A 120,363-nucleotide genomic window follows, 5' to 3' on the forward strand; every position below is an offset into this window, starting at 1 on the left:
AATGCAAACTGTAAATAAGGTTGAATACATTAAAGCTCGGCCTGTGGAAGTACAGTCTTTTATTTACATAATTAGGTATTTAAGTTCACTAATCATGGCTGGTAAAGTTGCGTGGATCCCCTGCTGTGACGCACTGAACTGGGTATAACCTGAGGGTATCCCAGCGAGAACAGTGAAGCAGCGATTACTATACCCAATTCAGTGTTTTAAAGATTTTTAGGCAACTCAAACGCATCTGTCTGCATAATTTTGTCATCTGGGAGCAGCTGTCACATCTAAAAACTTTTTAAAATGGTTTCCAGTGGTAAGGTAAAAGAACGGCCTGCTTCCTCGGGGTATTGAGATATCACTTCAGTTGTCACACTCATGAAATGAGAGAGAATGTCCTCGGCTACACAATACCAAGCTTACTCACTGTTCTTTTTTTTTTCCTGCCAAGAGAATACAGCTAACTCAGGCAATCAGAGCTGCTGTGTGGCCTGATACAACCCGAGCTGCCAATCACCAACACAACACCCTGGCATTGTCTGTGAGGTGCAGCTTGACAGCAGCTATTGAAGCAGGTCAGACACACGGTGGATGTGAACAATGGCTGAAGGTGCAGCCACCGTGGCGTGAGATTCAGCCGTCGGTGCAGCCTCGCCTCGTGACTCAGCCGAGAGGAGCTTTCCATTCTCTGTGAAGCTGAGACTGTGGCTGTAGCTGACAAGGAGCTCTGCCGCTGAAGCGTTTTAGTACTCAAGTTTTGCTCATTTGGGAAAGAACATGAGCACATAAACAAGCCCGAGATTCAAATCGTGTTGGAAAATGACCATTTAAAAGCTGGACATCCTCCAGCTGAGGAAACTGAGCGCTGATAGGCATCTACTGATCTATGAAGTAATAGAGACAAAAATGTATTTAATATCCAAACAGTGACACATAAAACATGCCACAAAACTGTTTGCACCAGGGAAATGTGCTAAAACTGTTTAAACCAGTTTCTTCCCTGACTCTGACAGAAGGACGTTCTCAATAACTGCATGACCATGCAAGGCAGACTAGTTGGGGAGGCCACCAAGACACCTATGACTCCTCTGAAGGAGTTACAAGCTTCAGTGGCTGAGATGGGAGACGGTGTTCACTGAAATCATTGCCTGCTCTTGGACAGTCAAAGCTTTATCTGAAAGTAAAGACATTGTTGAAAAAGGCTCGTTAAATCTTTAGAGCTTTCCAGGAGGCCTGTGAGACTGAAGTGAAGTCGGTTCTTTGATCTGGTAAGGCCAGAATTTAGCTTTTTGGCAACCAAACTAGATGCTATTTTCTGGCAGACACCAAAACCTACACATCATCACAAAGACACCATCCCCACTGTGCAAGGTGGTGGCAGCATCATGATGTGAAGCATGGTGGTGGCGGCATCATGATGTGAAGCACGGTGGTGGCGGCATCATGATGTGAAGCACGGTGGTGGCAGCATCATGATGTGAAGCACGGTGGTGGCAGCATCATGATGTGAAGCACGGTGGTGGTAGCATCATGATGTGAAGCACGGTGGTGGCAGCATCATGATGTGAAGCACGGTGGTGGCAGCATCATGATGTGAAGCATAGTGGTGGCAGCATCATGATGTGAAGCACGGTGGTGGCAGCATCATGATGTGAAGCATAGTGGTGGCAGCATCATGATGTGAAGCACGGTGGTGGTAGCATCATGATGTGAAGCATGGTGGTGGCAGCATCATGATGTGAAGCACGGTGGTGGCAGCATCATGATGTGAAGCATAGTGGTGGCAGCATCATGATGTGAAGCACGGTGGTGGCAGCATCATGATGTGAAGCATGGTGGTGGCAGCATCATGATGTGAAGCATGGTGGTGGCAGCATCATGATGTGAAGCATGGTGGTGGCAGCATCATGATGTGAAGCACGGTGGTGGCAGCATCATGATGTGAAGCACGGTGGTGGCAGCATCATGATGTGAAGCACGGTGGTGGCAGCATCATGATGTGAAGCACGGTGGTGGCAGCATCATGATGTGAAGCACGGTGGTGGCAGCATCATGATGTGAAGCACGGTGGTGGCAGCATCATGATGTGAAGCACGGTGGTGGCAGCATCATGATGTGAAGCACGGTGGTGGCAGCATCATGATGTGAAGCACGGTGGTGGCAGCATCATGATGTGAAGCACGGTGGTGGCAGCATCATGATGTGAAGCATGGTGGTGGCAGCGTCATGATGTGAAGCATGGTGGTAGCATCATGATGTGAAGCATGGTGGTGGCAGCATCATGATGTGAAGCACGGTGGTGGCAGCATCATGATGTGAAGCATAGTGGTGGCAGCATCATCATCTGAAGTACGGCGATATCAAGCATGGTGGTGGTAGGATCATGATATGAAATAAAATAAAAAAGCCAAAGAAGTCTTTAACTGTAGCTACAACCTTTACTGCAAAGTGTTTGGACTTTCAGAGTTAGTTTCCCTCCAACTCTTTAAACTGATACGCAGAGGAATAAAGAAGGCACAGCATGAAGGTGCAACAAGACAAGAGTAATACAAGGATCTGTCCATGTGAAATTACCTGACACCGTTTTTCCATCCAAGTGAAACGAGGTCACCTGAGGCAGTCACAACACAGACAGCGAGCCCGACTGAGCTTGGCTAAAAATAAAATTCACGGCGGACAAAATGATTTTCTCACCGCTCTAGACACATGCTTTGTCTTTCCGTCCCTTCCTCCTTTGTCACAATAAGATTACGGGGCACATTTCCAAAGGACACACAGGAAACGACCAAGCTAATGAAGACAGAACAAACACACCCTGCCTGAAACGAGCACGTCAGAGAAGCTGTGTCCGGCCACCTCACATGTTTAACGAGGTTACACAACAGACGACGGCGCTCCGTTATCTCTGCTGGCTCTCCCTTTGCCTTAAATCCTGCAGAGATGCTGATAAGTGAGGCCTGCACCGCACAGCCGAGAGCTTCCCGGTAAAGCAAACAACGATCCAGCATGAACTCTGTCAGAATAACCCAGTTATGATCTGCCAGGAGTGTTTCCAAGATTCAAAAATATGAGGAGGAACCATTTTTCTGTGGTTGGCTTTCATGTTTTGGGCTTTTTCTGATTCTAGGTTGTTTCTCAGCAGGGGTTTTCTCGCTCTTTCTGCCAGGGAGGCAGCGAGGGAACAAGCGAGGCTGACAGGCAGCGTGGGTTTATTTTCACATTTCTATGCAGCTGTGAGTGCGTTTGATTCTGAAACACAGTAGATGATTATAATGAGGTTAGTATGAATTAGGGAAAGACCAACTATCAGCCTGGCCGCTAATTTCAGGTCTGACGCACTCTTTGGTGTCACAAATGTCTCTCAAGCAACAAAAACTGAACAAGAAACACAATCTGTCACCACAAATCAGGAAATTATCTACTCTCACAGTGGCTAATGCTACGCTAACACCTAGCAGCTAAGTTAGAAGGCAGAGAAGATGAACCTGAAACAGAGTCAGGAAAACACAAACTAATAATGCTTCAAGATCTGGAAAAAAATAAGTGATAAAAGATTAAGTAAATAAAGGCAGTATTCCATCTTCTACATATCTTCATTTTAAGGAAAATCTACTTGAAATTTTAAATTTTTCTAACATAAATATTAGCTTTACCCAAACATAAGATGCAAAACATGATTTTGTCATTAGTCAGTGCGTCATTGTATCTGGGAAACTAAGAAACAAAATGCTGTAAATCCATTTTTACAAAAAACAGGTGGATTAAATTTAACAACCCGTTTTTTGCAGCTTGAAAAAGACTAACGTAATTATTTAACAAGTAAAATCAATGCCGCTGGTTTAAGTTTCTTTCAAATGAGTGTCGCTACATCTTCATTTTAAGGAAAACTGTTTGAAATTTGAAATTTTTCCATCCTAAACATTTGCTTTACCTAAACATAAAATGCAAAACATGATTTTGTCTTGACAAAAAGACTTTTCCTGACTCTGGAACCATAACTGAAGGAAACAACAGTTGAGGCGCAGCCAAGAAAAAGTTGAAGAAACGTCTACCAAAGGGGCAGCAAATCTAATTTTCACACTTTTGCCAAGTCTGAAGTTGATAGAATCCACAAGAGAAAACCAAAACAGACACATAAAACTGGACTTTACTTCAACTACAGCTCAAATACAAGTTTTTTCTTGTATCTGGGAACCAATCTGCATTTACAGAGAAATCATTTGGCTCAACCAGCCCTTTAATTCTGGCATTAAAGCGATACTTAGTCATTTTGTTAGTGTCAGTTCTTCTGTATTAAGACTGCAATATGAGATTTTTCAGAGGTTTACTGAGATTTACTCGTGGATTTGAGCTGGTTTCTCTGTTGGATGGCAAACGTTTGCAGTTATGCTGAGTTAAATCTAGTGGAGAACAAAAAAATGAAACTAAAATATATCCATAGTAAAAGGTCAGCGTTCACTTTTCAGCTCTCAGTATTTGAGACACCTTTAAGATCACAGTTGTGTTTCAAAATGGTGTTGACCAGCTTACCGTTAACGCAGATCTCGTACGGTGAACACAGCTCGTTGTCGAACAGGCAGCCTGTCAGCAGACAAACAGAAAAACGCAAACTCATTAGTGGGTTGACATGGAATCAGCTGAAATACATAAATGCAACCTGTGGAAAAAAAGAAAACTAAGAGCAAGCAGCTGGACATCAACTTCAGCACAGGTTTGAAATCATCTGGTTGGTTTTGCTCGACTTTTCTGCTCCAAACACTGATCTGGATCTTGGAAAACAGATTCTCTCACTCAAGCTGTACGTCTGTTATTTGAGCAGATAGTTCTGGTTTTGTCTGAACAGAGTTTCAAGAACTGCTGCTGCTTATGGTTCGTGTTCACAGATGCGTTTTTTCTCCCATGGAGACACCACATCTGAATATCACCCAGTTGGTGCACTAGAGGGTCACTAGGTGGTCACTTTCAGTCCGGTAGATGTGTTGGACCAACATGGCGGCTCGGTCTCTTTTATTATGAAAACAGTTCAGCAAATAGTATTTCTGAAAGCATTCTGAATCTGTCCTTAAATAACGAGGCCAGATTCAGCAGAATACCTGTTCCGATCATACAAGGATGTGGCACAATGACTGCAGTCTCATTAAATCATCACATGGGAATGTACAGGACAGACTGTGAAGCTGTATTCAAGACCAAACACCTTTCGTCTCTGCTGTTCTTTTGCGTGATGGAAAGTCGTTCACTGAACTGCTTCACAACTTTTAAGCATGTTTAAGACAACAAAAATTATACATTTCCTCAATTTCTAACCACAAGTCGGCCATTCAACAGTGTCAGTGACAACTTTGAGTGTATATTTATCTATAATTCAATATAAAACGTGGCAGAATGTGACGAGAACGCACAGATATTATCTATATTTTTTGTGTCTTTGTTTAACACAAATGTGCTGTGAAGTATAAAAGAGCATTTAAGTCCTACACATGTAAAGAGTGACAGATTTTCTAGAAATTCTGTCCTCACTCATAGCTCTTCCAGCAAGTCCCCTCCATCCTCAAGATGCATTTCAGAAATCCTTTACAATCACTTTCCAGACTGAAATTTTTTGTCGTCCCCATACTCCTGCATGTGTTTCAATTCTTAAATGCACCTCAAATGTCAGAGAAGTTGATGGAACAAAGGCAGAAACCAGAAGCTGGATGTAGAAAACAGAAAGGGGAGCTTAAACTTTTTAAAAAATGGTGCAAAAGTGAACTGAAGCAAGAAATGAAGTGACTCAACATAAAAAAATGAAATGCACAAACCAAAATCTAGAAGCATGAGGGGTGTCCATGCAGAGACACACTGGAGGCTGAGTGGTGACACAAGACAGGTGAAACCAATGAGACAATCCAACAAGGAGACGAAAAAACACTCGAGGAAAGGCAGATTTCAAAATAAAACGGGAAATAAACCAAAAGCCGTGACACTCAAGGTATCAGAAGTCTTAATGTATTTATAAAAGATATAAAATGACTATATATCACTGTATTGTAAAATATATCACCCAGTAAGTCAGTCTTTATTTGTGTAAATGGATCCTGTAATGAACACTGTTGTGTGAATCAGACAGAGACGATAAAATTATAAAATACAGCAGCAGACAAAACAGTGGACGGATGATGTGAGGAAAACAATCGAGGACAATAACAAGTGTTTCCTCCTGAAGAAATATCAATCCTGGAAAAAGGTGCTGCTGCTGCTTTTCAGTTTTTAAAAGAAAGCTCTTCGATCAGCTTAATGGAAAATAGCTTTGTTTAAATTAATTAACAAGTAAAACCAGTTCAGCTGGTTAAAGTTTCTCTCAAATGAGCATCACTTCAACTTCTGCTTCAAACTTGCATTTTTTTCCACCTTAAATATTCATATTCTTATAGGTAAGATGTAAAATTTTGTCTTTACACAAAGAGATTTTTTTCTTACTCAACAGCATGAAAACACTAAAGATACACAAACTAGACACAGAGGAGGCTCACAGCTAAAAAGGAATTACAGTGTTTTAAGAAACAAAATGCTTGAAAAACATTTTGACAGAAAAGAGGTTTCATTATCTTGTTTTTTTTGTGTCCTCTAAAGGCATGTAACCCACAATGCTTTAAAAAATGCAATAAAACAGTGTAAACAACCCTAATTCCCAGCCTCACAGTCAGGTTATTAATAAAACTCAAAAACACAGGATTGTATAACACATGCAACACGGAAACACCAGATGAAATAAAATAAGCTAGATAAATAAATAAAATTAAATATTTATTATTGAAATAGAATTGATATAGACAGGAAATAACATTAAAAATATCTAAATATAAAATAATAGAATTTTTTATTTATTTTTTTATATATATATATATATATATATATATATATAATCTCTACTTTTTTACATATATTAAATTTTGAATCAAATATATATAAAAAGGAGCAATTACAGATCACCAAAGTAGATATTATTTACAATTTCACTGTACTGAGTTAACGTGTAAATAAATACTGTCTGTGATTTTACTATTTATTAACTGTGACTTAACAAAACAGGTAAAATCTGTAAAATAACAGTTAAAATAATTTACCATTTTTCAACCCTCAATAAGCATAATTTTTCTTTCAAATAATACCAAATATTTGAAAAATGATTAATTTTTTTGTTGAAGAAACAACATAAAATAATGTCATTTAACTGTCAATGTAAAGAACTAATTATGATTTGTAAAATTACAGATCACTAAAGTAGTTGTTATTTACAGTTTTAGTCAGATTCTATTGAGTTCATCTGTAAATTAATACTTTCTGTGATTTTACTAGTTAGTTGTGATTTAAGAAAACAGGGAAAATCTGTAAAATTTTACCATTTTTCAATCCTCAGTCAACATTTTTTTAAATTCTGCAAATACCTGTAAAATAATTAACCTCTAAAAACTACAGTTAAAAACTTTTTTTTACAGTATATCCCAGCTTTTTCCTTTTTAACACAATTTCAGCATTTCTGTGTAGCATCCCTTAAAAATGAACACTAATGGACGCATAGCAATAATAAACTAATTCCTTAAAAAGAGAGAAAGTGGAACTAAACTCCAATAAAACATGCTGTGCAGCGTTTTTCTTCTCCTCAGACATTCTGTTTTCGGTCATACAATGTTATCTCTGCAGCGTGTTTACATCTCTGGATGGCAGATAACAAGTGGAGGCTGCAGGACGGAGCCTTTTGAAAGCTTTCCCCGTCTTTAGAGTTATTTTTAGTTCGTCCACAGACTGACTCACTTTCAGGTTTTTCCCAGGCCTGATAAAAAAGGGGGGGCTTCCTAATTGTGCGTTGTCATGTCCATGCATGTGTGTGTTTGCAGGAGACTTTGCTTGTTCCTTTGTTTGTCAGGATGACAACAATCCGATTTGTTTGGGCTTCGGCTCTGACAGAAATGATCAATTACGACGACACGTCAAACGAAGGATTTGGAAGACGAAGGCGGCGTTTGGTCACTTCCGTCCCTGCTTCAAATTTCTCAATTAGGAGGTGCTGCGCTTAAACTGGCAGCAATCTGTCGTCGTCATCCCCCTCCTCGGTCGGCCACAGCAACAAAACAAGCATCCCCTCCTCCATCGTCCTTTTATCCTCTTCATCCCCTCCACTGGCTGCAGTCAAAGCCGGCTTCCTTCTTCATGCCAGACTGTGGATTTCTGATGTTTCCGGCAAACAAATGCACACTTTCATGAAGGATGGAGCGACAACGCTTTCCCAGGGCTGATACTGATGCCGAATATTGGTGAACAAGAAAGGCAGATGATCAATATTTGCAACTGAAACATTAAATGTAATGTTTTGGCAGCATGAATGACAAGATCTCATTCATAACTAGACTTCTTCATTATTAAGGATGAGCATAACTGAATATGCAAAATAAAAAACAGGACTGAGTTTGATCAATTTGTCTCCTGCTGTTCTTCTCTATTTTATTAATATTTATCACTTTTATTGTCCACTGAGGTTGGGATCTGAAAGCTTTTTTAGTGACAGTTTTCCTGACTCTGTTTCTGGATAATCTGTGGCTGCCTTCTAATTTAGCCGCTAGCCGTTAGCATGGCTTTAGCCACCATGAGAAAAGCTAATTTCCTGGTTTTCCTGTTCAGTTTCTCTGACATTTCTGAGATCACAGAGTGACAGAGAGAGTAGCGCTTTTAATTCCTCAATAACTGCTCAATAAAATGTCAGAAAAATGACAAAAATCGGCCACGATAATCATCCAAGTTCCCCACAGCTACAGTCAGTCACTTACTGGTCTGCATGCGGTTTTGGTTCGGTTAAACTTGGGTACTAAACCAAAATTAACCAAATCTACACCTAAAAAGCTGCAGACACCCTCCTGGATGTTAAAAATAGCAAATTAATTTAGAAGTAAGTGCAATTAAATGGAAAAGGTCAAGATGATGCATGTGTTTTATAGAAATGTGAGCATTTTCCTGCTATTTCTGACAGTCTGGTTGACAAAAATGCTTGTGTAAATACAAAATTGTGCAAAAATATGTTATTTTTGTTCTCAGTTCTTATCATTTTCTTTCTCATGGACATGGTGTAAACTCTGCTCGTATGCAACCAAACTGCCCTTTTTTAAATGGAACTTATTTAAATCTTTACCTCAGTCAAATCTCAGTAGATATTACACAGAAATATCGAGGTGTTTGTGAAAATATACTGGTAAGTGTATGTAAGTTAGATGATGCAGTGTTATTTATTTGACGCTACTCATCTTTCCGCGCTGTTTAGTGTTGATCAGTGGTGGGAAACAGCACACAAAGTCAACACAACGTCTGCTGCGTTCTGTGGAAACCGTCGAGAGCCATAAATATCCCCGAGCTCTCCGGTGAACCTCAGCATCGCTGCGATCAGGAGGCTCAACAAAGCCTGCAGGGCCCAACAAACTGAGATAAACGCTCTGAACAGATGCAGCTTCACCTGGACTCTGACAGGAAACCAGAGTGGAGGGAGGTATCAGTCAATGCAGCCGGAAAACAGAGGAGCTTTTCTTCAGTTTCTGCACTTGGAGCGCTGCAGCAGGATCAAATCATGCTGTTAAACGACTGTTAACGATGTCAGGTTTATAATCACAGTTAGTTTTAGGGAAAATGACAAAAAATGAGACAAAAAAAACAACAAAAAGATTGAAAATGATCAACAAATTAGACAAAAACAACATGAAAGCATGGATCCATCCTGCCTTGTACCAACAGTTCAGGCTGTTGGTGGTATAATGGTGTGGGGGATAATTTCTTGGCACACTTTGGGCCTCTTAGTACCAACTGAGCATGGTTTAAACTCCACAGCCTACCTGAGTATTGTTGCTAAACATGTCCATCCCTTTATGACCACAGTGGACCATCTTCTGATGCTACTTCCAGCAGGATAAAGCTCCATGTCACAAAGCTCAGATCATCTCAGACTGGTTTCTTGAACATGACAATGAGTTCACTGAACTCCAATGGCCTCCAACTAATAACCAATCTGCAGCAACTATGTGATGCTATCATTTCAACATGGATCAGAATCTCTGAGGAATGTTTCCAACACCTTGTTGAAAGTATGACATCAAGAATTAATGCAGTTCTGAAAACAAAAGGAGGTCCAACCTTTTACTAGCAAGGTGTACCTAATAAAGTGGCCACTGAGTGTATGTGAACATCTCTGATGCTGTGTAGGCACATTTTGCACATTCATCCAAAAAAACTGAAGTTAATATTATGGGTTCTATCACTAAAAATAGACCAGTAAACCTGACCAATCAGGATAGCTGAGCTGCTATGACATAACTCTGCCTCTGACTGTGTCATCACGTCTTACAACACAGTTCCAGCGAACCGCCTCAGATGCCTGCTCGACCAATCGCCGCCAATGAAATGTTAATGAGCGCTGCCATGGCAACGGTCACACCGGGTGAATCGGTGGCGACCTTCTCCAGGTTAATGATTAAGGAGCAGCTCGGCACAGTCTGTGGTTCAAATCCCAGGAGGAAACTCTGACTCACAAAGAGGATTTACAGCAAAGAACAGACAGATGCAACGAACACGAACGTCGTATGTGATGCCCACGTGCTGAAACTCGTAAACTTTACTGTGAAACCTGCATGACTTACTGAAAGTGTTACATGTCAGTAATTAACATTTCAATGGCACATTTCACGTGTGAGACAGATGCCTCTACATGTAATGTTTCACACTTAACATGTGAAATACCATGTTTCCATATGGTGTGAATGGATGACAAACTGTGATTAACACGTATGATTAGTCATTTCAGCTGCAGTGGGGTCTATAATCTGTGTATGACGATGAATTGGATGCCAAAAAAGTCAAATGTTTGCCAGCTGCAGATTCTCAAATGTGAAGTTTTGCTTCTTTTCTCCGTTTTTGACCGGAAAATGTATTTTCTGTTACAGATTTAACAGTTAATTTAAAGGAAAAACACAGCTGACAGATTCATTTTCCACTAAATAATACTTATTTGGTTCTTTGTTTGAGTTCACGTTTTAAAGATTTTGGCCACATATATTTATCCCCCCAAAGAACAGCAGAGTTATGTGACGATCAGCGTACATTTGTCTGTCTGTCCATCTGTCTGTTAGCAACATTACTCAAAAGTGGACAAACAGATCTGGATGAACTTATCAGGGAACATCAGAAATGACACAAGGACCATCTGATTAGATTTTGGCAGTGATGCGGCTTATAGTCTGAATTCATGGATTTGTTAGAGATTTCTGTATCATTGCGAGATAGCAGCATGGCGTCACTGTAACCATGACAACAAGTGAACGCTACATCAGCTGCCTGCTGATGATCACATGATTGTGATCCTACTACAAATCCACCACTGTGGACTCACTGGGACTTATCCTTTGGAAATGATACAATGAACAACTGATTAAATTGTGGGGGTGTTTCAGAGTCCCATCAATTCCTGCGGCCCGCTACATATTTAGGTCACGTGATTCGGTATCCGTACATAACGTACACATGAATAACACACACCTGTGCTCAGCGCAAGGTCAGTTTGTTTGTGGGTACATCTATATTAAATGGACACATTTCTGATGCTTTTTTTTTGCAAGATTTTATGGGTTGGAAATTATACAATGACTGAGCAGCCTTGGAGGAGTACTGTGCTCTCTGAGTGCTACTGTTGTTTTAATAACAGGGATATTTTTATTAGTATCATATCCATTATCATTGGTTAAGTTATTCTCTGTAATTAACAACAGTCATAATATGTATGATACTGAGGTAAAGTGGTATTTTATATCATATTTGTGGGGTTTACATACTACTGTATGTAAATTATTCTAGTAAAATTACAACATATAAGTAACACTATAGTGTTTTAACCTTAACATTCAACACCAATCATCATCCTTTTTTTTATTTTTTACCAGAAATTACTTGGACACATCAGCTGTTGTCCTAAATGTGCTGAATAAACAAAGCTGACTTAATTATTTTGTTAAGTCTATATTATAGTGTGTATTATTATTTTGTTTTGGATTTGTTTTCATCATTTGTCATTTATTTTGCTCCAAACATCTTCATAATTCTGTATTTGAAAGGTTTTATACAAACAAATGCATAATAATAATAAGACTTTATCATTATTATTATTATTATTATTATTATTATTATTATTATTTGACATGTTCCAAAAACAGGCTAAATTACACCAGACATGGCCTCTTTGGAGACTACTATGACTCTCGTCTGACTAACAGTCTCTTAAGGTGGACGTTGTGTTGTTGCAGCTTGCATCAGCCACTCAACTGATCTGTAACTCGCTGCCAAAACGCACAGCAGGACAAACTGAAAGCAGAAACCCCAAGCTGTGATACGAGCGCTCCGGCCGGGCAGCGTTCCCACACACCGGAGCTCCCACTTCATCACCGAGCGCAAACGTTCCAGCGTAAAAGGAGAAACTCTTCATGATGGACGGTGGATGGTTGAGTCCGATCACAGGTCTGCTGCGTCTTATTCAGTCTTTCAACTTTCTTTTATTCGAACCTGCTGGTTGGTTTCGGAGAAGCTCATGATTAATCTGCTTTCTGTCAGAGAAACAACACTTTAAGAAACACCTGACTCACGTTTTGGCCACAAAGCTGGGCGGAGAAATGTCAGTTAAAACATGTTGTTTTGTGTAATCTGGATTAAACGAAATGTCTGCAGGCCTGCAAAGAGATGAAGCTGGTTACCAACTTGACTTAACTGCTGTTAGCACCAGATGACTGATCGCAAACATGGACAAGAACAAACTAGACACCAATGAGAGCATTCTAAAGAAATAATAAAGATGGAAAGCAACACTCCTGCTGCAGCCAAAGCAAGAAGAAAAGCTGAGTTCTTGTCTAAGTTAATGCACTTATCATTTAGACAAAAGGACTTCTGACTATAATTACAACTGAAGGGTTTGGAAGCAGAGTGGTCTAACCCAATTTCTGTAGTTTTTGGGAAAAATGGGTTCAAAGTTTTGTGTTTTCAAGAATGATCTAACAATCTAAGCACCATTTTAATGCTTTATTCGGGTTGTGGGTTCGATACATGCATTTTTCTCAGCAGTGATGGATGACTGTTGCTCTGAATTCTGATTTAAGACAATTTATATAACGCAAGTTTTCTCAAATTGTATATCTGAATATGCAAAAGGGGTATTACCTTGCTAAAAATGCAACAATTGCATTTCCGAACAAAACTCTGAGCATTGGATAAAATCTGGTTCAGCGTTTCTGGTGAATTTGCTATTCAGCATTTCAATAATTTAGTCATTATTAACAGAAAAACACCATTTTCTCTGCGGTTCTAAGGTTTCATTCAGAAAAGAAAGTGTCTGATGTTAATCTACACAAAAACTTCAGAGACTGATGACTTCTCTCAGCACTGAAACTGAATGATCATCTTCAGAGTTCAAGGTAAACATCTACGTCTGATATTTATGAAGTTTTGCATTTTGCCACCATGGAAACCTGTCCATAAGTCTTCCAATGCATTTAACCCTGGTGTCGTCCTGCGGGTCAGATTGACTCATTTTAACGTTCGAAAATGTATAAAAAAATATATCTTCATGGTGAAACTTCTGATGTCCACATTTACAACATTTTTGGGAAATCTCCGAACATTTTTGGTGGAAAAAAAGAAATGTTAAAAAAAAAGTTTCTTTAAGAACATTCACAAAAAAATCAACCAAAATCCAGAGGAAATCGATGGATTTTGGTTGATTTTTCTTAAAGAAAATCTTAGAAGGTTTACTGATATATATGTAATCACTTTAGATATTTTTAGGATTTTTTGGAAGATTTTTACTCATTTTTGGAAAATATTTACAAGAATTTTCTTGCAAAATTTGTTTTTTTAAACTTATTTTTAAATAAAATTTTTAAGGGAAATTTTTCAGGAATTATCGGAAATTGTTTTGAAGGTTTTGCAAATTTTCGGAAATATGGGGATTTTTTTGCTGAACTTTTGGATTTTTTTTAGACAAGGAAACAATATTTTTGGTGCCTATAAATGAAGACAACAGGAGGGTTAAAAGAGAAATAAACAAGACATTCACCTCAGACAACAGACTAGAGGCTTCTTTCTGAGTAAAACAGATAAAAATGACTACAAGGTCAGTGTAAAGTCTCCATTTGGAACTCCTTATAACTTTTCTACATCAATATTTCAGTGTTATGAGAACATTATAGTTGGATGGCAGTAATACAAGACATAAAATGTCAAGACAGCGCGTGATATCCTCACTACAGACGGCTGCTATGGCTCCCTAAAGACACACTGCAGGAACTTTCTAAATATTATAAAGACTATTATGGCCCCAAGGTCATTTTAAAGTCACTTTAAATTAGAAATTCTAATATACAGTCTCCATAAGATAAAAGCCACTCCAGCTTTGTGATTATATAAGCCATGTTTAAAGTTTTTTATGCGGCTGGTTAAAATGATCTCAAACTGGAGAGTGTTATAATTGAAGCTGGGTCTATAAAAACCTGCTGCTGTTTATAGGCCACTTTTACGTCAGGATTTCCATTTCTATACTGCCATCATTGGACTTTTTGCTTCAGTACATTTTTCTGGCAGATGAAGCTGCTGGCTTGTAGCTCTGGAAAGCCAAAGTATGAATTCAACATAAAATAAGCTGTCAAGGATCCATCAAATCCCCAAAATTGGGAATTTTCAGGATGAATTAGCAAACCCAAAGCAGTTAAAGATGCAGCGTGTTTTGCTAAAGGAGTGAAATAGCAAAACAAACAGATGTTTAAGAGGCTAAAAACCAACAAATGCTGTTATTTTCACCTGTTCAAGAGCAAGACGAAACATGCGGGTCAGAACCCCTATATGGGCCTGTGAGATATGCAATAAATAAAACAAGATGCAAAAAATTTCTAACATTTCCACATTTTTGCTTCTTTGTTCGTTTGCTATAATTCTTCAGCTTCAGTCTTTCATTCGTTATTTGTTTTACAGAAACAGTCTGAGAGGAGAAAATGACAGGAAGTATGAGGAGATGTGGCTCCTCAAGGTCTAAACTCATTTTACTTAGTCTTACTGTTAACTAAACGACAACGTAGGGGTCCTCTCAAAGCGATGAGCCTGCAGCTTTATGGAGCTTCATGGTGAGTTAAAACTCCTGTTCCGACTTTATTGTTTGACTCTCGCTGCCCTCATCGATGTTCTGCAGCTGTTTCCAGAAAACCTGCTCTGAAACAGTTTGCATCCATGTTTGCTGATTGGCTAAACTCAGAAGAAACAAATGCCGACTGATCCAATTCGAAGAGGACATCAAGCAGGATTTTTTTCAATGTTCTCGTCAAGCAGCGGTCTGTGAGCAACAGTTTATATACACTCGTTAAGATCATGTGTGACGTGACAGTCCTGAGTTTCCAGTGTTTCCTACAGCTCCTAATTTTGTGATGGAATCATTGAAACACATGCATCATGGTCTCAAAAAAAGAACCTCTTACATTATGGTTCTTTCATAGATTTATGTGTTTTCTGGAAATATGACAAAATCTGCTGGCTGAATAATATATAGACAGCAATGCTAATATTTGTCTAAATGTCCTTTGGCCATTTTCATAACTCAGTGCTTTTTATAGCATCAATTTCTCACATTCCATTCACTGTCTATGTGAAACAGCACGTTGCATGCTGGTTGTGTTGCCGTGTGTTTCGAGCGATTTGCGTAAAGTAGATTTGACTTCGACTTTCTGCAAATTTGGTGAGGGGAGCGGAGGTCCGACGCCTCGAGAAACTTTCGTAAAACGTTTAAACCAACCATCGTTGAACAAAAACGAGGACAAATTCAGCAGCTTATTTCTCGCCTCAAATGCTTTCAGACAAACTTATCGCTGAACCACTTTCGCACTAAAACAGTTTGCTACCAAGCCACCATGTTGGTCCGAAGCTTCTACCAGACTCATGGTCTGAAGGGCTGAATGTGACCACCTAGTGGTCCACTAGTGCACGCCCACCAAGCAGCTGATATTCAGATGTAGCGTGTTTCCATGCGAGAAAAACGCCCCTGTGGACACATACCATTAGGGCGAAGGGTGAAGACCCTGGACAGGTCATTAGTCTATCACAGGACTACATATAGAGACAAACAATCACACTCACATTCACACCTACGGACAATTTCGAGTCACTAATTAACCTCAGCATGTTTTTGGACTGTGGGAGGAAGTCAGAGAACCCACACATGCACAGGGAGAACATGCAAACACAGAAAGATTCCAGGCTGGGATGTAAACTACGGATCTTCTAGCTGTGAGGCGACACTGCTAACCATTGATCCTCTGTGCAGCCCTTGCACTCAGACCTAAAGGAATTAGGTCTGGAACTAAGTAAGACAATTATATTCCCCAGTCCCTCTCCACTTTTAAGATTAGGCTTTAAACTTTTCCATTTGACAAAGCTGATAGTTAGAGCTGTTTGGGATCACCTGAACTGTCTTTGTTTAGCTGCTATAGGTTTAGACTCTATAGGAGGGCTCCTCTCCTCTTCTCTGTCTGTACTGTTATAGATCACCATTACATATCACTAACTCTGTTTTTTCTTTCTGGCCGCCTTCCCTGAGCCTGGTTCTGTCAGAGGTTTATTTTTCCTCCCCATACCAGCGTTTTGTTTTCGTTCCTTCCCGCAGTCGCTCAAAGAGAATCCAAAGGCAACTCTGCATTGTTGGGTTTTGGGTCTGTACCTTAATATTCTACGCACTTGAGATGGCATATGTTGTGAATCTGCACTATTTCAATAAAATGTAATGTAACTGAATGAACAATAGGGCTGCACTGTGGCTTGGTGGTGAGCACTTTCACCTTGCAGCTAGAAGATGCCCGGTCCTCACTGGAGCTTGCATGTTCTCTCCGGGTTCTCCAGCTTCCTCCCACAGTCCAAAAACATGCTGAGGTTAATTGGTAACTCTAAACTGTCGATAGGTGAGAATGTGAGAACACTTGTTTGTCTCTAGGTGTCGCCCTGTGATAGACTGGTGACCCGTCCAGGGTGTCCCCTGCCTTCACCCTCAGTCAGCTGGGACAGACTCCAGCCCTTCTGCAACCCTAAAGCGGAGTTTTGATAATGGATGGTTGGATGGACTAAGATAGTGGGACTTAACAGCTGACAATGACGAGGCAAAATTATAACGATCAGGTGATATAATTCTGACAGTACCTTCAATTCAGATCATCGTAACGGTGTGAAACCAGCCGAAGAACCTGAATCACAACAACACCTGCATTCTGCTGCTTGTGAATGATACACGGGTCATAAAAACGTGGCTTTGCAGCCTCACTGGTGGTCAAGCAGGTTGTGAACTGGCCACGTAGCACAATAAGTGTGTTTGAGTGAAGTCGTTACAGACCCGTAACGGAGAATATCTGCAGCCGGAGGGAGAAGATGCCATGAAATGTCACAAGAACTCTGAAGATGGCAGGCGTCATGATCGGTGCTGTGACTAGGAATGAAATGCTGTATTTGGAGACTCGGTGTTGTTCTGCTGCTCGTCTCCTCAGTCGTCCCATGGCTGCCGTGGTCTCTGTATGGCTGTTATGTAACCTGAAGAGGAAGAGGAGGAGGAGGAGGAGGAGGAGGAGGAGGGTCTGGAGACACACCTCCCTCTCAGCACCAGCTTCTTCCTGCTCGTCCACAACACATCTCTGCATCCGTCATCCCTGCAGGCTCCCAACCTCCGCTCACTATTGATAGAGTGGACGTGCACGAGATGAATGAATGTCACCGCACGTTTAAAATTCCCCAGATCGATAGCTGGTTCTGTCCGAAACAGAGAGCTGGAAGCTGGAGAGTGTCTGTATGATCTCGTTTTTCACTGCTTGGTGCTGATGTTGTCGTTGGTGCTTCCTCTTGTTGACAAACGATGAGCACAAACCTCCAACTGACTGTATCCCATTTAATATTTAGTGCAGTAACATTACTGTGATACTGTGCAAATTTGTGTATCTTATTTAGTTTATTTTTATTCATTCAGCTTTCCAGCCTTTTATTATTACCATTCCTATTTTTTATATTTGTTTTATGATGTATTCTCTGTATTTTCCTCCTGAATTGCTTCAATCTTTACACTCCTAAAGATTTATTTCACTTTTATCGTTTATTTATATTCAAATTAAACTTCTTCTTTTTGCAGCATTTACCCTGAACTATTTCAAGATTATTTCATGTTCAGTGTTTACCTGTCGTTTTGAATGCACACGTTATTTAATTACATGTAGGCCTGATTCCTGGAGCCATTCTCGGGATTATTTTTTGCAGAATTAACTGCACAGTTGTGACTGTCAGATCCGGGCCTGCTTGGTATAATAAAGGCTAATTTCCCTGCAGTGGCTTCACCCTGCAGGTTGCTGCCTGCTCACACTCCTGCGAGGTGCTGCTGTGGATTATTGTTTGTTTTTTCCCCCCCTTGCATCAGCCTGCAGCTCACTCACACAATACTGACACAGATCACAAACAGAAAGAGGCTCTCTGTGGAAAAAAAAAAATGAAATAAAAATGGCTCTGAGGGGAAGGGAGAAATAAATAATAAATCAAAACACAATCATCCGCTAATTTACTCACCGAATCTCCTGTCAGCAGAAGCGGGGAAGCAGCTCAGGGAAGCGAGAAGGAGGAAGGAGAAAGCCAAAGGATCCATGTCTCTTCTGGGTAAAATGTCTCTCTCGGCTGTCAAACGGCCATTTCTCTGAGCGGGGGGTCGGTCAGTGTTCCTGCCCGGTCAGAGCGGCTCCTCCGCGGCTGCAGGAGCGGAGGAGACGGTGGATGGATGGTGGAGGATGCAGGGCGTTTCTGCTGCTGGAGGCTGGCAGCGTCAAGACACCTGCACTCACACGTTCTGCATCTGGGAGGAACTTTTCACAATAAAACTTAAATCGAGCTCAAATCGTCCAAATGTTTTGAGCAATTTCTGCTGCCCTGATTTGTTTGAAATTTTCATGGCTTAAAATATGGATATTTACCAAGACATGTGTGACATTTTGGCTCGATATATCAAATAGTTTCCAAGATTTTATAATAATAATAATAATAATAATAATAATAATAATAATAATAATAATAATAATAATGTATCCTTTAAGATTAAAAAAATGCATGTTTATAGTATTAAATATAGAAAAAAACAAAAAAATAACATTATTCAAGATTCAAGACCTTTATTGTCATTGTACAGCTGCAGACAGCAATGCAACAAAATTATGATGTTACTCCATGAGTTAGCATAAAAGATAATACAAAATAATAAGGATATAATATCAAATGGTTTCTAAAATTTTGCAATAATAACAATAACAAAAAACAAATAATAAAATGCACAGCATATAATGATGCTCATCATCATCATTATTATTATTAAGATGTGAATAATACTGACTAATATAATAATAATAATAATAATAATAATAATAATAATAATAATAATAATAATAATAATATTGTTTGTAGTATTACTATTATTACTGTTATTATTATTATTATTATTATTATTATTATTATTATTATTATTATTATTATTATTATTATTATTATTATTATTATTATTAAAATTGACTATGAATCCACTGAATCATCATGCATGTGGAGAAACCATCACAAACAAGTATAACACACATCCACCCCTTAAGATAACACTTTTTAAAAAGTACATTTGCAGCATCAATCTCATTTCTCTACTGAAAATCACTTTAGTTCGAAGTCTGTTATTTTAAATGTGTCATATAAATAGCTGCAGTTTTGGACATTTTATTTAGTCTGACAGATTAAATATATTTTATTCTTGTATTTATTTGATCATTGTGTAGTTGCAAGTTGCATGTTATTGTGCCAGTACAAGAAATATTTCTCTTATTTACTATTTAACACCATTTTGACTTTTTGTACTCACGTAACTCTGAAGAAAACACTTGCATCTGGTCTGTCCTTACATCTGAAAGCAAACTGTTAAAATCCCATTTGGCCATCAGAGAGGATGCATGTCCAAACATTTCTCCAGGACACTTTGCAGTCTTGTATTTCACATCCCCCTGTTGTGTATTTTTATGTACGTCTGCATCGCGTCGCTCCTCTAAAGCTTTTATTTTGAAGGTTTAATCGGGAGCGATCCGATTTTATTAGGTTTTTTTTTACTTGACTTGACGGATTCACGGAGCTCTTCACTCTGATCTGGCACTGCTGATACATTCAAGTGCTGTCGGAAATTAGCGTTTAATGGACAGTCAACATTGTTTTGGAGTTTGATTTGAAAGAACTTCAGAAACACGTGTTTTGCTGCTGCAGCTGCTCAGGTCTGACTGCGGTGATGTAGGAGAGGGTCCAGAGACGAGTTATTGTTTCCCAAATTTATCTCATTTTCTGCTTCTTACACACCTTACCCTGTGTCAGTAATCCAAACACTGTAAGATACTGGATTTAAGTTTGGACAAGACAAAGAATTCTGACTTGATTGATGGGATTTGTGCTGAGTGAAGATGGAAAAAAATGGAAGACAATGTTTTAATTAACTGTAGGAGGTAAATACATGAATGAAAATGGAGACTGGCATATTAAAGTTTTCAGTTATTATCTGTCTTCACAGTTTTTCTTCTCAGAATCATCTTTGACATCGAGGATTTCAGTCAGTTCCTGGTTTTCAGAGATTTGCTTTACGTCTTCAGTCCATAAATAAGATGTGCTGTAAACCTGAACATCCAGAAAAGAGAAGGAAAGTTGGATTTGATAATAGATTTTACATATTGACTGCGCGTGTTGAATTTCTCTCGTCATTCAGTGTCATTCTTGATGCCACCAATAGATGGTGCCAAAGTATAAAAAGGAAAACTCTCCAGCTCAACAAACGGAAACATAATTTGAGTTTTTGTTCCATTTTGCTGGAAGCATTTCCACAGTTTGAAATTTCACTTTCCCAAAAACCCTTTACAACCTGAAAGCTGATGTGATGAATAGATTTAAACTCTTTCATTTTTCCGACGGTCACTGAATGCAGCATCAGGTTGTGACTTGTTATAAAACTGACAGTGTGATGTTATAGATGTTTAAATCTCTCATTACTGATGTTGTTTTGTGTATTAAAAAAACATTTATTTTCCATCTGTAATGTCTCCAAACAGCCTGTAAACAAACCACAGAGTCTGTGTTGCCCAAAAATAGCAAAAAATTTATCCAGAAGCTTCAATGACCTCCTCTCCATTGAGCATCATTTCAAACAAACAAACTTACTGAAAATACAAACGATAAATTGTTGTATTTTTCAATTCTGAAGTTAACTAAAACCAATTGTTCATGGTTTGGTAAAGCAATTTACTTTTTGGTATAATTAACAAAATAAAAGATGAAATTACAAGAAAGAACAGGGCTGGTGGGTGTTGCTAACTCAAAGGACCAATTGAAACCAAACGAAAGCTAACAGAGCTGCAAAAACCAGCAAATACAAAAAACTAAACTCCGCAGTTAAACTTAAAGACGTGATAGCAAAACCCATGTGACTGAAAAAAGTTACCACAAAGGAGTCCTGGAAACCCTCCTGCTGTCCCCCTCCCTTCATCCCCACTCTCACCCCAACCAGTGGAGGCAGATGGCTGCCTTCCCTGAGCCTGGTTCTGCTGGAGGAGTAATTGTTTTTGTGGTTCCTTCCCACTGTCGCTGACTGCTCGCTCAAAGGGATATCAAGGGCAGCTTTGGATTGTTGGGTTCTCTGGTCTTTGGTTAATATTCGTAACCTGACAGTGAAGTGCTATCAGATGACACATGTTGGGGACTGGTGCTGTAAAAATACAACTGAATTAATCGACATAACGTGACGACGATGACCACACAGCCAATGTTTGGTGAATTGGAACAGCATATGATCAGGATACTATAACTGAATATTTAGTTTGTGTAGGTTTATTATTGGCCTACATTAGGTAGAGGCAACACTTGCTGTGACTTATTTACTAAATGACAAAAAGAAAAAGTAGGTTTCTGCCTTGTTGTAGCCTAATGTCAGGAATCAGTCTTGATATTGTTGATCTCTTTCAATTTACCAATCGCAGCATTCCTAGAAGGGAAAAGATCGAGAGAGACAAAGACAGGGAGCTACGGCAGGCCGCCCAGCGAAGCAGCTCTCTGCTCTTCTGGATTAAAAAATATCTTTATTTTGTCAACACAAAGTGTTTGATGGAACTAAATCAGGCAATATGCTGTATTAGCAAACATATATTATTTTGTACTAACCCTGAGTTACTTCTACAACACTTGCAGTAATTTTGTATTTACATTGATAGGTTTTATTAAAACTGGCTTTTATTGACCCTTTGTGTGTTATTATTAGGATGTTAAAATAAATGTCATTACAGAAAATGTGTTCCTGATTTTTTTATTTTTTCAGATCTCATGCTGTTATATTAAGGCAGCCGGTGGTTCTACACGCCGCAGTTTTTTCCACTGAGCACCTTTCCCCCAAAATGTCTGTGCACGCCACTGATTACAAACAAATATTAATGAAATAAAAGTCACAATTGACTGTGTGTGCCTCTCAAACTGTGCAGAGTAATTATTTTGGGTATTCCTCTGTAGCAAAGCAGCTGCTCTGTAGTCATACTGCATCTGCCCCATCTGACCAGTAACTAAACCACGGTCATGTGAGCTGTTACCTTCTTCCTCCAATAAAACATTGTAAAAAACAGCATTCCATCTTTTAACCAAACACCTGTTTTAGAGTTGTCTATTTTCAAAGTGATCTTTGACGTCTTTTTTAATTTTATTTTTAATCAGTTTTAATGACCACATGAATGCAAGCATTTATGAAATCGACAGAACATAAATACAAACTTTAACTTGAAATCTCAAAACTGATTGTCTTTTTGGACACCAATCATCCACGACTGGAGACAGGTGGGGTCTGGAGCAGGTTCTTCTAGATAGCTCTGTGATTAGCACGTCTGACTTTGGCAGATTGGTGGTTCAAATCCCAGTCAGGGTCCAGCCGTCCAGTGAGTGACACTTGAGAGAAGGTCCTTCGTGCTGGCCACCTACATGCCTCGTGTTGTATCTACTCTCACATGTACGTCGCTTTGGAAAAATGCGCCTGCTAAATGAAATTGTGGAATTGTAGCTTTTTTCAACGTCCTCCACAAGCTATGGCTCCACATAGAGACTGCAAAGAGCTCAATACAACAGTGAAAACTACACGGTCAGCAGGGGGCTGTAACCAGCAGCTCTGCAGGGGATTTCAGGTTGTTTCTGCTGATGAGATGGTTGGTTCTGCAGTCCAGCAAGTGTCAACAGCAGCAGGTAGAAAAAACTCTGACAGGAAGAAATCTTGTGAGGAACCAGAGAGCAGGTAAGTCGATAACTTACCTGCTCTCTCCTGTGGCTGCTGCTTGACTCCATGTTGGCTGTGGATCTCCTGGTCTGTCCTCCACTTCTACACCTAGGAATGAAGACAAAACGTTTGCAGTAAAAGACTGTGTTGGTGAATTTGAACCTCTCTCTGTCCGTGTGGACTTCAGTTCAGGATGTGTCATCTTCTCATATGTCTCTTGAAGAAGAGGATGCTGCCGCTCTCAAATAGACGAGCCGGTTGTCTCAGTGACCGTCAAGTAGCTGAGGATGATCCAGTCGTCTGGACGGTCCTCTGTATGGATGCCATCACAGATGTAGCGTCCTAACAGCAGAGATGCCAATTCAAAGGGTCCAAAAAACATGTTAAAACAATGAAGGAAAACTGTAACATTAAATAAAAGCTGTGTTCAACACGATGACATGTACGGTGCTGTGAAAAAGTATTTGCCCCCCTACAAAAATCTTCTATTTTTGCATGTTTGTCACACTTAAATGTTTCAGATCATCAAACAAATTGTAATGTAAGACAAAGATAACTCAATAAGACACAAAATTTTGTGTTTTTAAAATGATGACTTCAATTATTGAAAGAAAAATGCTCTCAAGTCCATCTCATCCTATGTGAAAAAATAATTGTCCCCTTTAATTACCAATCTACCAAATGATCAAATTCATTTAGTAGATTGGGTTCAACTTCATTACTGTAAGACTTGTTGAACCTAAACATCAATAAATAGAACCTGTCTGGTATTGTGAAGTAGCTAAAGGGTCTTAAAAAGTAGCACATGATGCCACGTTCTAAAGAGATTCAAGAACAGATGTGAAACAAAGTCATTGACATTTATCTGGAAATGGCTATGAAGCCATTGCTGAGGCTCTGGGACTCCAGAGAGCCACAGAGAGAGACATTATCCACAAATGGAGAAACATGGAACAGTGGTGAACGACCAACGTTTCTCCAAGAGCATCGACATCTAATCCAGGAGGTCACAAAACAACCCAGACCTGGAAAGGACAGTTAGTGCTTAAAAACCATCCAATGTGACCCAATTAAACTATTCTGCACAGAAGAGCGGACCTTCATTCCTCCATGGTGATGTAAAAGACTGATCACAAGTTACCACAAACGTTTAAATACCATTCTTGCTGCCAAGGGACCAACCACTTACTTGGTTCAGGGGGGCAATTATTTTTTCACAAAGGTGATATGGGTTTTCAATAAATCTTAAAAATCATCATTTAAAAACTACATTTTGTGTTTTGTGGGTTGTCTTTGTCTAATAACAAATAAATATAAATAGTTTGATCATCTGGAACATTTCAGTGTGAGGAATATACAAAAACAGAAGACATGAGGAAAACTTTTCCACAGCACTGCACATAAAAACAACAAAAAAGTCATTTTCAACACTAGTCTGGTTTCTCTCATGTTGAAAATGACACTTGATGCCAAGTTCAGACTAAAGTTGATTCAGAAGTCAAATGTGAGCAGCAGAGTTTACATTTAGTTTTAGATAGTTTAGATGTAAGAGTTATTGAACCAAAAAAAATGCTGCCAGATAACTTCTGAAAGCCACAATGTGAAGATGTCTTTACCAATTAAAGCGTCTTTCATATAATCCAGAAATCTCTGGGAGATCTGGTGAGTCCTTGTGAATCTTCCAGTCCCATTTACCTGTGCAGGTGTTTAATTCTCATCTAAATGCTGGTGTAGCCTCAACGAACAGCTTGGGACAACATAAAAAGATCGTCTGTACGGAACATCCTGTTGTTCTAGTTTCATCTCTACAGTTTAGATTACATCAAGTCCTGCAAACAAAATAAAAGTTGGGAGATTTTTAACATCATAAACTGCAGACTTAGGTTTCATTCATTTGTAAAATCAGTAAAAAGTTACTAAATACAACAGAATGATGTCAGAGAGGAGAATGATGAGCATCAGTGAGACTAATGTTGTTGCTTCTGACAGTTTCCAGACTGAGAGAAAAACAAGAAATGCTTTTATCAATTGTTATATGGAAGATATTGTTATTTCTGTGTGTTTTAGGGTTTGGGTAAAACTGATATCATGTAAACAAACTGGCATTTAAAGGGTTAAATGTGTCAGTGTTGATGAGGACCGCTGTTGGTTTAAACAGTAACTCAGCGAAAATGAAAAATAATGTTAATATCTGATATTTTCATGAAAGTTTTTATGACGAGGATGTTGTTATCTTGAAGGCAACTTTTTCAAATTGCCATCTGAGGGTTAAATGAGAAATAAATGAGCTCTGCTGTGAAAAGGTTCAACACTCAGCGTCTCTCTCTCTTCCTGGAATGAATCTCAGTCTGATAACTCTCCTCTTCTTCCTGCTACCAAACACAGCAGCTCCAGTCTGTCCACATATTTCCTGGTTTCCTCCCCTTCAGATCTGCACTGTGAACATGGGTGGAACCAACATGTGGTGACGTAGAAGATCTGACAGGCCCCGTTCACTGCAGGAACACATGATTTGTAGATCAGAGATCAGACTAGTTTCAGGAAGGAGGAAGTCAAACTCACACAGTCGCTGTTAGTGACAGGAGAGATGGCTGAGAAAGGAGTTCAGCTGGACCGAGAAACCTTCTCTTGTTCCGTCTGTCTGGATCTACTGAAGGATCCAGTGACTCTTTCCTGTGGACACAGCTACTGCATGAAGTGTATTAAAACCCACTGGGATGGAGAGGATGAGAAGAGAATCTACAGCTGCCCTCAGTGCAGGAAGATCTTCACACGAGGCCTGTCCTGGGAAAAAACATCTTGTTAGCAGTTTTAGTGGAGGAGCTGAAGAGACTGGACTCCAAGCTGCTGCTGCTGATCACTGCTATGCTGGGAGATGAAGATGTGTCCTGTGATGTCTGCACTGGGAGGAAACTGAAAGCCTTCAAGTCCTGTTTATTCTGTCTGGCCTCTTTCTGTGAGAAACACCTTCAGACTCACTATGATTCACCTCCATTCCAGAAACACCAGCTGGTGGAACCCTCCAAGAAGCTCCAGGAGAACATCTGCTCTCATCACGATGAGGTGAAGAAGATGTTCTGCCGCACTGATCAGCAGTCTATCTGTTATCTCTGCTCTGTGGATGAACATAAAGGCCACGACACAGTCTCAGCTGCAGCAGAAAGGACGGAGAGGCAGAGAGACTGGAGGTGAGTCGACAAAACATCCAGCAGAGAATCCAGGACAGAGAGAAAGATGTGAAGCTGCTCCAACAGCAGCTGGAGGCCATCAATGGCTCTGCTGATAAAGCAGTGGAGGACAGTGAGGAGATGTTCACCCACATGATCCATTCATCCAGAAAAACAGGACGAGATGTGGAGCAGCAGATCAGATCCCAGCAGGAGACTGAAGTGAGTGGAGTCAAAGAGCTGAAGGAGAAGCTGGAGCAGGAGATCAGAGATCTGAAGAGGAAAGATGCTGAGCTGAAGCAGCTCTCACACACAGAGGATCACAACCAGTTTCTCCACAACTACCCCTCAGTGTCAGCACTCAGTGAGTCCACACACTCATCCAGCATCAACATCCATCCTCTGAGACACTTTGAGGAGGTGACAGCAGCTGTGTCAGAGCTCAGAGATCATCTACAGGACATTGTGAGGGACACATGGACAAACATCTCACTGACAGGGACTCAAGTGGATGTTTCACTGTCAGATTCACAAGCAGAGCCAAAGACCAGAGCTGGATTCTTGAAATATTCACGTCAAATCAGTCTGGATCCAAACACAGCACACAGAAACCTGGTATTATCTGAAGGGAACAGAAAAGTAACATATATGGATCAACAGCAGTCTTATTCTGATCATCCAGACAGATTCACTGGATGGTGGCAGGTCCTGAGTAGAGAGAGTCTGACTGGATGTTGTTACTGGGAGGTGGAGTGGAGAGGAATAGTTTATGTATCAGTAGCATACAAGGATATCAGCAGAACAGGAAGCTGGACTGAATGTGGATTTGGAGGCAATGACAAATCTTGGGCATTATATTGTCACCAAAATAGTTATCAATTTTGGTACAACAACATCCAAACTCTCGTCTCAGGTCCTCCGTCCTCCAGAGTTGGAGTTTACCTGGATCACAGTGCAGGTATTCTGTCCTTCTACAGCGTCTCTGAAACCATGACTCTCCTCCACAGAGTCCAGACCACATTCACTCAGCAGATACATGCTGGACTTGGAGTTTATCATTGTTTTGGAACAAGTGCTGAGTTGTGTAAACTGCAGTGAGTCTGATTGTGTCTTTGATTCTTTGCCTCATTTATTCCTCTGTTTGTACCTTCAACCTGCCCTTCTTGACAGAATTGGTTCAGTTGAAATAAATTTGGTATCTTTCTGACACAGACTTGTATCTTCATCACAGTCCACAGGTTCTTCATGGATTTAAGTCATGGCTTTGGAGATGCCGGTCTAAAACTTTAATTGTAGCCTGACTGAGACATTTCTTCATCACTTTTGATGCATGTTTGGGTCATTGTCTTGTTGGAACAGTGTGTCCAAGATCCACCCTTATGGCTGATGATTTTAGTGTTTCCTGAGAAATGTGGAGGTAATCCTCCTCCTTTATTATTCCATTTACTCTTATTTATTATAGATCTTCTGGGTCAAAAATATACATGCAGCAATTATAATATGTGGAGAAATGTCCATTTTCACCTCAGTAAATTTAAAGTTCCACAGAGCATGATAGTGCCACCACCATGCTTGATGGTAGGTTTGGTGCTCTTGTGGTTAAAGGCCTCACTTTCTCTCCTCCAAACAGATTTCTGTTCAGTTTTTGTTCCATCAGACCACAGAACTTTCCTCCAGAAGGCCTTTTCTTTGTCCACGTGATCAGCAGCAAACTTCAGTGGAGCTTTTAGGTTCTGCTTCTAGAGGAAGAACTTCCTTCTTCATGGAGCCTCTCAGCTCATGTTGATGTAAAACACTGTGGACACTGATAGCTGTGTTCCAGCAGCTTCTAATTCGTTGCAATCTGCTTTTTAGTAATTTTCAGTTGACTCTTGCCCATCCTGACCAATTGTCTCTCATCAGCAGGTGATATTTTCTTCCTGACTGTGGCAGTGACACAACTGGACCATGAACTTTATACTTAGTTGTTTGCACAGCTGATTTTGGGATCTAAAGCATCTTTGAAATGGCTCCCTCCAAATTACTTTCCTGACACATCCAAGTCAATAATTTGCTTCATCAGATCTGTACCATAGACTTCCCCACTGTCGTGTTTAAGGCTGAGTCTAATGAATGAACCAAATGGGTGCTCTTTAAATTGGCCAAAAGTTGCTGTATGTGGACTGTGATGAAACAAGCCACTGTCAGAAAGACAACAAATGTAATCAAACTGCACAATTCTGTCAAGTGGTCAAAGATACAACCAGAAGTTTTTGTACAGCTAACAAAAGCACCTAACTGAGGTGAAAATGGACATTTAACAACATATTATTGCTGTATGTATATTTTCGACCCAGAAGATCTATAATAAATTTATTAAAGAGCCAAAATGCATGATTGTTTTTTTTTTTTATGACACTTGTGTTTGAATGATTCCACCATAGAAAATTAAGAGTTATAGGGGTCATTGCAAATTCAAGATTGCTACAATAAACATGTTCTTTACAAGTGCATGTAACTGTTTGTTTACGATTGTATACATAACAGCTGCATACAAACATCCACACCGTTGCTCAAAACCTTCAGCTCCACTACGACTGGCAAAAGGCTGGATTACAGAAATAGTCACAACATGATTTATTCACATCACCTTAATGGCGTCCACAGTCATTAAAAATAAAGAGAACTGAAACCATGCTGCTCTACAGCTTCATGCTGCTAAAGCCAGCTAAAGCTCTTTATTCATTTTAAAAGACATTTAGAAGACATTCTGAAACATGGGGAACCATCGGAACACTTTGTCGCTTGTTCTCATCCATGTAAATATCTCTGGGTTGCGTGAATCATAAGGCACAATATAAATTAAGATGACGGAGAAGAAAACCCGCCTTTCAGAGGACGAACTCTACCCCAGAGGCTTAGCTTTCGGATCTGATGGCTTACACACAAACTTGTGGTTTCTTACAAAATAAAACAAGAGACCAGACAAAGAGGACGAGAGCTGGAAAACACAAATAAAAAACATGGAAAGACATCAATTTGCAGTTTGCATACAGATATGTAAAATACTTTGTTGACGCGAACACAACAAGGCAAAGGTCTATATGTCGTGTTTTGAAGGTCAGAGGTCACGTTAACCACCTCATTATCAACACAAAATTGCTGCTCTTTGGCTGTTTAGAGCCACAAAGACAACAAATGCATTTAGTTAATGTGTTTGATATCAAGAACTGCATATCCTGTGTTTTTGTTGTTGATATAATTCCCTTCTGTTCTGTTGAGTGTTGTAACGTCAAAGCAGTGTTTAATATGATGTGCGTATACATACATTTTTTTTTAAAAGCCAACATCATTCTCACCATTAGTCTGCTTTCTCTCATGTTGAAAATGACACTTGACACCAAGTTAAGACCAAAGTTGATTCATAAGTAAAATGTGAGCAACAGAGTTTACATTAACGTCACTGTGGCAACAAGTTCCACTGTGAGAATCGCAATTAAAAAGATTTATTCTGCAAGAAAATATTTCTCAACTTTTTAAAGCCACTATGTGCAGACGTCTTCATTGATTAAAGCATCTTTCAAATAATCCACAAATATCTGAAATCTGAAATTTGGTGCGATCCTTCCAGTCCCATTAAACCTGAACAGGTGTTTAATTATCATGTAAATACTGGTCTTGTTTAAAAACACAGTCTTAGGCAATATTAACACATAAAGTACTGATGTTTAAGTTTCTCCTGTACAGTTTGTTTTTTTTTACATTCACGGGCTACAAAAAGGAACTTTGGAAGATTTAAACTATTACGTTAAGATTCATTGCAAAAAGCAAAAAGTTTAAAAAATGGAATGACAAAATGCATTTCAGCAACCGCGAGCCAAGTATGACATAACTATATAAATACATGGATGATTTAAACATAGGAAAAACATTTTTATTTAACAGTGTAACAACGGAAATTGGTTTTCTCTGATTTGAGGTACATCATGAGAACTTATTCTACACAGAGTGGCTTTATAGACATGAGGAAAATGTGTTTGACAACTGAATCTCTTTAACGATGGAGTAGTTAAACATTTTGGGAAAATTCTAGTTAGCTTAGCTTGGCATGCAGCCGTGCTTTGAAGGTAAGGAAATCCACAACCAGGACATGTAAAGCTCACTGGGATTGTCCAGATAGTGCTTTTACTGACGTTTTGTACCCAACTTTTTCTTGCTTTGGCTTAACCAGCTCTCAGTAAGGCCACTATCACTATCATTTTGTACAATTTAAGTAAACAAGATGTATCGTGTTAATTTGTGAGCTTTACAGGTGCTGGTGGGTTGATTTGTTTCCCTTCATACAGAGTCAGGCTAGCTGTTTCCCTCTGCTTCAAGTTGTTATGCTAAGCTAAGCTAAGTTAACCATCTCCTGGTGGTGTCTCTACATTTAACTGAGACAAAATGTTAAATTATTCCTTTAATTGATTTGTATCCTTACACAATTTGATGCTTACATTTTTTTAGTTTTGTATTTATTACAAAAAAACTCAAAACGTTTCCCTAGACGAATTTAGGCAACGTTTACACTGAATACACATGATCCCCGACAGATTAAAAAAAACACATATGTGCAAATATTCATATTCAGTTTAAAAAAAAAAAAAAAAAAAAATCACGAAACAAACTAGCAACACTCAACAATGGCCTTATTTCAGTGTAATAACGGATGCTCGTACAGTTTTTTTGTTTTGTTTTTCCTCTTGGTTAATACACTCAGGTTATGAGTGGGAATAAACCAGTGTGTAGTTGTGTTACCAAAACCCACCAGGGCGAAATCATAAAACACTGCTCGTCTCTTTGGTGCAATCGCCCACCTGCTCTGCTTCAGAAGCTGTCCAGAATGTTTTCATTTAAAAACAGGAAAAAACTGAATCAAACTAAATAAAATTACAAACAATCATTTGGCCAAGTAAGAAGCCACACGGCTCTCTCATTTGCAGAACACACACCATACTCTGTTTTGTCCAGCATCATGGTACATTATTTACACTTGTACATTGTCGTTCTTTGTGGAAACTCTGGTACAACACCAAAAAAAAAAAAAAGACTTATAGTTTCTTCTACAAATATGGAATTCAGACTTCCATAGCGGTACATTATGTAATACGTAGTTCTCTACGAGTTTACACTCCCTTGAGTCAATCACTCACTTCTTAAAGGGGAGGCTTGCCTTGCGACTGATGTGATTAAATGAGCGTCAAAAGCTGCTTTTCTCAATCAGTTCCTTTACGGTTCCAAATAATGAAAATAAAACCCAAGACATGGCGGTCTGCAGATTAAAGTGGAAGTGTATGAAGTGGAAGTGTGGCGATATGATGATACCAACGATGGCGATGGAGACTTCTTATAGTTGGTGTGGCCTCGTCAGGCCGTCTTCGCTCAGCTCAAACCTGCAGGAGGAAAACAAGCTTTTGTGAAGTGCTGACATACGGAGTTTGTAAGCTTGAATTTTGGAGTCAGTCTCGTTTTAAGTGCACAAATTCCTTACATATGTTTTTTGTTTTCCTTTTGGAGAGAAAACAGCAACTTTTTCAACTTCTGAACCGAAAGCAGCTTCGTTTTTTTTTTTTTGCTCTCGTCACATTTTTCCTCACTGTGGGCTCATTTTTCATTACAATATAAACTCTTGAGTCTTTTTGGAAACAGTACAACCATGACTAGAAGGAGACAGAGCTTGAAAGTGCATTTTGTGCAGTATAATAAAGTTTAAATGCCATAAAACACAAAAATGAAAAAAAGAAAAGTTTAATTTCTGAATTTATTTGCAGAAACTGAGGGGAAAAGTGACCCACAGGTGTTACTGATACTGGACAAACATGGTGACCCTACACGCTTTAGTTATTGAATGTATCTTCCAACAACCAGCTGGCAACTTGCTCCACTGTACACAAGTTTTGAACCAAGCTTCATTTCTTTTATCGCTCTTTAATTTGTTTACATACTTGCCTACAGTTCATCAAATTTCTGCCTGGTAAAAGTTGCTTGCAGAACAATTTTTTTCCTCAGAGAATCCGTTGCAAACGCTTAATTTTTTTCAAAGTTTTAAACAAGACATGCAGATTTCAGGTTTCGATTTGGTTAATTTTCCAGGTGGAAATGCCCGTTGTGCATGATTAGTTCAAGGACATTCATGGAAGTTTCTGGCACTGATGTAATGGTTTTGTGTTTCAGAGAGTTAAATAGCAAACACGCGACCAACAGACATACTCAAATTTCACACCACAGCGTAACACTAGAAAACAGATTCTGACTCAAATTCTCTTCACGTTAATGGACTGTATCTATTTTCACCTACGGACACACAACTGATCACCAACAATTACAGTAAATAACAGTGAACCTGCTCTAAAATTTTGGCATTTAATCTGTGCTATTTTTACAAACTAAAACCATCTAACCAGGTAGTTGCAGACAGTTCAATTCATGGAATGCAAAATGTTCATCTAACTTGAAGCATAGCGTCCAGAGAGTCCAATCCGGCCTGCAGGACGACTTCGTAAAGTGTAAAAAGATGCCAAGTTTCAGGAGCAAATTAAGCCAACTTAATGTAAAACGCTGCTTCAGACACTTTTGCACCATGAAGAATATTATTCTGTGAAAATGAGTATTTGCTGTGGAAATATTTAAAGACATTAAACATTGTGCAATATGATGTCAGTCAGCAGCTTCAGTACGACAGTTTGGTTTGGTGGAACCCTGTGGTTCATGTACTGCTACAATTAAATTTAATACATTACAAGTCAGGGAAACAACTTAACCTTCTTCTTTCATAGTTCCAACTTTAGTTTGTATAATGTGGTGTGTCAGGATTACTACACAGATGTTTTAAAAGTCTGTAAATTTAAAATAATCTCCAGATCTTCACAAGTTGTTTTGACCATACAAGATAAATACTATATTGTTCAGTTCCAGATACATGTGACCAAATGTTGTGTGCCTTTGTAGACAAGCTGATCTGTAAGTTGTAATGTGTCAATGATGAACTGAAGCATCATAGTTTTCAGAATATACTTTTTTGCACTTAAAGGGAACTTTTGGAATTGTGGTGATTCATAACTTATTGTTCTCTGACTTTTTCCGGCCCACTTGAGATCAAATTGGGCTGAATGTGGCCCCTGAACTAAAATGAGTTTGACACCCCTGATCTAGATGGTTCTATCCCTCTGTTATTGATTAGAAGAACCAATGTCTGAAGCTTAATAAAGCACTCTGCAGATGTTTCACAAGCACGTACTTACAGCAGTGCAGTCACTTAACATCATGTGGGTGAAATGCTGCTAAACCAGACAATGTAGCTTTGAGCACCACAGATTAATCTGGTGTTATTGATGTTTTTTTTTGGAGCTATCTTACCCAAAAAGTTGCAAACGTACCATTTAAATATATAGAACTATTTGTTTTCTTGTGCTCTATCTTTGGAGAGTGGTTTTCATACCACTGTAGAAATCTAACACCAGTGTTAGTCTACTGTCTGCCACTTTTCAGCATCAGTGTCACAAACATTTGTATGTCTATGAGTGCTAACATTTTCTGAATGGTTTCTGTTTTTTATTAGAAATACAATTTTTTACGCATTATAATCGAACTTTATCATGTTGTCTGTTTTAGTCCACTTTCTGCTGTAATTCATCCCCATGAAAAGATGGAGTTCAATATAAAATGGTGAGAAGCTTGCTCTGTTTGCCCTTGTGTAATCAAAAACACATTTAAGAAGTAGAAGGACTAACCATTGTGTCCAGCCTTTGGTGATATCCTCATGAGTCAAATCCACCAGAACCTGATGAGAAAACAATACTTAGGGAAAAATACACCACACTCGAAGCTATTCTATCTAATTAAACTGATTTTAAGTTTTCAATAAAGCAGATTCACAAACTAGAAAAAGCAAAGGACAAAATACACAATAACTTTTCTGAACTAGTTTTCGTAGAAGCAGGAACACCATCCACCACTTCACCGCCATTACTTTGCTAAAGATATTTCAAGTCTGCACCTTTCCGAGAAGGCCCTTGTGTTTGGAGAGCAGACCTCCGCCGTTCTTCACCGCAACATCCAGAGTCCGTCTGTGGAGCTCGACGAGGGAAACGCTGAACTCGAACCTGTGGAACAACGCAGTGAGTTCACACCAGCTTCGCTCCCATTAATCAGCAGCTAAAACACAGCGAGGCGGCTGCACTCACGTCTGATCGTAAACTGGGTTGAGGGTTTTCTTGAAGGTGTGAGTTTTCCTCCTGCCCGACCTGCGTTTGTCAGGAAGCAGGTACAGACGGACGTAAGGATCGGAGCCCTGATCGGTGAATGCGATCAGGTTTCTGTGGAGGCCGACAGAAGGATATTTACTCGAGAGCGAAGACATGGCTTGTTTTGGGAAACAACTCAATCTTATTGATGCGTACCTGCAGGCGTGAACGACTACGATGAGCTTGTTCCTCTGGGAGCTGTGTCGGACCGTCAGCTGGACCTCACCCAGCGGGAAATAACTGGGGCCTGAACCACTGCACAGAGTGACACATACATTTAGAATCCAGTGCAACGTTAACATATTTACATCTTCGTCATACTTGAACATACTGAGCTGGTAAAACGTCTGGTACAAAGCTTTGTAACGTAGGAACTCTCATGTTGTGCAAACCATAAATTCTCTCTAGGTCATTCTTTTCCTACTTAGTCAAAGCATTTAACAGATCTAAAAGAGAAAAACATAAACTTTAGGCTGATTAATGTGGCTGCCACTGACTATCTACACACAAAACATGTTCCTCATATCTTTCTTGCTGATTTAGACAACTTGAGGTAGCTTAATGCTTTCATTACTCCAAAATCTTCTAATTTATGATTAGCTCTAACAAGTCAAATCATAAATCATTGGCTGCAGATGTGACAGCTGCCGTTAGCCTGCGAAGCTAACGGCAGCTAATATCTGGTTTCTTTAAGTGCCAGTAAACCAAAAAAGGTGAAAAAATCTTATTTAAATTTCTGAAGCTATTTGGTTGTATGGTTGTAACTTTCTGCTTCTGACAATACAGACCAGCTCCTGTCTTAGCAGCTAGGATAACTACAGTCATTTAAGCTAATGTAAGCTCTAATATAAGCTTTAACTGAATTAAAAATAATATGAAATTACTTTATTTGCTGTTTCAAACACATGTACATCATTTTAAAATTAGTTCAGTTAATGAAATCACAAGTCTGCAGAGGTGGCAGCTGCTGCTACTTTGAAATGCTAAGCTAGTTAGCTTTTAGCAATAGTAATTTATGTGGTGCTCCTTTATGTTTATTTTTTTTTCCCCATTTTTGTTGTCATCTAACCCAGTGGGTGAAAACGTATTACTTAAATTTATGGAATGTGGTTTCATGGTTTTAGCCTGTTTCTGATTAAAAAAAATTAGCTAGCAGCTGTCATGCTAGCTAAAAGTTACTTAAATATAAGATTTTGCTGCACTGAACAGTCGTATGAAATGAATTTAAAGATGTTTTAAAAGCATGATGGTATAGTTTAAGGTATTTTTATTCATTAAATGTAAATATATGATTAGAGAAAGTTCAGTCTAATATAATCACATGCCACATGCAGACAATGCTCTACAGCTAGGCTTGTTACCTTTTAGCATCACTAATTTATCTAATTTTTTTCTCCATTTTAAGTCAATTTAACAACACATTATTTTGTGATGGTAAAACTTAAGTTAATAACAAGTTGGAAAATCAAAATGTATTTTTACAAAAAATAAATGAAATTAGCTTAAGGCTAACTCACTAGCTAACTGTAACTAGCCAGGGAGGAGACACTGCTCGTATTTTTTTATTTCCACAAAATTAGACATTTCTATGGCATCATACTGTTTTTTGTGAGGTTAACTGTCAGGTAGTCATACTCAGGTCTTAACTTTAAACAAATACATATATACATACTGTGTTTTGAATTTGTAGAGCAGAGCAGCCCTTGATTTGAAACAGACTGATACAAGATTGTTTCTAAAATATTCGACTTTTTTCTAAATATATTTTATTACATCTCTCTCTGACGTCCTCCTGTTTTAGTTTGTGGTCGTTGCAAACTCAAAATACCTTTTAAATTTCCCTTTTGTCGTTATTGACAGAGAATATTACTCATTAATCATTGCTCAATGCTAATATTAAGTGTTCTGTGGTCACACTTTGACGGTTAAACTGTGATTTGTCTCAAAAGAATCTTTCTGCAATGGAAAGAGTCAAAAACATGCTTTTAAGATCAAGATCGGCGGATGTCCAAATAAATGTAGAGATTAATAGGTACTTCTGCAGCTGCTGGAGTCGGTGCTGCAGCTCCTGGGCGGCGTAGGGGTTGGAGATGTCAGACGCGATGCTGGGCGTCGGCTCCTTGCCTCCGGCCAGGTACTGCTGGGAGCCCGAGATGGCCAGGTTAGAGGTGCTCCTCCCGGTTTCCGCCAGGCTCTGACCTCCACATCCTCCACCGCCCGACCCCAAGTCCGTGCTTCCCGCTGACCTCGCAGAATCCTCGGCTTCCCTCCGCCGGTTCAGCAGGTCCTGGGCCGACACGGAGGCCGATCGAGGGATGTCGGAGGTGGAGGATGGAGGCTTGGGGGACTCAGAGGAGACGGAGGGTCGCGGGGTCGGGTTGGAGGAGCTCGACTTGCGTACCTGCACTGAGGACGGGGTGGAGTTTGAGGACGAGGAAGAGTCTTTATCCAGGCACAACACCTGAAATCAGAAAAATGGCACAGAAAAAAAAACAAAAAAGAAGTGAAAGTGACAGAGCGGCTGAGGAAGACCATCAGACGTGGCTGAAAGCTCTGGAAGAAGTTAGTGAGTGGATCTTGATATCATTTTGCAGCTCTGTCAAATAAATGCAGTAAAAGTTATGCAGCATCTGTCAACAACAACAGCAACAACAGAAAACTTTACTCCTGGAAAATAACATTGATGATATTTCTATTTCACCATAATTGAAATTATTTGTTGCTTCTTCTGGTGGAAACCATGTAACAGCCAGTTTAGTGTATTTAGTTTAATTCAATATCGCCATACCTATCATTTTAGTCCAGTTGTGTGAATATGGTATTTTAAGATGCAAGCAAGTAACTGACACTCTTGCATGTATTTAATGAAGAATTTATGACATTTCAATATAAAAGCACTAAAAGGAGTGTGTTTTTCTTCAAACTTAGCTCAGGTAACAAACAAAAGCTATCAAATTAGTGCTTATCTAGTCGTTCAGAACTGGAAGGAGACACATTTTTCCTCATAATGTACATTGCCACAGCAACACCTGTTTTAGCTCCTGTCTCTTTAAGATTCTCCTCCTGAAAACATGTTTTAATCCCAGATCAATGAGTACAGGGTTGTAGCCCCAGCAGAAGCAGCTCTAGTGCAAAGACATGACAGTGAGGCACTGCTTATTTTTAAGCTAACTGCTAGTCTGGTGTTAAGCTAATGTGTTACATGATGGCACAGATAAGTAACAGATGAAAAGTCTGGACTTGAAACGGGGCATTAGACTCTGGGTGGTTGTCCACTAATTGTAAGGTTGGCGGTTCGATGTTTGGGGCCCCTCCATGTTCCGAAGAGTCCTTGTGCGAGGCCCTGAACTGCACGTTACGTGGCATGGGTGAATGAGAAACACATTATAAAGCACTTTGTAGGACCCAGTTTAGGTTAAAAAGGTGCAACATCAGTTCCGTGGAAGAGATTAACTCCCTTTGAGACGGCTTCTATTAGTTTGCAGACCTTCTACAAAAAGCTAAACACTGTGAAGGAGAGAGAAAAGCAGAATGTGGGCTCCTTAAAAGCTTCATCCTGCATGTCTCAAACCAGAAGGTCATTTTACTGTCCAGAAGTGACTCCCGAAAAGCTCGCAACGGCTCGGCGTGTAAGCGACCTGCAACTGCGCAATGATCTGAAACCTCCAATTAGTCTTTTACCCGCAGAGCCATCTTCATCTTGAGGGTGCAGCTCGGTCCAGAGTTTCTGAGGGGGAAGCGCTGGCTCAGCGTCATGTCCTCGGCCTCCAGCAGCTGCCTCAGAGGCAGCGTCAACGTCCCCAAAGAACACTCGTGTTTCTCATCTTTCACCTGAAAGACACAACACAGACATCAGACGCCTCCCAGCTTTAAAGGCTTCTGAACATTCGACTGGACCGGACGCCTGCTTACCTCAACCTCCAGCTCTTGGGTTTTGGGGTTGTGGATGAGGAAGGTGAAGGCTTCCTCCCACACCGGTTCATTGGTCTTATATCTGGTCTGGAAAAGGACACAGGAAGTGGAAGGAAGTCTAAGGGCTCATGTCATTTCTAATGAAAACATCAAGACAACACGGAGGACACAAACTGCAGATTTTAGGTAGCAGGCAGTTATTTTAAGGACATGGGCTCACAAAGTACTTCCTCTGAAGAAAACAGATTGCATACACACAATTTTCAGAATGAATTACGCAATAAAAATGAGTGTAAATGTGCACTCACCTTGCTCTCAAAAGATTTGTGTCCCACTGTGAACTGGACAAACGGACTGGGATCGCTGGTCACTTTTTTACCCGACTGCAGCAGAACAAGAACAAGTTTTACACACGAGTAAGAAAGATCTTTGCTTTTTGATGCTCATGCTTTTTTATTTTTCTTGAAAAACACCATGACAATAGTTTCTTTAGAGCTTATCTGCAATAAACTGCTTTAACCCTCTGAACTCCAAAACCCATCGGTGGGTTATCTTTAAAAATAACTAAAATCGCTCAAGTTGTACCACTTATTAGACCCAGAAATGATAAATATACAAAAAAAATGTCAGATTATCCACTTTTCTGATGGTCCTTGAATGACTCATCCATAACAGGAATATTAACCAAATTGAAGATGAAAACTTTTTATAAAAATTGCATTGTTCTACATGTTTAATTTTTTAAAAATTGCCAGAAATAAAGTCTTTGCAGCAACCAGATTCTGTGAAAAAAATCTTTTTTTACTCTCCTTCGTGGTTGTACTGTTTCTACAGAGGTGCAGGACTTTATTTTGCAGTGAAAAATGAGCCCACAGTAAGCGAAAATGTTACTGGAGCAAAAAAAAAAAAAAGGGCCTAAAACTTTTAGGGGTTCAGAAGGTTAAAAAAAATATTTACTCTAATTAAAACATCTTAAGTCACTACAAAAACTTCAAAAAAAAAACGTACATTTTCCTGCTGAATATTCTTCCAACTTTGCCCTTAACATTAAATGCAGCTACACCGTAGATTCTGAGCATTTATAAAGTGCATTCTGGACTCGTACAGTGTCATTTTTGGGCAGTTACAGGAGACGACTCCGGGAAATAATTAAGAAGAAAAGCACTTAAGGGTAAAGTGTTTAAGTTCCCTGAACCATGAAGCGTAGAAGAACACCAGATCGATTTAAAGGAAAAGATCAGTTCAGTTCAGACAACAATGCTGTTATGTACAACACACATTGTTAGAAACAGTTTTAGCCGACAAACACTGCGATTAGTGGAGTTTGTTAATGATTTCACAGCAATAAAAGTCAGTAAATGGAGCTGTTTTAGATGCTGCAATGGCGCCCCCTGATGGGAAAGTCACCAAATGATCTTTAATATTTAACCTGATCGGGTTGATAGATTTTCACAGGAGAACAGACGAGAAGGAGATTTTAATTTGTCCAGATTTGAGATCTGATTTCTGCTTTCAGATTTTAGTTCATGGCGCTCAGAGCATCAAGAAATTACATTAAAAACATTCACAAGCAGCACGTCTTTGCTGAAACTAAATCCACACAGACCTCAGCACCGGCTGCTTTTAGAGGAACTATTTTCTTCAGTGGAAAGTAGTTCTGGTGAAAAGTGTTCACAGTGAGGTTTGTGGATCCTCCTGAGAAACAGGGACGTGGTTTCCGTTTCTGAACAGACGTATTGCTGTTTCCGTAAATCTTTTAAATGTAATTCTTAGTTCACATACACTCCCTGATGTGGCTATATTTCAGCAACAGGATTCTCAAAAAGTTTCTCCAAACTTCACCCAAATCTGGTGCCTGAGCATAAAAACAATTAAATAAAAATCTGGTCTTCAGTTCGGTACAAACAGCCTCAGTGTTAAACAGGCAAACACAAACATGGCAGATTTACTCATCTGGCTCAAATCAGGAGTTGAAGATTCTTTTAAAAATACAATTGAAGAGTCTGAGTGACAAAAATAAGAACATGTGGCTACAGAGGAACTTACTTCTCAGAATTTACAGCAGCCAAAAGTATGTGGACAACCCTTCGTGTTCGCAGTTTGGTCAAAGCCCACTAATTTCCTAAATGGGAAAACTCAGTAACGTTTTAGACAACGGTGTTCTTAAACTCGTTGACAAGAATTTCCATGAAGAAATGATTTCCTGCGGAGGAGCTTGAAAAGAACCGGAGGATAGTTGGACAGCTTTAGGTGCTAGATTAGTTTGGGATCCAGTCTGATTACATCAATTTTCCCATGTGATTGTCCACATATGTGGAGGTGAGAGAGTTTGTTGAGTTTAAAGTCTGTCTAGATCTGTTTTGTGGGCGTCGTTTGATGCATTCAGGCATCAGCTGTAACTCTTAAACCCATGGATGCTGTTTATCTGTCTGCATTAAGGTTTATCCAGATAAAATGTGCTTATATAATTGATAGCTTATGTATAATTAGTGCAAGGACATATCAACCCACAGAATCTGCATTGGCACACTCTATTTATTCTATGGGTCTTATCTATTCTTAATTTCACCACCAAGTTTCTGCATCTTTTGTTTGATTTGGTGCAACTTTTTAGCAATATATCCCTGCAGCTAGCTTCATGTGGACGGATTCAAAGGAAGCGGCTGTTAATGAAGCAGATTTACGGCCGCCGTTCTGGAAAGACCCGATCAAACGTGGCCTTCGAAGTTGAGTGTCCACAAACTTTTGGTGGCGCTGTGGAAGTGTGAGCTAAGTGTTTGCATTTCCCCCCTGAGCGGCATGGTGTGCTTCGTTACCTTTATGGCCTTACTGACCGAGGCCTTCTTCAGCCCTGCTTGGTTGAACTCTAACGGATTGCGCTTTGATTTTCGCCCACGGACAAGGCAGGAGAGAGCAAACAAAACACACAAACACACACACCAGCAGGTTATTTGGGCGGGGAAAGAGAGGAGCATGCAGGGAGGAGGAGGACGACAACACACCAGCACCGCCGGCATCACCAAACCATCGGGATGCACCACACAAAGACACGCACACGGAGAGACAACATGGATGATCACATGGTTAATGTCATTCCCCAATTCAACCTGAACATGAGGTTAAAACGAGACCTCGACCAGCGCTGGAATCTGGCTGACATGCATTTGGAAAAACATGCCCATTTCAACAAATGCAAATAATGCCTTAAAGAAGTTTTTTACTATTCTGCAGCACGTAGAGCATTTATAAAATACTGTTTGTAATGGATTTCTACTAATATTTATATCAATTTAACAAGTCTGCCAGAAAACGCTGGTCAAAATCCCGCAGCATTAAGATGGGAGTCAGTGAACAACTTGGAGAAAAAAGATAAATGAGGATGAGACGAACAATTGGGGAACATTTACTGCATAAAGATCTTGCACTAGGATGAAATCTGCTGAATTAACAGGCAAGTATGACAAACCCACTTAATGTTGTAGCTAACAAGAACATCCTGCAGAGTGAATAAAGGTTTTGCTCACAATGCAGCAAAATGGCAAATAAAACAGAAAGTAGCACAATTGTTTTAGCCATTTTCCACTGCAGGAACCGCTGTCTGCATCGGACAACGGTTTGACTACTGCAAGGAGAGCTCTTGCTGGACAACGGAAAGGCGTATTTCAGGTAACACTCAGATTGTTTGATACCGCAGCAGGATTTGTGGTTCATGTTGCTGTAAGTACGACGTCGGATCAACAAGAAACGACACATTAAACTGTACGATTTCCACCAACCAATCCAGTTTTGATTTATCTGTACAGAACCACATTTGGGCTTTTGTTATGATCTTTGCTCAAACATGGAGAAGAAACTCCCACTCCATGTCAGGAATCAGACGTAAAAGTCTTGAGGAATTCACACACTTGTCGTAGCTTGATTTGAGGTGGAAGCAACCTAATTGGAATCTCATATTAACTTTTGATCCCACAGCATTATTAAGACTAAATCTGAAACAACATGAAGACTCATGAAACTGATTGTAATATTTGTCTGATACTTTTTATGTTGCTTTATAACATAAAAATCTCAATTCTGTTGTAACAGCATCAATAGAGCCTTATCGATTTTTTTTTACCCTTTCAAAAGTCCATTTCTCTGTTAAAATGTAATCCGTTAGGTAGAAAAACGAGCCACTGATGCATCAAACATAACTCATATGATAAAACTGATAAATGAGTGGCAACAATGTTCGATGCGTCTCCTAATTCTGAGCGAGTAAGTCTGACCATAGAGGAGGAAGGATGCTTTTGACTGTCCCTAGACTGACAGTAATAATAATAATAATGACATTAGGGAATCCAGCCAATCCATGCACTTGCAGGGACTCATGCTCACGAGGCAGGCAGTTAAAACCGTTGCTTTTTATCTTCAAAACAAAACAAAACAACACACGAGCTCCTCCTTAGCACTCTCCAGACTACTCTAGGATGCAGAAAACAGCCGGCGGACTCACAAATAGCGTCCTATAGAGAGAAGCAGTGTTCTCACAAAACACCAGACCCGCCGCCCGCCTCTCTTTTAAGTATCCGGAGCCCAAGTTCCCCTCGAAGACGCTCTTCGGAGGGGGGAAGGAGGTGAGGAACGACAGGGGGAGAAGCAAAGAAGAAGAAGAGGAGGAGGCTGAAAAGAGGAAGGTGAAGCCTGTGCTACAAAAGTCAACCATCGTCAAAGTTCTTTACATTAGAAAACACAAGGCAGACTTCCTTATTACAGACTGTACTGAGCCCAAACAAATGAGACCAATGCTGAGTGAATCTATATACAATATATGTGGTTTTATAAAGACTGATTATTAGTAATTAACGAGATAACATGTCCTACAGTAACTTCTGTCAAACTTGGACAAACAATTAACTGAGATGCCTTTTTTATTGAGGTTATTTGATGCTAGAGGTGCTGTTTTACAGTGTTGTTTCTAGTTTTTCAGCCCAAAATGCTGCAAAGATTGTTCATTTCACCATGTCTGCTTAACAAATGGTTTTCTAAATGTTCTGTTTCGCTCTAAAAACCAATGAGCTACTGCTGTTCCCGTTCCCTTCAGGAAGAAAACTCTCTCTGCGTCGACTATTGGCTAGTTAGGCGTTGTTCCGGATTAATTCTTACGGGCTAGTAAAGCTGGGAGGCTAATTAGCTGTAAGGAGAAAGTAAACGTCAGCTACAAAATACAAAAACTAAAAAAATCGATTATCACCATATGGGATCTTTGAATTAAAGAAAAAAAATGAACATTTATACTCCAGTGTTGATTAGCTGTTACTCGTGATGTGTAACCAATCAGGGCTCGAGACCACAGATTGTGAGTACAGATACAGTAAAGGAGCTTCATCATTACTGAAAATGAGAATCAGTGGTCAACTTACTTGGTTAAATAAAGGAGAAATAAAATAAATAAATATTTTATCGGAGGATGGTCAAAAAAAAAAACATTACAGTGGTACGGTTTTACATTTAAAGAATTTCTCTTGGGATTAATTATCTTTGAATCAGCGAATATGCTTAATATCCAAACAGAATCTTAATATTGTCTCTGAGATGTAATTCAAAGGATCTACTTCCACCACTTAAGTGAATGTATAATTGCAAAAGAAAAAAAAATAGAATTTGCTGTTTAAGACAAACCTTTGAATCACCGAATCAGGTGGCATCAACTCAATATTGTGTGTAATTTAAACTCTAATTTTCACTTTAAACTCTTTTTTTTTTCATCTTTGGTTCAGGATTTCAAGTCTCCTGAACTGATTTAACATCCCTGGATGTTAAAATATGACCTTTTCAGACAGTTGAGACAGAGAGCTGAAAATAATTTTGATTGGACGAAAAGCAAATTCCCCAAACTCCACATAGTTTGTTGGTGGAACGTAATGTAATTTAAAGATTGCTGAAAACTGTTGTGTCAACTTTGCACTTAAAAAAACTGGAGTGTATATATGTATATAGAAGCTGCACCTCTTGTGCTGTTATTTAAAAAAAATGGAATAGAGTTTTTGGAATCAAATCCCAAACTCTGACCACAAAGTTTTAAGACACACATACAACAACTTACAAAAACAGCCGTAAAGTCAATATTATTATTACAATTTCTGCTTTTCTATGCTTCACGGACATCTTATAATGGTGTATTTTAAGTAAAGGATCTGAGTATTTCCTTTACGTCTGCTAACATTATTAAAAAAGGTCCCATTTGTTTGTAGTAATTATGTGAATTAATCACTTTAACTGTGGCGTCAAAGCTTTACTGTTTGAATATGTGTTAAGTGTTTGTAAAGAAATGAGCATGAAAATCAATTGCTATCGTTACAGCGAAGCATAAAGGTGCAACACTTAAATAAATAAAATAAATGATGCAGAATTCCTGACAGTTTGTTTGTCTTTAAGGTGAAGCGGAGTAAAGAGCAGGAAAGTTCAGAAAAGAGATCAGCAAGAAAATGAAGCGACTCCAACAAAACCAACAAAACAAACCGATTCCCGACATTTAAAACAAACCGAGGGTTTGTTTTAAATGTCTTTGAACAATAGAAGATATATGAAATAAAAATAAGACATTAAATCACTAAAACCAACACAGCAAAAAAACAAGATTCACTCCAAATCCATAAAAATGCAAACAGGAAAGTCAGCTTTTAAACCAAACGTCTGATTTGCCGCCTTTTCGATGCTTCTTCTCTGCTTTTAATTTCTGCAAAGCACTCATTTTATTAGACACTTTTAGAAAGGTGATTCTCGTGTTTTCTCCCTGATTACTTCCTTTTCTGCTAACTTATGAGAGGAATCTGCGAACAGGTCGGCCTCACCGGCAGGTTTCTGGCTGAATCCAGGAAGATGACGAGCAGCGCTGATGAAAGGCCGTCGTTGGCGTGACCGCGGTCGGCCCTGATGCTCGTCAGCACCTGGAGGAAACCAAGGTCACGGTGATTTTCTGGGTTTTGGTCGAGGTTCGTCTTGAGCTCGTTTAAAAAAGAAAGCAAAGGTGTGTTGGCGTACCTGGTCCAGCTTCTCAGGTGTGCTCAGCAGAGACAGCCACTCCAGTTTGAGGTGCAGCTTCCCTGTAGCCACATCTTCCAGTACAAACCACTGGGGACAGAAACGACTGTTGTTAATGTCAATAATATCAAAAACACCCTAACCCTCCTGTTATGTTGCGGGTTATGTTGCGCATTCTTTCGGTATAGACCTTCTTTTGCTTGGTTTAATAAGTGTAATGAACATAAAATGTAAATGGGGACAGAGGGCAAAGTCAGCAGGTCAATTTGACTCTGAACAGAAGAAGTGTCTCGTTATCAACATCTCTCCATAAAAATTACAGTACTTTATATGTACATCATTCCAATGTTAAGTAAATGAAGATTTAACATGCATTTTAAATGAAAATCGAGTGAATTATCCCCATTAAACTATGATCTGTGAGAGGTAGAGAACGCCATTGCATTAAATATTGATAGAAATGGTTAGTAAAGGAGTTAATAATGAGATATAAACAATGTTTATTGGGATTTTTTGGTTTATGACATTTTTTTGTAATTAACCTGAGAAACAAACATAACAGGAGGGTTAAAAATTCTCCATTTTGCGGCTCGTAGCAGACATTTTCCACCTGACAAATAAGAAGAAACTATTTTCCCCCTTTCTCATGATGATATATATACGTTTATTTCGACTCTTTATTAGCACAACAATGATTTTTCTCTAAATCCAGCTTATACTGACCTTAAAAGAAAAAGAGCAATTAATAGAAACACTACCAGGATCTATTTTGTATTGTGAAAGTCTTTTTTTATCATTTTACTTCAGATTTAATTAGATTAGAATTAGAATTAGAATTAGATTAAATATATTATTAAATTAGTATATGAATTATTTAAATTAAAAAATTACTTTAAAAAAAAAATTTTAAGCAGTTTTATTTATATATTTCATGACCTGTGTGACATCACTGTGCTGCTTATATATAATTTTTGTAAAGATGAAGATGGAAAAAAGTTTTTCAATGGCTGTCAGGACATATTTTGTGCTGTGAAAATGGTTCATTTTTTTCCATATTTAATTCAAAATTACAGAAAAATATCTTTTTTTGGGAATAAAACAGATACGTATATGTGCAATTAAACGTGAATTATTTAAAGGTATTTAAATTACAAAAAGTTACACTTTTATTACTTTAAATGATTGAATTTATAATTCATAATTTGCATGATATTGTTTTTATATAATGTGGGCAATAATGCAGTGGATGGATGTCTCCTGGTTGGCTGCTCATTTGAATAAAAAGAAGAAAACATTTTTAAAAATGAAAACATTATATTCCTGATGTAAGGAAATCCACTAATTTAAGTGAAAAAGAGCTGAGTATTAAGTAAGGGCATGTATATGTCATGACAAATATCTTTTTCCCCCCTTTTTAACAAAGAGTTTTGTAGCACAACAACAATTCAGCTTATGCTCAGCTCATAAAAAGATGAGTATTTTTTAAAAATACTTAACAAATATAATTTCTGTAAAGATGAAGGTGGAATAAAGCCTCTAAATGACTGTTCATAAATGGCAAGGTATATTTTGTACTGTCAAAATGGTCTATTTAGCATTATATCATATTTAATTCAAAATTACAGAAATGTCTCTTCTTTTAGTCAAAAGAACAGACACATTTACATAAATTTATAAAAATTATCTTTCTTATTTTACATCATTTTATTCATAATTTATGACTTATTTGATGTCAAGGTTATTTGATTTTATATAATGTGACCATTAATGCAATAGATTGATGTATGTTTCATGGTTGGAAGAAAAGAAAAGATGAAAAATATGTCAAAATTATATTTCTGATTTAAGTGGAAAAAATTAATTTAAGTAAAAAAAAAGAAAAAAGAGCTGAGTATTAAGTGTGGGAAGGTATAAGCCCGAAAAAACTTTAATTTTATCAACAGAAAGTCCAAAAGAATTAAACAAGGGAATCTCGGACATGCATCATCTTGTAAATGCAGCAACCAACGAGCTGGATCAAACACTGACAAAATATATGATATGTGAAGAGAAATGACTGAGTGATGAATTTTAGATTTATTAAAACAGCAGCGAGATGAAAACAGCTCAGAGGAGAAAAGATGCAGATCACCTCATCGACCTTCTGTTCCTTCTGGACTTCAGCCACGTCGATCCCCAGACTGGAAAAAAAATCAAAAATAATTCTGTTTAAATACGTTTAAATAATAATCACTATCATCCTAGCATCCTGGTGATGTCTTCAAATGTTCCAAAAATGAAAAACACTCATTTTTCTTCACATGAAACGCAGACAAGTTGCAAATCTTCACTATGGAAACGGTGGCTGTTTGGAATTTTTACAGAAAAAATAATTAATCAGCTGCAGTCAGAGTGAGGTTTCATCTGTTTACTGTTTCTAGAAGTCATTTGAGGGTTTAAGAAGGATTCTGACTCATCACAGCACATTTGGTTGAAGAGTTAATGGTGGAAAATTAAAGTCAGACAGAGAATTCAGTGTAAAAGCTCAGAACTGTCGTCTGGTACATCAAACCTGACATCCTCTGACACAACATTTAAGACAAATTCTTGACATGAAAACCTTAATATATAGAATCCGTTAATGATCAGATGTCAGGTTTTCTTTAAATCTGAATGATTTCAAGCTGCTGCTTAGGCCTGTATCTCAGGAAGTCAGGAATTAATTCATCTTTGAAGTGTAAAATGTCCAACATCAGTGAGAATAACAAAGTGACGTCTTCAAATGTTGCATTTTTTTCTGACCACAAGTCCAAAATACACTCAAATATTCAATTCGAACTGACGCAGCGCACAGAAAAGTTGCACATCTTCATGTTTCAGGAGTTGAAACAAGATGTTTTGCATTTTGGCTGCATTTTTGATGAAATATTCATTCGATCATTTCAGAATACGCTCAGAGAATCTTAACCTCGGATCAAAAAATGTGATTAAGATTTGATTAAATCATCCAGTGTTTGTTCACCAGAACTCCGAGGCCTGATTATTCCTCATTTAGAAGTTATTTAGGTTCAGGATTAATGCTGAAAAACAACAACAAAGCAGCGTTACCTTCCCAGGAAGTCGTCTTTATCGGTGTCTTCATCAAACAGCTCAATCGTCATATTCTGTCCTGAGGAATCGTACACCAAAGCCTGGAAACACAGATAAACTCATGACCAAAACACGATGTGGAACAAGTCAATGACTTCCCATTTTGTGGAACAATATTTTGCATCTTTCAGCGTCAAGTTTTTGGCGAGTTTCTGACAAAAATGCAGGGAAAAAAATACTTTTTTTGGGTCACCAATTAAGCCAGAAATACAGGTAATAATCTAAAATGCAGTCTGACAAAACCTCATGGAGAGACGTTGCTTTAGATTGGCCACCAGAAATTTTTGTTTAAAAACTAGACGATGAAGATGATTTCCTGCTTACTTGTGACTTTCAGTTTCTCTAAAATGTAAAGGATAAACTTTAAATCTCTACATTTGAGCCATTTGTTTTGCCGTAAATGTGCGTTTACACATGGTTATTTGTGTAAAATGTCTTCATTGTGAAAAACACAGCTGTTCACTTGTAGAACAATAAGAATTTGAAGTTTCCAGGACAAATTCTCAAAAGCTTTTTCAGGTTTAAGCAATAATGTTATTTATCCAGTGGAACCAAATATTCAAATATTTAACTGATATTAAAAAATTGTGACTTTTTGAATCATAACATGTGAATATGGGCCTATTTAAGACAGATGTCTGAACACTCAGTGCCGCAGTGAAATGATTTACTGAAGGTGTCTTTAGTTTGTGGTGCAGCTGTAGAAAGTCAAAATTAAATGAAAGAAATAAAAAAGATGCTAAACATGCGTTGAACACTGTGTCGCTCACCTCGTACACTTCGTTCCATTTCGGATGGACCGTCTCGTGGATCACTTTGCTCTGGAACAGGTCCGTCCCGACCTTGATGACTCCGTACGGGTCGGACTTGCCTTTGATCAGCCCTCCCAGGAACTTGTCTTTACCCAGCAGGTCCTGAGCCTCGATGAAGTGGATCCTCAGCAGGCCCTGCAGGTAACAGAGATGTGGGTGATGAGTTGTAGGACCGTCCTACATATCATCTGTACTACTCTACTCTAACTCCAACCCTTTTCTTCACTGTTTTTGCAATGAAGGAGCGAAACAACGATGCAAGACTTTTTTCCAAGACGGCAAAATTTGACACCAAACATGGGTGAAACTGGCACAAAGAACAGTCTGCAGGTCAACTCAGAGACCGTTTGGTAGCTTGTGTAGCAATAGAGGTAAAACGAGAATCATTTCTCATTAAAAACGGGATTGAAAGTTCATGCTGAAGAGAGATTTTTGTGTGAAAAGAAGTGCAGTGGGAGTCAAAGCTGTGATGTTACAAAGGAACTCCAACATGGTAGCACAAGCTAATGGGGCAAAATTTCAGTCATAAGATAAGATCCAAAATGAGACGATACGGTAAGATACGGCACGATACGGTACAACAATATATGATACAATAATGCACGACAACATACGATAAGACAAAATAACATAAGCTATTAATACATGTCCACAGGGGTGTTTTTCTCGAATGGAAACGCACCACATCTGAGTACCGCCTGCTTGGTGGGCGTGTCCTAGTGGGCCACTAGGTGGTCACATTCAGCTCTTCTGCCCTTAAGCCCAGTAAAAGCATCAGACCAATACGGTTTGGTCGCAAACTTGCTCTTTTATTATGAAAACAGTTCAGCGAAAAGCATTTCTTAAAAGCATTTGAGGCGAGAAATAAAGTGCTGAATCTGTCCTTGTTTTAGTTCAATGATGGCTGGCTAGGACGTTCTACAAAAGTTTCACGAGGTGTCGGACCTCTGCTCTGCTCATTTGCATAAGGTAGAAGTCAAACTGCTTTATGCAAATGAGCTCTGGGGAGACTCACCACAACGCAGCTCAAAACTCGCTGTAACGCAACCAGCATGCAACGTGGTGCATTTCACACAAACAATGAATGGCATGCAAGAAATTGAGGGACCCTTTGGAAACGTACCTTAAGGTAAGATACGATGAGATGTGAAAAGGTGCAAAACGATTAGATAAGGCACGGTACGACAAGACAAGACAAGACATGAAAAGATACAACAAGATAAGATACGCTACGATCAAATATGACACAATAAGATATGATATGACATAGACATTAATGGTAAATAGGCGATGAAACCGAACCAGAATTATCCGTAAGAAACTCACCAATAATTAGAAATACAATGACGATTCTTTTCACTATTCACATTCACTATATGACAATTTGAGAACAGCAGCAAACTATGACATTTGAGAGGCAGGGACCAGAGAATGTTTGGCATTTTGTTGCCAAAATACATGTCATTGCGTTGCCAGGTTTATTATTTGACTGGTTTTTTTCACAGCCTCAGCTGTCAGCTGTGTTACCTTGGGAATGGGGAAGCGGAGCTGGGCCAGCTGGGCCTCTCCCACCAGAGGGATGGTGATGCGGTTGGGCAGCACCAGGTAGCTGTAGATGATGTCCTGGATGATGCTGTCACACAAACCGCTGAGAACAAATAGAGAGAGAGGTGAATAAAACGAGGCTCATTTGGTAGTTAGAATCTCACCTCGGCCTTCACTCGTTTAGTTTCGCTTTCACCTGCTGGATGCTCTGACGTCTGCAGCTTTCTACATGTGCACAGACCAGTGTGCTCCAACATGTTCGTCTTTGGTTTCAAAAACTATTTATACGAGATTCACGTGCTGACTAACAGGCTGAAAGACAAATCCTCACTGAACAACCAGCATGTATATAAATACTAAATCCCAGCTGCTGTTCAGGCACACTGACATGTGATACGGTGACACTGGTGTGTGAGTCCACTGCTCAGTTTGTGTTTGATGTGTACATGGCTCCCACATCCTGACTGCTGCATTATAGTAACTGACTTCAGATTCAGAAAAAACACAGTTTGGGTGTAAATTAATACAAAGACTGCTTCACTGTATGTTTTTGTTTTAGTTTTTGGTGCAGCGAGCAACAAAACCTGAATATCTGAGGGATCGACGGCATCAGAGACACTTTTTTTGCATCATATCACTGTAAATACTGAAGTTCATAAACACATTTACAGACTTGAGCTTGAGAAAGAATCTTTGCAGTTTCTGACTAGTTTTCACTGCAATATAAAGTCCTGCACCTCTATTGAAACACAATTATGGCTTAAAGGAGACACAGCTGAAAATGTGGCTATAATGCATGAAATCATAAAGAAACTTGAATTTCTTTGATTATTTATTTATTTATTTTATAAAGTTAAAGCTGGATCTAAAACTGTTATGAATAAGCTCTAACTGCTTTATAGGTCCTTTGTCGTGGGTTGAAAGTACTTCCAATTAAAACTGTTTGAGACAGTGTTTCTGGGTGACTCAAGCTGCACTGAACAGACCCTTTCAAAATAAAAGCATCGTCCAATTAATCAAACAATAATTTAAAAAAAAAGAGGTCACAAATGTGAGTGTTTCTCTAGATTCTAATTTAGGCTTCATGTCTAACACAAACAAAGGTGGCATTCACTCATATCAGAAGAAAGAAGAAAAAGAAAGATGCAGCAAACTCAATAACGCTTTGGAGTATTGTAACCCTCCCTATAGGCCATTAAGAGGCTGCAGCTTATCCAGTCTTTCTACTTGTATGCAAAGCACTTAACCTTAAATTTCACTAAAATCCAAAATTCCCTGCAGCCTTCAACCCATCAGGATCCTCTACTGCTGCTTTCTGGCTGCCCTAAACCAAAACCAAATTGAAAACCGGAAATTCCTCCACCGATGCTCCAAGTTCATATTCATAATTATGCTGTATTTTATGTTATTTTTAATATTAAAGCAGTTTGAGCTGCACGTGTTGCACGGAAAGTGATACACAAAGAAATTGCTATGGATATTTGCTGCTGTTTCACCTCTAGATGGCAGCAGCATCCTGCATCAGAGAACCTTCAGCAGCTTCACTACTGGAATAAATCCCCCCTGCAGGAGCTAATTCTGGGTCTGTTTTACTCCGGGATTTCCCGCGAATGCACAGTTGGTTTTTGTGTTGATGTGCTGAGTCCTGAACTGCTTGTTCACTGAGCACATAACCACGACCATGGTTGCAGGTCTGCTGCCTGTCCTGTCATTAAAAACACCCACTGAGGTTTCCACACATCCCACCATGCCTATAAAAGGAGCCTGTTTTTGTATTGGAACGAACTCTGTGTGTGGCTGCTATTCACAAAGTGAGCAGCTGAGGGTGACTTCAGGTTCTCCTGCTGTTTCAGGGCAAAATGCAAATACGACTGAGGAAATATGAGTGTCCTCGTATTCAGAGAAAGAAAGAGGAGGGTGGGGCGAGTGCAGGTCTGCAGCAGAACACACAAGTGATTTCCTTCAAACTTGTTGAACGAGGAAAGCTACATTTCTCAGGGTGGAGTCCTTTGAAAACCGCAGAGAGTTTCTCTACTGAAAACAAACACACAGAAAAACAACAGGAAACTATTACAGGAGGAGTAACAGAGTTAGCAGTGTGGGAGGGGAGTTAACCTCCTTAGGGTTTTGTGTCAGAAGTGTTTTATGTATAAACTGGGCTAGGAGGTGCAATAAAACTTCCATACATTATCGATACACCGCTTGATCCTTTGTAGGGTGAAGGGGGAGCTGGAGTCTATCACAGCTGACTTAAGGGCAACTGCAGTGGGTTGTCCACTGATAGCAAGGTTGGCGGTTCGATCCCCAGCATTCCAAAGTGTCCTTGGGCAAGAAACTGAACCCTAAGTTGCTCCAGATGGGAGGCAGGTACCCTGCATGGAAAAAGCATGGAAGCTCTGTTGCCATTGGTGTGTGAATGTGTGTGTGAATGGGTTGTAAAGCACTTTGAGTACCAATAAGGCATAAAGGTGCTATAAAAGTGTACACCATTACCACGGTATACCATGGACAGGTCACCAGACTATCACAGGGCCCAACAAAACTTCAAGGACGTGAAAAACAGGTGAAGTGAATAACATCGATCATGTTGTTCGAATCTTGAGTCCTGACATTCATGTGGATGTTTGACATGTACCACCCATCTAAACACTGCAGGTCAAGCAACCCCCCAACCTCCCATGGCAACAGCAGTCCTTGATACCAGTTCCCATCCTCAGCAGGACAATGCACCCCGACAGACCATAAAAATTGCTCAGGAGTGACCTGGGGAACACGAAAGAGCTAAGGTGTTCACCCGGGTTCACCACTCCCCAGATCCAAATCTTACTGAGTATCTGTGGGATGGTCCAGGATAAGTCTGATCTAGGTAGGTTCCACCCTGTAACCCACAGGACCCACAGAATTCACTGGTGCAACAGGACATCCCCAGTGGTCCTGTGTCCATGCCCCACTGGGTCAGTGGAGTTTTAGCAGCATAAAGGAGACCAACATAATATTAGGCAGGTGGTCATAATGTTATGCCTGATTGGTGCATGCAGCACTTTGGCACCAAACTGAAAAATCTTAAGAATGACTGGAGGGACTGCCAAGAAGGCCTACATTGCCCCCGACTCCTACACCTAACCCAGCAGGTGGTGGGAACACCTGGGGATGACTCCATGCTGGTCTTTTAGAGGAGCCTGGACATCTGGAGGGAGCTCTGAGTGAAGCCTTCATGTTGAGAGGAGCCAGCTGAGGTGGTTTGGGCATCTGATTACAATGACAGCATGTCCACCTGGAGGAGACTGTTGTAGACCCAGAGCTTACTAGAGGAATTCCATATCTCATCTGGCCTGGGATCGCATTGGAATCATCCAGGAAGAGATGGAAAATGTTGCTTGGAAGAGGGACCCAAACACGCTTAAGTGTAAGAAAATGGAGACTGAACGGATTCATGGCTCCCAGAGGATAAATCTGAATGTCTGTTGTTCCCCTGACCTTTCCTCTGGTGCCACCATGGGGTAGAGATTCATAATTTTTAGTGAAACACCACAATATGCTGATTTCCACTGCAGGAATTTGTTATGCATTTAAAGACGGCCTAAAAAAGTAACTACCCTGGGGAAGGTACTTTGGAGCTGCCCTGAAAAAAAACAAAAAACAGCTGGGTGGGCTGCAACGGTGATTTGTTAAACTTAAAGAGGACAAAGAGTACCAGTTTCCTGCTTTAAAACTACTGTAGAAATCATGACAAAGGCAACAGTTCTTTCTTTAACTTGGACCATGCCATGCTTTGACTTCAATATGTATGTGACAGCTTGAAAACTTGTAGGGATCTAAAGGTAACCAATTGGCAAACACAAAAACAACAACCAAAGTGGAGCGTGTGTAGTGATAAAGCTTTCATTGTGTGTATATTTCTGCTGAATCATCTTTTCCACTGTACAGGAATGACCAATGGTGGCCAGTTGACTGGGTTTGGCAGGCGTCATTTTCCACTTTAATGTGCAACAAAGAGCTCTAAAACATAAAAACTGGAAAACGCCTCCTCAAGCAGTGAATGAAGTCCCGTCTGTAAAATGCTTCTCCTGAATCCACCCCAACATCACATCACTGTCTGCGGCGAATCTCCTTTTCATAATCATGTTACTAAAAATACCAACACTTAGCGGGGAAAAGTAAAGGTCATAATCCATTCTGTGATCCGGTGGTTAATGTAATGGTTTCAGCTGCAGAGCCCGAGAGCCTGGCAGGCCACTCAGCCTGAGAGTCCACCGGGATCGGACCTTCTAAGCTTCATTTCCTCATCATACTGAACACAAAAAGGCTCTGAGGGCTCGGCTTCAGGGGTGATAATTCTGACAAGCATTTAAAAATGTTGGAAGAGCTTCCTAGTAGTTTCTTGCTTTAATTCTCCGAACTTGATGCAGTGTTTTTTTTTTAGTTCTGTCAAATTTTTCATCACTGTGGGCTCATTTGTTCCTGCGATGTGAAGTCCTGAACCTCTATGGAAACAGAAAAACCGTGACTAGAAGCTGAGAGAACTCTGAAATGTGATCTGTGTGGTATAACAAAGTTATAGTGTCAGAAATTATAAAAAAGGAAAAATGAAAGCTGATTTTCTTGGATTATATATTTTACAATGATTGAAAAAAACAAAACAGAATTTACAAGCACAACATTTTCCAAAGTTGCCACAGATGTTACCAATAAAAAAATGTGGTTCTACATACTATAAATATTTAAATGTCTAATAAGTTTCCATATTTGTTTCCCATCTGCTCCGTAAAAACACTGCCTGCAGCTCAGCTGAGAAGTCCCTGAACTTTTGTCACGACTGTTGGTCACACATGGTTGCACCAAGGAGTGCAGATTGTTTTTTCTTTTCACTGAAAACAGTTTACATTTACCAAATTTTACAATGAAACATGTACAATAAAGTGCTTTTAATATCACGATTTAAAGTAACGCCACACCACAGATGAGCAGTTCAAGCACCATCTGAAAGTTGAAAATCTGACAATTCTTTCTGTTTTGTACAGTGTCCAGCTGGGAGAAGTGGTGCCATTTTAGTGATTTCTTTAAAGATATTATGCTTTTTAAACCTGCTGGTGGGTTTTAGGGTCCTGAGGGTTAGGCTGTTTAGATATTTTTCTATTGCAGTTGACATAAAAATCTAATTTTAAGTGAATATTTGCCTCTGGTACAAAAAGAAGACACAGGTAGAGCAATGTTAATAACTCGACAATTTTAATTAGTGTCTGTACTTTTTTTTCTGTGTGAATCAATAATGTGCAAATGTGCAGTAAAAACAGAAGTTGAACAAGCTGTGTTACGACTCATTTTACAGCTCAAACTTTGGAATACACTGAAAAACAAACGGGCAGTTGTAAAAAGGAGAACTCTGGATGCTTTCTTCTAACATACTGGTTTGAAGTGGTATGACCGCACCACACATTCAAATTTTACCAAACTGACAAAGTTTTCACAACTAAAATAATGAATATTCACAGATTTATAGTTCAAAAAGCAAAAAGGTAATAATTTCTGATGTGAGCCATTCAGGGTCTAAACGTATTTTGGGCAATTTTTTACTTTTTTTGCAGCTGGCAACAGTTTGCATTGAGGTAAAACTGGCAGCAAACCTCAACCTGGGTGCCATATTGCTCATTTCAATGAGCTCAACAGACAAACGCAAAACTTCTTAGATGGGCAGCACAAGGAAGACAGGTCTTCTCACAGCGTAAAACAAAGAAACAAAGATGGAGTCTAAGTTTTAAAGTGCCTCCCTGATCACTGATTTAATCCCTAAAAGACTAATTTCTCTGTGTAACAGCGTTTAAAATAACAATATGCAGACTTGTCAGCAAGGTACAGGATTTTCGTCTATGGGGTCTTTAACTTTTCAGGATCTAAATCTGTGTATTTTTAGGGTGGAAACGTACCAAATTGTTTAAATTTATGTTCATTAATCAGAACAAAAGTGATATTGCTTTGGAAGAGATAATGCAATCACCTCCAAAGATTGAAACTTTGCATTGATCTGAACGTCTCGTCAGTCCTGTTGGGATGCAAGTTCAAAACCCCAAAAATACCAAAAACAAAAAGTCCGTTGAGTCACATTTTGCCAAACCAGCTTAGTAGATTGCTGTAATACTGGAGTAATTCAGAGACAGGATTGTTTCCTTGGGTTTCCTGGGAGTCTGAATTTGTGTTTTTGGGAGTCACCAGCATTTAATAGCACAGAATAAAGCTCGGTTTTCATCTGTCAAGGTGTCTCTTGGTCAGTGGATTACAGGGCAAAAAATGAAACATGTTAAGCAAACTGTGGATTTCATTTGAATGTGGATTTTAAATTCATGTGCTCGGGCTCTGATAATGTGCCCAACATTTGCATTGAAAAGCAGGTTTCAGTTAGAGCCTGCCGAAGCTAACCCTTATTAAAACTTCAATCCAGCCTATTCTGAGCCTGAAATACTCCCACAATGCAATGTGTCCCCTCAACTTTTCACAAGAAACAAGGAAATATAATTTATAAATCCGTAAATGTGAATAAAATACCCATCAAGTGTTCTGAAATAATAATAACACACTGTGTGAAGGCATCACATCTCTCTAAAAAGCAGCTCTCTCTGGTCACAATTATCAAAGCAAGCTGTGAGAGTGTGTGTGTGTGTGTGTGTGTGTGTGTGTGTGTGTGTGTGTGTGTGTGTGTGTGTGTGTGTGTGTGTGTGTGTGTGTGTTGGAAGTCTTTTTACCAACATAATAAACTGGTGCAGCAGATGCACAAAAACAAGTGACACGCACGCTACACTAATACTGTTTCTGACTTTGCTTACTTCTCTGAATGAGGTGGGACATTTCAAATTACCCTCCAGTGACAGTCAGTGATTTCCATCCAATCCAAAGCTAAAGTTGCCTATTTTATTTCAGCAGCTACTCTATCTGACTGAACCTCTTTCTGCAGCATGTGGATGCCGGAATGTAGTTTGTTTATGAGTGAAACTAGTTGCAAATGAACAAAAACAACTGTATGCATTGTAATATCGCATCCCTGAAAGCTGTTAGCACTTCATAAGCTATAAATGTGGGAAATTAGAAGTTTGTAAGTGCAACTGTTGTTGTTTTATTCATAAAAAAATCTACCAAATTTCCTTCCTAAAGGCCATCAAATTTAGTTTCATCAACAAAAAATATTTTAATGTGTGCTATTAAAAATTTGCAATGAACATTCCAAATTTCCACCCAAAAAGTTTGTATTGAATTTAAGATACTAACCTTTGCTCTGTGATATTTACAGAGGACGTCATTAAGTGTCTGAACTTCCATTTTAGCTTTAAAATCACAATGAATCATCAGGTTTTCTAATTTGCTATAGTCCTTGAACCAACAGCCAAAAAACCAAACCAAATCTAAGATTAATTGTCATATTTTATCAAAATGTATTACTTTATTATTAATTATTTATTAAAATCGCTTTATTGTACGTGTCTTATTTGAAAATTTGCCAAAAATAAAGCGTTCGCTCTGACCGGATTCCATACAAAACAAAAATCCTTGGCACAACTGAGAAGTCATGAGGGACTTGCGTACAACTGATGGTGTTGTGGTAAAACTTCAGGGACTTTTCAGCTGAACTGCAGGCTGTGTTTATGTGGAGCCAACATTTCCTCAAGTATCGTAACACAACTTTGGTAAGTACTTGGAAAAATGGTGTACATGTTGATTCGAGGTTTTACATTTTTTTTGCCCTTAACTGTGTCACATGGCAAAGAAGACATTCCTGAGTTCTCTCTGCTTTTAGTCATGGTTCTATGTTTCCATAGAGGTGCAGGATTTTCTATTGCAGGAAAAATGAGTCCACAGTGGCCCAGAAAAAACGGCCAGAAACTGCTTGATGTTCAACATTAAATGGAGGTTTGGAGTCTTTTTCTGCAGGAGGATCTTTCATTTTCCTATCTTTTACCAGCTTTGTGAGCAATCTGGCTTTCGTGTCAAAACAGAGCAACTAGAAACTGTTTTTCTTGCAAATCTGAAACAGAATGTGTTTAAAAAACTGCATACATACCAGCCTGGAACCCAGAACAACATGGAATTAAACCCAGCAGGAGAGCTACACCCTGTGCTGGTCTAACTTGCTGAAAGTGGTTTTGTATTAGCAGCCTGCATCAGTAAACGTACAAATATAGCTTTTTGAAATCAGTAAACGTAAATTCAGAAACTGAAGTGGAAGATACAGGAACTTGCTCCTCGATTTTTCTGCAGAATGTATGAAACTACCACAAGCGGAACACTGCTTGAAATCCCATCTGGAACGATTCAATTGTCAGCAACCACAGGGACAGTTTTTAGGAAGTATAAATTGTCACACTGAGTTACTTACTTGACACCAGGAATGTCCAACATGTTTGTGAGTCCCGTCCAATTGATGTCCAGCAACTGAAAGACAGAGAAGAAGTCTGATTTAGATTTAAGATAAGAAAGGCAAAAAAAGAGGAAGAAAAAGAAAAAATAGTGCTGTTTCGAGTTTAAAACGTACCAAAAAAAAGCTCCTGTCAATGAGAAAATCAGCCAAATTTAACTCCCAAATGTCAAGTCAGAGCGATAATTCCGAATGTTTAGTGGTTTCTGATAAAAATGTGTGAGAAATACACAAACATTCTGCAAAACTATAATATTTTTGAAGTGAAACTTTGCAGGTTTTGAGTCAGTTTTGTCAGAAAGCATCATCTCTAAAGCTTTTTTAAAAAATTATAAACTAATAACATTTGTTTCCTTGAGAGCAGATTCAATTTTGTGATTTTCACAATAGATGGAAACTGTGAAAACTCAGTGAGCTGTAAAAATATATATTTTTGTGGCATGTTCTGGCATTAAAATGATTAAATTTACTTTATTTGTCTGTTTGACAGGGACCATGCAGAATAATTACATATACAGCTCTTTAAGAGGGTATTACGTAATAAATAAATGCATAAATTGAATGTCATGAGTAAATATATATAATAATTCTAACTTAAATATCACTTGAGTCTCCAAAAGAGTGGATCAGATTTTATATTGGAGCTCAAAGTGAGGAAAAATGTGACAGGAGGCCAAAAAAACAAACAAAAAAGGCCCAGAGTTGTAGATTTGTTACATCAGACAGTTGTTTTCATTCCCCAGTAGTTCCAAGGATTCGAGAGGGGATTCAAAAGGACTGGGATTCTAAAAGCTGGATTCACATTCAGTTCCATCTCTACTCTCATTCAAACAGTGACTCCATGACCTTTTGGCACAGATAACAAAAGAGAAAAACAAATCCAGCAGCTTTCACCAGTTCTGGTATTGCTGATAAGCTGTTAACGCTGAGCCTCTGAGTTGCACAGAAAGTACACAGTGAACATTATGGAAGGACGTAATCCTCGCTGCAGGGAGCTGCTTTATGTTGCCATTACATGTCGCAAGTTTGCTCATATGACGAAAACCAACGCTGCAGGCAGCAACACGTTCCCTTCACACAGCTACAGATTCCTCAGAGGAATCGCAAAGGAAGGTTAATCAGGATTCTTGCACTCAGAATGGGGGCTTAACCTGGTTTTCTAACCCAGTTACCAGGATTGTACAGTGGGACTGGCTACCTGAGGATCTGGAGGAGCCACATGCTGAACATGATACCAGTTGCTGCAGTTATTAGTCGGGCTGAACCACGGCACACATGCCTGACACACCCTGATATGAAACGAATATCATATCACCGTGACTAACAGCCGGATCAGCTAAACCAGCAGCCTCTCTGCAGACAGCCGTGACTACAGCAGGTACAGGAAGCAGAATTAAAACTAGCATTGCTTTCTTGGCAGAATGTTCTGAGCTGACTGTTGTGGAAAATCTGGATGAGCCATAGGGAAAACAGTCGAGGCACAACGGTATTTGTCTTTGTAATTTATTAAAGAACAAAAGGAGCAACAGTGAATGATAATGAAGGGAAACACAGAGTGAATATTCCAGCTCCGACACCATGCTCGTGTTCGGAGATTTGACCAAGATTCAGACAACGAATGCGTCATTCCACAATTGGAGGACATTTGGGCTTCAAATTTCTCTTTTACAATGTTCTACTACATATTCATCAATAATAGGTAATAAACTATGAAAGGCTTAATTGGCTCAGCTTCCACATCAGTGGTACAATTTTTATTCCATGTTTTATTTTTTTTGTTTGCTAACCCTACTGTAATCACAGTAACAGGGTTGCTATCAATGCTAATGTTAGCTTTTTCTAGGAGTAGAAGCTGGATATTTAGCTGTTACTGCTGACCAAGAGGACAAAATTACTGCTGGAAAAAAGTTTAAAAAAAGAAAGGAAAACAAATTTGTCTTTTCCTGATAATATGCATAACAGGGTTGCATGAATAGAGTGAGACATTCACTCAGGGTTGACAATGTTTTGAAAATATGGAAAATAGAAGAGAGAACCTAGGTTTGCTCTACTCATTCTGCTGGAAAACTGATGATGTTAATTCCAGCGTTTCATGTGATTCACCGTTTTCTTCTTCTTCTACCAGCTTAAAAGGTTATGCTAGCAGGGTTGTTGTGGGACACGTTCCATGCATAAAAATTATTGTCTAAAATATTATCTTGATTTAAAAAAGGCTCCCACAATTACAAGAGACATCAGTGAAAAAAATAATACCAAAAAGGGAGATTTACATTTTATTTTAACAGTTTTATTTAAGATTCAATTTGGTCATCAGAGGGTGGGACAGAGAAAAATGGCATTTTAGGGGGAACTCCAGACTTATTTGGTATTTTTTTAAAAAATTTCAAATAATCTTTTCTCCAAGTTTTTGAATAAAAATTTGGTCTCAGGACAAGTAAATTTACACAACAACTGAATGAATGTTTTAGTATTTTGTATGGATTATTTGAAGTTTGATGGGTGGGACGTAAAAGGTCCTCCAATTCTGGGTCTGACCCAAATGCAGACTTACAATAGTATCTGTCCTTCACACAGCACAGCTTTGTCTTTCTCATGAAGACAACAGAGGCTCCTCACGATCTCGGTGTTATTAGACCTTAGTGTTTGACACTGGTCACAACACAATCACGTACCATAACAAAATAGTAGTAAACATATTCATGGTCAGGTCTGTTATGTGCTCTGATAACAGTCATGCCCGGACTTGTTTGCAACATTTGTGACACAATTGTTTGTCACATTGCAAATATAGTTCATCCCAGTACAAATTAAATTTTGCTACAACACTGACGGACTTGATGTTAGGGGGCACGCAGAGATCTATTTTTATTTAAGAAGTTTCAAGACTAGATTCATCCTAATTTCTGAAAAATTACATGGTTAAATTTGATACATTTTGTGTTTCAGTGCTGTGTTAGTGTTAAAATGACTGGTGTACTTTCACCATTTGATTGGATGGATGGATGGATGGATGGATGGATGGATGGATGGATGGATGGATGGATGGATGGATGGATGGATGGATGGATGGATGGATGGATGGATGGATACTTTATTCAGCACCGTGGGGAAATTCAAGATATCCAGTAGCCCACATTCAGTAACTCATGTTAAACTCAAGAAACACAAGGGAATCAGTGCACACATGAAAATGCAATAAACGTGCAAATTGTGCTGGTTGAAGAAATAAAGTGCCTGAATTGTTGATATTTACAATAAAGGTGCAAATTCGCTGATAATTCGAAGAAAGGGTATTAAGTCTAAGTACAGTGTAAAAATAGAACTAATTCTAATCTTAAAGGAGGGGTGCTGGTGGGCCAGGAATTACTTTTATTGCACAGTTGAGTTGAGAGGTAGTTTGGCAGCCAACAGTGAATAAAAGTGCTTGAATTCAAAGTAAGGTGGTGACATTCTAATTAGGGGTGTTAGTGATTGTTTAATTGTTGTTAATTTAACCAATTAAAAATATATATAAGCTGATAAAACAGAAGATGAGAGACATGCATGAAGCTAAGACTAGCTGTAGTGCCTAATTGCACCACCAGGTGAAGCCTTTCACTGTTTGCTCTTGTCTCACCTTCTGCTATCTGCATTTAACACTTTTCAAAATTCATTTTGCAGCCTGAAACAACAACAACAACAACCACCTCTGAGAAACAGCCTAATGTGCTGAAAGTTTTAAGGTTTGCCGAGGATTTGGATCATACAGTCGAATGAACTGGCTAAGACTAGCACTGTAGCAACACCAGGAGGCGAATGCTAGGTCTAACTGCGGTTCCGTGTTGGCAAGTACAAAAAACAGCAGGAATGCTAATGTTGAAAAACAAGTGAACAGTTTTGTGATTGTTTTTTCCAGTTTTGTTTTGTTTGAGTTTTGATTGCTGTGGACAAAGGAAGTTCACTCCCCTCAATGCTATCGTAGCCGACAGCACTGTGGGAGTTTAGCTAGCAATGGATGGACCACCATGACAGAGACCTCTGTAGCAGTTAATGGCTTCCAAACAGTGTTTTTATACAGGAAACAAGCCCATGTTTACCAGGACAACACTCCATTGAATGAGCGGCTAATGAAGATATGCTTATTTTGCAACAAACACCAATTTTCTGTGCTTAAAATTGACTTAACCAAGACACTGAAAAATGGACATTAATTAATTATTGATTGACTGATATTCTGAGGAATTCTAGATAAAGAAAACCTTTTGTTCTCTCCTGGTCTTTCTTGAAAACAGGTAATTAAAACTCATAAAATCAGCTGAAAAGAAGCATTTCATCATCGCCGGCATGAAGCCAAGAGGTAGAAACAAGCAGCGACTACCAGATCTGGTTGCAACAGGCTGAGACAGAGCAGCTTTATCACAGTAATCAGAATGACTTGATTTTCAGACAGTAAACAAATCAATCAGAACTGAGGAGCAGCAATACACTGAGAGGCCGTCTCAGCCTGCAGTGCTCCTGCAGCAAATGTTTACCGACTGCTAGTCAGTGTTCATCATCACACAGACACTCTGAGCCGTCCAGTTCACAGGACAATCACCAGACTAATGCTGGGAAGGCGGCTGGCTCAAAATAACACCAGTCCACGGACCATAAAAGGAGTGTGAGCAGGGTGCCAGGTGTTAAGGTTAACATATATGTGGACTTAAGTTGGAACGACCTGATGGCAGTGCTTTCATTACACGTTATCATAGATGAAAGTCTGCGCTCGCCAGTCGGCATATGCGAGAGTCCAGAGAGAAAAGTGTGTGTGTGTGTGTGTGTGTCAGTATGTCTGAGATTAAGAGGGACTGTGAAGCTGAAAAAGGTTATGAAAGAGGCTTAAAATGTCAAACGCTGGGAGCCGTCATTATGAAGAACGATGAGGAAAACTGATGCTCAAAACTGCTGAATTTTCTGCACGTATAAAGATAAATGTCTCACATGAGATGATACGTGTTTTGAACATTACATCAAATCAAAGGAGTGTAATACTGTTCAGTGAGTAAACATAGTAATGACATTTAAGCTTGTTGAACTGTTTGCTGACGTGAAATTCCTCCATAAGAAGCTTGAGTTTCTTTCCAGCTTTTTGGAGAAATATTACACTGACGAACAAAGGAAATGTAGAATACAGTGAAGCAGGCCAACGTCTTTCTGTGGCCTCGTTAGCGCTCTTGATGTAGACTGTGGTGGACCACAGTGCTGCTCTGCCAGGCTGGCACAGGAAGAGAATAAACGCAGTGGGGGATTTCACACAAGAAAAGCACTATCACTGAAAATAAATTAATATTACATAAGAGTCAATGATGCTTTTGATTCCAACATGAAAAGCATAGGAAAACTTGTGCTATCATGCTGAATATGTGCAGAAAAATTGCTCTTTTATAGGTCCTCTTTGATTATTATTCAGTTTAACCGATTTAAGTTCTGGCCAACTGGTGTTTGTGGGTTTCTCTGTGGGTATCAATCTACAGGTTTCAGTGCAGAGACTACAACTAGAATGTTTGTTTTTCATAATTATTATATTTTCCAAATACAGCTCTGGTAAAACAGAAGTATAATTAACCAAGTCTGGTTTACAGAGATGTTTCCTTATGACACTACAAGGGATGTCCTCATCAAGTTTTTTTGTTTTGCTGATCAAATCCAAGTCATTAATTATTTAGTGTCTGTTGGTATGATACCATTTTCCTAATTAATAGATTCGCTGGAGTACCTCGTTTTGCCACCAGGTGGAGCCTCTAACCGTTTAATACTGTAGCGACCCCAGGAAGCGTCACTCAGAGTACAGGCCGGTTTGTATATTAAGAAGCAGAGAGCATTGTGGAGGTTTAGCTAAATAATGGGCCACCATGACAAAGCCTTCTGTGACACTTAATGGTCTCCAGCCAGAATTTGTATGCTTAAGACAAAGCGGGATTGACCAGGACAAGACAAATGTCCACTATGGTAAATTAGTTTTATTACTCAATGAATTATTCTTTGATGATGATGCATTAATTAAGAGAATTATTCAAAATTTTGCAATGTGACAGCGGGTGTAAACAACACATCGGGCTTTGGTTCCTGCCAACTGATCGGCCCTAATCCCGATGTTTGAAATTGTCTCTGAACAGCCCTCGTCACTACAATTTCTTTACGGTGGTATGTGAGTAAAACATGACGACGAGGATTCTTGTAAAACTTTTTTTTTGTGTAAATCAGTTGCACGTTTTCAATATCTAAAATGCTGTAATTGTGAGATTTCAGCCACATCTCACCATCATGGTTAGCCGGTGCAGACAGTAAAGTGAGAATAATGCTTCAAAGATTGCAAAAATAAACACCTTAAACTACGTGATCTCCATCTTCTTCTAAAGACAATGACATGCTGTCAAAATCTATTGCATAATCAAGTAAGTAGATGTTCCAAATAATCAAACTGCCTCCCTCAAGTTCTTATGCCACAAAAATCCCCAAAGGACAAATGTTTAATTTTCCCAGCACAAAAAGAAGCTTTCTGTCAAAGCTGCAAAACACATTCCCTGCCGATCCACAAGGACAAAATGCATTGATAACCACATAATCTAATGATGCAAAGTGGAACTATCACTGCACAGAGTTCATATTAAGCCAAAGCAGCACTTCAGTACAGTCACACACAGTCGCACACATTCCTCATTCAGAGTGAAAGTGCTCTTCTTCGTCTTCTAGCTGCTGGCAGCCGTAGCAGCAAGACGTTCAGATAATGCAGACCAGATTATAAACAGACCGTGGCTGGTATGTGAATCTGTGATGTCACTGAAACAACACACCACAACAACCTTCCATTGTTACGAGTCAACTCAGGGCAACTGAAGGGATTCCTGCTGCCTCCAAGCTATATATACATATATTTTTTTACAGTTTTGGCCTTAAACAACCAATGCATCCCAAACAGAATGCTTTTTGTGTTTTACAAATTACACACTACAACTGCCTATACAAAGCTTGCACTGTTGCATACAGAAGATTTTCCTGAGTTCTCTCTGCTTCTAGACATAGTTGTCTGTTTCCATAGAGGGGCAGGACTTTTATTTGTAGCGAAAGCATAACTGGAGGAAAAAAACAGGTCCAGAAACATGCGTGGAGTTCAGAGAACTAGATTTGAATTTTGTTGGTGAACTTTGAGAGCAACAAACCAGACACAGTAGGAAATGACAAAAAGTTTCCATATAACCATAACAAGTCCATAAACTCTGCACATACCTACAGTAATTCTGCACACTGAAGTAGCTATAAAAAGTCAAACACTTCAGAATGAAAGGTTGTAAATTATTGGTGGATTTTAAAGCCTGCAATCCACTAAAGGGCTTTGGGTTGAAACTTCCTTCCTTGCTCCAACAATACATCTTTGTTTTAGTCATTTGTTTCTGTTCATACCAAAGCACCTGTTTAGGAAAATGAGCGGATCTGTTCAAAGTGACTTACAGGGAGGAAAGCTAACTTCCTGTTCAGGAAATGTTGACAGATGAGGTTTGACCTCACCGTCTTTGGTTGAAAACCACAAATTAGCATTTGGTACGTGGCTCCAGGATATCTCAAAAGTAGGTTAATGCACAAAAAGGAAAGTGTATCTAATCAACATTCCATCAGACGAATGTTGGAAAGAAAAATGCAGCAGATTTTGAAGTTATGATGTTGGCATATGAAACTGTACTGATCTGCTCTTGTGTTCTTGCACCGACTTTAAAACCGCTGAAAGGTAAAGTGAATAACAGTAATTATTACAATTCAATGTTCTGCTGGGAAACCTTTGGTCCTGACTATCGACTGATACTGATGCCAGTTATTGGAAACCTGGCAAGGCTGATAAGTTTTATTTGGCTTATATTATATACATTGCATGTAATATTTTAACAGCGTGTGATAGCAGAGAACCTGTTATTCATAACGTGGGTTCTTCATTAATAAAGGTGACTATGACTGCATATGTAAAGTCTGTTTATGTGGGCTCAATTGAGATTGTTTCCTAGAATCTGTTTCAGGTTAATCTGTGGCTGCCTTCTAACTTAGCCGCTAGCCGTTAGCGTAGCCTTAGCCACTGTGAGAGAAGCTAACTTCCTGGTTTGTGGCAACAGCTTGTGTTTCTTGTACAGTTTTTTTGCTGCTTGAGACACATTTCTGAGACCACAGAGTGAAGACAGACAGAAAGAGGAGGCTGCATCCCACCTGAGATATTTAATTTATCAATCGTTCGATAATTTACCAATACAATAACTGGTACAATGTCAAATTTTCATCATAATAATCAACCAGGTTGACAATCCACCTATAAAACCTGCTCAGGAAAAACTGGAAGAGCACGACTAAGAGCCCAAAATGTTGAACCAGCCTCCACAGTTCCCAGATCTCAAAATGATGGACCATCTTTTAACCATAACTGAGACACATAAACACATCACTCCTGTTTCAGCCTCTATATACTGACTTCCTGCATGTTTCAGGGCAGATTTCTAAATTTTACAGATTACTTTTAGGGCTCCTCATGGCTCCTATCCTAGTTATATTTCTGACCTAAATAAAGATTCTTCTTCCTGATTCCAGACATGGAAGTACAACAGGGACCTACACAATATCAGATGGGTGGCATTAATGTGTCAGACTTCTCTGTCTCAGGCTAAAGCTAGAGACAATATCTGACAAGTTAGGTTTCAACTTATTGCATCAGTGCATTCACTAGTTGAAAATTGACAGCGGGACATGATTTCATCATTATGTGGCCGCAAAATGAATGATCTGTTTTATGCTGAAAACTTTCCTCAGCAACTTTCAGGTTGTTGTGTCAAAAGTCACCAATGAGGAATAATCCCAGCAGCAGCATGCAGCTAATTCAGGAAATAAGATGATTTTGATTTGGGAGACTGTGGTACAAGATCCCACAAATGTGTTAACAATGAGGTAAAAATGTGTAATCATTGATTTTTGACAAACAAGCCAATGTATAGCTGCAGTAATCGGTCACAACATATATAGCAGTATACTCTGCCAGTCTGTAGAAGCTCAAATTGAGGCGAAACTGTATTTTTATACTGCAGAATGTGCTTGATAAATGCTTGAAGTTTTATGATGGCATCTGCAGCAGCAATTTGAACTTCTAAACTTCACAGTGATCAAAGCAAAGCCTTGAATAGAGCTGTAACAATTAAAGACGAGTCGATCAATTAATAAGCAGCAACTGTGATAACTAGTCATTTTCATGCCAAATATTTTGCGCTTTCCTTTGTCATTTGGAACATATTTGACAATAATGATTATTTAGAAAAATAGGCATCTTTTAGGCAAAAAAAGGGAAACATTTCATTAAGTAATTAATCTGCTACTATTGTCATAACAAACAAATTGAATGAGTCATTTTTCATGCAAAAAAAAAAAAAGTCAGAAATATTTTGTGCTTTACTTCATCACATGTGGCATGATGTCCAACAAGTTCGGCTCTCAGATTTTCCCAAATTTTAGAAAACACGACAACATTTCATAGGTGATAATAAAAGTAATCAATAGTTACAGAGCAGGCCTCAGACAGCTCAGAGTGAACCTGCCTAAAGACAGAGCAGAGATGTTGGTTCCTTTGCTGAAAACATTGCAAAAGGCAGGTTTAAAAAGGAGCATGTTGGTGAACTCCACCCACATGCAGAACATACAAATGACAGCCTCACAGATGAGCGAGAACAACATAATTTTGGCACAAAAAAAATCTAATTTCTGTCTTATATTTCAGCATCTGTTTGATGATGTATGCTCTATCTCAGCAAACACCTGCCTGAGATCTGCACACCTGCTCCACAGCCGATAACAGAAGAAAACGATAAAATCTCCTGGACTTCTTTTTGGTTGGAGTCAGATTCATAAGCTGGAGTTTTTGGCACAGAGCAACGTGGCGCCTCTCTCTGCAAATTTCAGGCAGAAAATGCATGTTTGGTGAAGAAGGAGTAGGTTTGTGTTTGAAGCTTTAGATAGTGATTCTTTTCCTCTGGGTGTCAGGATCAAAGCCTGAATCGGGAAGATAAACTGTGCAGAAGTGCAGGAAGGAAGACAGCAGTCAGGGAGAAGGAATGCACTGATAAAGGAGGATTCAGGAAGACTGAAAACGCTGCGGTTGGTAGAACTGTGCAGTGCCAGCTGGCCCAAAATCAGGCAAATACGTACAGTAAGAGTTCAGCGATGGGTGAATGTTACCGACTAGCTCTGCAAATATCAGAAATGCATGCAAAAAGCTTGAATAACATGCAATTTGTGTGCATTATATGACACATTTTTGACACATGCGCCTGTCTGAGAACAGGAAAATGCATTGGTGTTCTTTAAAGAATAAAATTAGAGAAAAATAATGCAAAAATGTGGACAGCAGACTTTCTGTGTCAGCAGGTTTCTAAGTGCAGAGTGTAAATCCCTGGTGAAAAAGCTTAAAAACCTATTTTAGATGAGATGAATGCCCCACTCATTCACACTCTCTCCCCAACCAGTTGAGGCAGATGGCCGCCTTCCCTGAGCCTGGTTCTGCTGGAGGATGTATTTTTTTCGCTTTTTTCTGTTTTTTTTTTTTTTTTTTTTTTTTTAAGTTTTTTCCCCACAATCGCTGACTGCTTGCTGGAAAGGCTGTTGGGTTCCTGGTTTAAAATTCGTAAGGTCTTTACCTCACTATGTGAAGTGCTATGAGATGACATATGTTGAGAATTGACACTGTATAAATAAAACTGAATTGAATTGAATCATCTCATGAGAAAGTTGGAGGTCAAAGCTGAAGGTACTCACCGGTTTCTTAAGGAAAAAGACAGAAAGGGCTCCGATCAGCGGCATGTCCCCCAGTAGAGGCTCCATCACCACTCTCATCACTCCATGAAGCTGCACAGACAAAAGAAACAACATTATCAGTCAGTCTGTTGTTGAATCTACTGTCAGACTGACTTTTAGAGCTCATCAAGGGTCTCTGACAGTCAACAGGTGGAAATGATGAGTTGTTTCTGTACTGTATCAGGTGAGGTGATCATGGTGTCTTTTCTAAACACATGTCAATTTATGTGCTGAATCCCAACAAATTAGTGCTTCTGATCTTTCATGACAAGGCGAAACGCAGGAAAATTTGACTTCTTAGAGGCATCTGACAATTAATTAGAAAAAAAATGCATCTTTTAGCTAAAAACATACAAACAACATAAATCTTTCAATGATGAAAGAGGTTCTTGAGTTCGTACATATAAAGAAAATTTGGAAAATCTGCATTAAAATCAGGAACTATCTGATTAAAAACTACACAAACAAGACGACAAATGAGACACATTTTTCTGAACCGGACAGTTTTTAAATGCAAACGACACAGAGGTGTGAAACTCAGGCCTAATTTATTGCATCAATGCACAGCAAAACATTGTAATTTGCACAACTTTTCATTGTCCCTCCTTTTTAAATGAGACACGCCTACTGATTACAACTTCACAGCTCATGCTTCAGGTTGTAATATTTAACTTTTCAGGCTTCAAACCTCCTTATTTTGCTGCTGGAAGCATGCAGAGCAGATCAAATTTACATTAAAGAACCAGAACAGAACCGGTACCCTCGAGAATGTGATGACCTCCAAAACACCAACCACAATTAGCATTGTTCTGAACGTTAATCAATCTCATCACTTGAAGCCGTCCTGTTGGCGCAAGTTCAAATCCAAAAACTAAAAGTATGCAGTTACAATCTGCAGAAACAATCCATCTAGCATAGTCAAACCAGCTCCACAGCTCTGTCAGGACTGTATAATTTATTTTTTTTACTATCCTGCTATAGAAGGGGGAAAAAAAAACAGGATTGTTTACATTTCTTTAAACCAGTCGCGGTTGTCTTTGGTGGTGCTAAGCCCAGGATGCAGTGATGGTGCCCCGGCAAAATAGTGACAGTGGTGGATGGAATTTAAAACGACTAATTCACTGAAAGAACTGAGCAGGTCTGTCTTATCGTACCACCTAAATCTTGGCATTCTCAGCATGTAGGTCGCTGCTCAGAGGTTGTTGTTTTATGCAACATGTAGATAGTGGGAGGAGAAGAAAAAATAAAAATGGAAGGATTATACCCACAGTCTACATCCGGTGAGTCACACTTAAATATACCTTTTCTATACATGCAGCTAATTCTGCTTAATAGACTAGAACAGAATAAAAATACTTGATTAATTCCTTAGTGGGAAATTTAGTTGCAACAGCAGAAAGAGTACAGTTCCCACCACCATAAATGCAGAAATAAAAAATAAACAATGAGAAAAATATACAATGCAAAATGTCCTATGTAAAAAATGTACAAATGTGTCCAAATGACAACGCTGTGTGTAATGTAAACTACCGTTCAAAAGTTTGGGGTCACTTAGAAATGTCCTTATTTTTGAAAGAAAAGCATTTTTTTTCAATAAAGATAACATTGAATTAATCAGAAATACAGTGTAGACATTGTTAATGTGGTAAATGACTATTCTAGCTGGAAACAGCTGATTTTTAATGGAATATCTCCATAGAGGTACAGAGGAACATTTCCAGCAACCATCACTCCTGTGTTCTAATGCTACATTGTCTTAGCTAATGGTGTTGAAAGGATCATTGATGATTAGAAAACCCTTGTGCAGTTATGTTAGCACATGAATAAAAGTGTGAGTTTTTATTGAAAACATGAAATTGTCTGGGTGACTCCAAACTGTTGAATGGTAGTGTATACCCAGCAAACTTTTAGTCCTTATTCTGTTCTTTTTCCATTCTAATTCTAAGCGTCCAGTACTCATTTCTGCCCTTGTTCCTCCTTTCTATGTTTTGTAATTTCATCCTGATTCTGTGATGTAATTTGGAACATTCTGGCCTTGTGATGTGATTTTTTTCTTAACTTGACTTTTGGCTGTCTCCAGTGCTATCAGACTGTTACATGGCGACATTACAAAACCTCTGTGGTGCTAAATGTCACGAGGAGGAAAGAAATCTGCCACTCCGATCAACCATCGGTACACGGGTCTCGTCTGAAAACTGCAGCGGAAGCAAATAAACTCCAAGAGTCCAGAGCTGTTTGCCGTTTAGTGACGCAGCTCTCTCAGCGGCTGCAGTGACTCAAACCTCAGATATGTGGACTGCCCGTCTGTAGCACCAAATTTGGTCGCGGCTCGCTGTGAGTAATCAAATACCAACATTTTACTCATCAAAATGGACGCAGTGGAAAGATGGAAGATAGCCTCTTGTTTGTTGCTGCCACCCTCTTGTAGCTCAGCGCTGCCTGAGGGAGGATGCTTTCTGACAGATAAACTCTATCAGAGCCCCGCTGGGAAGGAGAGGATGTCTTTTATGAAAAAAAAATGGAAAAAAGAGGCAAGTTGATAGTCAGACAGCCAGTGAGTGGAAACTGTGAGAAACTGTATGACTCATGATTCTCGATAAGCTCCAACTTCTGAGTCTGAGCTTCTTATTTCTTCAGCGGGACGATGGAAAGCCGACACACACGGCGAAGCCATAAAACCTGAGCCACACACAAAAGGCAAATATTGACTTCACTTTGTAACACGCAGTCGATTCTCCCTCCCGAGTCCTTTCCCCTTCCCTGCTCACTTTCTCTGCCGCTCTGATCTCTGAACAGCAAATATGGCCTGATCCTGTGCCAACAGCTGAGTGGATAACGTCTTCTTTATCAGCCCCCGTGTCAACACATTATGTAAAAACGTCTCTGCTGAGGTTAATGCTGGAGGTCACTGGTCGAACGAATGAGGCCAGTAGAGTCAGCCTGAAAGTACCGCCGCCCTCAGTCATCGAAGGTGCAGTCAGAGGGGGTCAGTAGGTCAAGTTTTCATGAGATTCACTTGCTTTGTCAATGAGATTTTGCACAAAGTTAACATAAACTATGTTTTCACAAAACAATTCAATCTTTAAAAGTATTTCTATTTGTTTTAGATCATCTGCTTTTATATTTTTGGTTACAGTAAGACGTAGCTGAGCGAAAAGTATAAGCACATAGGAGTATACTGCGCCGGTCTGTAGAATCTGAAATTTAGGCAAAACTATATTTTTATATCGCAGAATTTGTTTGATAAATGGTTGGAGTTTTAAGGTACCATCTGCAGCAGCAACTTAAACTTCTAAACTTCACATTGATTAAAGCAAAGCCTCAAACAGAGCTGCAACGATTAAAGACGAGTTGATCAGTTAATAAGCAACAATTGTGATAACAAACCAATGCAAAAAATAGTCAAAATATTGGGACATATTTGACAATAATGACTATTCAGAAAAATAGGCATTTTTTAGGTAAAAAAAGAACTATTATTTCTTTAACAAAAGAGCTAGTTTGGAGAGTTTTAAATGTTTTAAATACTAGAAAGAAATGTTTAGGACAACATCTAATGTGGCTTCATTTCAGCTTGCAGTGATATAGAACAGACAAAAAAAACAAAATTCACAAATATTCTTCTCATTTTTGTTCGCTGATCAACTTGAAATGATTCAACACCTCTCAGCTTTGTTGCCCATTAATTTTCTGTCACTTAACTATTCAAAAATAAACTATATGTTCATTAATTAAACTAAAACAACACAAACAGGACCTTTCACTTTGCATGAAGCTGGAATATAAAGTGTGTTAAATACACTGCGTCCACACTGCAGTCTTACTTGTATACTTTTGATTCCAGCCCTGCAGTAGTACTTCTTGATGTCCACGTCGATCTCCGTATTCCCAACAAAACTGAAGAGAAGGGCAAGAAAAATGCAGATTAACGTGACAGCACGAGAAGGAAGAAGATAATATATAGATACACCGATCAGCCACAACATTAAAACCACCGGCATGACATTTGCGTAAGGGTTCTTCATGCAACCACAACAGCTCTAACATGTCGGGGCAAAGATACAGGATCTCTGGTGGTGGCATCAGGAAGCTAGCAGATCTTTTGGGTCCTGTGGATTGCAGGGTTTGGCTTCAGCCTCGATGGCTTGGACTTGTTCCGAAGCATCCAACTGATGATCCACTGGATTGGGATTTTGGGAATGTTTGGAGGCTGTCAGTGCCTGGAGCTCTTGGTTGTGTTCCTTGAGCAAGTTTTTGAAGTGTAGTGGGGCACATTGTCTTACTGGGGGACTGTTGTTACCACAAAGGAGTGTTCTTGGTCTGGAACAATGTTTAGGTAGGTGGTGCATGTCAAAATAACTTCCAGATGAATGCCAGGACCCAAGGTTTTCCAGCAAAACATCACATTATTACGAAACATATCAATGTTTAGACAACACTTTAGTTGTCGATGGTTTTAATGTTGTGGCTGATCGGTACATTCATCCCAATCCAACAACAGCAGAAACACTTTTAAAGAAATCCAACAGAGTTCTTCTCTGTTTGTATATAAAATATTCAACAGACTGCAAATTTTACAAACAGCTCGGCCATTTTTACACACAGAAAGTATTAAAAAGTTCAGGACTATTTTCAGCGGTGGATTTATCCACATTTGTCGTTGTGGTGAGCATTTCTAGCAGAGCTTTACAGATGATAAGATAAATACTTCTTCTTCTGTACGTAAATGGATTCAGGTGTAAATTATATCTTTGATGTTGGATGTCGGATATGAATCTAAATTTTCTTGCAAGTCTCAGCTTGATAAGATGTGGAGGCACATTTTCTACATTTAAAGCGAGTTTGGGATGAATGAATGATAATTGAAAGAGTTAAACGGAACTAAAACAAAGGCAGATCAGTGAAGGTTATGAGTGTGAGAGGTTTACCTGATCTCCAGGTCCATGATGACCTGCCTCTTGTCCACATTTTCCGTGTAAACTTTCACACCGTTCACTCTCAGCGGCTGCAGAAACATATAAATCACAAGTAAAACTACTTATCTGGTTGATGTTCTCTCAACAGTCCAAATTCATCAATACATCAACAGGCTTCCAGGATTAATCCATTATTTTTGATGTGAACCTGTGAACACCCCCGTGCTTGAACTGGTCCGATCTAATGGAGACTGCTGGATGTTAACTTATTCAAATTAACGTTTACTCACCTCCAAAGTAAATGAAACCAGAGCTGCACAATGTCAGATTTTCCATGACTGCTCTATGCGAGAAGTACATCTGATAAAACTCAATGTGTTCTGACTGTCTTGATGACATACTGACTCCAAATGTGCTAAACAAAATGAGCAACAAACAAGAGAGAAACGCAGAAAAGGAAGGTTTGGTTGCAAAAAGTGAAATGGAAATCAGATTTCAGGATAATGTCGATCAGAAACAGCTGCTCCGTCTGCAGTGTCGGGCAACTTTTGCCACCACACGATGCAACACAACCAGTTTGTTTGAAATGAACGCAAAAACTATTTTGGTTATTGAATTAAAAATCATCAAGGGTCTTCTACTTGATTGTCTCAGATTTACGCAAAACTTTTTTTTAATCATAAACTATTCATATTTAAAAGGCATCTTTGGAAATTTAGATTCACACATCAAATATTTTTTTTCTAAACTGCCTGTTGACCCACTTTAGTAGGATTTTTCACATTGAAATTTGAGAAGATAAAAGCCTGAAATTATTATTTCTCATCAAATCATTGATTCAGAATCCACCATATTAGACAAGTAGATTAAATAATCTCTCATTATGTGTGAGTTAAAGTATGAAAAAGCAACATATTTTACATTTTGGTTTGTGTTACTGTGATGTGCGGGTTCATATAGTTCAGAAAGTATCGCTAGTTGACTCCTGCATTATCAGTTGTTTTTTAATACGTGCTCAAAGATGGGTTATTTCAAGACAGCAAAATTTCAGGCTTTTATCTTCAGTTTTTCCTGAGATATCGTTGTTCAAACAGCCTCAAATAGCAACGTGCAAAAAATCAGGCAAGTGGGCTGACAGTCAACTTTCAAAAAAGGTTTTATCTCTGAAAAAATGTCATTTACATATATATCTAGATTTTCCAAATATCTTTATAAACATCCAGATTTGATGCTATAAGAATTTCAGGCAAATCAGAGATGGTTGAGCAGAATCAAAAGTGAAAATTTCATGATTTGAGACCAGCATTTCCAGCACTAGAACATATGGGAAAAGGTTCCAAATGTCTTTTTTCAGCTCTTTTTAAATTCTTTACAGGTATTTCTGATTGTTTTCATCTAGCAGTGCATATCCAAGAAATCGTTTTTTCCTGTTTTTTCCTGTATCTCGCCTCACTAAAGAAAAAAAATCATCGGATTGGCTGCAGTTTGTTCAAACAGACAGCAAAAAAGTTGAATTGAAAGCAGCTTGTAGATCACAGCTTAACAGCCAACATGGCAGAAAACCAGCAGCAAACTTCTTCTGTTTCTCAATAGTTCTGGTGCTGCGATCACCAGTTGATATATTTCAGAAATTATATGAATACGAGCAGCTGGTTCTTAGCATTTCAGTGTAAAATAACAAGGTTAAAACGACTTAATGTGCTGCAAACACGTTCTTTATAATTCATTCAGGGTATTTATGCTAGCAGGCGGCTCCTTTATTTCATCTCCAGATTACATACAAATGTTTTTCCTGTTTAAAACTTTCCATGTCTGCTGTTTCGTCATCCACATCCAATTCTCAAGAAACCAGCTCAGCAGCAGAGGAGGAGGAAAAACTTTTCAGCTCTGATTAAAAACTGTTCGTGTGAGCCGTCAACAAAACAGACGAGAATAGTAACAATGAAAGTTGCGAACGCCTACACTCCGTTAGAGCCTCGGAGCAGCTCAGTTAAAGGTCCACAACAGTCGTTTCTCCAGGTTTTAGCACAAACAACTTAGATCTTCCACTTAAACTAAACATGTGTTTTAGATTTTGACCAGGCAGCTGCAAAAATGCAATTAAACGCAGCAGTAATTTTGCATCTTTCTGTGAATCCTGCTGTCGTCTGGTCACCTTGTCGCCCATGTCGATCTTGGTGAAGCAGAAGGAGCTGAGATGGGGGTTGGCGCCCTTCACTGCCGGCTCGATGGTCTCTCTGAACAGCTTGTCCACGAACTGGCAGATGAACGGCCACATCTGCTTCACCGTCTAGAGACAGAGAGAAGAAGGTGGAAAAATGAAGCAGGGGGGAAGAATCCGACAGATATGCATAGGCCTGAAGCTGAGACGCTCTTCAGCTGCTCTTGAAAAATGACAATTTGGTTTCTGTTGCAAAATACTGACTCAGATACATTGTTCTGCATTTGCATTGAATAATACATCCACTGTATATATTAGTGGTCAAAAAAAGACAAAACTGTAACTAGTATTTGATTATTTCTTTAGTCGTTTAATATCTTTGCGGTATCCACTGCATAGACATCACCTCATCTGCATGCTTCTTCACCTTTAAATTGATGTAATTCCTTTTAAATTTAATTGATTTAACCTCCTAAAAACTCATCTCTGTGTATCAAAGTTACATATTTAGCAGTAGAAGGTTTGTTTCTTTTATGAATATTTTTCCAGCACATGAAAAAGGAAAAACACTGACATTTTAATACATTCTGTCACTTTACAAATGTGTATTTTTTCTGTACAGTTCAACATTAATGTCAGGTTTGACACCATTTTAACCACATTTATGAAATTTGAATCTGAATCAAAATCAGCTTTAATGACCAAGTATGTACAAAACATACAATGAATTTGGTGTCACTCTAGGAATAAATGAAAACATAAATAATTATAGAAAATAAATATATAGAGATATTTACAAATCTAGAAAAGAATATATATACATTTCACAATACTTAACGTACTTATGGGCATTGCCTTATTTGCATCTACCACTTGCTGACCACAGGTTATTAGAGGCATGTGTTGTGTTCTGTGTCGTATCTTTGTAGAATATTTAAGTACATAATGTGCAGCACTTGTGTTTTCTCCTCAGGGACAACAACATAAATCACATCACAGTTAAACTACACATTAAAGTGTGTCTTCAGCTGTCCAAATCCTTTATCCCAGTAGCATCTAAGCATCTGGATACATGCACAGAACAACCCAAGAATGGAGGCAACTCAAAACTTAAAAGTGACACCAGCAAAATATTCACAACTGGCATTGGCAAATTTACCGGCACACAGCAAAACAGACTAATTATTTCAGCGTTAAAAAATGTGCATAAAAGGGCGAGGGATGTCTTGAAGGATAAAAGATTCAGCTCCGATGCAACAAATCTTCATTAAACCTCTGAACTCCAAGCAGTTTCTAGTTTTTTTTTCAGCTCCTGCCATATTTCTATTCACTCTGGGCTCTTTTTCACTATAATATGAAGTTCTGCACAGCTATGGAAACAGCATAAGCACCACTAGAAGGAATGAGAACTCTGTATACCAGTTATATTGCCATAAATCATTAAAAGTAGAATTTATATGATTATTTATTCGTTTCCTCTCTGCTCTGTGTAAACGCTGCCTGCCGTTTGTCATGAACGACTCATGGCTTCACAGTTGCGACGAGGAATGCAGAAATTTTTTGCTTTTTTTTTTACTAAATATGATCGCTGCAACCTTTTTTTTGGGGGGAAAATGTTCAAATGAGACATTTCAAATACTGTGATTTTGAAATTTTAAGCTCAGACTGGTTAAACTTCCTGACAGTATAGCACATGGTTAGTTCACAGACAATTAGAAAGTTGAAAATCTGGTAATTATTTCTGTTTTTACTGTGACTAAAGGTGTTATTTTGCCGATTTTTAAAGGACAACATGCATTTCAAACCAGCCGATGGGTCTTGAGGTTCAGATGATTATTCATCTCGTTACTGTTCAAGAAAAAAAAAACCTTAAAGGCTCAAACATTTTTCCAAAAATAATCCAAGCTCTAGAGAGGTGTGCAGACTTTAACGGTTCTGGATATGTAATCTTCATTATTAATTATTAATCATAAACACAGAGGGGCACCGGATTTTGCATCTGAGCTCATTTAAGTATATTTAATGCAACATGCAGAGATTCAAGTAAATTTTAGCACCTCAGAGATTTGTTATTACATTTTCAAGCCCATGTGTCGTTTTAAACTGGAGTCAGCTGGAGTTATCGGCGACACGGATCACGAATCATTGCGATGCTGTGCTTTAACGGAGCATCAATCATTTTCATCGTCCCTTTAGATCAGACTCTCTGTAAACAACCCCAGCAGACAGATACAACCTGACTATAAACGTGAGAATAAACAAGAAAGGTTCAGACATTAAAAAGCTATTTTCCTGCTCATCCACATCCATTAACTTTTTACTGGAAGCATCTCTGAACATTTATGGTAAGTGGGCCTGACGCCATCCATCTCTCTGGATCTCTTCATACATCGCTTTCTCTTCACCTCCATCTTTCTCTTTTCTCTCTCCAGGGAGGTCAGGGTCTCTGAGAGCTCCACATTCACATCCTATTTATAAACCTACCTGTCAGCCTCTGCTGGCTGACAGGCTGCTGCAGAAGATGCAGGGCGGCGGGCGAGTGGGCGAATCGCATAAAGTTAGTGTTCGTACCTTATTCAGCCACTCCACTCTCTCCACATCTGGATAATGGACCTGGAATGAAACACAGGAGGTTAGAATCACGATTTACATTCATGCAAACAGCTCAAATGTACAGTCTGGCGGCTGTTTCGGACACAGTTGAAGCACGTTTGCTGTCAAATCACAAACACTGAAGTCCACCAGCTGCAGGTTAGAAAACAACACAGCGGCAACAAATTGGGATCGACCGATTTTACATTTTTTTTCCCCCCACGGTTGATACCGAGATATTGATTATTGGTGATCGAGACATTGATCAGTTTGTCTCCTGCTGTTCTTCTCTGTTTTCTCAATCTTTCACTGTTCTGTCACTTTTATCTCCCACTAAGACCCAGATCTTAAAGCATTATTAGTTATTGTTTTCCAGACTCTGATTCAGGTTAATCTACCTTCTAACTTAGCCGCTAGCCGTTAGCACAGCCCTAGCCGCTGTGAGAGAAGCTAATTTCCTGGTTTTCTTGCTCAGTTTTCTCTGCTTGAGAGACATTTCTGAGACCAGAGTGTGACGACAGACAGCGAGAGGAGGCTGAATCACACCTGAAGTAGAGCATTTAATTCATCAATAATTGGTCAATAAAAATACCGATAGCAATAATTGGAAAAATGACAATTATTGGCAACAATGATTGGTCTGTCCCGAGTAACAATATCCATTAAAATGGACCAAATTCTGCAGAAAATCATTAAATCTGTCAGGATTTTTCTCCCTGAAAGCCGCAAAATGTCGGAAAACATTTTTACGTGTTCAGAGATAAACGATAACGTCAGAGCTGCAGTTGATGGAAAAAAAAACACAACAAGAAATATTTTTCTGCCTCTGTAACAAAATCAGGTAACACACTGTTTCTTTTTTGCTAGTTTATTAGCTGCACCCAGTTTAGTTTAAGTAAAACAAATCCTCCCTTAATCAATGAAGGTTAAAATGCTTCCGTCACATTTTCATTCACTGTGGGTTCATTTTTCACTGTTAAATCCTGCATCTCTATAGAAACAGAACAAGTCATGCTAGAAAACCACAGAACACGTTTACTGGGACTTTTTGTAACACAGTTGACAGGTATCATAGTTGACATTTTTGCTGTTTTCAGGCCTAAAATCAACATGGCCGCCTACAACCAAACACCACGACATTTTTACTGAAAGATTCTTCTAAAATATTATATATACACAAGTGAGTAAAACTGAAATTGAAAGTTATTTATAAAGATATTGTAGTAAACCTGTTGACATATGATAAATCCACACTTGACTCACACACTACTTTATATTAAACAACTCAGAAGGCCTTGGAGTCTTTTCTTCAGGAGGAAATGACATCATGTGGAGCAGGTCATGTGATCTCGAATCAACACACTTCCTGGAGAGGTGTTTTTGTAATGGGGAACTTAGTGGAAAGTGATACAATTTGTTATTTTCCATATAAAATTTGATATATTGCCAAAAAATAAATACCTGTCATGATTATTTCAACTTAATAAAAAGAACACAAAACAGTTTTTGAATAAGATCATTTTATTATTGTTTAGCTAATTAGAAGGTGGTGGTTATTAAATTAGGACGGTTATTTAGTTGACATTTTAGTGAAATCTAGTAATTTTTTATTAACAAGTGATTGTTTCCATAATAAATAATGATGGAATTTGAAGACATGATCATAATGAACATAAAAAACATTAGTTTCTTATAATTTTTTTAAATTAAAAATGTATGCAAGCTATATCCCATGGCCTACTCCAATTTAAAGGTTCTAGAAGACGCTGAGTTATTTTTTTTGGCACAGCAGAAACACTGACAAAGATGATTTAGCTGCGACAAAGACAGCAACATCAGCCATATGGAAATATTTACACTCCAGAAAGGATGATGTTTGTCAAAAAAAAAAGAAAGAAAGCACTGCGTCGGCATTTTCTTGTAATTGCTGCCACCATCTGTTTAAACATTTAAATCAGCACCAAAAATGTCTCTATGATGAATGAACAGTCAGAACTTTACACAAAAAGCAAAAAAAAGAAAAAGAAAATGTTATGAATAACTATAAGCACTTTGCAACATAGGAGAAGCATCAACACACAAAAATAAAGCAGCGATTACATATTTTCAGTGTTGATTAAACTGTTTAACATTTTATGGATTACCTGAGGAGCTGTTTGGTCAGAAATCAGGTATTATATTTTCTTGCTTGCTTGGTTAACTTTGTAAATTGAAAAAACCTGAGGTAGGCTGTGCAACATTTTTCCAAGAGCCCACACATGTTGCCAAGATTGGAAAAAAAACAATGGTAAACAACTGTAGCTCTACATACTATAGATATCTTACTACTTAGATGTTTAATTTGTTTTCATATTTTTCTCCTCTCTGCTTTGGGTAAACACTTCCTGCAGCTCAGCTGAAAATCCCTGATTTATTAATTTTTTGTCAGGTGACTGTTGTTACTGCAAATGATATGTTTTTGGCAGAATAAACTGATGAAATATTCCTTTTTTTAGCTTAGGTTTAGATCATTTTCCAGATGAAAGTCTCACGTGGTTAGTTCAAGGGCCATCAAAAAGGTAAAAACATGATTATTCATCCTGTTTTCACAGTTCTAGTTTTTCAGCAGCAGTTAATATCCTTCTGATGTGGTTGAGAGGGTCAGTGTACATGAGTTTAATATAATCCCTATAGTCTTACGTATTTTTATGTGTGTAAATGCAGTAATTTGTGTGTTTTTCATTGTGGTACTGATGGTAAAGTTATCACCTAGATAAACAGGCTGCCTCTCATGGTCTTTATTAACAATAAATCGTTGAAAATGATCAGTAATTATTGATATTAACTAACATTAAATATTTTATCATGACATTGTTTCCAGCCCTAAACTCCGAGGACTAACATAAATTATCGTCACTGCATCCTAGTGAATGTAGAGGATGGGAGGAGTCACACTGGCCCTAGACGGCAGCCAAACATGTAAACCAAACACAAATCGAGGGCCGTGCATGGCAACAGTCTGCAAGTTTCAGACTGAGCCAAAGGCGAAGTTGCAGCAGAAATGACTGCTGCATTCTTCAAGGGGGACCTGATGCCAAACGCATCTGTCAAATAAACTGTCTGCAAACCTGACGGGTGCAAAAACAAAACAAATGACAGAAACAGAAAGCAGAGAGCAGTGGCAGCTAAAACAGCAGGCGACACACGAAGCAAACACGACATTACATTTTGGCTGGATACGAACAAACAAGCCAACGTGACTCAGCCTTGGAGACAAAAATGAGGATAAACTCAAAAACTCTGAGCAGAAGAGGAACCAAATGTGCGACAGGGTCAAAAGACAAAGGAGGACTCAGCAGGAAGCTTGAGACTAAAGTGGATTAAAGGAGCCCACATCAGAGAAAAGACAAATGAGACCAAGCAAGAGGACCAAAATAATAGAAAAATAAATAAATGCATGTATTTTTATCACACACTCGATGGTGTTTACTTCGGTATAAATGAAGCGGAGAGTGACAAAGCACGGAAACTGATTCATTTCCTCAATAAACTGAAATCATTTCTCTCTTTTAAACAGTTACTCAGCCCTTAAAGCGTCAACCTCACCAGAAACTCTTAAAACTTGAGCTCAGTTCATCTTCCAGCAGATTTTCCACAAAAACCCTCAAGGAACAATGTCTCGCTCTGCAAAAGTTCGATGAGGAGCTGATATTTCTCCTCAGTAAATTCGATTTTGAAGACAAGCGCAGATAAAAAAATCTTTTCTTGGATGCACGAGAGCTTCATCTGTGTTTACGGCATAATCTAACCCTCCAGAATCAACCACTTGTTGCTGTTCAAGCAGAGAAACTAGAAGATGCACAAATAAAGTGAATTTGGTAACTGCAGCTGAAAACCATCATCACACTCTTCTGTAGCTTCGTTTTATGTATTGTTTTGTGAAAAAAAACAATCAGAAGTTGCAATATAGTTGGTTTACAGTTCAGCAAAACGTGGGAAAACTGAGAAGTGAGAGTTTTGGGGAATTTTTGGTCATAAATTGATGTAGTTTAATTAAATATTCACTTGTCAGAGTTAAAATAGATTTTCTGTCAATCGTCGCAGCTCTGAATTCATTTTAAACAGTTTACACTCATTTTTGGAAAGCTGCTTTTGAGAATACATTGGGAATACTTGACTAGTCTGTGTTTAGGCAAACATAATTCACAAAACAGCTTTAATAAACCTTTAAAGAAATGATGAAAATTCTGGATTGCACCAAAATGGCAGGGCTACAGGACGTATAAACACACAACTTACTTCACATCTTTTTTTTTCTTTTTTTTTTGTCTGCATTTGTTCTCATTGTTTAACTCCACAAAAGGGGAGTCAACATTGTATGAGATTGATGCATATTTTAGTCTTGCAGCCAAATATTTTAATATTTAGTGCATGTGTGTGACCATCACCGGCCCTCCCTGAAAGCTAAGCAGATATTCTTTATTAGAATTCCCTATTATAAGCCAGGGAGGGCAGTGCTACACCTCAGTGATGTGTTGGGGAAACAAAGACTGGACAGGATGAACAGGATGAACAGGGATAGAAATTAACAGGCGGTGCTATTGCAATTAAAGATTGTAAGGTGGTGTGTTATGCCCAACTACTAACTGTCCATCAATAAAAAAAAAATAAATAAATAAAAATTTGAAAAAAGAAAAGAAAACCAAACCAACACAAAAGAAAAAGAGATTCAATAAATAAATAATTAAACAAACAGTATTGAGCACCATAATTGTGGATGTCTTGACAGTATAGAATAGAATAGAATAGAATAGAATAGAATAGAATAGAATAGAATAGAATAGAATAGAATAGAATAGAATAGAATAGAATAGGCCAGAAGAGGATACTAGTGCGAGAGAGAATGAGTTTAGGGTAGAGACTCTGGAGAGATTCTCAGCACATTCTGGTGGGACCCATCATTCACTGAAATGGGACTCGGCAGTAGCTGGCGAGACCTGATCAAACATGCAAGTGTGAAGGACCCGGAAGCCCAGAACAGCAATCAAGGCAAGGCAGGGCCAAGCCAACAGGGCAACCCTCCCCCCGGGCCGTAGGAGCCACAGGGCGGCACCCCCAGAGAGCCACCGGGGCCCCCAGAGAGCCACCGGGGCCCCCAGAGAGCCACCGGGGCCACCAGAGAGCCACCGGGGCCACCGTGAACCACACGGACCCGGAGAACAAGAGGGAGCAGCTACCGACACCCCCAGCGCACCAAGACCGACCCAGGCGGCCCGGGGCACACATCACATCATGATGCCGCTACCGTCATGCTTCACATCATGATGCCGCTACCGTCATGTTTCACATAATGATGCCGCCACCACCGTGCTTCACATTATGATCATTATGCCACTATCAGACCAAAATTAGCACTGTGTCAGAAAATGCAGCCTCCTCATTCATTCCAATCAGATCACTGTGCTTGAAAGGACAAAAAGAAAAGCAATTTCAACCATTTAGTTTCCAGTAATCAAGATTAGCACCACCTTATCTGTCCAGACTCAAAAAATCCCATCATAAACTGCTGTACAGCGTCTGCAAGGTGCATAATTTCCCTGCAAAACTCATGCTGTATTACACAAGCAGGCCTCTGTGGATTGTGTTTCAACTGCCTGCAGCAACACACTGACACAGACCTGTTTTCCATCTCAGAGCCATTCCAACCTCAAAAAAACAGCAAACGGATCAGACTCGAGGCCTCTTACATTGAATGAGTCACTGAAAAGCTGCTACACAAACCAGTTGGAGATCAGCAAAGGACAGGAGCATCACAGTTCAACTATGTAACAGCTGTTTGGAAATCCTAACCCTCCTCTATAGCCACACCCCCAACACAAAGCATGTGTATGAAGCATCCATTTAGAGTAAAAACAATACAGTTTTTTGTGTGTTGGTGTCACTGCCCTAAATTTTCTTTGCTCCGTCACTGCCTGTGGACTAAAAGTCAACCTCACTCTCCGACAGGATACTGACTCTTCCTTCCGAAGTGACGATAAAAACAAGGAAACCTGCTCAGTCAGATTGTCTTTAAGCTGCAGGAGGCGTTGAAAGGTGCAGAAACAGGAAACCTATATGACGAGATGGCTGCTCCACTGCTGCTGACATCTATATTTAGCTGGAGAGAGAAAGATGGCAGTCGAGGATATGAGGGGGACATCCAGGAGAGCACAAACTACATGTTAATGGACTGTGATGTGACAGCCTGAAAAAGTCCATCTATAGTCGGCCACAGTGTCCTAAATTCGATTTAAATCATGCACAATGCTGTCTATTGCATGCTACCAACACTTAAACCCAATGTTAACTTATTCTGAGCACAATTTAGACATTTTTGTCTGCAATTTATGCATAAAACACTTCAACCCCGGCTGTCAGAGAGCTCTCAGCCCTCTCTGCCTTGTAGCATCTGGTTCTGATTCTGTTATTTGAAATTGCACTTTTTTTTTGTTTACTCTTGCACACTGTTTGCACAACATACAAACCGCTTTAACATTTGTACATTCTTTACATAGAACATTTTGCATTTTCTATTTTCCTTATTTATTTTATTTACTGCACATTTTTTCTTGTTTATCTCTATATATGGTGGTGGGAACTGCACTGTATGTGCTGTAACAACCTGCATTTCTATTCTATTCTATTCTATTCTATTCTATTCTATTCTATTCTATTCTATTCTATTCTATTATATTCCTCACAAAACAGTTCCCATGTTCTGTCTGCAATTTAGCCAAAATGTCCCCAATTGCCTCCTTGCTGTGACAGAAATACAGAATTTTTGTGTTTTACAGAATCTACTTGTTTCATGTTAAATGAGACACGTACAGTAAAACGACATTATTGAAATATCACAATTTTAGGGTTAGATTTAGCTGTTTTTTTCTGATAGAAACTCACGCCACACTTGATCAGTTCAAGGACCATCAGAAGGTGGAAAATACATAGATTTTTTTGGGGTTTTACATTTGATAAATGGTGCGATTTTGCCTGCAGTTTTGGGGTTTTAGAGGGGGTAAAACAAACTCTTGTAAACTGATATTTTAGGTAAAATTTACACATACAACCTACAAAGTTGCCTCTTAATTCTCTAAACCTCAACTAGATTTGGGACATTTTTATGATCTTGTCACGTTTTTTTTACTGTTGTCTCATTTTTCACTGCAATGTAAAGTCTTGCACCTCTATGGGAACAGCACAATTATGACTAGAAGGAGAGGGAACTCAGAGTCATAAATCATAAAAAAGAAAAATTAAAGTTCAATTACTTTGTTTATTTTAACAAAATGTTGGTGTGTTTTGGAAAATGAGCAAGTATCACAATTTTGCACTTAGATTTAGCTATTTTTCCTGATCTAACCTCATATCACATAGGACCAATTCAAAATCCATGAGAAGGTTGAAAATTTGGCAATTTTTTCTGTTTTTACAGATTCTGCCTCTGATAAATGGTGTGATTTTGGAGATTTTTAGAAAAATAGAGCACCTTTTAAATGCAGCATCACAAATGGGGTCTCACAAACTGACTCTGAGTTCAGTTTACACACAAAACCCACAAAACTGTCCCTTAAAACATTTCTAATGCTACTGAGATCTGTTTGAATGTGTGCTCTTACTTTAGAGCTGTAAAATAAACTTTGATCACAGTTTAGAGACAATAAATATTACAATTTACATTTAAAACAGCAGGATTCTTCCTAGAAAGTGCGACAAGTAAAACAAATCTAAATATGCAATGTGTAGATATTAAATCGCGTCGTGGAGAACTCATCTTCACTCACAGAGCTTTCACTGAACACGACAAGCTAAATTTCCCTCAGGAGTCCCAGTAGTTTGAATGCATTTAAATGAAAACAAAGTTTTCTCCGGCATCTAATCCTGGTCACCTTCAGGCATCTTATTAGCCTCCACACACACATAGACATGAAACATATAATACTCCACAATCTGCTGATTCACCTCAGCAGATTAGGTAAAATCAGGTGCTGATGCTTGAAATGGTGTCTGCAGTTTTCAAAAATCTAAATTTGATGTGATATAACCCATTTTTGCGGCATGTGGACGCAAAGAAGTGACAAAAGATGGTCATTAGGCAAGGTTTGCTTCACACTGATGCAGCTCTCAGAAGGATTAGCATCATATGAGCTACAAATACCTGAAATTAAAAGTTTGTGTTACTGTTGCTTCTCTCACCTTGTTTTTGTGCATTTAACAACTCTTCTTTCTCTTCACAAGAAAAAATAATACGTTTTATTCTTATTAAGCACTAAATACAAATTTGCAATAATAGGTAGAAACAGCGACAGCAGAAAGCTGCCTCCATGTGGTCTATACAGGACATTCTGAACCACCAACATCTTAGATCCAAACAAATGTTCCTCCAACCAACAATGGCCAGCAGCACAGTGTCAGCTCATCCCGGCAGGCCGAGACCCACATTGTAACGTCAGTTGAACTGCTAATAGCTTCGGTCAGCTAACTGGGTTTTTCTGCAAAGTCAAACAAGTTCCGAGCCTGGTTTGATGCTTTTGTCTTGCAGAGGTCTTTAAAATATGGAAAGTCCCTCCAGCTGAATGCTCTGCACTGCCACCTTGCTTTTAAAATGCGGTGTGGGACATCGCTCCCTGCAAACACGAGGACATGCACTGACATGCAGGCACATGGCATGACCGGCTGCCAAAACATACAACACAGGAGCTCAGATTACAACACACACAGTGACTTCATTCTCTACGTCTCCACTAAGCAGCTGAGGGGTTATCTCAGTATTTACTTTATTATCTGATCCTTACAATAATCTGCATCATTGTTTTGTTTTAAGCCACTTGCAGACGACATTTTAAAAACGTGCAACTTTAACTCTGATGCAGCCGCCGCTCTGTTTGCAGTAGGGATACCCGTTAAACCCGTATAATTTGCAACCTCACTAATCAACAATTGATAACATGAAATTAAGTCTGTAGACAACCAAAGTAGCCACCAGCTCTCCTAGAAGAGGAGAACTCTGGCATTAAGTGTCACAGAAGACTTTGTCATGGTGCCCGTTGCTAACCAAACTCCGCCTCCTCGGGTCACTACAGCGTGAAAACATTAGCAAGGCCCACCTCGTGGCGCAAACAATACATTTTCTGACATGCATGTATATTTTTAATCAGATACATTATCAACAGCAATGAATTGAGTAACTGATGATCAATAACACCCTGAGTCTGTAGTCACTCTGTTGTCCAGCAATGTTAGGCAACAGCCAAAGGATAAATGTTGAAAAGCAATCTTGTAAGGAAGAATATGTAAAACATAAGTAAAGGCCTCTTAACAGAACGTTGTGTTGGAGTTTCAATTATTGTAAATTCTAGCAACAAATGTTCCTTATCAGTCTTTAATTACTAATATTGCAGTAATATTCGGCAGTGGCGTCAACCCTCATTACAGATAACCATTTGCTGCTATGTTTTAAATATCGTATATAAAGCTTTAAGAATCTGAATTAAGAAATTCAAAATGCATTCTGGCAGTTCACTCTAAAAAGTAATTCAAGGGACATATTCCTAACAATTAATTAAATGCATAATTGCAAATTTACAAAAAAAAAAAGGCATCTAATTTACTGATTTTGACAAATTATTAAAGTGGCACAAGCATTGTTTTGATGGGTTGGGTTGGCATAGTAATGTTGCATATTGTGTGTAATTTAATCTCAATTTTCTGCCATTTAAAACTAAAACTGTAGAAACTAAAACTGACTTGATAACTTATTTGGGTTAAGGATTTCAAGTTCGCGCCCCTACTGACTAAATGTGTCTAGACGAAATCAGGTGAGTATCAAGTCTTGTCCAAATAAATTTGACTTAAAGTACTGAATTTGAGAATATCTAAAAGGAATTTAAAATAAACAAAACTATAAAGCATTGATTGCAGAGGAAAAACAAATTCCTTTTGCTCAGTGTATCTCGTTGGTTGAACATAAATTCATTAGATGTTGTCTGAAATCAAAAAGATTGACACAGACTGTCTTTTTTTTGTTTGTTGTTGAGCCCAAAAATCTTTTTTTTATAGAGTGTAGCGCTGCATTTATGTTAGCATGCATGAATCTCCACATGCTAAATGGAAACACTGACAGTGAGGTAGACTTTTGGCTTCAATGGGTGTTCCGACATGTTTGTATTTCCGGAACAAATGCAATAATGAGGATCCAAACGCTCACAAATGAAGATGAAAGCCACTGTTTCTTTGGGATCCATAAACTCGGGCAGGTGAAAGCAGGACAGGGTTGCCTCGAGGCCTTTCTGTTCCTCCACATTGTTTCTATTCTCTGCTGCAGAGCGAATCTCCACCCTCAACACAGAATCCCCACACAGAGGACATGGAGATGAAAAGTGGGGAGGAAGAGGAGGAGAGAAACCACAACGCTGTCGGTCTTGCGAGAGGCCGAACGCAGTCGGACATGTTTCACACCAGCTTGTTTGAGCTTCAGAGTTTCCACCTCCACCCAACTTCCAGGTCACACCCAGCAGTTACCCAACACCACCAAACTCCTCTGACTCAAAGCCTGCCTGAGCTCATCTGCAGGTTCCAACCTACACTGGAAAAGTTAGTTCATTAACTCTAATTTTATGCACAATGCAATGCAGCTATTTTACAGATTTTTGTGTTTTGTAAAATTACAGATAGCAACTAGCAAAGTCACTGAAAAAAATATTAATGCACTAGTTAATTATAGTTAATTATAAGCAATTAGGGTAAAACTGTACATAACATGTATGTCAAAAAAATGGTCTTGAAAAATAGCAAATAATGTTTGTAACTGTAATTTTACAGAATTGCAAATATTTAAAAAAAATCTAAGTAAAAATTATTAATTTAATTGTAAAAAAAAATCCTAAATCTGTAAATAACATCCAGATCAAATAATCAGTCTTTTTACTGATTGTAATTTGCTCTTTTACAACAATCTTTTATTATTAGACTACTTTTTTAACATATTTAAATCTGAAAATATATAATGATTTTACAAATATTTACAGTTTATGAAAGAACAAAACAATTAGAAATATTACAAAAAAATGAATAAAAACATTTTGGCTGTGAACACATTTTTTCCTTTTTTCATTCCAGACTGATGATATTTCAGTCTCCTAAAAGCACACATTGTTGGTCTTATGCAACTATACAGGGAAAAGTACATATGATTTTCCTGAATGCAGCCACATGTGGTCTGTTCAGCTCGTGTTCTGCAACTCAGCGTGTCCTTCTCTGATTACTCGATTGCTCTGTAATCCTTTGATCCGCATAAGCCAGAAAATCAAAAAAGTTTTCCCCAAACAGAGCGAAGATAAGCAGAGCAAGAATGCTGTCTGCAACCTTTAAAGCTCCTAATATGATTAGCAAGGCGTGATTTCAAATGTAATTGATTTTTCTTTTTTTTTTTACTTTGAACATTCAGAAATAGAGAAATTAGCTCCATCCATCCAGCCACAGGTCGAATACTGTTTAATACATGGAAGCATTTATTCCAAATAAACTGAAGAACAGCTGACCTCAAACAGCAGAAAAGCAAAAAGAAAACATTAAATTTGACATGTTGCAGTCTTTACATTAGCTACAAAGCTAAAACTGGACTCGTAAACAGCGCTGTGCTCGTGCAGTTGTTATTCTACATTTAGCTAGGAAGCTAATACGCAATGTTGTTCGAAGGAGAAGCCTGTTTTTTTGTGTTTAAAGCGCTTTGTTGCATTCAAAATGGTCGAATCCTACATCGCAGTGGAAACAGAAAAGCTGAAATCCAGCTGAAGTGACACAAACATGAGAGAGGCCTGTTTGCCGGTAAACAAAAAAGAAATCCTTTAAAACTCGTGCCTGCATTAAAGTGTGTTCAACTCTGTACAAAACACGACAACAAGAGCGTCAACCCTTGCTGAACAAAAGAGAAAAGCATTCAGCAGAAGCATGTTTTTGTGAGGGAGGCGGCCGTGCAGTGTTGGTCTGTCTTCAGAAAGATGAAACTGCACCACTACCTCAGGCGTTCTTGGCCTGCTAACTACGAGCTGCTGCCCACACCGACAATCAAGCCTCATTCCAGGCATATTTGCTGAGAAGCCAAGGGCAGCTCCGCCAAAAACTACCATCGCAGCTGGTTTTCCGCCGATGCGATTCATGGCGTAAAACTGCATTCTGTCCAATGTTCGTTTAAATCGACAAAATACTGCCACAACCAAACTCTGGACTCATGGTCAAGTTCATTAAATGTGAGGATTTGCCCCATCTCTCTGTTTCATGTTATAGTAAATGTAGCAACTTTGGGTTTTACCACCAATTTTACTTGCACTTTTTTTTTTTTATTATTTTTGGCATTTTAAGGACTAAATAATTCACCTGTAGCTGCATTTTGGGCTGAACAAGTAATCAAGTTGAATTAGAAACTGTGATTTGAAACAATTAGGATATATTTGCTGCAGTGAGCCGAAGCCACAGTTCAAACCGTCACATCAGACTCTTGTGCGTCATGTTTTAACACTCCATCCCATCTTTTAAATCTTCTACACAGTGAACATTAAACTGAAACTTTACTTTAAAACGTTATATCACAAATCTGATCGCAATAAGTCCCAAAAAATTTTATTTCAATATTTTCCCGAGCTGAGTTTGACAATAAAGCCGTCCATTTACCTTGTATGCAACAAATTACAAATCATTCTCTGATTCTGAAATCCTACAAAGCCAATTTCATAATTCAGAGATTCTATGATTTTCTGAGAATGTAGTTAATGTCAGTATTTATAATGAAACTAACATGATTGTGCTGTCAGATACTGGCCACAGCGCTGCAACAGTTGGGTGGTTAATCAATTAATCAACCTTACTCCCATTTTCTGAAATGATTGGATTTTTTGGTCTGCTGACCTGGGAAAACTGTTTGATGATTTCCCCTTGTGCTCTGTGACCCTGTGACATTTAATTAGGTAATTAATTTCACCAATAATACCACAATAGGATCGTTTAATTATTCATTATTTTTTTTTATATCAACAGTTTCTGCTCATCTGTCTCTGATTTATCTGGAATTTGGAAAGCATCAAATATGTATACTTATTTAAAAAAAAACACCCACAGCCCTTGCTGCATGTCTTCCCTCAGCTCTTCTCCCTCCTTCCCTGCCTGTCTCTACTGCACCTGTCCAATAAAGGCAAAAAGGCCAAAAAAATAATAATAAAAAAAAAACCATGTAAGCTTTTACATATGTATCTTAAATACTTTTCAAGATTTTTTTTAAAATTATTATTATTGCTTGTCAACCCACTTTTAGCACACTCACACTCACATTGAAATTTGAGGCTGTTTGAATGATAACATCTCAGAATTTTTTAAGTTATTTTTATAACCGCTTGAGCAGGTATGACAACCTGTACCACAAAAACAAAAACATTGTTAAACAACCTAATCCAAGTAGGAAAGAGTTCTGGAGTTCCAAACATCACCAAGGAAATAAGATTATTTTTAAAAAAAAAACTTTTTTAAATATATATATATATATATATATATATATATATATATATATATATATATATATATATATATATATATATATATATAAGATTTTCTGAATTTCAGGCTTTTATGTTTAATATTTCCTAAGATATTGCGTTCAAATATATCGTATATTTTCAATGTTGTGAATGAATGTGGTGAAAGTTGGGTGATGGAACACAATGAGCACAGCTGTAAAACAATTTCAGAAAAAACACCAAAACAAGACTGTGAAAAATGTAGTAATATAGAACAGTAAATGTGTTCTCAGAGTCTCATATATATATATATATATATATATATATATATATATATATATATATATATATATATATATATATATATATATATATATATATGTTTGATGCTAACAGGAAACGGTAAGATATGAGATGTACAAATATGTAGCAGGTTATTAATACAAATTTCTTCTTATTTTAGGTTTTGGATGTGATTCAGTTGTGTTTTTTTTGTGTTTGTTTTGTGCATTTTATTTTTGCCTTTATGATACTGAGGCATGTCTGAAAAAAATTCTAAGAAAAAATGAATACAATTTCTAATATTATGATAGAAAAAAAAGCGGAGCAGAAGAACCCAATAATGACAGTTATTTCCGTGCAGAGTTTAGATTCAGCTAAGAGCTGATGACTGAGTCTTTCAGTGAGCTTCTGATTATTGAGCTGTGAGGTTAGTGAGGCAGAGGTGAAGCTGATAAGGTATCTTGAATGACGGACAGGGACAGTCTGAATGTCCTCGGGGGTCGAAGTTCCCTGCTGATTGTTTGACACCGTTATCAGAAGGACACACTAGTCCTTTAGCATCCTTTCACTGGTTTCCCAGTTTGATCAGGCACACAGTGGGCCATCGATCAGCTCAGCTTGATTTCTTTACCCACGCTGCTGAGGGGTTAAAACATCTGTAAACCACAAACGGTCAAACGTGGAACACTGAGGGGCTCTATGCCGCTGTGCTGACGGCAAAGCTTTTCTCATTTTATTATATCTGTTGTTGCTGAGCACCATTTTTCTCAAGGTCTGTGTGATAATGGATGTGTTGATGTGCTGCTCTGCGACGGGAGGGGTCCGCCTGGCCTCCTGCCATCCACTCGACCTCCTACTCCAGCATCGATAACAGAAAATGAGACGGCAGAAATGGAAACCTCCTCGCCACGGAGTCATCAAGTTTTTGCATAAATCTCACAAGTGCGGAAAAGCGTCATTATTACATAAAAGGTTCAAAGTTTAGGAACAACTGCAAAGTCTGACACAGACTGAGTGTTGCTTGTAGATTTGGTCGCTGTGAGTTCAAAGTTTCCAGCTGTTCATCTTTAGAATAATGCTGAAATAAGAGATTTAAACTGCAATAACAAATCAAGAATTAAGATTACGGGAAAAGTACATGAAATATGGTGAAATGCTAATAAATTTGCCAGTGAGTCAAAGTTAATGGAAGTTTTTGCTATTTTCATAAGTTACTTTTAGGAAATCTGCTTTTTCTTTCAAAAAAATGCAAACCTGTGTATTTAGGGGATATATGATTTGAAAATTGGAATAATAATGACAAAAACTTACTCTGTATATTATTGGCGGCATGTAAAATGATTTAAAATAGAACCACTCACCTTGGAGGAATGGACTGACATTGTACATGAGGTTTGCATTATGGAAAAGTTGACATTTTCCCTAAGAGTGCAAAAACTTTGACCAGATCTGGACTAAACAGCTGAGTATGTAAAACCAGTGAGGTCTGATTTTACTTGAACTTCCTGTATTTAGATGGAACTGGTTCTCTTCATCTAGTTTTCTTTTGTTTTTCTATTGAGTGACGTGAAAAGATAATTAGAAAGAGTAAGCAGTCCGGTTCTACTGTTCTTATGCAATAACAAAAAGGTGATTTTTAAAATGAAAATATTGGACAAGAGATAAGGTGTTTAATGTTGTAAATAATGTTGACGACTCTGGGTCGTCCTGGTCCAGACTGGTGCAGAGTTCCTCCTGTTCCCCTTTGATCTTTAATGTTGTACTACTTCGTAATAACTTGGTTTATTAATTCAAATAAAAAGATTTTTTTCCAGAAAAGTGCAACTCTAAACTGCAAATCTAACCAGATTGTTGATTTTCTAATTGCAGTCAAGCATAACTATCTATCATCAAAGGATATTCCTACTAGATAATCAATTAAAACAACTTCAAGCCCTTAATATTCCACAGTCTGAACACGTAAAAATATGTGACCATTTGGCCTTATATGGAACAGAAAATGTGTATATTAGTTCCACTTCAAGTATTATATGATTTCACAAAGCTTGAAAAACAGAAACCGAGCAGCAGTACCTTAAAGAACCAAAGTTTTTTAGGAATTCAAGGTGCTCTTATAGATTATCTGCCACCTCGGGCCAAAAGAACTAATTTGCAGACTTGGCAACGGCTCTCTCAGGTATACACTACGTCCTTTGTCTACACGCCCATTGGCCATTCTTAGCATGCCAGGGAACTCGTAATGTTGGCTGGCGGAGTTTGCCACGTCATTACGAGAGAACACGTCGACGGGGAGAGAATGGCAGCTATGTGGAAGGTGTCTGCCTCCACCTACCACTCTTTGTTGTAGCCTGACTGCACAGTGATGGGCGGCCACACCAAACACCGCCGGAACGAACGCAGAAAGTGAAAATTAGAACAGGTTTGATGACTCCTCTGCCAACTTCAGGAGCCCCGACGGCCTCGGATGGCACATGAGAGCGACCCACCAAGGGCCTCAGCTCCTTTTGAAGCGTTAACGGGATTTAGATGAGTCTGATTAAATCCTGGAACTGGTGCTGAACTTGTAGGCCATCAACAATAGTGCAGAATGCATGACCTTTCCTGCGGCTATTTATGATAACCTCATTAACAAGCAGCAAAGTTTGTTTGTTGGAATATCAAATGTCAGACACGTTGCTGTGTTTTTGCCTGGCTGCCGTTGTCATCCTCCAGTGGACCCTCGGAGAAATACCTCCCAGAAGATTATTAAAACCAACGAAAACACATATTATGTGCACATCTTGTTTTACATTTAGGTCAGGATGGTTTCTAACTTGAAAATCCTGATTTAACTGTCTGGCAACCATGGTGATCAATGTTAAAAAATGATTTGGTTAAAAAAAAAAAAGGAATGACACATGAACCTATTCTAACTTAAGCAAAGATTTGCTTAATTAATTAATCACAGTAAGATCCTATCTCATACTCGTCGCATCTTAAAACTTTACATAGCGCCTGGGGCCAATAAAGACCCGGCAGGTGTGAATTGATGCTCTTTTTCAGTCAATAAAATGTTTGGGAGCTGTAATTTAGGGTGCAGACCACATACTGTATAGAAAAGATGGATGTAGCGACCTTGACGTTTGTGGATGACTGTTCTGAAGCCTCATGTTTGGTGTTTTCCTCTTTTGAAACATGGACATGATGAGGAAGCGACAGTAGCGACTTGTCATGTATAAGGTAGTCCTGTCCTGAAACATATCCTGAATTATTATCTATCTTATTTGAAATGGGACCATAATTTGCAAAATGGACATCACTCTGTGTTCTGCAAGTCTTTAGTGATTGAGACCATGAAGTCATTACGAAAATGTTCACTGAGGGAACGGATCAAGCAAAAAGTAGGGTCATTTAATTATAGACTTCTATGCAATCTGATTTCTTTTTGCAACCAGAGGAGTCGCCCCCTGTTGGTCACTTTTCAGACCCGGAAGCTACTTCATTGAAACACAGATAGTTAAGTCAAATTCAGAGAATCTTTTAGAGACAACTTACAAACTCATATTTCTGGTCCCTCTGGACAATATATCTATCAATATATCATTATAACAATATATATAACAATATAACAATATATCATTTTCTCCGAGCTGAACTGCAGTAACGACCACATGAGAAAATGAGATCAAACGCCGTAAGTCTCAAAAAATGTCACTAGCAAGTCTGGTTTCCACTTCACGTGCGATGGGAAAAGTTAACCTCCACCACAAATTACTGGGTGCTCATCTGGTCCTTTAATTTGATCCGACACGCAAAAGTGGGAGTATGTAATGTTTTTCTGTGACAGAAGATGAAGATTAAGTTTCCTGAAGACTCTTGTTAAAGTGTTCTGGGGAAAGACACTGCAGGGAACCATAGGGAAGAGCTGGTCAGGAAATCTCTATCAGGTTGTTTGGTAGGTAACCAGTCAATGCTGACATCCTATGTTAACTGGGAGAACACCCAATGGAATATTTGACTTGGACTCAAAATACGAAGCAAAGATGCTAGGATGGTGATAACAGCAGGGATGGATTAATGCTGGAGGACTCACCCATGGTGGCAGCTCAGTGGTCGGCACACTTTGCCTCACTGCTTTCTCCTCATGCTCCAGGAATGCTAAGGCTCGGTTTATCCTGTAGTCCTTAGTGCCGTGGTTCTTCCTCCAGTAGAACAGCATGGCGAGTCCAATCAGAACCCAGCTGAAGCTGAACTCAAAGTATCCCAAGACGTAGATGGGGAAGATGATGGCAAACGTCTTGGCAAATTTAATCCACATTTGAGTGACGTCCGTCAGTGAGGACTGCTGCTCTTCGTCCAGCTCCTCTGGGGACAGAGGTGGGCCCGTGGTAGACCCCACCGGGTTGCTGGGCGCCGAGATGGGTCCGTTGGCCCTGACGCCTGGTCCCGCCGAACCCTCCATCCTGTTACTCATTTCCCCCCTGGAAAGACATTTTTCCACAGTCACTTAATGCAGATGTCACACACAGAGGCTGATGAGGCTGCAAGTGTTTCGTCACAACAAAGCAGAGGCCCCAAGGATGCAAGATTTCTATCTCTACAAGTAACTATAACACAGACTGACTGTAGTTTTACCCGTGGGAACACATCAACATGTCGCTTGAAAGTGTCACAAGAAGCTAAATAATCAACCCCACACACCTCAATACTCTACGGAGTACAAGTGATTTAATTAGAGCTGGACTTGAAAAGAAATGCAATGTCATGAGAAATATATATTGTTTCCCTTCCTGTGACACAAAGAACTCAATAACAAAGATCAAACTAAAGCTACTATAACTATCTACAACTATATCTACAAGTTAGTACAATTTAGGTTTATTAACGATGCCGAAAAATTTTGAAGTGGACAAAACAAGTGTATGTAACTGAAAATCTTAAATTTCTAATTTATCCAAAGTACTGGTAAATCAAAAAAGAGCAATTCTGTAGTAACAGGTTCATTCTAAAGTCTCCATATTATAACTAACCTTCAACAAGTAGGTAGTAAAAAGGTGTTATGCAGATACAACAAAGCTGCAATTAGACCAAACATGACATCTTTATTTCATCTGTGAAATACATAACTGTTTTTTTCCGCAGCCTACACTGAATCATACAGGCTGAAGGCTGATACGTGTCGGTCCAATACGTCTTACGAATCCCCTTTGGAAAAATGTCCACTTTTAATTATCTGTACTTCTGACACAGAAAATGCCGAAAAAAATCGAGTTAAAAACTTAATGGTAAACGATTAGATGCACTCTTTAATTCGGCATACTTTTACTATACCGATGTGCACTTTTAAAGAAGTATTTCAACTTTGAAAAGTGCCTTATCCTGATTTTCCGCTGCCAAAACACACTGCCGTGGATGGCGACGACAAGCGGGAAGCGGTTCCGAAACTAGAGATTTTACTGACATAACAGTAGTTTTACTTGACTGTATGTAGGCGGAATAAAAGATCCCCTTCTACTGCAGCTGGAATATATTTAAAATGCCGGTTGGGATGCGTGTAAATGTACGGTTGAGCAGAGCAACTCTTATTTGGAGGATTTTTTGAACGGAGTCCGTCGTGACGCCACAAAGTGACACGTATTAGGGCTACTGCGTACACCAAACAACACAGAGCAAAAAAAAAACAACTACTTCTTCTTCTTCGCTTACCGTCAAACCGGCAGCACGCTCACCGGTATCCGTCTGCGACATTCGCTCTTCCCTGGAAAATAAAGTAAAATTCACTCCGCCGGTCCGCTCCACTGCATGCCGACCGCAGAAACTCCGACAGCCCTCTACTCTGCTCGGTTCGTCCGACCAGCCCGTCTCGGCGAGCCCGCAGGAAACTGTCATCGCGGGAAAGAGGTCAGCCTCCGCCGGGGAGGGAGCTTCAAAGCACGGACACGGCAGCGGGCCCGGGCGCCACCTGGCGGCCCGAAGAAACGACCACGGACAGTGAGTGAAAATAAGTAAGCATATATATATATATATATATATATATATATATATATATATATATATATATATATATATATATATATATATATATATATATATATATATATATATATATATATATATGTATGTATGTATGTTGTCATTGGGTGTGAAGTGGATTTATTTACAACAAAACTGTGTAATTCAAAATAAATGAATAAATAAAAAAGATCTTGCTGAGCAGCAGCTTTCTGAACAGGAGGGGAACTTTAGTCTGGAGCAGGAGGTCCCAGAATGACAACAGATTAAAGAAGAACAGGAGAACTCTGCACCAGTGTGGACCAGGACAACCCAGAGTCTGCAAAGATCAAAGAGGAACAGGAGAAACTCTGCACCACTCTGGACCGGGACGACCCAGAGTCTGCACAGATTAAAGAGGAACAGGAGAACTCTGTATCAGTCAGGAGGAAGAGTAGCTTGCACTGTAGCAGGAGAGTGATGCCTTTATGGGGATACCAACTGATACCGAGGAAAGTGACCATAGTGAACTAGAACCAAACAGTCACCAGATCCTCTCCCATAACTCTCCTGTATCTGAGAGCTAAGATCAGGGAGAGTAAGCATGTAGACACAACCAGAGTTGCAGAGCTGAACACGAAGAGATGCCACACAAACAGCAGTCACAGTAATAATGAAGACAGTTCTTCCATGCCAGAGACTCATTGTGATACGGACACAGGTAAAAACCCTGCAATATGTGATGTTTTTGGAAAAAACTTTAAGAATAAGCTACAAATGGGGTGTCCGTATGGCTCAATGGGTTGAGTGGGCGACCCATGTACAGGGGCCGGTTCCCGACCCAGCAGCCCAGGTTCGATTCCTGTCCACCCTTTGTTGCATGTCCCCCCCCCACTCTTCTTCCTCCTTTCCTGTCCATCTCCACCGCACCTATCAATAAAGGCAAAAAAAAAACTTTGAAAAAAATAGAATAAGCTACAAATGAAGAGACATCACAGAATCCACACATGTGAAGACATATGTTTGCAACACATGCAAGAAAGGCTTTAGCTTTAGCTCTCAGCTAAAAATTCACATGATGATTCACAAAGGTGAGAGACTGTATTCTTGTGAAACGTGAAAAAAGTTCCATTCGTCATGATCATTTGTTGGGTGACATGAGGACTCACACAGGTGAGAAGCCATTTTCATGGGAAATGTGTGGGAAAAGTTTAACTAAGAATAGTAAATTGACTGTTCATGTAAGACTGCACATAGGAGAAGCCTTATCGCTGCAACACATGTGGGGAAAGATTTAAAGATGCATCACGACTGAAAAATCACATGAGGATTCACACAGGTGAGAAACCGTTTTGTTGCCCAGCATGCGGGAAAAGTTTCTGTCAGTGTGGTAATTTGTTGTACCACTTAAGAATTCCCTCAGGTGAGAAGCCATATGGTACAAGTTTCAGTATAAAGAGTAGTTTGATTTCACACCTAAGAACTCATACAGGTGAGATGCCATTTTCTTGTAAAATGTGTGGGGAAAGTTTCACCACAAGGGAACCCACACAGGCGAGAACTCCTATTTCTGCAAAACATGTGGAAAACATTTCACTCAACATACTCATTTATTGTACCACATGAGACCTCGCACGGGTGAGTAGCTATCTTCTTGTGAATCATGGTGGATAAGTTTCAGTTTAAGTAGGAATTTGACTGTCAACTAGAGGTGTGTGGAAAGATTTAAATACGCATCAACATTTCGAAGTGACTTCAGTACTCACACAGATGAGAAGCCATAGTCCAGAAATGTGTGTTGCAAACCCAGTTTGGAAGAACCTGTAATATTCCTTCAGGTTAAAAGTATATCTTTCAGGTTTTATTGATCATGTGAGTTTATTACGTGTCACACTGTGAGAGGTCGGTCTAATAAAATCTGAGTTCCATCTGTGTTAGACTGAACAATCAATCTGAGCTGTAAAACTATCCAGTGGATATGTGGTGACTCTTACAAAAGCACAATGAATTTGCAACAGGAAGGCACCGTGTTACCTCATTATTTTTTGTGGACATTGTCCTGATTGATTTATTGTTGATTTTATTGTTTCCCCAAGCAGTGGAAAACGTACAAACTACCCAACAGTAAGGCCTAAAATCTATTTCATCTTTACCAGTTGCAAGTCATCGATGCATTAACTATATTTCAATAGCATTCATTATTCTGGAATGTTTCATTCTACATAATGCATATTTTTACTTCCGGTATTTAAGTATATTTTGGTATTCGTGCTTTTGTGCTTAAGAAAACTTTGAATGCGAGATCCTTACTAACTGAATATTTCTACACTGTGGTATTGGCACAATCCAACTACGTATCAGTGACAAAAAAAAACAAAAAAACGACGTCTAGTCAAACTATCAGTAAATGCGTGAATTAGGTAAAAATCTAAATAAATTTGAAAATAATTCCACTTTGACCAGCTGTTACTTCAATGCGGAACTAAAATTAACTCAGCGTTTCTCCCGGAAGTTCCGGGCCGGAACTTCACAAGGTGACTACCGACGGATGTAACTAATGAGAAGACGCCAGCAACGTTATCTTCACGGATGTTTTTAATAATTGTAATGGTGTTTAAATAACATGTCATCAACTGAAGTAGCGATGAATTCAGTCCAGAATCTGAGAGAGTTGATCAACCAGCGACTAACTGCTGCTGCTGAAGAAATATTCACAGAGTTTGAGAAAACCATCGTCCAGTACGAGGAGGAGATCGATCGTCAGCGCAGACTGCTGGATAACATCTGGAAACCACAGATAACACAACACACAGCAGGTTTGTAGAAATGTGATGGTCTGGGTGCAGAAGACGGGAGAGAAACAGAACTTTTATGCTGCTGTCGTCCAGAAACATGACATGGAACTGGGAGCTACCGGAGCCATCAAACACTAGCAAGCTAACGGGCTAACTAGCAAGCTAACGCTGCCTGACAGCTGACGGGCTAACGAGCCTCAGTTGGGTCCGTTGAGCTAACACACATGAACTCACTGAGCTCTCTAACTCTGCTTTCAGGCTTTGCTGTTATTAAAAAAAATCAAATGTAGGAAATCGCCTTGTTTTGTTGGACTTCATGAAGCAGCAGCAGGATCTAAACTGTCTCCGCATTGTTTACTGTTTACTCAGGCCTGTACTGCACATCAGGATTTAAGGTATAAGCCAAGTAACTTCAGGTTTACCTCTGGATTTCCAGGACTGGTTCATTTGTTACTGATTGCATCTCCATTGTAACTTTTGCTGACAAACCCCTTGTTCAAAATAACAGATCCATGTATATAAAAACACCACATTTTATGGAGGATCATGTGGAGCTCATTGTGCAGCTCATGAGATGAGACCTTAGAATTCTTTTAAAAAGCGATAGAATCCTAAAACAGAAACTGATTTAAACACTAAAGCCTTACAGCTTTTTAACCTTCTAAGATTTGCAGCAAGTCTACTTATGGGTTTGAATGATATGTTACTATTTGTTCTTTACTTGCTCCCAAGACTGTTTAACATCACCAAACCGCTAAAAGAATAAAGCTAAAGCTGTCTGAAGCGGCATAAGAAAGTTAGAGTTGTCAAGTTTTGCTGCTTAAATCCTATCATGTAGTGTTAGAGTGAAATCGTGGGTCAACTGCTGCAAGAAAGGAACTTATCACTTAAATAAAAATAACAAAATAAGGCAGCAGACAATCGGCCAAATAATGAACTCACAGTTTATTATTTTCAGTTTATTGGCTACAGCAGGTACTTTTTTGGGTCTGTGCAAAGTCTGTTTTTCAGACAAGCAATGGCAGGAATATCAATGTTTCCTAAACCATCACTTAAAAATAACTACAAATCAGAATAATTTTAATTTTAAAAATAAGTGGCCCACTGCTGTGTATTTTAGTGTTAATCACCTTATTTTTATTAACTGATCATTATTAAATCTTGTTTAAACGGCAGCCAGCAGCTGTTTTGTTACTACCTTAGCTCTTTTTAGACAGTGGGGTTGTAGCACGTAGTGTCATCCGAATTGAACAGATATTACCTAAATGAAATACAGCAAAAACAGAAATCTTGCTGTTATGTCGTTGTTTTGATATTTCAAATGGAGGTTATTGGAATTTCAGGTTATATTTTTTTTAAAAATTGCAAAATTCAATTGCAATATCTCTTTCCAGATTTAATTTTTTTGTTAATCCAGCAAGTCTGCATCTATAATATACAGTGTATAGAGTTTTAACTTGAACTACTATATTTAGTCTACTATATTAATTATCTCATTGGACTTGGGAACAGCTCAGGATCCCCCAGGAGGATGTGGAAAACATTGCTGACGTCTGGAATGCCTGCTTAAAATCCTGTAAACCGATTATGGCTAAGAGGAAGATGATTGAATGGATGTGTGTTTTTCTGTCGTCACATTAGTAACACTTACCTTATGTCCCCTTGTCCCTCCAGACCTCCCACAGCAACATGTTTGTAAGCAGGAGGAGGTCCTTGTTGACCAGGAGAGGAACTCCAGTCTGGACCAGGAAGACCCAGAGCCTCCACAGATTAAAGAGGAACAGGAGAATCTCTGCCATGGTCAGGAGCTTGTACTGAGACAGAAGACTGATATGCTAGTTCAGTTTAAGTCCAAATGTGAAGAATTCTCCAGAGAAATATTCAAAATCTTTGAAAAAACACTCATCCAGTGTGAGAAACAGATCGATTGTCAGTGCAGACTGCTGGAAATCATCAGGAAACCTGAAATAAAGTTGTATACAATAGGTGTGTAAAACTACATTACAGTGTTTTTTTAGGTTAAGAGATGTTTGGAAAATTAAATTTAAACATATTCTTTCAGATGTGTGTTTTCCTATTACCACATTAGTAACATTTTTCTTTTCTCTCTTTTCCCCTGCAGACCTTCCCAAGCAATATTTCTGTAAGGAGGAGGAGTTTCTCGCTGACCAGCAGCTCTGTAACCAGAAAATGAACTCATATCTGGACCAGAATGACCCAGAGCGTCCACAGATTAAAGAGGAACAGGAGGAACTCTGCTCCAGCCTGCACCAGGAGAACCAAGAACCTCTGCAGATCAAAGAGGAACAGGAAGAACTCTGTACCACTCTGTACCGGAAAGACCCAGCGTTTCTGCAGATCAAAGGGGAACAGGAGGAACTCTGCCCCAGTCAGAACCAGGAGGACCCAGATTCTCCCCAGATGAAAGGAGAACAGGAAGAACTCTGCATCAGTCATGAAGGGGGGCAACTTGTGCTGAAGGAGGAGACTAATACCATTATGGTGATTTCTACTTATGAGGACAGTGACCACAGTGAACCAGAACCAAACTGTGACTACCTCCTCTCTCAGAATTCTCTTGTAGCCAAGAGCACATGTCAGGGAGGAAGCAAGTATGTAGACTCAGAATCAATGAGTAATGCAGAACTGAAGCTAAAGAAGAGTCATCATTCTGAAAGCAGTCACGGTAACAATGAAGATGGTTCTTCCATGCCAGAAGCTTATTGTTATACAGACACCAGTAAAAACCCTGCAATATGTGATGTTTGTGGAAAAACCTTTAAGAATAAGCAACAAATGAAGAGACATCACAGAATCCACACACGTGTGAAACCACATGTTTGCGAAACATGTGGAAAAAGTTTTAGCTTTAGCTCTCGGCTGAAAGTCCACATGATAATTCACACAGGTGAGAAACAGTATTCTTGTGAAACATGCGACAAAAGTTTCAGTCGTCGTGATCATTTGTTGGGCCATATGAGAACTCACACAGGCGAGAAGCCGTATTCATGTGAAATGTGTGGGAAAAGTTTCATTGATAATAGTAATTTGACTGTCCACATGAGATCGCACACTGGTGAGAAGCCCTATCCCTGCAACACATGTGGGGAAAGATTTAAAGACGCATCAGGACTGAAAAGTCACATGAGAATTCACACAGGTGAGAAACCATATTGTTGCCAAACTTGTGGGAAAACTTTCTGCCAGCGTGGTAATTTATTGTACCACTTAAGAACTCATTCAGGCGAGAAGCCGTATTCTTGTCAAACATGTGGTAAAAGTTTCAGTTTAAATAGTAGTCTAACTGCCCACTTGAGAACTCACACAGGTGAAAAGCCATATTCTTGTGAAACTTGTGGGAAAAGTTTCAGTGTAAGCAGTGGCTTGACAGCCCACTTGAGAATTCACACAGGAGAGAAACCATATTCTTGTCAAACTTGTGGGAAAAAATTCACTCACTATGGTAGTTTGTTGCACCACTTAAGAACTCACACAGGGGAGAGGCCATATTCTTGTGAAACGTGTGGAAAAAGTTTTACTCAGCGTGTTCATTTGTTACATCATGAGAGAACCCACACGGGTGAGAAGCCGTATTCTTGTGAAACGTGTGGAAAACGTTTCACTCAACGTACTCATTTGTTGTACCACATGAGAACTCGCACAGGTGAATAGCTTTAATGTTGTGAAACTTTTAAAAGTTTTAATCTATGTAAGAATTTGATTGCCCATTCAAGAAGCCTCGCAGGTCGGAACCCCTGTGGTGGCTCTATCAAAAGCAGAGTAAATTTGCAAACGAGACAATTTGAAATGTTTCATACTTAGGACGAAATTCTTAATAATTTTATGTTGATTATCAATCTCTGTTTTACTTGACAGGACACGGCGATGATGCTACCTGATTTAATGTAATAAACAGAAGTATCAATCTAATTTAATTTTTTTTTTCAATGAAGTATGTTGGAAAATGTCATGTTAAGTCAATATTTAAATTAGTTGCAGTCCTGTTCGAGTTAAAATCCATATTCTTGTGGTGGTTCTTTGTACATTTTTTTGTATAAAGAAAAGAAAAATGTTACCTTTGCAGGAACAATTGGAAGCAGCAGTCATGAATGGACTAACAAACTGTGTTTGGAACGAACATTACATCTTTTTGCAAAGAACTGCAAAGACATTTATAGGGATTCATATCCAATAGAAATTCTGCTTTTTTTTTTTTTTAAAGATAGTATAAATTATTATTATTTTTAAATCAACATGTAGCAACTTCAATTCGCTTCAGTTGTTCAGGTCAGACAAGACTTGCAACATATTTGAAGTTTTATTTTGTGAGTACTGCACTAATGACATGTAATCCAGATCTATATATATATGTGTGTGTGTGTGTGTATTTATTTATTTGTGTGTGTCCGTTCTGTTATTTTTCTCTCTGATATGCAGATGATGACTGATACACGACTTCTACAGCACTGTTTGCATGTGTGCTGAAATTTTAACTCCAAAATTAAAATCATTACCATTACTTGTTTTTGTCATCACTTATATGTCTGTTATGAAATTAAACATGTTCATGAAAAGTGAAATTGCATTTGGTTTTGTATTGGTCAAAGTGACAATATTGAATACTTCTAAATGACAGAAACGTATTGTGGTATCATCTGATCATCGCTCTGCAAATATTTATTCTTTGAATTGTCGCCATGAACAATTGAAAAACAGATGTCATGATGAATATCAGCATAGTAAAATTTATTCACAGATATGATGATTTTAGCCACATTTCCCTGAAACCCTGTGTCAACCTTGCGTTATACTGAGAAGCTAAAGCAGTTAGCATCGAAACAACAGCTGTAAATCCAGCAGGAGGCAGACTGAGATCTCCGGATGTTAACTTTTTAAAAATTAGACTGTCTTATTAAAAAAGCAACTGATATTTAACATTATGAAGGTCTATGCACTTGTTTTGAAAAAGATATCATCTTGCTGTCTTTTATTTTGTCAATACTTTATATTTCCACATTCATTTTTGATGGCAGACTCAACCTCTTCAGTATGGAAGGATACCAGGGTTACACAAAGCTCTGCAAAAAAGGTCTGTCATTCTTTAGAGGCAGTTTCAGTTCAGCTGATTCTTTCCTGGGGGGATTGCGTTGCTCTACATCTGTCTTTAAAATACACAGAAGGTATTATTATTGTTGGCAATTTTGCTACACTTTTCTGTCTCTTCTGATTTGTGTTTGTTTCAAATCTCTTCTTGGTCATTTTGCGTCTTGTGGTAGTTTTTCGTCTCTCTGTTATGTTGGGTGCCTTTTTGGTGACATTTCATCTCGTGGTCAAAGTCTTTTTTTTAATGAAAACATTTAAAACAATAGGAGCTGACCCAAAGTTCTTCACAACTAAAATAGCAGATGAATCTAAAAAAACTATTTAAAATAATAATTAAAAGTTTCAGCACAAGAAGAAATTAAGTCATGATGTCAAGTTCTACCTGTATCTGAGATAAAGTGAGTCTTCAGCAATTACTTCTTACAAGACAAGCACTTGTACAGTTATAATACTTCAGTTAATACTTAGTTGCAGTAGTGGTTATAAATGGAAAGCATTATGATGATGTGATGTGTGTTTTCAGCCACTAGAGGGCAGCAGTGTAACACTGATAATCCTGATGCAGCATCGCATGCAGACACTTATTCATAGACACATGTTGCAACATGCGGATCAGGCCTAACACTATGGTCACCTGCTTAATACTGTGTTGGTTCCCTTATGTCATCAAAAATGCTCTGAACCACTGGGCCTGGACCAGAGGATGTCTCAGGGTGTTCTATGAGGCCTGGACCAGAGGACGTCTCAGGGTGTTCTTTGAGGTCTGGACCAGGAAGTGGGCGCCGGATCATTTGAGTACTCTGGGTTGTGCAGTGGTGAATCAAACTTGTTCCATTGCATCCTGTTGATACTTGATCAGAATGCGGTCCAGGAAGTTTGGAGGTCAAATCAATATCTTGGGCAACTGTCATATTCCTGAAGATGTTCCTGATTATTTGATGTTTTTGAGATGTGGTGGGGTGCGTTTTCCTGCAAGGGTAGACCAGTGACATTTAGGATTTCCATTTGCATGAAGGAGTGTACTTGTTCTGGGACAACGTTTATTTAGGTATCTAAGTCTCATCAACACGGATGGCAAAATCAAAGGTTTTCCAGCAGAACACCACATAATACCAATGTAATCAATGTTACTCACTTCACCTATCAGTGGTCATAATGTTGTGGCTGATTGCTGTATGACTGCTGGATGATGACATTAAAAATGTTAATAAAAGCTCAGGAGTTTAAAGTAGCAGAATATTCAGATGAATGAAATACAGTTGTGCTCATAAGTTTACATACCCTGGCAGAATTTGTGGGGTTTTTTTGGCCATTTTTCAGAGAATACAAGTGATAAGAGAAAAACTCATTTTTTCCACTCATGGTTAGTGGTTGGGTGAAGCCATTTATTCTCAACTGTGTTACTCTTTTTAATCATAATGACAACAGAAACTACCCAAATGACCCTGATCAAAGGTTTATATACCCTGGTGATTCTGGCCTGATAACATGCACACAAGTTGACACAAATAGGTTTGAATGGCTACTCAAGGTAACCATCCTCACCTGTGATCTGCTTGCTTGTAATCAGTGTGTATAAAAGCTCAGTAAGTTTCTGGGCTTCTGTCAGACCCCAGCATCTTTCATCCAGTGCTGCACTGACGTTTCTATATTCTGAGTCATGGGGAAAGCAAAAGAACTGTCAAAGGATCTGTGTTAAAAGGTAATTGAACTGTAGAAAACAGGAAAGGGATATAAAAAGTTATCCAAGGAATTGAGAATGCCAATCAGCAGTGTTCAAACTCTAACGAAGAAGTGCAAAATGAGGGATTCTGTTGAAACCAAACCACGGTCAGATAGACCAACAAACATTTCGGTCTCAACTGCCAGGAAAATTGTTTGGAACGCAACGAAAAACTCACAAATAATATCAGCTGAAATACAGGATGGTGCGTCTGTTTCAAGATGCACAATAAGGAGGCACTTGAGCAAAAATGGGCTCCATGGTCGCTTCACCAGAAGAAAGCCTTTTCTACACAAATGCCACAAAGCATCCCGCTTATAATATGCTAAACGGCACAGAGATAATTCTCAAAACTTCTGGAACAGAGTCGTTTGGAGTGATGAGACCAAAATTTTTACTTTTTGGCCACAACCATAAACGTTACATTTGGAGAGGAGTCAGCAAGGCTTATGATGAACGGTGCACCATTCCTACTGTGAAACACGGAGGTGGATCGCTGGTGTTTTGGGGATGTGTGACCCACAAAGGCACAGGAAACTTTATCAAAGTTGAATGCAAGATGAATGTAGCATGTTATCAGAAAATACTGGAGGAAAACTTGCACTCATCAGCCCGGAAGCTGCACATGGGACATACTTGGATGTTTCATCATGACAACGAGCAAAGCACAAGGCCAAGTCTACCTGTCAGTGGCTACAACAGAATAAAGTAAAGGTTCTGGAGTGACCATCTCAGTCTCCTGACCTCAATATCATTGAGCCACTCTGGGGAGATCTCAAACATGCAGTTCATGCAAGGCAGCCTAGGAATTCACAGGAACTGGAGGATTTTTGCCAAGAAGAATGGGCAGCTTTACCATCTGACAAAATAAAGACCCTCATCTACAACTACTACAAAAGACTTCAAGCTGTCATTGATGTTAAAGGGGGCAATACATGGTATTAAGAACTGGGGTATGTACATTTTTGATCAGGGTCATTTGGATAGTTTCTGTTGTCAATATGATTAAAAAGAGTAAACACAGTTGTTTGATTATAAATGGCTTCACCCAACTACTTACCATGAGTGAAAGAAAAGTTTTCACGTTATCACTCATATTCCCTGAAAATGGCCAAGAAATCATAAATTCTGCCAGGGAGCAGTATGAAAAATAGGTAAAACATTTATGTTACCTGGCATGTTCTTAGCTAAATGCTCCTGTAGATTACAGTTTAAAATACAGAGATTATTGGTGGTTTTGTGACAGTATACATTGTAAGAAAATGTATTTTAACCGATCACTGAGGCATTAGCAAACTGCAGATTGGCCAGAATTAATGTATTAAAACAAGGAAACAAAAATGGAATATGTAATATGACAATAAAAATTGAGATGCCTCTCACAGGAACATCCAGCTGCTTGGAGATGGTCTTATAGCCTTTACCTTTAACATGCTGGTCTATAGGGGGCGTCCGTATAGCTCAACGCGTTAAGCGGCGACCCATGTACAAGGGCTGGTCCCCGACGCAGCTGGCCCGGGTTCGATTCCCGCTCGCGGCCCTTTGCTGCATGTCTTCCCCCGACTCCTCTCCCCTGTTTCCTGTCTCTCTCTCACTGTGCCTATCTAATTAAAAAAAAAAGGCCAAAAAAATATTTAAAAAAAAAAAAAAAACATGCTGGTCTATAATTTTCTTTCTAATCTCCTGAGACAACTCTCTCCTTGGCTTCCTCTGGTCCATGTTTAGTGTGCTACACACCATGTCACCAAACAGCACAGTGACTACTTGTAACCCTATAAATAGGCCGACTGACTGATTACAAGTTTGTAGACACCTGTGATGCTAATTAGAGGACACACCTTGATTGAACATGTCCCTATGGTCACATTATTTTCAGTCTTTTCTAGGGGTACTATCATTTTTGTCCAGGCCTCTTTCATGAGTTTATTTTTTAAAATAATTCTGTTGAACCACGGTTCAAAAGCAATGTCTGATTTTCATTGGTTCATTTTCATAGAATTTTTATTTATTATTACTTTTGTCAGATTCAAATTATTTCTGTGACCATTGTGAGTTTTTCTTTCATTAACAGAGGGGTACCAACAATTTTGTCCACGTGTGTATCTAAGTACCCCATCCTCTAATGATATGTAAATTCTTATTATTAGTTAAATTATTGTCATTATTTCAGCACAAAGGGAAGCAATTATACAACCAAACTTCATACTCGATTTTAAAATCTAGTTCAACTGCTACAATTTCTAAAAATAGCAAATCTATATGAATGAATGTTGTCTGTTATAATTCAGCAGAAAGAAATACAAAGAATCATGCCAAAAAATACAGAGAGTTCTGGGACAGGGTTTGACATGTTATAAATCTATTAAATTAAAGAAAGTCAGAGTTGAGGAGTTGTGTGGATTTGTAGTTTTCTATTCTGGTCCCAACAACAGATAACAGTCTGTGTCTCTAAATTGTCCACCAACCTGAATGTGTTTGTGGGAACATGAATGTTTTCAGTCTTTCTGCATGATGTGAAGCAGATTTAGTGGATCTGCCGTCAGCTTTAAATCCAGAGCATGAAAGCACACAGCAGCTTGAGCTGAGCTGTCAGTCAGCAGCAGCAGCAGCTTATCTGTGGGCCGCTAACAGGGGCTGATGGGAGCTTTGAGGACCTGATAGAAAGCACGTGGCCCGGTCTGCTCTCACAGCTCGTCCCGGTTTGGCCTCAGCTGCATCAGAGCTCCACTTGTGCTCAGCTTCTCCAGAGGAAACACCACTGCACAAGATGCTTCTCCTCCCAGCTGCTGCTCTGTGCTGTCTGTGTTCAGGTGAGTGTTTCCAGCCAATCAGGAGGCGGCAAAGTCCACCTGGAACAAACGCTGTCACACTGACCTTCATCTACCTGTGTGTGTCTCTGCAGGGCTGGTTGCCATGGCAGCACAGCTGATTCAGGACGATCTGACTTTGACCAGGAGAGTCGGAGAATCAGCCTCCTTCAGCTGTAAGACTGATCAGTGTGGAACTTATGTCTTCTGGTACCAGAAGAAAGAATCAGAAACATTCAGAGTGATTCTTAGGATTGATAGGACTAATGGTCAAATATATTCAGGTTACAATCATCCTCAGAAAAATGATTTCTCAGCTGTGAAGAAACAGAACGGCGTTGAGTTGAAGCTAGAGAACGTTAAACTCCAGCATTCAGCCTCCTACTACTGCAGCTGTTACATATCAGGTTTCCACAGTGATCCATTCTGCCTGCAGTCTGTACAAAAACCTCCAGATCAACAAACAGTGTCTGTGACATGAAGACAGCAGTAAACTACAGTCCAGGATCACATAGTTCAGAGAACTACAGTCCACTGTTACTCCATCACTTCATTATTGATTCATATTTGTATATTTTCATCTCTAGAAGCATCTTTGAGAAGTGAAAGATGTGCTACAGTGTGTAGAACTGAGCAAACATTCAGCAGCAGGTTTTTGTACGAGGCTTTTTCACTGTGGTCCTCATCTTTGGTTCTGGAACTAAACTGTATGTAACAGGTAAGAACTAACATTTCTTTTCTTCTGCTGTTTTATTGTGAAACTGAAAATGTGTTTAAAGTCAGTTTGTGCTGTTTCAGGCTTTCCATGTTAGTTTTTCCATCATTAGTGGAGGATTCATCTGCAGCCACTGTTCCATCAGAAAAGCTCAATAATGTGTGAAAACATGTTGAAATCTGACTGAACAACTAAAGTTATTCTTTATTTCTGCAAATATCAGTGACGTTACAAATATTCAGTGTTTTTATTTCTTTAGTGTTTGATTCTGAGGCGTCTCTTGGTTTGGGAACAGAAGAAAACTGATGTTAAACAGAATTAAATATTTATGAATAAATGTCTCTGGATTGTGTAGAATAATTCATAAATATCACCTATTTACTCCTTACTAATTATTTTTCATATGATGGAACATGTGTGTTTTAACTGATCATGTGTCAAAACATAAACTAGACATGAAATATAATCAATATTTTTAATGATTATAATTTAAATGTTGTGTAAAATAACATACTACACATATATTTCATTTAGTTTTTATTTGTATGTAAATATGTAACTCATGACAAATTATTAATTTAAAAATACTTTACATATAATATATTAATGTTTTTAATGATTAAATCATAATTTCATATTTACCTATTTATAAAAGTGTGCAAAAGAATGTATAACTTTTATGTTTATTTGTTTAAAATAACATCGATGATAATTATTCTTTCTGTGATGATGCATCTTTTATTTAAAAATATTTTGACACACAAAAGAAAACAGACACAATATAATAATGGAGCTTGTTAAATTAATGCAAAAATTGTCGTATCACGTCAGATATCAGTTGATGGCAAACATAGATAAATTAGTATTTCAATAAATGATATATAAATATAAAGTATATATGATGTTAAATACAACTTCACATATTCAATGAAATTAGTAGGTGGTAAATATTTATTATCAGATAGAAATTAAAATCTAACATAAATTTATTTGATATTATAATAGTTATGTTTCTGTTCTGTTCTATAACGTGAATTGATGCTGACAGAATCATATTTAATCTGATATAATCTGTGATTCTTTATTCATATTTGACATTTCTGCATATTTTCACTGTTTGAGTTATGTGAGAAATTAATTATTGAAAATTATTTTTAAATTGATGTTTTCAGTCATCAAATTACAATTTAATCTTTACCTGTTTATGAGTATTTGAAAGAAAGTAAAACGATAATTAAATTTTGCCATGCAGTTGAAAAATGAGCATTTCTCAAAATAAAATCAGTGATGCTTATTGTTTATATGATGATGCATCTTTTATTAGAAAACACCTTAGTTGAAGCAAATTTATTGATAGTTTTTTTTATTATTTACGTATCATAGAGAACATTTTAATGTCAAACAGAAAATATTTGTTCTAAATAAAAGTTAAATGAAGACAAAATGTAAATGGTGCTCAACATAATTTTAAAAAAGTAAAGTAAATACACTCTGGAAAATAGTAGGTTGAAAAATGATGATAGAAATGATCCTCTGATCTGAAATTATATGATATTTTATTATGCTTTGTTATTTTACATTATGTGTCACTTTGTGCAGACAGAAAAATATTTGATGTTAAATAATCTCTCATTCTGTCATGATCAGTAAACCAATAATCTACCACACATCTATCTATCTATCTATCTATCTATCTATCTATCTATCTATCTATCTATCTATCTATCTATCTATCTATCTATCCATCCATCCATCCATCCATCCATCCATCCATCCATCCATCCATCCATCATCCATCTATCCATCCATCCATCCATCCATCCATCCATCCATCCATCCATCCACCTATCCATCCATCCATCCACGTATCCATCCATCCATCCATCCATCCATCCATCCATGCATCCATCCTCCAGATGAGCAGGTAGTGAAGCCCATGGTGAGCGTCTACCCAGCAGCATCCACAGTCCACCTGGAGGGGAAGAGCTCCCTGCTGTGTCTGGCCTCAGCCATGTTTCCTCCTCTGGTCCGCTTCTCCTGGAAAAGACAGAAGGAGGACGAGCGGCTGGAGGATGTGGACCCTGCTGAGGGAGAGCAGCTGGAGATCAGAGAGCCGGGACGCAGCGCCTCCATCTGGCTGATCCATCAGCAACAGGACGGCACATATAAATACAGCTGCTACGTCCAGCACGAGGGAGGAACAGTGGAGGCCCAGACACAACAAGGTGATGAAGGCTGGATGACTGTGTTCAGCACTGATTCAGCTTCATGTGGAGACGCTGGCAAACACCTCTGACGTTTCTCACTGCACCTACAAACATTTCCCTTCATTCTTATCTTTGTGTTTTTGCAGTTTCAGAGCTTCCTGAGCTTCAACAACCAACAGATTCTCCAACGACCTCCGTTCCTTGTGAGAAAAAGCCAGCAGCCTCCGTTCCTTCTGAGTCTCAGGTGAAGCTGCTCTGTCTGCTGTCCACAGTGCTGATAGTGAAGAGTCTGGTGTTCTGCTGTGGAATCTCTCTGATGATGATCCTCACAAACAAGGGACCGTCCACCAACTGCACACATGCTGACTGACTGTTTGCTGCTGGACTTTTATCACCAATACGTCTCATTGATCTCTTTGATCAGTGATCAGAAATGATAACTTCGACGTGTTGTTCTTGGCTGTAAAATGCTTCTCTTAACTCACATGTTTGATCGTCATCCTGTAAACACAGAAATTCACAAACATATTTTCAGTTTTGCAGCTTAAATTCTGCAGGACAGCGTTGCTTTGATATTTTACTCTTGTAATCTCTTGATAAAATTTCATGTAAAGTGCAGCAGGTTGATCAATAAACACAATAAACTCAAATAATTACAGTATCTGTGTTAAATAAATTACTTTTTAAGCAGCTTCACAGCAAATAATTAGAAACAAATTAAACTATATCAGCCAAATATATTGATTCCTGATTGTAAGTGTCTCTTAATACACTTCTACTCGGAGACAAAAACAAATGTAGAGGAAGCAGAAATATCAGCAAACAGATAAACAACACGATGAAGGAGAACAAATCAAGTGGCTTGAATATAATTTGGATTGATGAAACAATAGCTGCTTTAAAAATGTTCATACAGCAGTTTGATCAGACTGAACGTTGGAAAATTGAGGCACATGTTGATTTTTTGTGAATCAGTAAAGCTGAAAAATAAATTAAGATAATTTTTTTTCATGAATGAAAATGTTAAACACAGCAAGTTGAGATTTTTTAAATTGCCAAAACAATTTTATTTAAAAAATGTGGATCACAATGATTAATATTATCTTATATAATATTATCTTATTAACATTGATATTACTGAATATGTGTTCATTGGTTCTACATATTTGAGTAAATTCAGTTGCTATTAAATTTCTCTCATTTATTTAGAATTAATGACCAGCAGCAAACTTTCTGCAGGAGCTTCATGGTCTCTTTTCTCATAGTTTTTCCATCAGAGTTCATTTGTCAGCTCTGACTTGATGCTCTGACCTGTTTCTCTCACAGATCAACACCACAGATGTTTCCTGTGATCATTCTTTCTGCAGAGCTGATGCTCGCTGTGCTAATAAAATGAAAAACCACAGCTAACGGTGTGGAGGCTGCAGAAACCCACACAGGAAAAGAAGTGTGATTGACTGTCAACAGTCTGAAACACAGAGAACAGATTAGTATCTGCAGCTGTTGTCTGCAGCTGTTTCATCCCAGCCAGCAATAATCAGGACCTCTGACACGTCTGGTCACAGTTACTGTATTCCACGACTCTGTGATTAACATTTACATTTATAAATATTATTAAAAAAAATCAATGAGTCCTTCTCCAGGTGTGAAAAGAGGAGGACAGTTTTCCACATCTCATAAAAGTTTATGTTCAGTTGTTCTTCCATCCAGAGTTCACAGGACGACATCAGAGAACTTACAGGAGAGTCTCAACTTTCAAACTGTACTAAACAATCAACAGAAAAACAGCTGTCTGCAGCCAGAAAAAAAGACATTAAAAAACAACAGAATACTATTTAAATACTGCAATGATAATTGTAAATATCTGTCAAATAGTAATATTTGCAGCTGCTGTAAATTCATTGTGTAATTCTATGGTAACACATTAAAACAAACCTATTACTATGTGTAAAATTACAGATTTTTGATGACATCATGTACAATTTTAGCTTCTTTTTTATGGTCAACATGTGGCTTTTCCCCAATTTTACCAGCGATAAAACCTTTAATAACCCTGAAAGGAGAAGGAATTGTTTTGTTAAATTACAGAATTTAACAAAATTACAGAATTAAGTTACAGAATTTGCCTGTATTTTGTTTTAACAATAATTGTGATTTAACAACACAAGGAAAATCAGTGAAATGACAATAAAATGTAAAAGAATATTCATTTACTGATATCACACCCATTTGTTATTTTTGATATTGTGGACTTTTTTATTTTATCTTTCTTTTGGAGATGTTTTTCTCTGTTGTTGGTGTGTTACAGCTCCAGAACCTTGGTCTTCTCTCTCTCTTGCTCTTCTGTTACAGGGTTCTGACTGGGCGGAGCCTGTAATCACCTCACCTGGTGCACCTGGCCAGTGTCCCTGGTTATATAAGCTGGTCTGTGGAGTCAGAGCTCTCCCTCTTCTCTCTTCCATCCAGCCATCCATGCTCTTCTCTTTCTTTCTTTGGTTTGTTTTACATTGACAACATGCACAACACATTGATCACTGCCATCACACACCTTCACACACCACTGCTGCTGACTACCACACCTCATTGTCATGCTTCTTCTTAATAAATCGCCATTTGTTGCTGTAAATCCTCTCTGTGCATCTCCTCCTTTGTTGTGGCCTGAGAGCCTGACATAACTAACTAGGATCTGGTCCATTGTGAGGTTTTGACTGATGTTTGATGTGTTTCTTTGAACCTAGTTTGAATTGAGCACTTTGTTAACTCAGCAGTATGGGCTGTTGCAGTTTTGTGGTCTGTAGACGGATCAATTGTAAAGACTGAAATCATAATGTTTGGGGTTAGAGTTATTCCCTTTAGTCTCAGCTGTTGGCAAACCTTGAAAGGTTATTTGATTGTACTTTTGGAGCTGTACTTTGAGGTGTTTGTGTTAGAATTCAGGTCTTCTTTAGTTTGTGGGCTGAGGAGATTGTTTATCTGTCTTGTGACAGTTTGGGATCTCAGAAGCATGAAGAGATAAGTGTTGAGCAGTGTGTGCATGCTACTGGTAGAGGAGCTTCCCTTGCTAGGCTTTGCAGCGTTTCCTGTTTGGGTACGTCTTCTGGCCTTGACTGAAGAAAGATGTCTGCTTACATTAAATCATGCCCTACATGTCAGCTGACCAGAGAGCCCAATCAGAGTCTTAAGTCTGCTCCACTGTGTCCAATAACAGCCATAAGTCAGCCTTTTGAACATCTAATTACTGACTGTGTGGGTCCATTACCTTCATCTAAATCTGGGGCTACTTCCATGCTCACAGCGCACAAGGTAACCAGTTGCTTATCCATTGTGTAGCATCACAGTTAGGTCTGTAGTGTAGGTACTGATGTGGGTTTTTTTCTGTTGTTGTTGGTTTATTTTGTCTCGATTTTTGGCATTTCCAGGGTCATTCAGTTTGATCGAGGGTGGGATTTTTCATCTTACTTCTTTGCACAGGTCTTACAGCAACAATCAGGCATCTCCTTGTCATGCCCACAGCCACAGCGCCTTGAAGTGTTTTTACCAAACCCTTAAGTCCATGTTACATGCTTCCTGTACCCAAACGAACAGACTGGGATGAGGATTTACCGTGGTTGTTGTTAACATCAGGGGGAGTTTCTAGGAGAGCACAGGGTTCAGCCCCAGTAATCTTGTGTTTGGTCATACTGTACGGGGTTCCTTGGCAAGATAACTGGAAGGAGGAAAAACCACCACCAAACCTTATTGACTACATCAGTGGCTTGAAGTATAGACTTGACAGAGTACAGGAAGTGGACAAGGACAAGTTGGTGGATGCACAGGGCCAGATGAAAAAGCTTCATGATCGGCTGGTTTAGAATTTTCTTCCAGGAGATCAGGTGCTTGCGCTGTTGCCTATTGTTACCTCACCATTTCAGGCTAAGTTTGTTGGTCCATATTCAGTTGTGAAGATGTCAGCTACTCAGCTTTGCCATGTTAACCTGTTGAAGCCACACTGTTCTCAGACATGTCAGGCAGCTGATCAGGAGGTTCAGTTATCTGGTGCTTGCTGATCAGTGTCTGTGTCTCTTCCGGCTGTGGCAGAGTAAGGTATGGAGGACTTGTCAGGCCCTGATGAAGCTTTACTTTCTGGTCGTCTTAACAACTTAGTGCTTCCTAATTATGGATTGATTGTTAGGTCATTTAGATATGTCCAAATGTAATCAATTAATTAATTTGATCTGTTTGGTGATGTACTGACTGACATACATTTGGTGGAGCATGAAACAGATGTAGAGGATTATAAACATATTGGTTTTAGTCAAGCTGCTGAGCTCATATCTGACTGCTACAACAGAACTGCCAGTCAGACTGGAGAGCAGCCAGTGTTTGTACTGGGAGATTTTAACAGGTGTGACATCACCACATATCTGCCCAATCTGGACCAATATGTCACAACTCCCACCAGACTGCACAAAATACTGGACTTATGGCAACATCCCTGGTGCATATATTTCAATGTCACGCCCACCCTTTGGTCGCTCTGACCACAATATTATCCTGCTGCTGCCACAATACAGATCACAACTGAAAACAGGTGAACCCATTAAAAAGTCCATCAGTCTGGAATAACGAGGCAACAGAAACACTTTCTTTGGTTGTTTTGAACTGACAGACTGGGATCTATTTTTTAGTGATTGTGGTGATGATTTTAACATGTTGACAGATGGTGCTGATATCCTGTATTTTATTCTGTGAGGACGCTGTCACTCCCACCAAAAAAATCACAATACATCCAAACAATAAGAAATGACAAAGGACATGAAAGTCTGCCTGGTCCAAAAGAAGAAGGCCTTCTTACAAGTAGACAAGCTCAGGATGAGGGAACCGGAGAAGGAGTTCAGAAAGATGGTGAAGCTGCTAAAATCAACTACAAAAACAAAGTGGAGCAGGAACTGACTTCAGGAAATGCAAGGGAGGAATGGCAGGGGTTGAACATCATGATGGACAGAGCCCCAAAACCTGCAGTGGTTAACTGTCCAGAGCCCACCTCCTCTGCAGAACAGCTCAACACCTTCTTCACTCGGTTTAACAGCAGCAGCACACTGATCACCTGGACCTGCCCACCCTCCATCTCTCCCTAAGAAGAAGCCCTCACCATTGATG

The 120,363-nt window shown here is 38.9% G+C and overlaps 4 protein-coding genes and 1 pseudogene across 9 annotated transcripts in view; 3 read left to right on the plus strand and 2 right to left on the minus strand.

Annotated features, from left to right (window-relative positions):
• Positions 1–18,861, minus strand: part of LOC111563883 (receptor-type tyrosine-protein phosphatase N2-like) — a 268,035-nt gene extending 249,174 nt beyond the window's left edge. The window contains exons 1-2 of the mRNA XM_055014499.1: positions 18,616–18,861; positions 4,519–4,569 (exon numbers count right to left, since the gene is read on the minus strand). Coding sequence (XP_054870474.1) covers positions 4,519–4,569; positions 18,616–18,691 — 127 coding nt within the window. The 5' untranslated portion in view covers positions 18,692–18,861. The remainder of the gene's footprint in view (positions 1–4,518; positions 4,570–18,615) is intronic.
• Positions 18,862–25,904: 7,043 nt separating this feature from the next.
• On the plus strand, positions 25,905–28,891 carry LOC111563877 (tripartite motif-containing protein 16-like; annotated as a pseudogene).
• A 306-nt stretch (positions 28,892–29,197) lies between these two features.
• On the minus strand, positions 29,198–99,754 carry LOC111563873 (extended synaptotagmin-2-like). Of its 4 annotated transcripts, XM_023263151.3 has the most exons (25): positions 99,590–99,754; positions 97,977–98,364; positions 80,082–80,123; positions 77,505–77,639; positions 75,362–75,438; positions 74,258–74,330; positions 70,395–70,484; positions 59,565–59,620; positions 51,185–51,305; positions 49,616–49,792; positions 48,804–48,886; positions 47,848–47,896; positions 45,717–45,806; positions 45,527–45,622; positions 43,189–43,290; positions 41,510–41,572; positions 39,002–39,076; positions 38,694–38,780; positions 38,463–38,612; positions 36,818–37,242; positions 34,938–35,036; positions 34,722–34,853; positions 34,535–34,640; positions 34,269–34,318; positions 29,198–31,931 (listed from the first exon to the last, which is right to left on the minus strand). In XM_023263151.3, exons 2-25 carry the CDS (start codon positions 98,355–98,357, stop codon positions 31,886–31,888), a joined length of 2,805 nt encoding a protein of 934 aa, XP_023118919.2. In that variant the 5' UTR covers positions 98,358–98,364; positions 99,590–99,754; the 3' UTR covers positions 29,198–31,885. The 4 variants fall into 4 exon arrangements, with proteins under 4 accessions (XP_023118919.2, XP_023118921.2, XP_023118920.2 ...); XM_023263153.3 differs by lacking the exon at positions 43,189–43,290; XM_023263152.3 differs by lacking the exon at positions 41,510–41,572.
• A 2,654-nt stretch (positions 99,755–102,408) lies between these two features.
• LOC111563875 (zinc finger protein ZFP2-like) lies at positions 102,409–107,249 on the plus strand. Of its 2 annotated transcripts, none has more exons than XM_023263155.3 (3): positions 102,409–102,690; positions 104,344–104,655; positions 104,792–107,249. In XM_023263155.3, exons 1-3 carry the CDS (start codon positions 102,498–102,500, stop codon positions 106,339–106,341), a joined length of 2,055 nt encoding a protein of 684 aa, XP_023118923.2. In that variant the 5' UTR covers positions 102,409–102,497; the 3' UTR covers positions 106,342–107,249. The 2 variants fall into 2 exon arrangements, with proteins under 2 accessions (XP_023118923.2, XP_023118924.2); XM_023263156.3 differs by having other exon boundaries at positions 104,344–104,469.
• Positions 107,250–111,945: 4,696 nt separating this feature from the next.
• LOC111563880 (immunoglobulin lambda-1 light chain-like) lies at positions 111,946–115,885 on the plus strand. 2 transcript variants are annotated; one of them, XM_055014529.1, is made up of 5 exons: positions 111,946–112,305; positions 112,398–112,709; positions 112,967–113,020; positions 114,934–115,242; positions 115,377–115,885. In XM_055014529.1, exons 1-5 carry the CDS (start codon positions 112,263–112,265, stop codon positions 115,592–115,594), a joined length of 936 nt encoding a protein of 311 aa, XP_054870504.1. In that variant the 5' UTR covers positions 111,946–112,262; the 3' UTR covers positions 115,595–115,885. The 2 variants fall into 2 exon arrangements, with proteins under 2 accessions (XP_054870504.1, XP_054870503.1); XM_055014528.1 differs by lacking the exons at positions 111,946–112,305; positions 112,398–112,709; positions 112,967–113,020 and having other exon boundaries at positions 114,237–115,242; positions 115,371–115,885.
• Positions 115,886–120,363: the final 4,478 nt, after the last annotated feature.

The sequence above is a fragment of the Amphiprion ocellaris genome, chromosome 10, assembly GCF_022539595.1.
Source record: "Amphiprion ocellaris isolate individual 3 ecotype Okinawa chromosome 10, ASM2253959v1, whole genome shotgun sequence".
Lineage (NCBI taxonomy): Eukaryota > Metazoa > Chordata > Actinopteri > Pomacentridae > Amphiprion > Amphiprion ocellaris.

Excerpts from the sequence above, each read along its gene's own strand:
- LOC111563873 (XM_023263151.3), bottom strand. The coding sequence starts at position 98,357 with ATGAGTAACAGGATGGAGGGTTCGGCGGGACCAGGCGTCAGGGCCAAC. Across the intron at positions 80,124-97,976 it reads CCACTGAGCTGCCACCATGG|GTCCATTATCCAGATGTGGA; the intron begins GTGAGTCCTCCA and ends GTTTCATTCCAG. Across the intron at positions 43,291-45,526 it reads ATTCAGCCAGAAACCTGCCG|AGCGTCTTCGAGGGGAACTT; the intron begins GTGAGGCCGACC and ends CCCCCTCCGAAG.
- LOC111563875 (XM_023263155.3), top strand. The coding sequence starts at position 102,498 with ATGTCATCAACTGAAGTAGCGATGAATTCAGTCCAGAATCTGAGAGAG. Across the intron at positions 102,691-104,343 it reads GATAACACAACACACAGCAG|ACCTCCCACAGCAACATGTT; the intron begins GTTTGTAGAAAT and ends TTGTCCCTCCAG. Across the intron at positions 104,656-104,791 it reads AATAAAGTTGTATACAATAG|ACCTTCCCAAGCAATATTTC; the intron begins GTGTGTAAAACT and ends TTTCCCCTGCAG.
- LOC111563880 (XM_055014529.1), top strand. The coding sequence starts at position 112,263 with ATGCTTCTCCTCCCAGCTGCTGCTCTGTGCTGTCTGTGTTCAG. Across the intron at positions 112,306-112,397 it reads TCTGTGCTGTCTGTGTTCAG|GGCTGGTTGCCATGGCAGCA; the intron begins GTGAGTGTTTCC and ends GTGTCTCTGCAG. Across the intron at positions 112,710-112,966 it reads CTGCAGCTGTTACATATCAG|GCTTTTTCACTGTGGTCCTC; the intron begins GTTTCCACAGTG and ends TTTTTGTACGAG.